The sequence below is a fragment of the Macrobrachium nipponense genome, chromosome 31 (genome assembly GCF_015104395.2).
Source record: "Macrobrachium nipponense isolate FS-2020 chromosome 31, ASM1510439v2, whole genome shotgun sequence".
Lineage (NCBI taxonomy): Eukaryota > Metazoa > Arthropoda > Malacostraca > Decapoda > Palaemonidae > Macrobrachium > Macrobrachium nipponense.
The window spans coordinates 27,468,677-27,591,176 of NC_061093.1; the positions used below are offsets into that span (position 1 = coordinate 27,468,677).

Here is a 122,500-nt window from a genome sequence, read left to right on the forward strand (position 1 = left end):
CTAATACTAAAGAGTTTGACTTAATAATTGAAAAATTGGATGATATATGTAGAAATCACAAGGACTGAACTATTCTCCTATCTGGTGACTTCAACTTTCCTTTCGTAGATGGAAAGAACGAATAGGAGATTGTGGTTGTACTTATACATATAAAAAAGAGAGTAATAGTATGCAGAAGATAAGAGGCAATTTGAAAAGCTATTAGATATGCTACTAGAATACAACATTCAACAAATAAATCACCTGCCAACAAGAAAGGAAATACTTTAGACCTAGTATTTGTGAACGAGATGAATTATGTTAAAGAAATAATAGTTTATAATGCGAATATTTCAGACCATAATGTCATAGAATTAACAGTTCATTACAAAGCAAGTGAAAATAGAGATAAGCAAGAAATGAAAAAGTGGGAAGGATATGGAAAATACAACTTCTACAGTAAAAAAAAATATAAAATGGTCAGAAATTAATGAAGAATTAAACAAAGATTGGGATAACATTTTCGTTAAGTGATGACATAAGGGTAAATACGGAGATGATATAAAAATATTGGAGAAAAATGCGGAAAAATATATACCGAAGAAGAAAAATAAACATCATTCATGCATACCAAGAGACAGAAGGATCTTGTTCCAGAAAATCAGAAAGTGGAAAAAAGGTCTTGCAAAAGAAAAAAATGCATGGAAAGTTATAGAACTAAAAAGTAAGATAGAAAATGCAGAACAAAAGATTATACAATCAAAAGAAAATGAAAACGGGACTTGGAAGAAAAAACCCTATTAAATATCAAGCAAAACCCCAAACTATTATACTCATATGCGAAGAAGATGAATAAAAGAAGAATAGAAATAGGCCCTCTGAGAATTGAAGGGAGATTAACGAATGAAAAAAAAAGGAAATTTGCAACATACTGGCAGAACGATATAAGAGAGGAATTCACCCCTAAATAGATAATGAAGATAATGATATAGAAGTAAGGGATGAAAATAGTGAATATTTAGCTGACATAGATATTAATTGAAGCTGATATTGTGCAGGCTATTAATGAAATTAAAAATGGAGCTGCTGCAGGGCCTGATGGAATTCCTGCTATTTTGTTAAAGAAAGTAGTTCATTCTATCGCAAAGCCACTTGCAATATTATTAAGACAAAGTGTAGATACAGGCAAGATTTATGATGAAGCACAAATTAGCATATATTACCCCTACTTTCAAAAGTGGATCAAGACTAGAGGCAAGTAATTATAGGCCTGTGAGTCTAACATCACATATTATGAAAGTGTATGAAAGGGTAATGAAGAAAAATATTATGAAACATTTAATAAAAAATAAAAATAATTTAATAAGACACATGGTTTCGTACCCGGAAAAAGTACACAAACCCAACTGTTAGTCCACCGTGAGAACATATTCAAAAATATGAAAAGCGGAAATGAAACGATGTGGTTTATTTAGACTTTGCAAAAGCTTTTGATAAAGTAGACCATAATATATTAGCGAAGAAAATTAGAAAACACAATATCGTGTATAAAGTAGAAGATGGTTAAAAGAAAAATTTACACAACAGAAAACCAAAACAGATAGTTATTGCAAACGACGAGAAATCGGATGAATCAAGGTAATATCCGGTGTGCCGCAAGGTACACGCGTGTTAGCTGCAATACTGTTTGTTATTATGATTGAAGACATAGACAATAATGTGAAGGATTCGGTAGTGAGTAGTTTCGCAAGATGACACAAGAATAAGTAGAGAAATTACTTGTGATGAAGATAGGAACGCTCTACAAAGAGACCTTAACAAAGTATAATCTGATTGGGCAGAGGTAAATATAGGATGGTATTTAACTCTGATAAATTTGAATCAATAAATTATGGAGACAGAGAAAGAAAGCTATATGCATATAAGGGACCTAATAATGAGACCATCACAATAAGGAAGCAGTTTAAAGACCTTGGTGTGATGATGAATAGGAACATGTTATGCAATGATCAAATAGCAACTCTGTTGGCAAAATGTAAAGCAAAAATGGGAATGTTGTTAAGGCACTTCAAAACAAGAAAAGCTGAACACATGATTATGCTTTATAAAACATATGTTCGTAGTCCACTTGAATATTGCAATATGATATGGTACCCACACTATCAAAAGGATATTGCACAAATAGAGAGTGTACAAAGGTCCTTTACAGCTAGAATAGAAGAAGTTAAGGACCTAGACTACTGGGAAAGACTACAATTCTTAAAATTATATAGTCTAGAAAGGAGAAGAGAACGCTACATGATAATTCAGGCATGGAAACAGATAGAAGGAATAGCAGAAAATATCATGGAACTAAAAATATCAGAAAGAGCAAGCAGAGGTAGATTAATAGTGCCCAAAACTATACCAGGAAAAATAAGGAAAGCACACAGGACATTAATCCACTACGCACCAGCATCGATAATGCAGCGTCTATTCAATGCGTTGCCAGCTCATCTGAGGAATATATCAGGAGTGAGCGTAGATGTGTTTAAGAATAAGCTCGACAAATATCTAAACTGCATCCCAGACCATCCAAGATTGGAAGATGCAAAATATACCGGAAGATGTACTAGCAACTCTCTGGTAGACATTGAGGTGCACACTGAGGGACCTGGGGCAACCCGAACAAGATGTAAGGTCTGTAAGGTAAGGTAAGGTCTCTCTTGCTCTCTCTTTGTAGAAGCAATAATAAACCAAAATGACTCAACCGAATTTTACCATCTCTCTCTCTCTCTCTCTCTCTCTCTCTCTCTTTGTATAAGCAATAATAAACCAAAATGACTCAACTGAATTTTACCATCTCTCTCTCTCTCTCTCCTCTTTGTATAAGCAATAATAAACCAAAATGACTCAACAGAATTTTACCATGCCCTTTGGTGCGTTGCTTGCCTGTCTGAGCAACAACGAGAAAACCGTCATCAGAAAAATAGAGAAGACTCTACAAAATTAATAGTGCTGAAGCAGCAACCATTTTTAACAAAACTTATTATTATTATTATTATATTATTATTATTATTATTATTATTATTATTATTATTATTATTATTATTATTTTTTTTTTTTTTTTTTTTTTTTTTTTTTTTTTTTTTTTTTTTTTTTTTTTTTTTTTTTTTGCACTATCACAGTCCTCCAATTCGACTGGGTGGTATTTATAGTGTGGGGTTCCGGGTTGCATCTGCCCCCTTAGGAGTCCATCACTTTTCTTACTATGTGTGCCGTTTCTAGGATCACACTCTTCTGCATGAGTCCTGGAGCTACTTCAGCCTCTAGTTTTTCTAGATTCCCTTTCCACAGGGATCTTGGGATCGTGCCTAGTGCTCCTATGATTATGGGTACGATTTCCACTGGCATATCCCATATCCTTCTTATTTTCTATTTTCAGATCTTGATACTTATCCATTTTTTTCCCTCTCTTATCTCTTCAACTCTGGTGTCCCATGGTATTGCGACATCAATGAGTGATACTTTCTCTTGACTTTGTCAATCAACGTCACGTCTGGTCTGTTTGCACGTATCACCCTATCCGTTCTGATACCATAGTCCCAGAGGATCTTTGCCTGATCGTTTTCTATCACTCCTTCAGGTTGGTGCTCATACCACTTATTACTGCAAGGTAGCTGATGTTTCTTGCACAGTCTCCAGTGGAGGGCTTTTGCCACTGAATCATGCCTCTTTTGTACTGGTTCTGTGCAAGTGCCGGGCATTCACTTGCTATGTGGTTTATGGTTTCATTTTTCGTATTGCACTTCCTACATATGGGAGAGATGTTATTTCCGTCTATCGTACTTTGAACATATCTGGTTCTTAGGGCCTGATCTTGTGCCGCTGTTATCATTCCTTCAGTTTCCTTCTTTAGCTCTCCCCTCTGTAGCCATTGCCAATTGTCATCGCTGGCTAGTTCTTTAGTCTGTCTCATGTATTGTCCGTGCATTGGTTTGTTGTGCCAGTCCTCTGTTCTTTCTGTCTTTCTCCTGTCTCTGTATATTTCTGGGTCTTCGTCTACTTTTATTAGTCCTTCTTCCCATGCACTCTTTAGCCACTCGTCTTCACTGGTTTTTAGATATTGCCCCAGTGCTCTGTTTTCGATGTTTAACGCAGTCCTCTATACTTAGTAGTCCTCTCCCTCCTTCCTTTCGTGTTATGTATAGTCTGTCCGTATTTGCTCTTGGGTGTAGTGCTTTGTGTATTGTCATATGTTTCCTGGTTTTCTGATCTATGCTGCGGAGTTCTGCCTTCGTCCTTCGACTATTCCTGGCGCTGTATCTGATTACTGGCACTGCCCATGTGTTTATGGCTTTTATTTTTCATATTTCCGGCGTTGAGTTTTGACTTGAGTATCGCCTTGAGTCTCTGCATATATTCTTTCCTGATCGTGTCCTTCATCTCTTGATGTTTTATATCTCCTCCTTCCATTATTCCCAGGTATTTGTATCCTGTCTCATCTATGTGTTTGATGTTGCTCCCATCTGGTAGCTTTATCCCTTCAGTTCTCGTTACTTTGCCTTTTTGTATGTTGACTAAGGCGCATTTTTCTATTCCAAACTCCATCCTGATGTCCCCAGATACAATCCTTACAGTCTGGATTAGGGTATCTATTTCCTTGATGCTCTTACCATACAGCTTGATGTCGTCCATGAACATCAGATGGTTGTTATTATTATTATTATTATTATTATTATTATTATTATTATTATTATTATTATTATTATTATTATTATTATTATTATTATTAATGAAAGCTTTAGTCATATCCATCCTTGGTTATTTCTTGAATGCCTTGCATCTTGATAGCAGATTTCTCTCATAAGGACCCATAATAAGCAGTTCAAACTTAATGGTTTATTTAAACAAATTTCGTGGCGTTAACCTCTGCTATTACTTTTGCAATCAAAGACTCGTAACCCTCGTGAAATACACAATGCTGTCGAGGGTAATGTTCTGTACTGTAATGGTGTTTGGACCCTTGTAGATGGTTTCACTCCCAGCCATCTTCCAGTCGCCAGGAGGCAGTACTACGCTTAGCTCTGAGGCTCCCTTGAATACGACAGGGACAGACAGCAAGTCATCGCCAACGAGAAATTCTGTCAAAATAACAATAAAATGACAATATGCTTTACGAGAAGAGGGTACCTGGATATAGCAGAACGAAAACTGAATTTAAATATGTGTGAATATTGTTTGAAGCTTCATCAAGGAAACGAACAAACACCCGAGATCAGAATATGTCAATTCGAATGAAGTATGGTGAAATGATGGAGCTATTGTAATAACGGAGATACTAACGCTGATCAGCAGTGAGACAAGACTCCAGATCTGGGCAGAGCCACCATGTAGGCCTCATAATGGGAGCTCCAGTCTCAATTGCTTCCTGGCCCAGTTTGGATATGAGGGGAATGATTTCCGTATGCAGAGATGTCACTTCCTGGCACCTTTTAACTACCTGCAAATAACAAAAAAGAAAGAAAAAAAGCAAGGGAGATCTGCATTGACGATTACATGTACTCATGGAATGGTGTGTTGCAGAATAGGGGTCAGGCCATTAATTCTACAACAATATTCAATTGTAAAGTCATATTTTGAAGCCATTTTTAAATTATATCACAAATTCCTTTAACAAAATAGTTTAACTGAACCGCTCTGATCATCGTTTGGGTTATTTTCATCATAATATGCGTTGAATGAAAGAGATCCAAAGGATAAGTCTAAAGGCCCCCATACACTGAACGACTGTTTGAACGATTGTCTGGACTGTATCGTTCGCAAAAACTGTGTATGGGCTTGTCTGAATGCAAAAGTGGGCGGAGCTTCGTGTCTGAACGATCTCAGCGGGAATCTGTCACGACCAGGTGGCACAGATCGCTCAATGTATGGGTTTGTCTGCCGATATATAACGCTATCGCGCGCGTCTCTTCTAGAGATGATGCCATGTCTTCTCGAGACAAAATCTTTGTTCAGACTGAAATCGGTGCGGAGATCGTTCATACTGTATGAATAGTGTGTGTGTGTGGGTCGATAACGACAATCGTTCAGACAGTCGTTCAGATAATTGTTCGGTGTATGGGGGCCTTAAGACTCCCATACCGGCTTCACAGTAACTTCAGCTAGCTATAGAGACAAATACTCACGGAAACACTTAAGAAATCTTTCCGTCCATACATACTTGCTCATTGAAGCCCCAAGGGAGAATGGAAAATTGAAGCGCTGGCATGAATGTATTCGCTTGAGCCCATCTGACAAAGAGCTCCTCTCCTGGCTTGAGAACATAAGCATTGCCTCCGATCATGTCCGGTAACACGTAGGGATACCCGAGGATACCTAGTGCCCAGGAGTGATAGGGGGGAAAGGTCATTGCTTGTCCTGGGCTTAAATGTAACAAATTCAGAAGTAGTAAGTGCTGTCATTTTAAGTATTTCAAAAGATACATCCAAGTGAAGCTATAGAAAAAAAGAAAAACTTTCAAATGATGCAAAAAAATAAATTAATTAAATTGGTTTCTCTGACTCTAACCTGAAAATGTCTAAGTTAGTTCTATTAAAATCAAAGGTTAGTTAGGGCATCTACTACAAGGGCAGTGTCTCTCTGCGAGCTTTCGTTAATGCTAAAGGACTTCTTGCAAGTTTCACTCTGCCACTTTGAAGAATTTTTTCAGGTTGCAATGGACCGGAGGCCTTGTCTAGAACGAGGAATTTTACTTTCTTTGCTGCAGTTGTTACTTATATTGAAGAGAAAGAGTTTCCTGAATGTTTGTGTAAATAAAGTAACGAAACAAAGTATCTGGGTAACTATCCTTAAATTGTGTATAATTTTACATTTGAAGTCATAATGACAATGTCAGAAACCATAAACTGATTTTGACTTGTGATAAGCAAGATATTCTTCGATTCTGGTGATTATTGTGAAAATGTATAATATACTCCAATGTGGTATAGAAGTCCTTGCATCCTGAATGCACAATGATGTGACGTTCTCTTTTTAACAAATAATTAACCTCCCACAAACAAATAAACATTTTCTTTCACATTCCCGAAGACCTGAAATATCAAAAGCCTGAGTAACGCGACATTGTGTTAATAATATTATCCATATTTACCACTCATCACAAAGTACAAATGTGTAACGCAGCTCATACCAAAGTGCAGTAAGGAAGGAATCATCGTTCTCAGTCCATTGTCAGTACCCCAGACGGAGTCCTTGTCCAGCATCCTGACGAAGATGGGATGCCTCTGGGTTCCTTGCCCTACTCGTGTCTCAATCATTCCTCCAAACTCAGATACGGCATCAACATAGCTGGAAACGGTCATTATAATCATCACACGATGAAGAATAAGAATATTTCTGTGTATCTCACAGGATAATAAAAAGTTAAAACCACGACTGGCCTGATGAAGGCCTTAGTTGAAACTGTTTTAAACTGTTAGGAACCTTTACACTATTTAATTAACATCTTCAGCAAAAGATAGATGTTACTTTATGTTATCATGTGTGTGAAAAGCTAATCACAGCATTTACCTTACGCATGACTTTAGAACTTCCAAATGGGAATTCGATTTGCACTGATGACAGATACTCAGTCTGTTACACACGTTCTTGAGAAACTTGATTAATTCTATGAGTCTTTATAGATATAAGATTCATCATAGCGTATTTTCGATGTATGTAGTCAAAAGACCATTTGTTAAGCAGCACCTTAGATGAGCAATTCGTTCTTAGCGAGGACCATTAACCGATTGCTCATGGAATATGATTTGGACTCTTAGCGAACCCAGTTGGCTCCATGGATGAATAACCACCACAAGTTAAAATCAGTTAATGGCTTCTTACACTGAAACTGAGTTGTTGACTTCAAATTTAAATTTAAATACCGTTTAAGGATAGTTGCCCAGATACTTAGCTTCATTACGTTATTTCCACAGACATGCAAGAAACTACCCTTCTCTTAAAAAGCCATCCTTCTCTCAAGGTGCGTCCACACGGTCGACCAATGTCCGACGGACAATCATTGTTACCATATCAGAGGCGAAGCAGGATGACGTCATAAGCGTTGAAACGATGGAAGTAGATCTGGCAACAAACAGTGGTACCAGATGAGGTTGTATTCAAGTGTTTTTACTCTGCTCACAAGGCAAAGACCGCCAGACAATTGTTAATTGGTAACAATGTTTGTCCGTCGGACATTGTTCGACCGTGTGGACGCACCTTTAAATACATAATTTATCTTTAACCCACTGGCTGTAATTATATGGGATGAACTAACGGACTGACTATTCATCTTTAGGAAGACGTGTTTGAAAGCACTCAAAAAGAGTTCGAATCCCGTAATAGTTTATACTATTTTTTTCTATAATCTATACTACTAAAGCTTCCAATGAAACCGTCAATCCTATGAAAAATAAGATGATGTTAAAATTTGCAGAAAAGGAAGTAAGAGAAACCAAAATTCCTCGTTCCAGAGCAAAGCCTGTAAATGCGTCAGGTGCTTACTACTGAGTGTACACACTAGGCCAGAGGCGTTCGTCGACGTTCAGAGTGAAGACTTTGGGCAACCAGGAGGATTCTCCAGCGTCAAATTTGAACGAGTCAATGCCCGTCGACGTCTGGATGTCAACAAGTCTCTGTGTCCACCAGCCCACGGCTGCTGGGTTCGTAAAGTCTATGATGCCTGCACTCAGTCCCTGCCACCAGTGAGTCTTTTGGGTGACCCCTTGCGCGTCCTTTGGAAGAGGTCGAGAGGATTTTTTATATTTATTTCGTATTGCTTCTTTCTTTCTGCGTGTTGCACGTATGTATGTAGTAGGTATTTACAAGTACTAGCGGATCAAAAAAATTTTCATTAGGGGGTAGCACCAATTCTCATATTATAAACTACGAATGGGCCTTAATATCCAATTCGCTCTGCCTCGGAAATAATATATTTTCATTTATGTTAACCGAAGGAGAATTTTTTTAGTTGATAATAAATTCGTCGTCTCGTGGGATCGATCGAATGACAAACCGCAACTCAAAAGGCTACAATGATGCGCCTTGGACCACACGGCTAACTTCCGATAACATATATGAATGTATATTATTTCCGAGGTAGAGCGAATTAGAAATAAAACGACTTTTATAGCCTAATGCTTGTATATGAATCACGGTTGGTGTGATAATTTATATATAATATATATATAATAGAGATATATTCCACAGATGCATATAATATTATATATTGAATTACTACAGATAAAGATATGCTAGTTTGAGATATAGATATACGACTATAAATAAAGAATCACACCACCGTTTGGATTCAATATAATATATATAATAGATTATAGACTATATATATAATGATAATATATACATATTATATATATATACTATTAATATATATATATATATATATATATATATTATATGATATATAATATATATATTTATATATATACTAAATTTGAGCAGAAATTATGAAATGGACAGCAATCGCCTGTTATACGAGGAAATACCGAATCTATTGTTATTATTATTATGATTGTTATTATTGTTATTTTTTCTAAAAACTTAATTATTTCTATAATAGATCTTTTACCTTTTTTACATTTTTATATCTCTCATTTATAGTCATTATTATCTAAATCTTCAATATTATTATTTTCTTAATATTTTTCATGGGGAGGGGGGTGGGGGCGTGGCAGGCACGTGCCCAGGTGACTCACCTGGATCTGCTAATGCTTATACAGTTGCAAAACTATTGCTGGTAGTAATGATAACACCGCAAACATAAGATGATAATAATTAGTGACACTAAAATTACTGGAAAGTCTTCACACGAATACAAACGGAAAGGATACTATATCCACAATTTTATATATAGTAAACTATTGTACATAGTAATATAGTTTACTATATAATGGTTGATTTTTACACATCATCATCATCATCATCATCATCATCATCATCATAATAATAATAATAATAAATAATAATAATAATAATAATAATAATAATAATGCCCTCAGATGACAAGTAAAAGTAAAGGAAGATATAATAGAATATCATATATAATGGAAATAATAAACAAAATAGAGTAGTAGGTTCTATGAACATATTGGAGCCATACACCACACGACATAGATCCCTTTTTATCAGTCGCTGACTTTCAAATGTCATAAAATGAGGTAAACACTTTCTTATTAAAATCTCAATTAATGTTTATTGATTATTACCTTGACGAAGTATCCCTTCTCATCGGCGTAGCTAAAGGATTCGCAGTTATCGTTAATGAACGGGTGAATCCAAAGCGTCACTCTGAAGCCTTCATTCTGCTCGGGAGACATTGAAATAAAGGAGTCTTGCAAATGATAATCGAAGCTGAGAGAGAGAGAGAGAGAGAGAGAGAGAGGGAGAGAGAGAGAGAGAGAGAGAGAAGATCCTCTAATCCAGTGGTTTTCAACCTGGGAGGTGGTCAGTAATTTCCAGGTGAGACGTGAGCCCTAGGTGAAAATTTACAATTCTCTATTTATATTCGTTATTCTTTTAACAAGAGTGAGGAACTAATAACCTTAGGTTCTTATGGTCTACTAGTCAAGTCTAGTTCGACTCGTTTTGCATACCATGTTTTGTAATTATGTAAGCCCCTTCCTGTCTCTCGCAACCCCTTCTCTTTCTTTCTTTTGTTTTTTATTATTTTCCTGTAAATCTGGGAGGGAATGTTACTCATAGATGCAAGGGGGCCGTGAAGGGAAGTACCAACTCTCAGAGGGGGGCCTAGTAATAAAAAGATTGAGAACCAGTGCTCTAATATCTTAGAGTGACCGTTTGTATGGAAGTGATTTGGGTAATGCCTTGTTGTTTCCTGCAGGACGAGAAATAACACCGTCTATCTGATTTAGCCAACTGGTGATTTCTGTTATTAAGAATTTGTGTGATACGAAAATACCACTCTCTCTCTCGCGCACCGCCAGAAAAAAAAAAATAATAGGAATTAAGGACCCATCGCCATAAACAGTTCAAGAAATGCTTAAAGGAGAACATGTTCATGATAAGCCTAGGTCTACGAGCTATGTGATTCAAGGAGAACTTTATCAAATCTGTTCTAAACGGCTCTCTTATTGGATATTCTAATAAGGACATCATTAAAGTGATGTAAACCAGCAAACAATACTGAAGAATTCAGATATTTGAAATAAATGTAGACCCAAAAGCACTGATGATCAAGATTTAACGTCCAGGTTCTTTATTTACTCACGTGAAGGTCATCGACGAGTCTTGCTGGGTCGGGAAATCTCTCCGGGTTCCATTCAGCGTTGCCGTAACACGTCTCCCAGTTGTCATCTATTTCAACCTGAAATAAATATAGTATATATATATATATATATATATATATATATATAATATATATATATATGTATGTCTATGTATGTATGTATGTTATTTTTTATGTATGTATGTATTGTATGTTGTGATGTATGTATTATTTAAGTATTTGTGTATGTATGTATGTTTATGTATGGTATGATAGTACATAAAGGTAATGCCACGGAGGAAAATGAAAAGACGAGAGAACTGCCGAGATCTTTCGGTCTTACCGTCCCGTTACTAAAGGCAAAACTGATCAGTTTTGCCTGAAGTAAGGGATGTGAAGACCGAAAGATCTCGGCAGTTCTCGTCTTTTCATCTTCCTCCGTGGCATTACCTTTATTTATACATAGCATCACGTTTTATATATTTCGTGATCAAGTTATTCATATATGTAGTATATATTATTGTGATCTGATAAGTCACTACATACATTACTACAGACCATTCACTAAATTCCAATCACTTCCTTTATATTTCAAAATAATTCAAAATATTGCAATGGGGAAAGGTTCTCCTCATCCGTTCATTAAATACATTTTGGCTTCTAACCGCTCCCCACAAGCGTCAGAAAGATAGAGCAACAGTCGGGATTCTCTCCCGAAATGAAGTAGTCACGAAGCACAAAACTGTTTTGTTGGGTGAAAATGATAATAGTATCTTATCTTCTCCGGCACTAATGTCTTAAATGCCAATATTTGTAACACCTTTAATCCATCTTTTTGAAAAATGAAAATTGATTTTTATAAAAAAAAAAAAGAAGTCACTAGACATATACAAACGAAAATTGATTTTTATTTAAAAAAAACCAGTCACATGAAATATACTTTACCAATGCAATTATTTCCTAACACCTAGAAGTTTTACTTTCGTGTCATCTGTTAATGACACGAACCTAGATTTATTACAAGGAAGACCTGTCGTTTTCAAGAGCATTCTGGGAATGTTCCTAATCAATGAAAGTCACTTTTAGTGCCGCTTAACCCACAAGGTACCCAAGAACTGCCCTGCGCTTAGTAGGCCCACCCACCTGGCTGTTGTTGAATCCATTATCCTTGATGGCCATCGCAAAGTCCCAGACCCTGGTATCGTTGACCTTCGTATGGTATTCAGCCCAGGTGGACCAAATGGGGTCTCGAAGCATCCTGAGATCAGGAATCCCAGTAGGATTGGAGAAAAATTTGGGGTAGGTTGCTAAGTGAACCTGTTAAAGAAGAGATACTTATTGCATAATTTGCATAGTTTATTTTCATGATACCTGTTAACAATGTAAACGTGCTGTACTTTCTCAGGATACCTAAATTTTCTTGTGAATAACGAAGTTACGTCAAGGATGAGTCCAAATAAACAAAAGGTCCTCGAATAGATAGATACTAAATACTATACCCACAAAAAATTATTCACAACAAAATCTACATAAATTTAAACTTCGAGAAAACAAAATGGTCAAAATGTTGAAATTTTGATGGAGCAAAACCAAAATAATTTCACACCAAGTATAAGCAACAACCAAGAACACCCTGAAACCTTAAATCTAATTAGTAATAAACATCTCTCACTTCTTTAACATTCTCCGCAGTGCACACGTAGTAGTTCAGCGTCAGATCAACACCATCAGGAGCCGAGAAAGGGTCTTCGAATCGGCTGCTCAGGCAGAGTTGGTCGGCCAGGTCGTCTCCGTCATTGTCGGGCACACTCAGGAAGAGCGGGATTCCTTCCTCAACCTGTGCCGAGGGAAGTAGCACTGTATACTATGTTAATCCTGGTAACAGTTGTGGCTAAAGACGCGGAAGTTGACGCCTATCTCGGCTCTTTCTTTCCTTGGCGCGACTTTGATAAAGTCTAGGGGAACCTCACTTCAAATTTCAATAGTGAAAGTGTGTTTGAGGAATATGTGTAAGAGACCTTGCGGCTATTAAGAATTCGTAGTCCATGTATGTATATATATATATATATATATATATGATATTATATAATATATATATATATATATATATATATATAAACTGCATACATATTTCAGTGTTCTCGCGTGCTAATAACAAAATTATTGGACTTTGTTAAGTGTTTGGAATACAAGAAAACTTAATTTTTTTTCTACGTTTTAAGGAGTTTTTTTTTAGCTGTTTACAACAAGAGGGACGTTAAAACTATAGCTATCATAAACAAAAGCTATCTGGGGTGAAAATTACTATTGACACGAATGAATGACAAACAATGAAACGCACCCTAATCGCCGCCCCTTGCGAAGAGATCCAATACGCCTCCGATACGCCTCCATACCACAGATCTTTCTTCTGCAGCATATCGGCCGTCACGAAGGGCGTTTCACGACGGGGAGCTTTCTCAATAGGCCAGGGCTGCGTTACTTGTTCACCTCCTCCGTACCTAAGATTGAAAAAGTACAAAAATTCTCAGCCTGTCTCTATGTAACAATGATTTACTTTTACATTTCAAAACTTCCAGTCTATTGAGCTTGACTCGTGTTTTTTTTTTTTAGATCATTCAAATATACTTCTAAGTACAGATCATGGACTAGGCAGGAACATCCTTAACAGAATAAAATTAAATGATTATTATCCTTTGTATTTAATTTGCTCACATTTAATATATTTATCTATTAGTTTGTGAATTTATTTTGTCTTCTATGATAACTGATCTCTTCATTGTTTATTTCCTGTGACCTTCTGTCTACTGTTACTTCTTTCAAATGAGAACCATATTCTTAAGAAGCCTGAGTTTCAAGTCAATAGCTCCAGTGAGAATGTTCCATAAGAACAGCGTTCATCTTCTGGATAATAGTAATAATAATAATAATATAATAATCGTTTCCCATGTACCACCACTACAAGGCATACTAATAAGCGTGTGGGAATGCAGTTTGAATTCTCTATCTACTAACCTATACATACGCAACCCAGATAGCGATCTTACCAATGACCTTCCAAAAGAACACAGTCCTTCAATTCAGTGAGATTTCTTGCCGTCCAAGAGACCTTTTGACAATGGTCCTCTTGTGTGATCACTACCTTAGCAACATCGAAGTCTAAGCAGAAGTTCCCTTCGGTGCAGTTCACTCCTTCGGCGCCTTCTGGTAGAGTGAGACCCCAGTCGATGTTTACCTGGCCTGGGGGAAGGTTGCAAAGATAGATGAAATGAATTGGTTTGTGTGTCGTTACTCCACGAACTCGGTGCATAGAATGTATGTGGGATGAAAGGTTTCTTGTTGAGAAAAATAAGACCGTATTTTGAGAACGTAATCTTTACTTTACATTCCTTTGAATTTATGGAAATCATAGGCATTTAAACGGGACATCAATTATCCATCTTCATATATATATATATATATATATATATATAGATATATATATATATATATATATATATATATAATATATATAAAGATATATGCCACGAAGAAAAATAAACGAAGGAGGATCTGCGAGACCTTTCGACGTTAAACGTCCTTTACTGAGCATGCTCAGTAAAGACGTTTAACGTCGAAAGGTCTCGCAGATCCTCCTTCATTTATTTTTCTTTCGTGGCATATATCTTTATTTATGGATTTGTCACGTTCCTTACTTTCGTGATTCAGTTATACATGCATACATACATATATATATATATATATATATATATATATATATATATATATTATATATATATATATATATATATATATATATATTCTTTATGACCTTTATCTTCTGAATGACTAACTATTGTTACCAAGTGCCAAGTTGGACATCAGTTTTTTTTTTTTTTTTTTTTTTTTTTTTTTTTTTTTTTTTTTATCAAGTTTTGAACTGATAACCAGCTGCTTGGCTCACACGATATCAGTTGAGATGCGAATGAAAATGCTGAAGAAATCCTCATTCTTCACACTAGAAATATTAACACTAATAGACTCCTGCGGAAAATGTTACGTTAATGTTAGCTGTTATATAACTAGTTTATTCTTCAGCCTATTAATCATCCTAAATCATAGCACCATATCGTAAAGACGGGCTGCCCTGAAGCAAGGAAGGGCCCGTGCAGTCATTAGGCCAGCTAAGCTGAAACCAACCAACTCTACTGCTATTGCCTCCCTTTGAGCAGTTGTAGCTATATATATATATATATATATATATATATATATATATATATATATATATATATATATATATATATACATATATATACATATATATATATATATATATATATATATATATATATATATATATATGTATATGTGTGTGTGTGTGTGTGTGTGTGTGTGTGTGTGTTGTGTATGTATGTATGTATGTGTGAGCGTTCGTTATTAAAATGATTCAGAAACTATATTTTAAGTAAATATAAAGCTGTCAGTTTGAATCTTCCATTTTGGGAATTATCTACCTAAGTAATAACAAATGAACTCTTAGAGCTTACCATGACTGTGCTTGATCCTAAGTTCGCGTCCTTCGACGATCTCGATGTTGCTGTGAAAACCTTTTGTAGGCAGAGATTGCAAATCTACACATCTCGCGAAAAACAGGACATTCAGTGATATTCCAAGGAATAAAAATCTTATCGGACCTAAGGGAAAGAAAAATGATATTAATAGTCTTTGGCTAGTTTGTGCTTGATGTTATCATGTGGTGACCCTTTAAGCCATATTTTTTAGTTTTTGTCGTGACATGCAAAAAAGGATACATTTTACGGACTTGATTTTCAGCGCGCTCGATCACTTTGCACACTATACTAGGGAGTTCTATACCTTGAAAAATTTATTATATAATTTTAAAAACCCTCCCTTTTTTAAAAATTAAACTAATGCTACGTTTGAAGATAAATTCTTTAAAAGAAATGGCGATCAGAATACGTAAAATATTCGAAAGCTGGAAGAATGTAATGGGAGAGTCATATGCTTTATCTATCTAGTTCAAATTTGGCTTGAAGTAAGGGAACCCCTAATCGTTCGGTGCTGCCACATATAACATCGCTTATAACATAAAAATGCGGATGTCTCAAATGGAGTACATACTGCTCAGGATTGGTGCTAGGAACTGCGGGGCCCCAATTAGCAAATTATAGAAATTAAGACGGTTTTTTTTGTCTTATATAAAAATGATTTTCCAAGTAAAAATTTCCTGTTAATATAGTATGCATAATTCTTTATGTCGTGTTTTCGGGAGCGGTCTATTCCTCTTAGAATACAGAAAAGGCTTCAAACGGTAACTCTGATTGTGGCCCCAATTTCATCAAATTAGTCAAATAGGCTTAAAACCGGTCCCGATTATTGCTTTTAAAACAAACATCTTACCTGACTGCATGATGGCTGCTCAGTGATAAGTGACGGGGAAACCGGTGTAGCTCTGCCAAAGTTGTCTGTTACGAACAACCGCTTCGTTCTCGAACTTATCAGTTTTTACTCATTCTTCCCACGGTTTTTTTTCTCCTCGAAACACTTAATATAGTATCATCTGCTGAATCTCATAAAAACAGCCTGAGAATAATTTGCAGATAAAAGAGTAGAGGACCAAATACTTAAATACCTGAATTAAAATAAAAAGTTTTTAAAATCATATATTTACTTATATAATTTATTCTATATTCAGATGAAATTCCACCAACGACGTGGTTCATTTTTGTCCTTTCTCTCTTTTTAAGGGGGTGGGTTGCCGGGTGGTCTTTGGCTCTGTGTTCTGTGCCTTAAGGCTTAAAGAAAAAAGAAATATTTCCAAAATGCTTGACAGACGTACAGGTTTATATAAGGATCAAAGATAATCTCACCCCCCAAGAAGATCAGTCACACTTGCTTATTCAGCCAATGACTTGGCAATACACAGAGAAGTCATATGTAATTTACCTTCAATAAATTTATTTTCAATCTACCTTTACTCTTACCCTTCAAGTATGACTAGCAGGATGGTTTATATTTGTTTAGCTTTGTTGTCCTCCTTAATATATCTTACAAAACGGGTACTAGAACCATTTGCCAGACAAAAGGCGAAATACCCGGATAACTCAATTAAATTTTCCTGTGTTTGGAAGAAAAGGATCACAGACTATTTATTTAATTCTATTGTGGTCGATTTAATTTATTTGTTAAGATAGTTGGATCTTGATATGGTCGAAGTAATCGATTCAAATAAATCTATTCGGAAAGATATAGGGCAAAAGTGGTATGCTATTATGATTAGGCTTGCGACTTAGATGAGGTAGAAGAACTGAAAGATATAGAAAGATAAAGTTCGTGTCAGAAATATCTTAGTAGTAGCAATTAACAAAATAAAAACTGCTTTTGAACCTGTAGCAACGTCTTCATAGACACAGGACATTATAATTCCAAGCAGAAATGAATTAGCAGTCCGAGCCATTACATAGGTACGGTACTACTGTTACTACTGTTCCTATCACGCCTTGACATGTGGGAGGCTGATTAAGAGTCTACTGTGTAAATTCGTGAATATAAATTAAAGTAATGGCATCTGACTTGAAGGATAAACAGCTTTTGAGCTCAAGACTAGGCAAGTGCAGTGTATGTGTGAGTAATTCAGCCAAGTACACCTGCCCAGCATGCAGTACGAAGACTTGTTCTTTGGGCTGCGTCAAAACCCACAAGAACGATGCGAACTGTGACGGGAAGCGAAGTAAAACTGCAATGATTCACAAAGAAGATATGGGCAACCTCACTTTACTCAGTGATTACAGGTCAGTCCTGCCAAAGTTCCTCAATAGAAGATTGACTTGGCGTAGCTTAGACCAGCGGTACCATAAATGTAGGTTAGGCCTAGCTACCTAGGGTAAACAACCGACTGGACTGGCCAACTCGCCGACTACAGCGTTCTTGGTCACCCTCCGAAAAAGTACTTTAAACAGTCTGACACCCGGAGATGGTCAGGAGTCATGAGTTGGGGGTGGTGATAGCAGGAGTTCAAGACCTAGGGTAAACAATCGCTTGGACTGGCGAACTCACCGACGGTCACGGCTGGACACCCTCCGTAAAAGTACTTAGGGGGAAAAACCAGCGACTACCAACCCTTACCACGGTGGACAGGTCTTATTCACTCGATATTTAGGGTGAAACATCACGACAGGCCAACCCTCATCACGGTAGACGGGTCTTATTCACTCGATATTTAATTGGTGAAACATGAATACAATTGCAACTCTAAGCATACCATTTTAAACGAACGAAGTTTCGGTCAACATATTGTGATATATGAAAGCCCCATACGAAACTAAAATAAGCATGTGAGCTCTTCGTAAAATATGTTTTCAAGGCAGTTTTGAAATCCAATATGGCGGCTACGTTTTGCATGGACGTTCTCATCAGTGACGGCCACCAATCCTTTTCCCCAGCCTTCCCAGCACTCATTTGAACAATGTTAGCGTATGTAGTGAACGTTTATTGATCTTACTCAAGATTGCAGTTGTAATCAGCACAATAAAACAACATTTTGTTGCCTATATTATGAAAGTATGAAACTTGTTATTCCCGGGGTTATGGTTGGAAACTGAATTCATCTTACCTTGTAATCGGCGTTTTTATCCTTTACTGCCATCACAACTGAAACTCCACAGTGCTTATTTGATTGTTTTATACACATTTTGGTCTCAGTTCACTCCACATTGCACTTTAAACCCGTTGCTGTTCCTGGTTTCTAAGCGCGCGCGCCATAAACACAATTTCGAACAGCAGACGACGACAGACGACGAAACTGCAAAGTTTTATTCCCAAAACTGTTTACTTTACTCGTTATTTAGTTTAAATTTACTTTGTTATTTAAAATTTTGATTTAATTCATGTATATTATTCCTTTTTTTTGCAACCAAATTACCCCGAAAAATTACAGATATTTCTAAAGTAGATAAAATCAAATGTTTCTTACGTTTTCGTACATCTGGCTGCCGAAAACCATAGAGGAACGAATACGGAAAAGTGCAGAGGAACGACTACGTTTTTTGCTTTTTGTTTTTGCTAGCACTTTTCATTGATTTCAGTCTTTATTAGTATTTTGAATTTCTTTAATAATCGTTTGCCAGAAATAAATGTAACCTTTAATGTTTGCATGCTAAGAATGCAAAATCATCGTTGCCACATTAGTGGAGGCTTCACACATACGCCGTTCCATTATTATCCTGTTAAGCGTCCGCCCCTGATGAGCTCGCTGCTAACGTTACCGTCACGCTTTTTTTGTAATCAGCGATCATAGCACTGATGAGTTTTTTAGTTTTTTTCAAAGTTATATTGATTTTTATTGTTATTCATACTGTAATTAACTGTAGGAAATTCTCTCTCTCTCTCTCTCTCTCTCTCTCTCTCTCTCCTCTCTCTCTCTCTCTCTCTCTCTCTCTCGGAGTCCAGTCACTCGGCAAAGAAAAGTCATCTTCACTCCCGCAATTGGAAGAAAAGTTTGTATCATCACTGGAGGATTCAGAACTAGAGCTCTCATCATCAAATAGGTTATCAATATCACACTCCTCATCTAGTATTTGATTGATCTCACCTGAAGAAATATGCCCTTTTCCTCTTTGGGACATTCATTGTGAAAGACGCGAAATCCAATTTGTCTCGAATAAACGCCCGAAGCGTATTGAAAGAAAACCAACAGGGACAGGCAGTTTTTCTAGCATAAGCGACACCAGGAAAGAGTTGCCAGGCTGGAAATAAGTTCCCAATGTGCTGAGAGTGTTACCAATCATGTTCCTACACTTTCTATACGAGTAAACGTATTATTACGGGGCTGACGGCTTGACAAGCACAGTTGAAGTCTTGAACGTAATATTCCGTGAAGGCGCTACCGAGTAGATCACGGTAAACGTATTATTACGTGGGTGACGCTTAACAGGTTTATAAACTGTTTCCATGAATTCTAGTTGTCATAGTAATGCAATAATGATAAAATTGCTTTAATATTTATGTATATATACTTCCAATACATAGCCTAATTTTCACCAATTTCAACGTTTTGTGTGTAGTCTTATACCCAGTTTGGAGGGTCCAACACATACCGAATGGCAACAGAGAGAGAGAGAGAGAAGAGAGAGAGAGAGAGAGAGAGAGAGAGAGAGAGAGAGAGAGAGAGAGAGAAAGGAAGGCAGAGGAACGAAGAAGAAAAGGGATGGCGGTGGAGGGGGGGGGGGTTGGGGAGAGGGTAGGTGGAGCTTTATACGCGTGTCGTATCCATTTCTGCATAATGGAGTTTTTGTCTCTTGGTACAAGGACAAGTGTCGTTATTCTTTACGATTAGTGATTCACGATACCCTTATAAATTACGGCATGGGTGTAATGCACTATAGCAAAATCTCGTTCTGTAAGAGTGTTCGTTACAGAAATAGGTATTGCCCAAAAAACGTGCTTGCACTGTCTCTGAAACCCATAGTAGACATGCTGCTTAGTTGTCAATCAAGTTTTTATAACCAAGTATTTTTTTACAAGCTAGCTATTGAATAAATTTGTATTTTTTCTCAGTCAAAACATATGCCCCTCATGCTAACTTTCCTCTTTTAAAAAACGACTTTCTGGTCATTGGCAAATTCGGCTCCCCATAATTTCTTTTTATGGTGCGAAAACAGACAGAGGCCCATGGACCGAAAACGATTGCGTCACACTAGGCGAGAAATCCAGCAGTAAAACATCTTCATATATCCAAAAAGTAAATAATAAAGATATATATGCGCATTACGATTATAACAATTACATGTATAGCTGATAACAATCTGCATGAATAACTGGTAAACTGTTCTGCAATGACAGTTGAGTATAGCAATTATTTACAATAGGTACGAAAGTCAAGATGGCGTGACGTCATAATACAGAACTTAAAGACGTTCTAATTCAGAAAAATAATTACTTAAATTTGAGTCAGAGTCGAGTTACTTTTTCAATAACGCAATATTTTGTTCATGAAACTTACCTGTCAGATATATATATAGCTGTATTTTCCGAATCCGACAGAAATTTAAACACTTACGACACAACGCAGTGGGAGTCAGGTGGTTAGTACCCATTCCCGCCGCTGGGAGGCGGGTATCAGGAATCATTCATTTTCTATTCATAATTTTTCTGTCGCCGGTGCTGAAAAACACCTGTTTTCAGTACCTCCGTCTTAGGATTTTGGAAACTTCATTGCCGCTAAGTATCCTAATTGTCTTTTGATTTATTCACTTGGATTTGTGGCTAGGCATAACGCTATCTTAAATTGATTTGAATTTGATTCATTTTTGCATAAAATATCTGAATCTAGTTAGGCTAGTTTCAGACGGGGTTGTCTGCAAGATAGGGTGTGGCTACCGTAAGCTTCGGTAGATTCGCACACTTGGTATGTACGAGGGGTATGGGTCTTGCTTCTTTGTTGAGATTTGTCATGTAAGGAGTGTGAGACTTTGTCTATTCCGTAAGAAGACGTATGATTCGTATGTACGCAATTAATCAGTAAACATGTCTATTCCGTAAGGAAGACGTATGATTCGTATGTACGCAATAATCAGTACAAAAGTCAGGGTAGTGAACCTGCTAACCTTCCTGTAGACTTTATTTTGCATAACCCTGTAGTATGGCCTACGGGCTATGTATATGTCTACGAGAGGTGCTCGTCTCTCCTTCATTGCTGTGAAGTGCTACTTCTGTAATTGTTACTAACTAACCCTGCAGTGTTGCCTTCAGGCCCTAAGCAGTGTCTGTAGAGAAATTGCCCTTTCTCTGATACTCCTTCGATTCGTAACTTAGAATCGAAAAGTGCTTGCTTTAGAGAGTAAAAGTGAGTGCAGAGTGCAGTGATACCCCTTGTGTAGTTTGGAGGGTGCGTCAGATCGGCCTCGTTTCGCCTCTAGGCCGGGACCTCTGCTTGACTCCCAGAACCAGTGAGAGAGCATGTCGAAAGCCGAAGGAGGGTTACGAGGAACCCCCACCGATCTGGCGTGCCTTCGGCAGTTTCTGATGAAAATCCCCAGACTGCCTAAGTGCGTGCAAAAACGTGCACGAAAATCCTGAAGGATTGCTTCTCGTCCTCCGAAGCGTCTCCCCGCGCAGGGGATTGGAGCTTTCTTTTCGGATGGTACCTCGCGCCCTCTAAATAGAAGCTTTATAAGAAGAGGACGCTTCACGTCCTCCTCTCTCTCTCTCTCTCGTTATGCGTTTCAGTGAGAAGTAAGAAGGCGAACGTCGCCTGAACTCGTGTCCGTCTTTCCACGAGAAATACGTAAAAGAAGTCATAGTAGCAGTAAGTTTTTTGAGAGCGGACGCCCAAGCCAGGGGGCGCGCGGGTGCACGCCAAGCGAGCGCCATGGACGCCGAGCGTGCGCGCCAGTGGACGCCGACGCGCGCTCCAATGGACGCCGACGGGCGCTCCAGTGGACGCCAAGCGCGCTCCAGTGGACGCCGAGCGTGCACCAGCGCACGCCAGGTGTGTCGCCTGGCTGAACGTTTCTGTTGAACTCTTCAAGCTCTTGTTTCAGATTTGGCTTAAAGAATTTTTACCTCTACCTTCGATGATACCTTCTACCTCACCTGCAAAGAATGTGAAGTAGGCAGTGCTTCGGAGTAAGCTTAAAGTGAACAGACAACTTCTTCGAAACCCAGCAAGACATCGGGTTTCGTGAATTCAAGAGGTCTCTGTCAATTAATATTGCTTTTCGCATAGGTGGATGGAGTTAAGGAAAGCTCAAGGGAAGTTCTCGTTTGCTCTACCGCAAGCTTTGCCATTCTGCCAATAAATTTAATGTTGCCACTACCGCAGTCAAGACTTTGCGATAAGGCAGTTACGGGTTATAAAGGCTCGATGTCCTGCACGTCAGGACTCTCGGCAACGTTCAGTAGGATTCTTGCAAAGGCACTCATCAAAAGTACGCTCTTCAGGAAAGCGCAAGACAGGACTGCCTTTGCCATACTGCCAATAAATTTTAAGCTTTAGCAGGCTTAGTTATTGTGATACGGGAGAGGAAGCTGGTTGGAGAGTTTCATACAATCAACTACCTGTCAGATATATACATAGCTAAGACTCCGTCGTCCCCGACAGAAATTCAAATTTCGCGCCACTCGCTACAGGTAGGTCAGGTGATCTACCGGCCTGCCCTGGGTGGCAGGACTAGGAATCATTCCCGTTTTCTACTCATATATTTTCTGTCGCCGGTGGTATCAACATCGTTGCTGCCACCTCTTGACTGGAATTCGCTTTTCTAAGCAATTGATCATCTTTGTGGACTTTTGGTGACGTACCTGGATCGTTGTTTTGGCATTCGCTACTGTGGACTGGATTTGGACTTGCTTTTTGATTTTTCTTCAGAATGTCTGATTCAAGTGTTTGTGTGAGAATGTGTGTGAATGTAGGCTGCAAGTGAGGATACCGAAAGCTTCGGTTGATTCCTCACACTGTATGTCGCAAAGGTAGGGGTTTTGATTGTTCTATTTCTAACACCTGTCATGAGTGTGAAAGGTTGAATGTTGAGGAATGGAAGACTCTAACTTCTTACTTGAAGAAGTTAGAAAGGGATAGAGTCAGAAGGGCTGCATCTAAGATGGCGGGTAGTTGTACAAGGCCTATTGAGCCTTTGGATAATTCTAACTCTTCTCTTAATTATGATTCTGTATCAGGACCCTCACTGGCCGTACATTCAGATTCAGCTTCGGAAATTGCTGAACTGAAGGCTACGCTTCACAGGATGAATCCGAAATGGCTGCCATAAAAGGTTAAGGATGGTGAAAGTGACTTTAGTGAAGTGAGTGTCCCCAGTTGTTGTGGAGGGGCGCGTCTGACCGTCTCTGCGACGCTCCCAGGCCTAGACCTCTTCCAAGCTCCCAAGCCCAGAGGAGAAGGGGGGGGAAAGGAAAGTCGAAAGCCGTACGGAGGTTGTGGAGAATTCCCACCCGGTCAGGCGTCCCTTCAGCAGGTGCTGTGTATAGACAGCCTGCTCAGGACGCTATCGAAAAAGCGTCCTCAGAGAGTGCTTCTCTTCGTCCGCTTATTCTCCCTACTCCTAAACGAGGGTGGAAGGATTCAGACTTGTCCAGGACCCCTGAAAAGGCACTGGAGAGATCCTGGTTTGGATTCAAGCCCAGAACGCTTTTCGGAAGAAGAACCTCCTTCTATCAAGAAGGCGAAGAGGGTTTCGCCGTCCCATGATGGGGGCAACACGCCTTCGAGGTCTACCTCTCCCGTTCAAGAAGACGCAGGAGAAGCGTCCAAAAGGATCATTTTGGCGGTACAGGAACAGCTTTCCGCCCTAGTAGGAGTCCTTTCGAAGGATCCTCCTCGTAAGAAAGACGTCAGACTGCCGGTCAAGAAGACTCGTCTTCCTTCTCCCACCAGGAGTGAGGCCTCCTGTGAGACGTGAGTCTTTTGAGATCTCAGATAGAGACTCGTGGGAAGATCTGGATCCGCCAGACAAGCGCGTAGCAACAGCCAAGCGCGAGGCGTCCTACAGACGAGAAGCGTCTAAAGAGAGAGTCAGACAAGCGAGAAACGCATTACAGACAAGAGGATTCTCCCAGATGGGATACGTCTGCCAGATCAGTAGCTTCAGCCGAGCGCGGAGTAACAAACAGGCGTGAGCATTCATCCAAGCGTGAGGCTCAAGAAGAACATCTGTCACGCAAGGAAGGGACTTCAGGAAGACGCGAGTCTTCAACAAGGCACGAGATGTCAGTCAGGCGCGAGACTTTTCAGAGGCGTGAGGCACCAGTCAGGCGCGAGGCGCCAGCCAAGCGCGAAGAGTCAGTCAGGCGCGAGGCGCCAGCCAAGCGCGAGGCGCCAGCCAAGCGCGAGGAGTCAGCCAGGCGCGAGACGCCAGCCAAGCGCGAGGCGCCAGCCAGGCGCGAGGCGCCAGCCAGGCGCGAGGCGCCAGCCAAGTACGAAGAGCCAGTCAAGCATAGGAGCTCTTTACACTCTCTTAGCCCCTCTCCTATTAGGAGTTTGTCCCCAGTAGAGAGAATTGTTGGACAAGAAGACCCGGAACGAGAAGTGGTCTCTCCTACTGATCCGATTATGGAAGAGGAATCAGAGGACGAGTCTCACAGTAAGGAAGGACTGTCGAACTATACAAAGTCTTGACAGCTCTCCTTCTCCAGGAAATACGGAGACGCATTGATCCCTGCCGCTCCTCCTTCGCCTCGTTCACTGTTTTCATGCTCGAAGACTCCGAAATCGTCGGCTTTCGTGAAGATGAGACCGACGATTTCTATGAAGAGAGCTCTGCAATCGCTGGATTAACTGGATGCTTACTAAGAAGAGCTAGTAAGGACAGTCTTTTGCATGCCTCCCTAGACTGACCGGCAAGAGAGGGATTTGGTACCAGACTGGGGAGAATATGGGTCTCACTCTCCCTGCTTCAGCTGAAGCTGACTTTTCCAGTCTGGTAGACGCATCCACCGGAGACATAGCCTTCACACGGCTAAGATTACTTGGGGCCTTTCAGAGTTGGATCATCTCCTCAAGGGACTTTTTCACATTCTAGAAGTCTTTAACTTCCTAGATTGGTCCCTTGGGGTGATGTCCAAGAAGGCTCATGCCCCTGAAGGGCTAGAAACCGGATGTACTCCTAGCAATTCTGTCATGTATTGACAAGGCGGTGCAAGACGGCTCAGACGTTTCTTCCTTGTTTGGAGCAGGTCTCTTGAAGAAGAGATCTGTGTTTAGCGCTTTCTTGACGAAAGCAGTATCACACTCACAAAGAGCAGCTTTGTTATTCGCCCTAGGTCTGATTTTCTGTTCCCGTCACAGTTGGTGAAGGATATTCACGATCGCTGACGAGAAAGCGACTCAAGATCTTCTCCTGCAATCGTCCAGGAAGAAGAGACCTAGTAATTGATGGGAAGGAAAAGAAAGTAGGGACTGTCTAACCTCCTTTTCGGCCCTTTCCGGGAGGCGGCCCTCCAACTAGAGAGTTAACCGCAATAAAAGGAAAACGAACCGGAGAAAGAGAGAAGAGAGGTTCGAGCCTCGATTACCGCCCCTTTAAAAGGGGAAAGTGAAGTGGCGCTCCTCCAAACACCAAACCCAGTAGCAGGTGACCAGGCTCCGGGGATTTGCGGAAGACCTGGACTCTGCCATCGACACAGATCCTTGGTCGATGTGCGGTTCTTTCAGAAAGGGATATCTCATTCCTTTCCTGGACAAATCCTCCCCCTGACGGTCAACTTCCGATGGGAATTGGGGGTCCGCCAATTTTACAAGGAACCCTGGTGTTGAAAAGAGACTCCTTCAACAAATGGTGGATCAGATGTTGGGGAACAAGGAGAGATATAGAACTTGTGCTGGATCAAAGCTAGCTCCCCCGGGGTTTTTACAATCGTCTTTTCTGGGTTGCGAAAGCCTCGGGGGGATGGGAGACCAGTTTCTGGACCGTCCAGCGCTCTGAAACCAAAGTTTTGTTCAAAAACAGAAGTTCTCCATGGAAAACCTCCTTGCTTCAGTCCCCTGGCGGACTCTTCGCCAAAGGGGATTGGATGGTGTCCTCTGGATCTCCAGGACGCATATTTTTCACGTCCCGATCCATCCTTCGTCGAAGGAAGTTAACCATCCGTTTCATGACGGGGGGAAGGATCTTTCCAATTCAGAGCCTGTGGTGCTTCGGCCTGTCGACGGCGGCCTCAGGTTTTCACGAACCTTTTTGAAAAAATGTTTTTTTATGGCGGGAGATGGCTTCATCTGAAAAGGACTCAGATATATCTCTTTATCTAGAACGACTGGACTTTATCAGAGTCAAAGTCAGAGGAACAGTGTTTGGAGGACATTGAATGTGACACTAAAACCTTATAAAGACTTTAGGATTACTCGTGAACCTCGAGAAGTACCAACTGATTCCCCAGCCAGAAACTTGGTCTATCTTGGGGATTCGGAGGGATTCTCGGGGTTTTCGAGTTGATTTCCTTCTCAGAGAAGGTAATTAGCGAGAGGAGGGTTTTTAGAAAAAGTCTCTCGTCTTATAAGGAAAGGACAACGGACTTCGGCGAGGGAATGGTTGAGGCCTGTTTAGGGACCCCTTTCCTTCGCTTTCGAAACAGTTTCTTTACACCTAGGAACGACTTCATCCTCCAGTCCTCTTCAGCTTCTTCCTCAGAAGTTTCGGTGGAACATGAAGACAGGACTGACTCGCGGACGTTTTTGCCCATTACCAAGATCTTGATAAAACGTCATCTAGAATGGTGGTTACTTCCCACTGAGGGAAAACAAAAGGTTACTTCCCTGGAAATACCAGAGCCCAAACCATTGCATTGTTTTTTCCTGACGCGTCGGAAAAAATGGTTGGGGAGCAACTTTGGGAAAGAGAGAAGTGTCAGGCACTTGGAAATGCTTCTTTCAAGTTGTCCTGGCACATAAACTGCAAAGAAACTGCTAGCTTGTAACAACCTAGCTCTAAAGAGCTTCGAACCGTTTAGTTTTGCAAACAAAATAGTTCAAGTACAAAAATGCCGGACAATTAACAAACCGCTCTGGCATACCATTCGGCAAGCCAGGAGGTACCTCCATCGTATGCCCTTTACCGAACTCACGAGAGAACTTCTGTTGTGGACAATCCCAGAGGGAACATCGCTCGCTTGACGAGGTTCGTTCAGGGAGTTAAAGGGAACGTACGAGCGGGACAGGCTGAGCAGGGAGGAAACCAAGGTCCTTCCATTACCGAGTGGACCCTCCACTCAGAAAGTTTGCCTCAAGCTCTGGTCTCTTTGGGGAAACTCCTCAATGTCGACCTCTTTGCCACCCGTTCCTCTCGAGGAGGACTGGAAGTCTTCTTTTGTTCAGTTGGTAAGAAGATCCCCAGAGCGCCTAGCAGTAGCACGCCCTTCCTACCTAGATTGGTCTGCAGTTAGACGTTTACGCTAGATTTTCCCCCATTTTAAAGATTTTTTTCCAAAAAGGGGGATTCTGGGCAAGTACTCAGGAAAGTTTTGTGACCCTTCAAAAGGGGACAAGAATGACCCTGAAGCCCCCTTTTGCCAGCTCAAGAATGGTTTCCAGAGGTACTTGGACATGTGAGGATAGTAGACTTCCCCAGATCCCTTCCACAAAGGAGGGATACTTCCTCAGACAACCAACCCCCCACTTCGAGAGGTTTTCATCAAAAAACCTCCCCGCTCCATCGCTCTTGACTGTCCTTTTCGACTACTCGAAAGACTTTGTCCAGAAAAGGCGAAGAAGGCTTTTTACTAAGATAAACAGCAAGGCTCGATCGCTAGAGCCCGGAGAGAACTTCCACTATCCTGAGGGTTTATCAAATCCAAGTGGGAAGTTTTTAGAAGGTGGTGTAAGTCAAAGAAGTTGTCCTCCTCAGTACCTCTGGTAGCAGAAATAGCTGATTTTCTGTTATTTTCTGAGGGAAGAGTCGCACCTCTCCGTAGCCACGATAAAGGGCTGATAGGAGTATGCTATTCCCCCCCCCCCCGGCCGTCTTTAGGAATAGAGGCCTAGATTTTGGGAAAACAATAAGGATTCTGCATGATCTGATTAGGTCCTTTGAGACCAAGAAAGTCTAGAATGACTTCTCCCCCTAACCTGCGGAATCTAGACGTAGTACTGAAGTTTGGTTCTTGACTTTCAGAGAGATTTGAACCCCTACATTTGGCCTCGTTTCGTGGATATAACAAGAAAATGGTTTTATTCCTTTTGGTCACTGGGCTGGACGGCAAAAACGGGTTAGCGAACTGCACGCCCTTAGTGACAAAGTCGGGTTTCAAATGTAGAATTCAGGCCCATTCTGTTCCTTCCAAGGAACTTATTCTTGGCCGAAGAATGAAAATCCTTCGAACCCCTGGCCTGAGAAACTTCGAAACTAAAAGGATTATCGGGTGGGTCTCGTCGGCAGGGAACCGGCAGATGGTCTCTTTGCCCGGTAAGGGGCTTACAAAGTTTTTTACTTAAAGAAGAAGGAACAGTTGGGACATTCTAGAACCAAGGGGGGGACACCTGTGGGTGGCTCAGTGAAGGATCCATAAACAAGACCTATGTCCTAAGAATGCCATTAGGCCTTTTTTTTGTCAGGATAACGTAATTTATAGGACGCTCAAATAAGGCTTTTGCACGGACGATTCCGTTTAAAACTTCTGAGAAGTAAGAAGCTCATCGAAGTTGCACAGCAGTGGCAGACGTTCTCTCTCTTTTTCAGACAAAATATGTTTCCGCTGAAGAATATCTTGGAAGCGCACAATTGGAGATGTCAATTCTGTGTTTTGCGGCTCAATAATTTGAAGGACGTGCGTTGTGACCTATGAAACAAAATTGTTTTTCATTAGGTCCTTGTTTTGTGTCTGCGCTGTTTGGGCAACAATCCTGGGTACTAGGAGCTTACAAACAACTCCGTTAAGATTTGTTTTTTTTTTATTACTTAAGTCTAATAGATATGGTTTCTAGACTTTACTGCTGACAACAAGTGCAGTTGCCGCACAAATGCGGCCAGTCACTTCAGTTTAGTAAGGAACTCTTGTGATATTCGTTATAATTAGATACAAATTTTTTTTTTTGAAAATTATTGTGTGCTTTGTGCATTGTGGTTGAGTTACGGTTGTTGCGAAGAAAGTTTGGGGATAACTCTGAGCAAATTTTCAATACTAACATGGTGGATTAGGATCAGGCGGGTCGGGATTGGTTTTTTGTATGCCTTAATTAAAGGGTTTTCAAGGTTGTGTTTGTCATGTAGTGGATTCAGCACCCTATTGGACGCAAAGTTCCTTTCAGGCTCTGCCGAGTAAGTGGAATAAGACCCTCCCCCTTCGGCAGACGCCCACAAGAATTCTTGGCCCAAGCTCACATCAATATCGCTAAAAGTTTCTTGAGGTGATGCAGGACTACGGAGGGGAAAACAACCCACGAATGTTCTCCACCCCCCTCACAGGTAGGGAAACCAAGGTTTTTATTTTTATTTTATACCTACCAAAACAGATGTTGTTTACCTGTCTAATTCTAGTAGTAGCTGTTTCTCCTTTACCCTCCACCGAAGGGTGCCAATCAGCTATGTATTATATGATCAAGGTAAGTTGATTTGTATGGGGGAAACAAAAAAAAAAAAAAAAAAAAAAAAAAAATGGATATTGTTATAATACAATAAACGTTTTAACATAACATTACTTATCCTGGCAGATATATACGATTAGGGCCCACCCAGACCTCCCCGCAAGGAGACAGGTGGAAAGTAGAAAATAAATAATGAGTATGAAAACCGGGTAATGCGGTTCCTAGGTCCATGCCACCCAGGGCAGGCCGGTAGATCACCTGACCTACCTGTAGCGAGTGGCAGCGGAAATTTGAATTTCCTGGGTCGGGGGACGACGGAGTCTTAAACTATGTATAATATATGCCAGGTAAGTTAGTATTGAAAACTTTTATTGTTTTATTAACCAACGAAATCATTTTCTGTTATTTCTGAGGGAAGAGTCCGCACCTCTCCGTAGCCACGATAAAGGGCTTATAGGAGTATGCTATCGGCCGTCTTTGAGGGAATAGAGGTCCTAGATTTGGGAAACAATAAGGATCTGCATGATCTCGATTAGGTCATTTGATTTGAACCAAGAAGTCTAGAATGGAACTTCTCCCCCTACCCCTAACTGCGGAAATCTAGACGTTAGTAACTGAAGTTCTTGACTTCAGAGAGGATTTGGAACCCCTACATTTTGGCCTAGTTTTTCGTGATAATAACAAAGGGGAAATGTTTATTCCTTATTTTGTCACTGGTCGACGGCACAAAAAAAGGGGTTAGCGAACTGCACGCCCTTAGTGACAAAGGTTCGGGTTCCAATGTTAGATTCAGCCATCTGTTCCTTCAGGGAATTATTCTTGGGCGAAAGAATGGAAAATCCTTAGAACCCCTGGCCCGAGAAACTTTCGAAAATAAAACGGATTATCGGGGTCTCGTCGTCAGGGAACCGGAGAGGTTCCTTCCTTTGCCCGGTAAGGGCTTTACAAAGAGTTTTTACTTAAAAGAAGAAGGAACAGTTGGGAGGTTTCTAGACCAAGGGGCCTGTGGTGCTCAGTGAAGGATCCAATCAAGAACTATGTCTAAGAATGCCATTAGCCTTTTTTGTCAGGGACAAACGTTAATTATGGACGCTCATAAAGGCTTGCACGGTACGATTCTTTCAAAACCTTCTTGAGGAAGTAAGAGCCTCATGAAGTGAGAGCAGTGGCGACGTCTCTTCTCTTTTCAGAGAAATATGGTCGCTGAATGAATATCTTGGAAGCGACATATTGGAGATGTAATTCTTGGTTTGCGGCTCACTAATTTGAAGGACGTGCGTCGTCCGTGACCTATGAAAAATGTTTTTCATTTAGGTGCCTTTTGTTTTTGTTCTGCGCGTGGCCACAATCCTGGGTACAGGAGCTTACAACAATCCTTAAGATTTTTTTTTTTACTTAAGTCTAATAGATATGTTTCTATGACTTTCTGCTGAAAACAAGTGCAGTTGCCGCCCACAATCGCGGACCAGTCAACTTTCCAGTTTAGTAAGGAACTCTGGTGATATCTTATATTAGAAAAATTTTTTTTTTGGAAAATTATTTGTGTGGCTTGTGCATTGTTGGTTGAGTTACGGTTGGTTTTTTGCGAAGAGTTTGGGGAACTAACTCTGAGCAATTTTTAATACTAACATGGTGGTTAGGAATCAGGTGGTACGGGGATTGGTTTGTATGCTTCCTTAATAAGGTGTGTTGTCATTGTAAGTGGATCAGCACCCCCATTGACAACGTCCTTTCAGGTCTCTGCCGAGTTAAGTGGTATAAGACCCCATTTCGGCAGAACCAACCCAAGAAATTCTTGGCCATAAGATCACCATATCTCGCTCAAAGTTTCTTGAGGTGGGATGCAGGACTAAGGGGGGGACGGGAAACACCCACGAAGTCTACCACCTATCAGGTATGGAACGCCAAGGTTTTTATTTTATACCTACAACAGAATGTTGTTTTTACCTGTCTATTCTAGTAAGTAGCTGTCCTCTTACCCTCCACCGAAGGGTGCCAATCAGCTAATTGTATATATTCTGACAGGTAAGTTAGAATTTGTATGAAAATGATATTGTTATAAATACAATTAAAGGTTTTTCCATACCATACTTACCTGGGCCAGATATATTACGATTAGGGCCCACCCACCCACCTCCCCCCGCAAAGGAGACAGGTGGAAGAGAACAAAATATATTGAGTAAAAAACGAAAAACGGGAATGGTTCCCCATAGTCTAGCCACCCATGGGCAGGCCGGTAGAATCACCTGACCTACCTGTAGCGAGTGGACGCGAAATTTGAATTTCTGTCGGGGACGGGGACGGACGGAGTCTTAGCTATGTATATAGCCTGCCAGGTAAGTTATGTTATGAAACTTTATTTTTGTATTATAACAATATCCATTTTTCTTCCTCTTCCAGGATAATTTTGCCAGCTTTTTAGCCCATCGTAGAAGGGCTTTTCAGATGATAAGATTTGTTAGTTCCTAGTTCCTAATTGGGAACTACGCTGCCGAAGTGAACATCGTCGTAACTACCTGACGTTAAGGCCCAGTTCTCTTAACCAGGGATTCTTGGCCCTTCCCCTTCCCGTTTGAGAACGGGAATCGGAAAATAAATGCTCTAGAACTTTTTCCCTGGATTACGTTTTGTCAAATTCAAGTGGGACTTGTTTCCCCCCATTGAGCAATATACTATCGTTTTGGTCAACGTAAAGGTGGGTATCCCCCTTCATTGACAAAATATCTCTTTGTCCCGTAAATGGGTTTCAGTTCTCATTTGACAAACATCTTCATTAACTTGAATATTGGCGTAATAAGCGAATAAGCTCTTCATTGACAAAAGATTCGGAAGAGCTATCATTCGTCGATGCCGCAGGGACGTCGTACAAGAAATAGACTTGTAGACTACGTCAATGAACAACGCTATGTCCCAATAACAATAAGAAGCTTGGAGCTGACTTGCTTCGATTCTCCTAAGGTTTTTTGTTCATGAAACTTGCCCTGTCAGAATATCGTATGTTAGCTGTATTTCCGAATTCAGCTAGATTATAATGTCCTGCCAGGTAAGTATGGAACCAAACTTTATTGTGATATAATTTCAGATTTTGCTTGCCGTTATTGTTTTTATTTCTGGTTGGTTCAAGTCATATACGCTTGCTGTAAGTTACCCTATCTTCCGGATGGCAGAAACCGAGAGGTCTTATGGTCCATTTTAAGGACATTTAATCGTTTACTCTCCCTGCAGCCTTCCAGGAGTTTCCGATTTATCTTTTACCGTTGTATTTTTTCGGTATGTGTTCTGCGACACAAACGCATCTATATATTTAGCGTTTTCTGTTTTCGCTTAAATTATACCAGCTTGAGAGTCTCTTTATGCTAAAAATAACGAATTTTTCTTTTTCTTCATAGAATAGGGTAGCTGGCAACCCAGGCATAAAGTTAAGAGACGACGATGACGGACGATCGTAAGCTGCTGCTGTCACTGTCCTCTGACTCCTCTCCTCCAGTCCAAACGAGCCAGTACCAACTACCAACTCGTTCGCTGTCATGCGCTGTAGGTTAAGTCTCTCTCTCCTGCGGGATTGACTGACTACTAACCGTATCTCTGTGCTGGCAGTTACGTCTCTCTCTCTCCTGCGGGATTGACTGACGAACTGTATCTCTGCCCTACAATCACGGACTTTAGCCTAAAATTGAGGGGATTCCTTACATGAATGAATAAACATTGCATTCGTTTGGCCTTAATATGTTCTACAGAGATATCTTACTCCTTTCTGGTGCTCGTTACCGCACGGTATAGGACTACGAGTCTACCACAACATTGCACTATTATATGCTCTCTTGCTTAGCAAAGCGCAGCCTTATTAGGGAAGTAAACATACTGTGTGAGGGAATGGATGAGCTTGCTGGGGACCATTTCCTTCCTAAAGAAGTTTGTTTCCCTGAATAGACTGCAATTCAGACCTCTACAGTTTTTTCCTACCGGGAACTGAAATTTTATTAAAGATCTAGGAATGATTCTGAACATCTCTCGGTGCGTTAAGTATCTCTTGAGGTGATAGAAGAAGTTGCCGGACATCTGGAGAGGGTTTCAGATGTCCTGGATCATAATCTGAAAGAAGTGGAAGCAATTCAGTCGTCCCTCCAGTCCTCGAAACGAGTTTTTGTGACCATGGTCCATACAACTCTGATCTTCCACAGCTCTCTCATATCTTAGGAAGTATCTTCTCTCGGTCCCGGTTCGGGTTTACGAGAAAGAGCCTATTATAACAACAGGCGTAGAATGGAACGATCCTCTAGAGGTTCGTTACAGGATTGCAAAAGTCCGTTCGAATCGTCTCGATCGAAGGCAGCAACTACTGACTTCCGAGTGGAATCTTTCTTTAGAAGTATGTTGAGAGTTGTGGAGACTTTTAGGGACGTCCTTTCATTCATCTCTTCGCTAGGTTGAGGACGAAGAGGCTTCTTCTTCTCTGCTCCCTTTTCTCGATCCGGGAGCGGTAACATTAAACGCCATCCTATGATATTGAACGGGGATGGATGTTTAGTCTCTTTTCCCTTTTTCAATCACTTAGGAAATGTAATAAGATGAGTTTATATCATCACAGGGAGCGACAATGACGCTAATCGCCCCATGTTGGCCTTCAAGACCCTAGATTCACAGAGGTCACGTCCTTCCAAGGACCTTTCCGAGAGAGTCGGTCTCCTTTAACACGAAAGGTACCTATCAACCTCTCCGCTCTGAGTCTGACTACGTTCAGACTATCGAGATGTTGACAGCATAAGATTGCAGTCTTCCCTTTCCGTTTGAAGAATGGGATAAGCTGGCAGTCACAACTATTAAAGAATACGCAAATATGTTGTTGACGGCCTTTGGCTCAGAGATTTGCTTCTGTCAAACAACAAAGCCCTTCACGATCTTTGAGTTCTGTGAAATCTCGAAACTCGCTCACCATCTACTTTTTGTCTCACCTGTTTTCTCGGAGTCAGACACTCGTGCGAGATCAGGAGACATATAGTAGCCCTGAGTTTCTTGTTGACGAAGTCGGTTGCTTTATACACCCCCGATGATCGTTTACATGAGACCAGGTTGGACTGTCAGGCATTCGTCCTTCGGGACTGAATCGCCTTTTTGCTCCTCGCTCCTTTCTCCTGGCACCAGAAGCTCGAGTCAGGAGTGGCTCAGGAGTTTGATTCGCTAACAACGTTGGGTTGCGTTGATACACCCCCCAAGGTTTGCTTAGCTTGAATCGCCCAGGCAGTCCAAACACTCATCCTTCAGCGAAGAAATAGTGCCCTTATGGTCTTCAGGGTACAGCCTTGCTGTCCTTGATTCGTCTGACTGGTCAACTGGTCGGTCACCTGACGTTAGTACAGACGGACTGACTGTGCATGTCCAGATCGAAGCTTTCAATATGGAACTTAGACATAGTCTGAAGTTCTTGATGTCAAAGCATTCGAACATCTCCTACCTGTTAACTTCTTGCATGTGATCAGGAAGGCATTTTTCTAACCACCCTAGATACGACAAAGAGGGTTAGTGAGATTTTAAGCCATCGTCACAAGTTTGGCTTTAGAGAACACAAGGCGGTGTGCTCTCTAAGCTTTTCGTTATGGCCTAGAATGGAAACCCGTTTGTCCTTGGGCCAGGAGCTTGGAAGCAAGGATGGCACAAGTTAGTGGGCAGGAGCCAGAGAGAGTCCTGTGCCCTGTCAGGTCTCTCAAGTTTTATCTACATAAAACTCAAGAAAGTCGAAGTCGTACGGACAATCTGCAGTGTTCCGAAAAGACCAGACTTGCCCATATCGAAGAACACCCTGGCTTTATTGTTAAGGTCTTTCAAAAAAGCTCCTTCTTTGTGTTTGCACAAAGATTTGAAATCTTTTGATTTGAATGCTCACGAGGTGAGGGCGCGGCCTCGGAAGCATTTCAACAGAGCATGGCACTCAGCAACATCCTGAGTACCATGTTTTAGCGAAGCAACTCTGTGTTCAATTCACACTCCCTGCGAGATGTGAAGATGGCATATGAGATCTGCTGCTCGCTAGGGCCATACGTGTCTGCAGACACAATCTTGGGGCAAGAAGTACCACTCATCCTATCCTGTAGAAAATGGTTAGGAAGAGCTCTTAATTTAGTAGTTGAGTCGCGACAACGGTGACTTCTTAACTCTTAAGCCTTAGTTAACACACCTTAACTTTGGCTAGGTGGGTCAGGTGGTGATTATATTTTTTATATATATATTTAGTTTTACTTCTTAGCCCTCATGGTATGGTCAATATGGTCCTAGTCACGTCGTGGTCTCGCCCCTGTTGACAGATCATCTGGAGTGCACCAGCTATATAGGTCTCTACCTCGCTGGCAACTCTAGTAGCACAAGCAGACTTACGCGGCAGTAACCACGAAGTCCAGCTATGCTAACAGGTATGGAATCAAAGATATCAATTATCTGCATATATATGTTTCCTAAAATCTTCTATTCTGTCTACTCCCACCACCAAAGGTGGGATTCAGCTATATATATATCTGACAGGTAAGTTTCATGACCAAAATGATATTGTAATGATACAATTAGTTTGTTCAATATTACCTGGCAGATATATATAATCAAGTACCCACCCACCTCCCCTCAGGAGACAGTGGAAATAAAAATTATAATTATGAATGAAAATGGGAATGATTCCTGATACCCGCCTCCCAGCGGCGGGAATGGTGGGTACTAACCACCTGACTCCCACTGCGTGTGTCGTAAGTGTTTAAATTTCTGTCGGATTCGGAAAAATACAGCTATATATATATCTGCCAGGTAAAGTATGAACAAACTTTATTGTATCATAACAATATCATTTTCAAATTAATCATCATAAATATGTAAAATATTGATGTTTTACTACTTATTTAAAAATTAGCTAAGAGCACGCTTCTCGTCATCTTCTACCAGAACAGCTGTTTACTCCTGGCTTGTTGTTGGTGAGAAATCGTGTTTCGATTGTTGTGATAAAAGTGCTCCAGCGTCTGTGGGTACAAGTGGTGTGCGGATTTATCACAGGAAATGGAAAGTTTGTTGACACAAGCGACTCCGTAAACATCGAGATGGCGTCATCTTCGAAACATTTTTAGTTGTAAGTAAAAATTTCTAAAGCGTTTTGGTGAGATTTCCACTGCCGTGGGCGCCATTTTCAGTACCCTCTGTTTAAATCTTAAAATTTGGCCTTAATTTCTAACTTTGGAGAAAATACTTACTTCGAAAGGAGAGTAGAGGTCTTTAGCTCCGTTTCTCACCAACAACAAGTCGCGACTGATGCCCATCTCGGGTGTCAGGACGCGTTATAATGTACTTTTTCAGAGGGTGGCTAGGTGTTGATTGTAGGTGGCCTGCTTGGCCTGCTGTGATGTTTCACCCTAAATGGTGAAACAAGAATAGAATTACAACTCCAAGCATACCATTCAAAAGATTGAAGTTTCGTCAATATAATGTGATATATGAAATGAAAGCCCCATACGAACTAAAATAAGCATGTGACGCTCTTCGTAAAATATGTTTTCAAGGCAGTTTTGAAATCCAATATGGCGGCTACCGTGGGATGTACAGGTTCTGATCAGTGACGGACAAAAATCATCTTTCCCAGCCTTCCCAGCAATCATTTGAACAATGTTAGCGTATGTATGTAACGTTTATTGATCTTACTCAAGATTGCAGTTGTAATCAGCACAATAAAACAACATTTTGTTGCCTATAGTATTACTGAAAGTATGAAACTTTTATTCGGTGGGGTCATGGTTTGAACTGAATTCATTCTTACCTTGTAATCGGTGGTTTTTATCCTTACTGCCCATCACAACTGAAACTCCACAGTGCTTATTTGATTGTTATTATACACATTTTGGTCTCAATTCACTCCACATTGCACTTTAAACAAGTTGCTGTTCCTGGTTCCTAAGCGCGCGCCACAAACACAGTTATGAACAGCAGACGACAAAACTGCAAAGTTTTATTCCCTAAATTGTTTACTTTACTCGTTATTTAGTTCAAATTTACTTTGTTATTTAAAAATTTAATTTAATTCATGTATATTATCCCTTTTTTGCAATCAAATTACCCCGAAAAATTACAGATATTTCTAAAGTAGATACAATCAAATGTTTCTAACGTTTTCGTACATCTGGCTTCCGAAAACCATAGAGGAACGACTACGGATAAGTGGATTATATAGGGTAAAAAACCGCATGGTACAGGGGTGGACCATGTACGATCAATGTGTACAACCCCAAGAAAAGTACATTATAACGCGTCCTGGACACCGGGAGTAGAGGTCTTTAGCTCCGTTTTTTCTCACCAACAACAAGTCGTCTGATGCCCATCTCCGATGTCAGGACGCGTATAATGTACTTTTGTTCCGACACGGCATACAAACCTTCGGTCCTTTTACAATAGGAAGGTACTAGCGGCAGCTGGATAGGTCGTAAAGCGTTTCGAACAAGGGTTCGGTAGTTAACTGCTTGTCCGACAGGCGCGCGCGCGCGACTGGGAGGTAAACAAACCACTTTTGCTTTCGGCCTCACAGCGAGTGGACGTGTGTGTTCGACGCTCTCTGCCCGCTTCTCGTCGTTTGCTTTCTTGAGTATATGGTTGTGTTTGTGTATGAAAGAATTCATTGTAAGTACAATCATTTCTCTCTTTTCATATTATTTTGAACTTTTATTGGTTAATGATGGAATCTCCTCGCCTCGCTACCCCACGGAGACTATGCCCGGGTACCGAAGGGCGTAAATGCGGGAAGTTCCGCTCTTTCCCGGAGATAGACAATCATATTTTGTGCGCTCGGTGTCGGGGGCGCGAATGCACCCGAGCCGAGCCATGTGATGTTTGCATAATTGGTCAGAGGCGCAGTGGACTTTGTATGAGGCAGGAAGAAGCGAAGGCCTGCAAAGGAGTCGTCGGAAAGCTCTCCCGCGACTCCTTTGGTGACGGACACTTCGTCTTTCTTTCCTGCCGCCCGCTCAACTTCCACGTCTCGCGCCTGTTCCCCTTCGGGGTGGGGGGGTTTTCTAGGTTCCTTCTCCTCTCCTGACTTGTCGAGTGTGGAGGAGGGCGCTAGATACCCTGACGTCGAGTTGTACTCTGGGTCCTCTATCCGTTCGTCTTCGCGCGAACGGGTAGAGGATCCCCCTAATCACCCGACTTTTGCCTCCTCAGGTGCGGTTGCCGCGAAGGATGACCTCTGGACAGGTGTGGGCATCGTTGGGGCTGCAGGGCGTGCCGAGTGTCCAGGGGCTGCTCTACCATCTCGCTGGCTCCGTGGCGGTCACCCATGCGACGGTTACGACCACCACCACGACCCTTACACACCCGGCTTACGCTTCACCTCCTCACCTGGTGTACACCCCGCACGCGGTCCTCTGTAACACCTACTAAACTCGGTGCAGGGGCCAGTCGCCGTACCTCGGGGGAGTGTGATGCCGCCACCTGGGTTTGCCGTGCTGCCGCGACCGGGATTCGTTCGTGCCCGAAGAGCTCGCCCCTGGACCTCCCACCGGTACCTAGGATGTCTGTGCCGCTGGTCCGCCCATCTGGACCGCTTACACAGCCTGCCGTACCTGCCGTACCTGCCCAGCTGCTGTCCACGGACGTGACGTTGACCACTGCTGCCGTTCCTGTACCTGCTCCTGCTGTCTCTACTGCCGTTCCTGTGATGCCTGCACCTGCTGACGTTGTTCCTGTTCCCGGCGCCGCTGCTCCCGATGCTGATCTGTTCGGACAGGTGCGTCCGGGCCCTGTTGCTTTGGCAACAGCAGCCCCGGCTCCGCTCTGGATGACAGATCTGACGTCGGTCCTGAGGAGGTTGACAAAGAAGAAGAAGAGGAGGAAGGTGTCGTCGTCGTCTTCATCGTCTTCTTCGTCGTCGTCGTCGTCTGCCGCCTCTTCCCCTTCTTCTTCTAAGGCTCCCCCGCCGAAGAAGAAGAAGGTCGCCCCCCCCCCCCCTAAGAAGTCTCCTTCGGGAACTTCTAAGGGCCCGTCTCGCTCTGGTGAGACGGGGGGTTCTTCCGCTGGTCACCCTGCTCCTTCGGGGGCAGGACCCGTCTCTTCTTCCGCAAGGAAGAAGACTACGGGGACCAGAGGAGTGCCGGCTAACACCGGCACTTCCTCACCTGCTGTCAGTGGTTCGGCCACGGCAGCAGGGTCCGTCTCGGCCTCTCGTTCGCGAGAGGTACCGAGTGTACGGTCGCCTAACAGCGGCCGTACAGCCAAGAAACCAGACCTCTGAGTCCGCTCAGCGTCAGGTTCACGGCACGGAGCGGAAGACTGGTGACAGCCGCTCACGCGACTCTCACCAGACCAGCTCTCGCTCTCGCGGCGAGCAGCTGGCTACCCGGGCGGACGTGACGGTCCATGACCGGCCACGGGCTGAGGCTGGGAAGAGGTCCCCCCGTTCGCCGGCTCCAGCCACGGCTGGTACCAGCGAACTGACGCACCGTGAGGATATGCACCGATCTCACCGTGACAGTGGAGCTCGCCGGTCGCCTGACCGTCACTCTCACAGAGAGCGATCGGGTACGGCGACCAGCACCAGCTCCTCTGACACACGAGACCGGGGCCGCTGTTCTCGGTCCAGCCGTTCTCCACAGCGAGACGGCTCGACTAGGTCTGCAGCTCGATCGCCACACCGCGGGTTGACGATCGCCTGCAGTCTTCCAAGCCCACTGGTTCTGCCAGCGAGCGAGGAGGGAGCGTCAGGTCTGCCTCTCCCATACCTTCCACCTCCTCGGGTTACACCGGGAGGGGCGAGTATTGAGGAGTGATCGTGAGGGGTGCGCCCCTCAGGATCCCACCACGTCGTCGTACGTACCAGGCACGGTTCTCGGACCAGCCAGGTCGTACGCACAGGTGGTTGGAGGAGACAGAGAGGGGTCTGTCGCTGTTCCTCCCCTTGAGGGAGGGGGTCTCAAGGGAGATGCTCCTGTTTGAGGGACTGGATGGTCCGACTCCGCAGGACGCAGTCATCCTGAGATCCAGAGGAACTTTGCCGAGGTTATTGCGCTGATTCGTCAGCACAACGACCTCGCGGAAGGATCGCCGCTCCCACCATCCGAGCCCACGTCCCGGCTCGAGTCGTTCTCGGGGCCCGAAGAGGGAACCCAGACCGACGGTGGGTTTGCCGCGTTCTGAGCTTGCGGACTCAGTGCTGGACCAGGTGAATCACTTGTCTCCGGACAAGATGGTTCGCTCAAGTCTGGCAGGTCGAGCAAGCTGCTTCCACCTCCTCTGCTGCGACAGCGGCGTTTTTTTTACGTGCCATCTGAAGACCCGATGCCGCCCAAACAGGTGAACCCGGAGTTAGCCAGGCTGACTCCGGGTGTGTCTCTGCAGCAGCTCCTGTCCGAGAACCTGGGTTTTCTCGCAGCAAGAGGCACTCGGCCTGGAATCTACCGCCATGGCAGCTTTCCAGGCCGTCTCCTGGCTAGATCTGTGGTCCCTCACAGTAATCTAAGGTCGCAGCCAACTCCGGGGGAATTTCTCCCGAAGATGACTCGGCCTTCAGGAGACTTTGCCAGTCTGGAGGAAGAGCCATCTCCTTCCTTGCCCACCAGACGGTGAACCTGTGGGCCAACCTGGTTCTCCGACGAAGGGACGCTGTCCTTACTCGGGTTTCCAGGCGGCCTGGGCGTGAAGCGGCGTTGGGACTTCGCAACGGACTCTTTACGGAGTTCCACGTCCCCTCTCTTCCCAGGAGAGATGGTGGACGCTGCGGTGGACAGACGGCGCAATGACGACAGTGACCGTATGGCTTCACCAGCAGTCTCGAAGGCTTCTGGGCAGCCTCGGACTGCGGCCAAGTCTAAGAGCTCGGCTAGCGCTTCCTCGGTGGCTAAGACGGTAGCTGCGTCGAAGCCCCGGGGAAAGACTCTGTCTTCTTCGACTTCTACCAAGGGAGTCCGTAACCAGCCCTCCTCCTCCCGTGGAGGCTCTGGGAAGAAGTCGAAGAAAGGGGGGAAACGCTAGGGACGGCGTTTCCCCCTCACCTGCTGCCGGAAGTGGGGGGTGCCTGGCCAGCCATTGGGCAACTTGGCAGCGCTACGCGGCGCCGAGACCTGGATTGTAGATGTCCTTCGGGAGGGATATCTATTACCCTTCGAATCTCGGCCACCCCTCACCTCCAACCCGGTCCAACAGCAGTCGACGTTCCAGGGTCATCGAAGGACGTAGCATTGAGACAGGAGATCAAGACCATGCTGAGCAAGAGAGCTGTAGAAATCGTCACGGATCAGTCACCGGGCTTTTACAGCCGACTATTCCTGGTGGAAAAGTCTACGGGAGGCTGGCGCCCGGTGATAGATATCTCTCCTCTGAACCGGTTTTGTTCGCCAGACCCGTTCACGATGGAGACGGCACGTTCAGTGCTCGACTCCATCAGGGAGAACGATTTCATGCTTTCAGTGGACTTGAAGGATGCGTATTTCCAAATACCCATTCATCAGTCCTCCAGAAAGTACCTCCGCTTCATCCTCGACGGGACCGGTGTACCAGTTCAGGGCACTTTGCTTCGGTCTCTCAACCGCCCCACAGGTGTTCACGCGAGTGTTCACTCTGGGTCTGCTTGGGCACCCATTCGCACGGGATACGTCTGATGAGGTATCTCGACGATTGGTTAGTCCTGGCGAGCTCCCGCTCGCAGTTGCTACAGGACAGGGATCGGCTGCTCGAGTTCTGTCGCGATCTGGGGATCGTTGTGAACTTCGAAAAGTCCGATCTCGAGCCCAAGCAGAGGATGAAGTACCTGGGTATGCTGATCGACAAGGTAGCAGGGCGAGTCTTCCCCGCAGACTCGCGGATCAGCAGATTCAGGGAGGCAGCCAACCAGTTCCTGTCTCGGCAGGACAGGTAGCTCAGCGATGGCAAGTCGTGATCGGACACTGTCGTCACTCGAGAAGTTAGTCCCTCACGGGCGTCTTCACCTGCGGTCTCTTCAGTGGAGACTAAAGGAGAGTTGGTCACAGGCGACGGATCCCCAAGCTTTCCAGTGTCACTGACACAGGAGGTGAGGCAGGACCTAGCCTGGTGGCTTGGGACGACAGGAACCTCTTAAGAGGAGTTGCCTCTGCGCACTCCCCCCCCGGACATGCAGCTGTTCTCAGACGCATCGACCGAGGGATGGGGCGCACACCTGGAGGAGTTGCTGACTTCAGGAGTGTGGGACGAGAACGACAAGCACCTTCACATCAATGTACTGGAACTCAAGGCAGCGTTCCTCGCTCTCCAAGAGTTCCAGGACCGCTTGATGGGACACTCAGTGGTGTTGATGTGCGACAACACCACGGTGGTGGGCCTACGTCAACAAACAGGGGGGCCTAGTGTCTCTCCCGTTGTACCAGTTGACTCGGCAGGTGCACGAGTGGGCCGAGGCACACTCAATAGAGCTGTCGGCACGCTACATTCAGGGAAGAGGAATGTAGTAGCAGACACGCTCAGCCGTCGGGATCAGGTGATAGGGACCGAATGGTCTCTACACCAGGACGTGGCGGAAAGGCTCTTCGGACCTGTGGGGGCGACCGAGTCGTGGATCTGTTCGCCACCCGGCACAACAGGAAGCTCCAGGTGTTCTTCTCGGCCGTGCCCGGACCCATGGGCAGCTGCAGAGGACGCTCTTCAACACCCGTGGGACAACCTCTTCGTCTATGCCTTTCCCCCGTTTCAGCCTGATTCGCAAGGTGATCAGTCGAGCACTGGTCACCCCGAATCTCAGGATGATCCTGGTGGCTCCCAAATGGCACAGGCCATTTGGTATCCGGACCTGCTGGCTCTTCTCGCAGGAGAACCGAGAGAGATTCCCCCTTGGCACAACCTTCTCGCCCAGCCACACGTCGAGCGGTTACCACCGAGCATCCAGTCCCTACGTCTTCACGCTGGCTGTTATCCACCATCTCTTGCGAACGAGAGCTTTTCTCGTAGCGCAGCAAACAGAGATGGCTGGCAAACGTCCGTCAGTCCTCTGCAGCTGGTGTACCAGGGGAAGTGGGCCGTCTTCTGTGGTTGGTGTCGTAGACGGGGTCTATCTCCTCTCAGAGCCAACTCTTCAGCAGGTAGCGGATTTCCTTTCCTCGTTTTTCTTCGCCGAGAGAAGCTCCTCTCAGTCCCACAGTCAAAGGATACAGAGCCGCCTTGGCGCTCGTCCTGAAACTGAGGGGATTGGACATCTCGAACTCGTTCGAGATCTCCTTGCTTATTGAGGAGCTTCGAAAGGTCTTGCCCACCCAGGGAACTCAGGCCCCCTGCGGTGGGGATGTGACTCTCGTCCTTAGGAGTCTGACTCCGAACGCCGTTCGAGCCACTCCGAGAGTCGTCAGACCAGGGATCTGACCCTCAAGACCCTCTTCTTGCTGGCCCTGGCATCGGCGAAGAGAGTAGGGGAACTTCATGGTCTTTCCTATGATGTACGACACTCCAGGGGATGGGGATCCGTGACGCTCGATTTCGTCCCGAACTTCGTTGCGAAGACTCAGAAACCGTCGATCCCTGACGACAGGTTCGGTCATTCACGATTCCCTCCCTATTGGACTTCACCGATAATGATGCGGATGAGATGCTGCTTTGTCCTGTGAGGGCGCTACAGCGCTATCTGAAGAAGAACTCGAACCGGGCACCTCAGGCCTGAGTGTCGACGCCTCTTCGTTAGCACCGGGGTCACCAAGAAAGAAGTATCCAAGAACACTCTTTCATTCTGGCTGCGTGAGGTCATCAGGAGGGCGTATGAGGCTGATGGTAGTGACGACATCCGTACGTCCCGTCCGAGAGCTCACGAAGTCAAACAGAAGTATTGGCCCCTCGTTGTTGGCGTTCGTAAGAACTTCTCCGTGGCGCAGGTCCTGAAGGCAGGGGTCTGGTCTAACCAGACTACCTTTACGTCCTTCTACCTTCGGGATATTGCCCACAGGTCCTTGGATACCTTTTCCTTAGGACCCGTGGTGGCTGCTCAACAAGTTGTGTAGCTAACCCAGGACCCTCGCAGGCTGAAACAGCATCGAGTCCTGGTGTGACTGTGTGGATGGATGTGTGAGTGAGTGAGTGACTGGCTCCCTCTCCATCTTTTTTCCTCCTCCTCTACCTGTGGGCAGAGGGCCACGGTCGTCACTACGCTGATGAGGACGAGATGCAGGTGAGCTATATGACAGAGCCCCATCTATCCCTTCACTAGGGATAGGAGCAGAATATCCACCACTTCCTTCTACAAGGGGGGGAAGTGGATGCCTACAAGAGTCAAAACCCATGACTTTATATTTGCTCCTGTACAGGAACAAGTTCTTACATTGCTGGTACGAAGAGATACGCTGCCTCTCTCTATACTCGGTCCAGAGGTCTGACCATTGATCCTGCGGTGACACACCCCGATCAATCGGACAGAGGCTGGATCCCTCCCTCGCTCTTACGACCAGGGAGGCTTCCAAGGTTGGGCGAACACCAGTCTGTTCACAAAAGATCAGATTCCTCCCACCAAGAAGTGAGTTCTTTCCTATTGTAAAAGGACCGAAGGTTTGTATGCCGTGTCTGGAACAAATGACATTTGTTTAAAATTGCATTTTTCCTAACTATACAAACCTGAGGTCCTTTTACACATAGCCCACCTCATGCACCCCTCACTCTGCAGTTTTTGCTTGGCCAAAAGCAAAAGTGATTTGTTTACCTCCCAGTCGCGCAGTTTCGCGCGCGCTTGTCGGACAAGCAGTTAACTACCGAACCCCTTGTTCGAAAGCTTACGTACCTATCCAGCTGCCGCTAGTACCTTCCTATTGTAAAAGGACCTCAGGTTTGTATAGTTAGGAAAATGCAATTTTAGACAAATTGTCATTTTTTGGGGTTGCGGGTTGTACACATTGATCGGTACATGGTTCACCCTGTACCATGCGGTTTTTTACCCTACATATTTTTTTTTTTTTGCTCTTGTTTTTGCTAGCACTTTTCATTGATTTCAGTCTATATTAGTATTTTGAATTTCTTTAATAACCGTATGCCAGAAATAAATGTAACCTTTAATGTTTGCATGCTAAGAATGGCAAAATCATCGTTGCCCACATTAGTGAAGGACTCTTCACACATACGCCGATTCATTATTATAAACCTGCTTTCCATGAATTCTAGTTGTCATAGTAATGCAATAATGATAAAGTTGATTTAATATGTTTATGTAATATACTTCCAATACATAGCCTAATTTCACAAAATTTCAGCGTTTTGTGTGTAGTCTTATACCCAGTTTGGAGGGTCAACACGTACCGAATGGCAACAGAAGAGAGAGAGAGAGAGAGAGAGAGAGAGACGAGAGGAGATGAGAGAGAGAGAGAGAGAGAGAGAGGGAGGAAGAAGGAAGGAAGAAGGAAAGGGGTGACGGCGGAGGGGGGGGAGAGGGTAGGTGGAGCTTTATACGCGTTTTCGTATCCATCTCTGCATAATGGAGTTTTTGTCTCTTGGTACAAGGACAAGTGTCGTTATTCTTTACGATTAGTGATTCACGATACCCTTATAAATTACGGCACTGGGTATAATGCACTATAGCAAAATCTCGTTCTGATACGAGTGTTCATTACAGAAATAGGTATTGCCCAAAAATGTGCTTGCACTGTCTCTGAAACCCATAGTAGGTATGCTGCTTAGTTGTCAATCAAGTTTTTTGTAATAAAGTATTTTTTACAAGCTAGCTATTGAACAAATTTGTATTTTTCTCAATCAAAACATATGCCCCTCAATGCTAACTTTCCTCTTTTAACGACTTTCTGGTCATTGCAAATTCAGCCCCATAATTTCTTATGGTGCGAAAACAGAGGCCCAGGGACTGAAAACGATTGCGTCACACTACGGCAATAATCCAGCAGTAAAACATCTTCATATATCCAAAAAGTAAATAATAAAGATATATATGCACATTACGATTATACCAATTACATGAAGAGCTGATGCTCTGCATGAATAACTGGTAAAATGTTCTGCAAGAAAGCTGAATAAAGCAATTATTTACAATAGTTACGAAAGTCAAGATGTCGTGACGTCATAATACAGGACTTAAAAGAACGTTCTAATTCCAAAAAATAATTACTTAAATTTGAGTCAGAATCGAGTTACTTTTTCAATAATGAATATTTTCAAATGAATCATCATAAATATGTAAAATATTGATGTTTTACTATTTATTTAAAAAATTATCGAAGTGCACTCTTCGTCATCTTCTTCTACAAAACAGTTGTTTACTCGGTGAGGGAAAGTTTTCCGATTGTTGTGATGAAAGCCGCCCCCCAGCGTTTGTGGGGGTACAAGTGGTGTGTGGGGATTTATCACAGGAAATGGTTAGTTTATGACACAGAGACTCGTAAACATCGAGATGGCGTCAATCTTCTAAATATTTCGAGTTGTAAGTAAAATGTTGAATGCGTTTTGGTGAGATTTGCACTACGTTTGACACCGTTTTCACTACCCTCTGTTTAGGTCTTAAAATTTGGCCTTAATTTCTAACTTTGGAGAAAATACTTACTTCGAAAGGAGAGTAGAGGTCTTTAGTTCCGTTTCTCACCAACAACAAGTCGCGGCTGATGCCCATCTCCGATGTCAGGACATGTTATAATGTACTTTTTTTGGGATTGTCCACGCTGATCGTACATGGTCCACTCTGTACCCTACGGTTTTTTACCCTATAACATGTCCTGACACCGGAGATGGTCATCAGTCGCGAGTAGTTGTTGGTGAGAGACGCTGCTAAAGACCTCTACTCTCATTTCGAAGTAAGTATTTTCTCCAAAGTTAAAATTAAGGCCAAATTTAAAGCTTTAAACTAAGGGTAATGAAAAGGGTGGCCAACACAGTGCAAACTTCACCAAAACGCTTTCAAAATGTTTACTTACGATTAAATAACTTAGAAGATTGATGCCATCTCGATTGTTGCGGAAAAAAGGTCCCTGGCCACGACGTTTTTAAGGAAATTACTGTTTTGGTAGAAGACAATGACGAAGCGTGCACCAGATAATTATTTAAATAAATAGTAAAACATCAATATTTTACATATTTATGATGATTAATTTGAAAATGTTCGTTATTGAAAAAGTAACTCGATTCCTGACTCAAATTATAGTAATTATTTTTCGGAATTAGAACGTTTTTTTAAGTGCTGTATTATGGTGTCACAACATCTTGACTTTTGTACCTATTGTAAATGAATTGCTATAGTACTCAACTTTCTTGCAGAACAGTTTACCAGTTATTCATGCAGATTGTTATCAGCTATTCATGTAATTGTTATAATCGTAATGCGCATATATATCTTTATTATTTACTTTTTGGATATATGAAGATGTTTTACTGCCAGATTACTGCCGTAGTGTGACGTAATCGCTTTCGCTCCCTGGGCCTCTGTCTGTTTTCGCACCATAAGAAATTAATTGGGCCGAATTTGCAATGACCAGAAAGTCATTAAAAGAATAAAGTTAGCATTGAGGAGCATATGTTTTGATTGAGAAAAATACAAATTGATACAATATCTGGCTTGTAAAAAATACTTGATTACAAAAAACTTGATTGACAACTAAGCAGCATGCCTATTATGGGTTTCAGAGACAGTGCAAGCACATTTTTTGGCAATATTTCTGTAACGAACACTCGTATCAGAACGAGATTTTTCTATAGTGTATTACACCCAGTGCCGTAATTTATAAGGGTATCGTAAATCACTAATCGTAAAGAATAATGACACTTGTCCTTGTACCAAGAGACAAAAACTCCATTATCCAGAAATGGATACGAAAACAGGAGTAAAAAGCTCCACCTACCCTCTCCCCCCCAACTCCACTGCCACCCCTGTCCTTCTTCATTCCATCACCTTCCCTCCTCTCTCTCTGTTGCCAGTTGGTACGTGTTCACCCTCCAAACTGGGTAAAAGACTTACACAAAACGTGGAAATTGGTGAAATTAGCCTATGTATTGGAAGTATATATACATAAATATTAAAGCAATTTTATCATTATTGCATTACTATGACAACTAGAATTCATGGAAACAGTTTATAATAATGCATTGGCATATGTGTGAAGCTCCACTAATGTGGCAACGATGATTTTGCCATTCTTAGCATGCAAACATTAAAGGTTACATTTATTTCTGGCATACAGTTATTAAAAAAATCAAAATACTAATATAGACTTAATGAAAAGTGCTAGCAAAAAGGAAAAAAAAATTATAATCTACTATTCGTAGTCTGCTCCGTGATGGTTTTCGGCAGCCAGATGTACGACAAGGTTAGAAACATTGGATTGTATTTACTTTAGAAATATCTGTAATTTTTCAGGGTAATTTGGTTGCAAAAAAAGGGATAATAGACATGAATTAAATAAACATTTTGAAGTAACAAAGTAAAGTTAAACTAAATAATGAGTAAAGTAAACAATTAAGGGAATAAAGCTTTGCACCTCATAAACAGAGTCGTCGTCTGCTGCTCGTAACTGTGTTTGTGGAGTGAGCGCTTAGGAACCAGGAACAGCAACGTGGGTTCAAGTGCAATTTGGAGTGGATTAAGACCAATAATGTGTATAATTACAATCAAATAAGCACTGTGGAGTTTCAGTTGTGATGGCAGTAAGGATAAAACCACCAATTACAAGGTAAAAATGAATTCAGTTCAAACCATGACCCTGGGAATACTTACAAGTTTCATACTTTCACTAATACATACGTATAGATAACAAAATGTTGTTTTATTGTGCTGATTACAACTGCAATCATGAGTAAGATCAATAAATGTTACATAATACGCTAATATTGTTCAAATGAGTGCCGGGAAGGCTGGGAAAGATGGTGGATTGTCTGTGGTTAGAACAGACAGTCACGAGATTGCCGCCATATTGGATTTCAAAACTCCCTTGAAAACATATTTTATGAAGAGTTCACATGCTTATTTTAGTTCGTATGGGGTTTGCTTTTCATATATTCACATTATGTGACGAAACTTCAATCTTTTGAATGGTATGCTTAAAGTTGTAATTGTATTCTTGTTTCACCAATTAAATATCGAGTGAATAAGGCCTGGCCACGCGATGACGATGGATCGTCTGCGGTTGTTTACCCTATAGGGGAAACAACCGAGTGGACTAGCTGAGCCAGTCTTGCCTGATTGTTGATCCACCCTCCGAAAAAGTACTTTAACATGTCCTGACACCGGAGAAGGCACTGTGGAGTTTCAATTGTGATGGCAGTATGGATAAAACCGCTGATTACAAGGTAAAAATGAATTTCTACATAAGGTTTGTATATAGTTATAAGCCAACATAGGAATAAGTAAGGGTAAATGACCGAATGGCGACGCAGCGGCCACCTCTCTCGGAATGTGGACACTTCCTAAAAAAGCGCTTGAATTATGCCATTTTTTCGTAATTTAGGAGAAAACACGGGCCACAACTCTTGACTGATGCTCATGGCAGTGAACTGAAGCATTTTTTGGGAAGGTGTTATATTTAACAGATACTATTGGAAAGAATACACAGGTATTTGACATTTAAAATTGCTTACTTGTTATTTAGTCACTAAGGACATTTCAGTGATCACATTATACAACTCACTTTGTGTAAAATAACGGCCAACAAACAATGATGGTAAGATTCTTTCAAGAATCTTTTTAAAAATAACCCGAGAAGAAATTTAAGTTGAAAATAGTTAGACTATCACCAAAAAATCAATAAATTTTATGAAGTTAACATTATTTAGCAAACTTAACATGATTTGTTTCATGTTATGTCTGCTAAATGAAGTTAATTTCATAAATTTTATTGGTTCCTTAGTGATAGTCTAACTATTTTTAACATACATTTCTTCTTTTAAAAAGATTCTTGAACAAATCTTACCATCATTGTTTCTTTTCAATTTTTTTATACAAAGTGAAATGTCCTTATTGACTAAGGAACAAGTAAATTATTTTAAAAGTCAAATACCTGTGTAGCCTTTCCAATAGTGTATATAAATATAACATTTCTGACAATCCTCCATAGTCTGGAATAGTGGTGGGAAACCACAGTTACAGGTTTAGGCTAGGTTTGATAGAGGTGAGGGACTGGCTAGACAGTTTATTATTTCTTTCCATCTTTGAACAAAAACTCTTATGGACAGAGTCAACAGATTATAAACTCATAGAGGCTTCAAGAACACACCACACACGATATTATAAAACATTTTATAACATTTTAATGATAACTAGGATAAAACTATTATAAAACTAGTATTAAGCCTAATGCTAGAAAATTTCATACTGTTTGCAGCATCAGCCTGCCTAGTGGTGCTAGCAAAAGCAGCTAAGTCAGGTAAAGAAGACTGCAGAGGACGTTTGTTGTTGTAGTACATTTTATGTAAGAAACTTTATGTCTATGACACAAGTCAGCGTTAAGAATTGGCAAAATAAAATTGACTGATGACGTAATTATTATATCCAAGAGTTTGAGATAGAGAGTCAGCACCAGAAGAACACACTGGAGAGTAATACTCAAACTGGAGAGAAGAAAAGAGTTACATTTTGATATTACAGCTTCATAATACAGCTTCATCTCAAAACATTCTAAAATGTTTTTGTAAAATTCAACTTTTGAGAAACAGGATGCAGTATTATATATATGCTTCTCAAGAGTCAGTTTTTTCAAAAGTCGCACACCTAAGATCATAATAGTCACTGGGATTTAGAACTGTCCGATTAATTGTAAATCAGGGCACAAAGGCAGAATTGTTCTGGATTGACTGACAAAAACATACCTTGAGTTTTAAGCTTCATGCCCAAAGCCTACTTGACTTATGTGCTAGATTTTTATTCAAGGATTCTCCAATCACAGACCTAAGGCACAGAAAAGGAACAGCTGCTACAAGAGTAACATCATCAGCTTAGTACGTAATTAGTTTGTTCCTCAGACTTTGCCTGATGCCATTAAGTATAAATAATGAGTAGCAATGGTCTCAGAACAATACCCTGAGGGACACCTGAAATAACATTACTAAGTTCTATACTGGCATCAACACAGACTCTGGGCGCTGCCCATTAAAAAATTCATTTAAAATAGTTAAGAAGGTAGGTTAATGCTTCATGATTCACATGGTCAAAGACTGCACTAAAATCTAGATCAGTTATGTGTGTCTCTGCACCCTTATCAAGAGCATTTTGCAAGATGGTAGATATTGACAAAAGTGCATCACAAGGACTAAGGTCTTAATGAAACCCTAACTATAATGCTGGCAGCAGGATTATTAGCTTCAATGAACATTACTTGTGGGAATGTACAAAAAGGATAATAAATAACAGTTTGTAAGCAAAATTAGGAAGTGGGATATGGGTTGTTAGAAATTCTTTTGAATAAAATCAAATTAAGTATTTCAGGAAAAGATTTAAGGTATATACTAGCAGGAAAATTCTTATTATTTTACTTTAAATTTTAGGGTTTTTTCATTAACTGTCCTTTACATGAACCATTAAATTTATTATTCTCTACTTTGTTCATAGATTCCTTGAGGAGATTGACCACAAATTGGATGACAATCATCGTCACCCGCTGAGACGTCATATCATGGTGAGGCATGGTGAAGACAGTCATTGCCTCATTTTTGCAGCGTCTGAAGAGTGAAGCATGGAATCGAGGAACCCTTTTAAAGTTTATGCCAAGCCATTTTGTTGCACATCAAGAAAATTCAACGCGTTATTACTTTAAAGAAGGCATAATAAGGTACTGTATTTCTATTGTTCTTAGTTCTGTTTCAGGGGTTGAGGATAAAAGACAGTAATTTATATTTTGATTTAAATTTTTTAGTTATTATTGGAAATAAATAAACCCCAAACCCCCAAGAATTTTGGTTGAGGACAGAAAATACGTTAGAATTTTTTTTCTAAAAACTATTACTTTTACATAGGCTATTCATGTGTCTGTGCACAAATCACAGAATTTGCTTGATTGACAAGAAAAAGTAGGAAATTTTTTCCACCAGAAACCATTACTTTTACAAAGGCTATTCAAGTGTCTGTGCAAATCACAGTTCCCTTATAACAAAAAGAATAGTTATTCCCAGTGGTTAGATAATGCTGGTGTTTCTGGTTTCCTTTAGTTCCCCAGTGCCCCAAGTGGGTCACATATTGTGTCTGTCACCTTGTTTACTGCTTACAGTTTTATCCAGGCTCCTTTTGTCCCTGTTTTTGTTTACAGTGTAGTTATTGCTACTATATATTTTTGTACATGAACTTCCCTGCCAGATATAGACTTAGCTATAGTCTCCGACGTTCCGACAGAATTTCAAATCTCGCGGCACACGCGACAGGTAGGTCAGGTGGTCTACCTTACCTGCCGCTGGGTGGCGGTGTATGAACCAATCTATCTCTCCAGCCAGATTTTTTCTGTCGCTGAAGCGATAACAACTGTTGTCGTTTCATTCCGATATATTCTTCATTTCTCGCTTGCCTGGAGATTGATTGGACATTTTGGTGACGTATTCGCTCTATTTTGGCTTGGCATACGCTGATTGTGGACCGTTATTGACTTTGCGCTGGATTTTCCTGTAGAATGTCTGATTTTGATTCTGTTTCCAAAACTCCGGTTTTGTTTAGAGTATGTTTGACTGATGGATGTAAGGTGAGGTTACCGAAAGCTGCGGTTGACCCTCACACTATCTGTGTTAAATGTAGGGGGAATGAATGTTCGTTATAGTAACCCGTGTCAAGAGTGTGAGGTTTTGAACGAAGATGAATATAAGGCTCTTTCTTCTTATATTAGGAAACTTGAAAGGGATAGGGTACGTAAAGCTTCTTCAAGGAGTTCGAGCAGGTCGAGAATGAGTGAGAATGAAAACTAACATTAAGGGGCCGGCCGGGAACCTCTATATATGGAGGTATAGGGCAAAAAATGCAAAGTCATGAAAAAATTCATGGAGCTTCATATGGCAATTGAGAATACGTATACGAAATATTTCGTCCAAAATCCTCTTACTTTCGTAGTTACAGGGTAATTAGTTAACGTAAAATCAATAAGCCTAAAACATTGATCCGTACAAGAAAATGCAATATTTCTTCTATTATCGTAAAGTTTTTGATAATTATTGTCAAAGAAATTGGGAGAAATGGCATCTGTAAGACATTCCCCGAGTCGAGAAGGAGACTTCAGGCCAAGTCCAGTGACAGTCCTGGATTTAGTGCGATCACAGACGTCGAGTAGGCTACACGTCCCATTTCACGTCTGACATCTCCTGCTTTCACGTATGTTTATGTATGTTTTGGCAAGAATTTCATCATGCCAATGAGGAAAAGACAAGGGAAACTCTCGCTAACATACAGACAAAGAAAAATCGCTCAAGTAGTTTATTACAGAATATCATAATATATGCGTAGTTAGTGAAGAGAGAGGGGAGGGTTGCTTAGTAACGCCCCCGTCTTGCTTGACAGCACACGTCACACTGTGCCTAAGGCTAAAACGATCTTTGAGGCAAAGAGATCTTCATTTATGATAAATAACAAAGTTTTGGTTTTTAATACCCCAAAATGGAATATGAAATTCTAATAATCATGATTTATTAAATTGTCTTTGTAAAAAAAAGTGTACGCCTCGAGTTTCACCTCTTGACATTCTCTTGCAATTACGTTTGTTTATCTTTGTTTCGGGCAAGAATTTCATCATGCCAAAGAGGAAAATACAAGGAAAACATCTCGCTAACACACAGAAGAAGAAAATTCGCTGTAATAAGCAGAGTAGTGAAGGGGAGAGAGAGAATTGCGTAGGAAGGAGGTTGCCCCATCTTGCCTCAAGCAGTGCCCCAGGCTGCGATATATGAGCAAAGAGATCATCATTTATGATTAAATTATGATAAATAAAATAGTTTGGTTTATTAATACACAAAAACAAATATACATTCATAATAATCATTATTTATTAATATTGTATTTCGAAATACGATAAGGAAAACTTGACGCCCGTATCTCAAAACTATACTTATTGACCTTCAAAATCTATCTTTAATGTATGACACTTACCTGGCAGGTATATATATAGCTATATTCTCTGTTCCACCTGGCAGAAATTTTCAAAAACTCGCGGCAAACGCTAGTAACCTAGTTAGTAGTTCAGGCAACTACCACCCCGTTACCGTGGCGCTAGCGCTAGGAACCGTTCCCAATTGGGCAGATTTTCTCTGCCAGCCGAACCGGCGGCAACATTGTTTGGTGGTTCCCTGCTAGGATTTTCATTCTCGTTGCTGACTTTTCATGGATCTTTGGTATTGTACTCGGAACGTTAGCTTGGCATTCGCTTTGGATTGTTCTTTAAAGATGTCTGATACTGGAAGTATGTTTAGAGTTTGTGTAAAAGAGGGGTGTAAGGTAAGGTTGCCGAAAGCTTCGGTCGACCCTCATACCGTTTGTAAGAAGTGTAGAGAGAATGTGTGTACTTGGGAGAATAGGTGCTTTGAATGCGAGAATTTATCAGAGAAGGAATGGAAGATATTTATGAAATATGTTGAGAGGCTTTAGAAAGATCGTGTAAGGAGATCTGTTTCTCGTAGTGAGAAGTCGAATTCTTCTAGTAAAAGGAGTGAATGTATTTCCTCTCCAGCTCCTTCTAACGTAGAATTGGTAGTTCCTTCCTCGCCCCAGGGTATCTCCTGCGCCCGCTGCTGTATCGGAGGAGGCGAACGATACACATTGTGAGGTGTTTTGCTGCCCTTGCGTCCATGGGCGACCAGATACAGCGACTTACGGATAAAGTTAGTGCTTTTGATGTCAGTGAAACGTGTAGTGGAGGGGGCGTCCGATCGTCTCTCTCGTGCTCCTAGACCTAGACCTCTGTCAAGCTCCCAGACCCAAGGAGAAGGCATGTCGACAGTCGAAGGGAGGCGAGAGAGGTTTTGTCGCGGTCAGGCGTCCCTTCGAACAGTCCTGTTGCAAGTTCCCAGGCTGTTTGCAGTTCGCCGCAGAAAAGGACGTAACTGGGAAGTGTGCGTCCTCTCGGATGGTTCGACTTCCGAGCGGGAACGTCGGTATGCAGTTGTGTCTCGCCCCCATCAAGAGGACTTTCAGGACATCAACCGCTCTCGAGAGACATGCTCAAGATCGTGAGGCTTGGAGTAGTCCTGAGGTGTTGTCCTCCTCGGAAGACGGGGACGCAGTTCCGATCAAGAGGAAGAGGATTTTTCGTGCTAAAGAGGACTTAGTACGTCCTTCTCGTCCTTGGATTCGATGAGAGACTCTCCTCCATCTTCTTGTGTATCTTCCCCACCCCTCGTCTTTCTCCGTCGGGTAGAGTACAAGATCGCTCTCCGTTACGTCGCAGTCCCCGCTCGTATCCTCCTCCTTCGTCCTCTGCCATTCAGGAAGATAGTACGAAGGGTTTTCTTAAGGGAAATGCAGTCCAAGCTGGCAGTTTCTTGTGAAGTCTTGGGATGCGCCTGTGCAGGCATCTTCGAGCGGAAGGACGATTTCCTTCCCGTTAAGTCTTCTAAGAGGGAAGACAAGGACGCGTTCGCCGAGGACGCAGGACGCACTGGCGCTACGAGGACAGGCGATCGCTTGGTTATTCAGGACGCAGAACGCAGGAACGAAGAAAATGGGATTTCGGAAAGAAGCAGGACGCAAACGTCAGGACTCGGGATCAATTGTGGACGTAAGACGCAGGCGACAGGAAGCAGATGTGTCTACGATGGACGCGGACGCAGGCGGCAGGACATCGAGAGGCGGCAGGACGCCGATTCGTTCGTTGAGTCCGCAGGGACGCCAGGCTGGGCCAGGGACGTTTATTCCGTCAGCGAAGCGTCAACACGACAGTGATTTGCAACACATTTCATCAGCAGAAGAGGAATTGGAATTAGTTGAGGAAAAGAATACGGAACCTTCTTCAGATTACAAGGTTCTGACTTCACGTCTTCTATTTTTGAAGGGGAATTCAAACCGACAGCTCCTTTATCTCCCTTATCGCAGTTTTCCAAGACTAGGACTCCAAAGAAGTCCTCTTTCCTTAAGATGACTCTCTCAATTTCGGCGAAGAAGGCCTCACGTGTGAATGACTGGATGAAGGATAAGAAAGAGAAGGGAAAATACTCTTTGCTTTTCCACCAGCTAAGTTAGCGTCGAAGTCAGGAGTATGGTACGCTACTGGAGAAAGCCTAGGCCTGGGAGTACCTGCCTCCTCCCAGGGGGACTTCTCCAGTATAGTAGACAGCTCACGCAGACAGGCGTTGCAGTCTGCTAAGGTCTGGTGGACTTCGTCCGAATTTGACCATCTTTTCAAAGGGATTTTTAGGACTTTCGAAGTCTTCAATTTCCTAGATTGGTCTTTGGGAGCACTGGCGAACTCCCTAGAAGAAGAGGATTCGCAGGATATAGAAACAGCTAAGAGCATTATGTCCTGCATGGACAAGGCTCTGAGAGACGGAACGAATGAACTAGCTTCTTTGTTCACAGCAGAGTACTAAAGAAGAGATCGCTGTTGTGTTCTTTCGCTTCAAAAGGAGTTTCTAACTCTCAGAAATCGGAGTTGCTGTTCTCTCCCCTTTCGAAACAGCTTTTTCCTTCAGAGGTGATTAGGGATATAGCTCTCTCTCTCTCAGAAGGCCACTCAAGATCTTCTCTCGTCTTCAGTTAAGAAGTTCTTACCATCCAAGTTGGTTAAGAAAAACTCCAAAGGAAACTAGGCCTTCGCAACAGCCCTTTCGAGGCAGAACATTCGCTCGACCCCAGCCTTTAGGGGTAAGAGAGTACCCACTAAAAGAGGAGCCAAGACCACTTCTAAAGAATGAGATATCAGTCCTCCAGACGACAGTGGGAGCCAGACTTCAAGGTTTTGGATTTTAAGTTTGGCAGAACATGAAGGCAGATTCCCTGGGCTGTCAACGTAGCTCGGGAAGGGTACAAGATCCTTTCTGAAGAAACCTCCTCTCGCAACATCTCCGAGAGCCCTCGGGGCAAATTACAACGATTTAGTGAAGAAAGCGGCTCTGTGGGAGCAAGTAGCTTCCATGCTAGAGAAAGGAGCCATAGAGCCTGTTCTGGATCACGAAATCTCCGGGAGGGTTTTACAACCGGTTGTTCCTGGGTTGCAAAGTCCTCGGGAGGTTGGAGCCAGTTCTGGATGTAAGTCACTGAATCTTTTCGTAGAAAAGACAAGTTCATTATGGAGTAAACCGAAACGATCAGTACTGGCAGCGGTACGTCCAGGGGACTGGATGTGACCCTTGGACTTACAAGACGCATACTTTCATATTCCGATTCATCCATGGAAGCAGGAAGTATTTAAGGTTTGTGATTCAGGACAGGGTCTTTCAGTTTCAAGGCCCTGTGCTTCGGCCTTTGCACAGCCCCCCAAGTGTTTCACGAGGATGATGTCCAATGTGGCGAGATGGTTGCATTTAAGAGGGATCAGAGTGTCTTTTTATCTGGACGACTGGTTGATAAGATCCCAATCAAGAAGTCAATGTCTGGAGGACTTGATCAAACATTGAACTTAGCAAAAGACCCTAGGTCCTGGTGGTAAACATGGGAAAGTCTCAATTGAAATCCCCAACAACAGATAGTTTATTTGGGTGGGGATTTCAGATATCGTCAGTGACTTTTCGGGCGTTTTCCGTCCCCCGAAAGGCAAGCCCAATGCATTCGGAAGGTGCAGGACTTTCTAAAGAAAGACCGATGCTCAGCAAAGAGAGTGGATGAGTCTACTGGGCACCACTCTCTTCGCTAGTAGAGGTTCATTTCTTTAGGAAGACTGCACATGAGAACCTCTACAGTTTTTCCTGAAGGATTCATGGCCAAGAAAATTGCAACCGGATTCCTTCCAGTTTCTAATTCCTGCCGAAGTGAAGGAGGAATTAAAGTGGTGGCTAACTCCAGGCAGGTTAGCAAGAGGGATGTCGCTTCAGCAGAAGAGCCCAGACCTCGTCTTGTATTCCGACACGTCGGACGCGGGTTGGGGAGCGACATTAGGCCCTCAAGAGGTGTCGGGACTTTGGAGCAAGGAAGAAACAAGTTGGCACATAAACAGGAAGGAACGATGGCAATTTTCTTGGCCTTGAAGCACTTCAGAGAGTTGATTCGAGACAAGACAGTGCAGATCAACTCGGACAACACCACGGCTCTGGCATACATATCCGCAAACAAGGAGGGACTCATTCTTTTCCCCTTTACAAGTTGGCAAGGAAGTTCTGCTTTGGCGGAAGAGGAAAGTGTCGTGCTACTCACCAGGTTTATACAAGGAGAGAAAAATGTGAGTGCGGACCTGTTGAGCAGAAGAGAACAACTTCTCTCGACGGAGTGGCGTTGCACATGGAAGTTTGCCAGAGCCTGTGGAAGTTGTGGGGCCGTCCGGTAGTAGATCTGTTTGCGACAGCCAGAACAAAAAGGTTACCAACCTATTGCTCTCCGGTTCCAGACCAGGAAGCAGTGGCGTCGACGCATTCCTGATGGATTGGTCAAACTTAGATCTGTACGCTTTTCCTCCGTTCAAGGTACTGGGGAAAGTGATGAAGAAGTTCAGGGAGAGCCAAGGAACGAGGATGACCTTAATAGCCCCGTTTGGCCGGCCCAAAGTTGGTTCACAGAGGTACTGGAATGGACAATAGATACGCCAAGGACTCTTCCTCTAAGAGTAGATTTACTCAGACAACCCCCACTTCGACAGGTTTCACAAGAATACCCTCGCTCTGGTCTGACTGCGTTCAGACTATCGAAAGTCTTGTCAGAGCGAGGGGATATTCTAGAGAGGTGCCAGTGCAGTGGCTAGAGCCAGAAGAACCTCCACAATCACAGTATATCAGTCGAGTGGGAGAATTTCCGGAAGTGGTGTAAGAACAGGAAAGTGTCTTCATCCAGTACCTCTGTGACCAAATCGCAGATTTCCTTCTATACTGAGGAAGGAATTGGGTTTGTCAGTTTCGACAATCAAAGGTTATAAAAGTATGCTAACCTCAGTGTTTAGACACAGAGATCTAGACATCTCGAATAACTTAGACCTTAGAGATTGCTATTAGGTCATTTGGTACAAAGAAGCAACCACAATGCAGGCCACCTGCTTGGAACCTCGATGTGGTCTTGAAGTATTTAACTTCTAGCAAATTCGAGCCTTTAGAGAAATCCTCTCTGAGAGATGTTGCTAAGAAAACTATCTTTTTAGTAGCTTTGGCAACCGCTAAAAGAGCTAGTGAGCTTCAGGCCATATCGAAGAAGGTGGGATGGAGACATGGCAACGCAGTGTGTTTCATTCCAGAAGGTTTCTTGGCCAAGAGAGAATCCAGCTAATCCTTGGCCAAGATCTTTGAAGTTTTGGGTCTGTCTGAGTTAGTGGGTCACGAGCAAGAAAGAGTTCTCTGCCCAGTGAGAGCATTGCGTTTTTTATATGGAAGAACAAGAGATATCAGAGGAATTCTGATGCTCTGTGGTGTTCAGTAAAGACCCCAGTAGACCCATGACGAAGAACGCTCTAGCCTTCTTCATGAGAGAGTTGATTAGAGAAGCTCATATGTTGTGTCAAGAGCAGAGCTTTGGGATTTTGAAAGTGAAGGCTCATGAAGTCAGGGCAGTTGCGACTTCATTAGCTTTTAAAAAAGAATTTAGCCCTCAAGGAAATTATTGAATCAAACCATATTGGAGAACTAATTCAATATTTGCGTCTCATTATCTTAGGGATATTCAGACAACCTTTGATAATTGTCAGACGCTAGGTCCATACGTGTCCTCTGGTACAGTATTGGGCAAAGTGGAGTTTACCCTACCCCATCCCCTTTCTTTTAAGGCTAGTTGATTTTATTAGGTGATGGTGTTTGTGTTTTTTTGGTCGTCTGAGAAAAGTGTTCGGTACTTTTATCAGTCTTGTTAGTATTATTTTGTGATGGTGTGTGTGTAGTTCAGGTCGGGTAAATGATCTTTTACTAGCTTGAATGCCGTGGCATAAGAGGGCTGTACGGTTCTGTCAACACATTGGTCACGTCCAGTTGTCAGTTCCAGTCTTAGCTTCTTCAACATACAGGACACTTCCTTGTTGAGAGCTCCTAAGGTTTAAGCAGGCTTAGAGGCAGGATCCCTATGAAGTCAGCTACCTTAGCAGGTAAGGAAACCTAGAGTTTTTTAATAATATTTTAATAATATTTTTATACTCTAATAATGTTGCTGTCTTTGACCCACCTCCAAATGTGTCAGTCAGCTATATATATACCTGCCAGGTAAGTGTCATACATTAAAAATGAAGTTTTTATGTTAAAACCAAGTTTAAATGTATACTACCTGCAGGTATATATAATTAATTCCCACCCGCCTCCCCTCAGGAGACCAGGTTGCGAGAGAAAATCTGGCCCAACTTGGGAACGGTTTCCTAGCGCTAGCGCCACGGTTAACGGGGTGGGGGTAGTTGCCTGAACTACTAATAGGTTACTAGCGTTTGCCGCGAGTTTTGAAAATTTCTGCCAGGTGGAACGAGAATATAGCTATATATATACCTTGCCAGGTAAGTATACATTAAACTTTGTTTTAACATAAAACTTCATTTCTCACTTAGTTTTAAAGCTATAACATTGGAATTTGGTATATAACTCAGAAAGACATTATAGAACAATCAAATAGAGCCCTTTTTCCAATTTTTGTTTCATATTTTTTTTATAAATTTTTTTTCTCCTGATTTATAGGGTTTATTTTTTGACTATATTGAAAAATTCATATTAGCAAAAATGACTTTTAGAAAAAAAACTCTCCATTCGATGGAGGTCTACATCAGGTCTATATATGGTAGTAATCCCAGGTCTTAATATTAAATATCAAGGGAGGAGATAGAATTTGAAAAATGGTTATTTTCGGGATAAATCACCCTGGCGTCACAAAACCGAAGGTCAGAGGCGAAAATCATATGCGGTTTTTGGAGATGTCCCAGTCACCTTATTAAGTGGTATTGAATATCAAAGTCCTGTCCTTAAAAAAGGGCATTAGCCGGCCGGCCCCCTTAATGTAGTTTTAGAATCTTCCTCCCAGGTCTCAGCGCCTGCTCCCCACACTGAAGCCGTAGAGGAGGCGGCGGCCTCAAAAGCTTCCTTGTGTTCTAAGGAAGACAAGAATCTTCGTACTGATCAAGGTAAGAGTGTCAGTGATGATAAGTGCAGTGTACCCATTGATGTGGAGGGTGCGTCTGACCGGCTCCTTAGTGCCTCCAGGCCTAGACCTCTTCCAGACTCCCAGTTCCAGTGGAGGAGGAAAGTCGAAAGCCGCAGGAGGGCTAGGGAGAGCCCCCACCGGTCAGGTGTCCCCTCGGCAGATCCTGAAGTTCGCTCCCAGGCTGCCTTGGATCGTAAGAAGAAGGATATTCTTCGTCAGTGTTTTTTCGTCGTCCTCTTCTCCTTCGCCGAAGCGTGGTTGGAGCTCTAAGGATGGCGTCACGCCCGTTGAAGAGGGCTGCGGAGGCTCCCTTCAGTACGTTAGCGTCCAGCCCAGAAGACTTTTCTGATGTAGCTTCCTTGCAAGCAAAAGAAGCCTAGGAGATCCTGTGATCGCCCTCCTTCTCCGCTCCTCGCGCTGAGCTTGCTTCGGAAGAAGATCCTGGGGACTCTCCTTCTCGAGTGCTAGCGGGGCCTACAAGCTCAGATCACAGCCTTGGCGGACTCCTTGGCACGAGATCGCGTAGAAGGAAGGATTTGTCTCTCCCTATCAAGAAAGATCTGAGGCGCTTTTCGTCGGAAGAGCGCTCTCCTTGTAATCGGCGATCTCCTTCTTTTGAGGATATTCTACACATCGTAGGATTTCACGAGAGGAACACCACTCCCGCTCGGAGGTGTCGAGACGCCATTCGTCGGATAGGCGCTCATTGGACTATGAAGATATTTCCCCAGATCGGATTCCTGCCTCGGGTAGACGCTCGCCCTTCTGTTTCTCCTTCTTCTAGAGTTCGTGCAAGAAGAGAGAGTCGCTCAGGTTATAGAAGACTTATTTCGTCGTCTCCGTCTCGTCTTTTCTACTCCTCGCCTTCTCAGAGAACCTAGGGAATGCCCTTCTGCAAGTAGGCGCGCTTCTCCTTCCGACTACTGTCGAGGGCGTCGGATAACGGGACTTGTAGGCGCTCATCGCATGGAGTTCGCTCCTCCCCTGTAAGACATCAAGAGTCTAGTAGGAGCCCTGCGCCTGGTAAGCGTCCTTCTTTTAGTAGCTGTTCTCCTGGAGAAAGACGCCTTGATCCTCGTTTGCTTCGTTCTCCTAGTAGGCGCTCTTCGTTCTCGAGACTCCCTACTCCTGATCGGTCTCCTCTTGCTAGAAGTCAAGAACGCCTCAAGCACCCTGCTTCTGTTAGGCGCTCGGAGCCTTACAGACGTTCTCCCCTTGGTTAGGACCAAGATCTCGATCGAACGCCCTGTTCGTTTAAGCGCTCGGAGCATAGCCAGCTCTTCAACGCTTCGTATGGCATCAAGAGCCTCTCAAGCGCCCTGCTCCTGATAGGCGCCCTATTTTTAGCAACGTTTCGCCGCTTGGTAGGCGCCAGGATTCCCCTAAGCGCCCTGTGACAGATAGGCGCTCGGCGCCTAGTAGCGCTCTCCTCACGATCGGCGCCAGGATTTTTAGTAGGCGCTCTCCCTCTCGTAGTCTCCCTAGGGATAGACGTGGTCTTTCTAGGGAAGGGAGTCCTTCCTCTTTTGCTGTTAAGAGTTTGTCTTCGTTTAGGAAGGAATGCGAGATGAGACAAGATTTTCGGATAAGCGTCCTTCTATTACGACTCCTCGTTCTCCTGTACGCCGCTCTACTTTGGAATCTTCTCCCTCATTCAAGAGCGTTTGTCTCCTTCATCGCACTGTACCCCAGCTAGGAAATCATCTAAGGATTCTCATCAAGGATCCTCATCCTCGTTCTCCTCATCTCGTTCTCCTCTTCAAGAAGACCAGGAAGCCTCTGAGGAAGAAACTAATACATCGCAGCAGTTTCTTCGTATAAGAAGCTCACATAGCTTCTCCTTCAGGAGTTCGGAGAGTCTTTGAGCCCTATGCTCCTCCTTCTCCACACTCGTTGTTCTCCACAGCGAAAGCAACGAAAGGATCTTAGTGTGTGAGAATGACAACCGGACTCTTTCTATGAAGAAAGAGCTCAAGAAGGTTTCGGTTCATGGATGCGTACTAAAGAAGAAGCGGGGGGGAAAACTATGTTTGCCCTTCCCTCCGTCGAAGCTTTCAGGACGGACAGGATTTTTGGTATGAGACAGGAGAACCCTTGGGACTGGGCCTTCCGTCTTCAGCTGACGCAGATTTTTCGGCACTAGTAGACGCCACTAGAAGATCAGCTTTGAATTCGGCCAAAACTACGTGGGCAATGAATGAAATAGATCACATTCTAAAAGGCATTTTTAGAGTCTTGAAGTTTTCAACTTTCTCGATTGGTCCCTTGGAGTCCTAGCCAAGAAAAACTCAAGGACCGGACACGTTTTCTCCGGAGGATTTGAATTGTGGTCTTATCCTGTATGGATAAATCGGTGAGGGATGGGGCCAGCGAAATAGCTTCACTGTTTGGAGCAGGGGTCTTGAAGAAAAGATAAGTATTTTGCTCATTTTTAACAAAGTCTGTCTCACATGTCAGAGATTGTCTTTGCTTTTTGCCCTCTCTCTACGCAGCTGTTTCCTAAACACCTGGTTCAAGACATTTCGAAGGCTCTCTCTGCCAAAGCTACGCAGGACCTTCTAGCGCAGTCTGCAAGAAAAAACGCCGCGCCCTACCTTCCAGACTAAGACGAAAGAAAGCAAAGCCGACCTCTCAGGAAACCCTTTCAAGGGCTTCTACCTCTAGATCCTCTTCGTTCAGAGGTCGGAAACCAAATAGAAGAGGGAGGACTTTTACGAAGTCAATCAAACCTCCCAAGTAAGACTCAAGTCCTTCAGACAACTGTAGGCGCCAGGCTTTTACAGTTTCCAGAAGTCTGGGCCCAGAAAGACGCAGATGCCTGGACCCTGTCAATTTGAGGAAGGGCTACCTCATCCCGTTCTTCGAGGCCTCCCTTGACGAATACCCCAAGGGAGTTGACGGCCAGATACAGGGACCCCATCATGAATCAAGCCTCCGACTTAGCGGTAGATCAGATGCTGGAAAAGGAGGCGAGCGAACTAGTGGCAGATCATCCTTTCAGCCAGGCTTTTACAACCGCCTGTTCCTAGTCCGAAATCCTCAGGGGATGGAGACCGGTGTTGGACGTAAAGCGCCCTGAACTTCTTCGTCGAAAAGAAGAAGTTCACGATGGAGACCACTGCCTCGGTGTTAGCAGGCACTCCGTCCAGGGGACTGGATGGTGTCCTTGGACTTACAGGACGCTTACTTCCACGTACCAATCCATCCTTCCTCGAGGAAGTTTCTAAGATTCATGATGGGGGAAGAATCTTCCAATTCATGGGCCCTGTGTTTTGGCCTCTCCACGGCCCCCCAAGTCTTTACGGCCATCATGAGGAATGTAGCACAATGGCTTCACCTAGAAGGGGTGAGGATTTCGCTCTACCTCGACGATTGGCTTATAAGGGCCAATTCCAGAGATCGTTGTCTGAAGGACTTGAAGAAAACCCTGGATTTGACTTATTCCTTAGGACTTCTGGTCAATCTGCAGAAGTCAAGTCTGATTCCCGCTCAAGAGTGCGTTTATCTGGGGATCCAGATGAACTCTGAGTTTTCGGGCTTTTCCGTCACAGGAGAGGATAGCCCGGGGACTCGAAAAAAGTAACAACCTTCTTAGGGAAAGAAGTATGCACAGTGAGGAGTGGGATGAGTCTGCTGGGGACGCTCTCCTCACTGGAGCAATTTGTTTCCCTAGGAAGGTTGCACCTGAGACCGCTCCAATTTCTTTCTTCATCGGAATTGGAGTCGTCCTTCTCAGGATTTGAAGTTCTCCCTGTCAATTTCTCATCAAATCAAGAAGGAGTTAGCATGGTGGGCGGATCCCAACAAGTTCTCGCAGGGACTGTCTCTTCAATCCCAGAACCCCAGCCTGGTGTTGTTCTCCGATGCGTCGGAAACAGGTTGGGGGGCGACTCTGGGAACCAAGGAGGTGTCAGGAACCGGGGTGGGGGACCAGTACTTCCTGGCACATCAACAGGAAAGAACTAATAGCCGTGTGGCTTGCTCTGAAGGAGTTCGAGTCAGATGTGACAGGAGCAGTTGTGCAAATAAACTCGGACAACACCACGGCTCTGGCATACATCAAGAAAACAGGGGGGGATGCATTCCTTCTCTCTGTACGAAACAGCAAGAGATCTTCTTCTGTGGACAGAAGAAAGGGGGATAAAACTTCTCACAGATTCGTACAGGGAGAAAGGAATGTAAGGGTAGATTCCATCTCAGAAAGGAAAGATCAGGTCCCTTCCACAGAGTGGATTCTGCACCAAGATGTGCCAGAGCCTTTGGAAGTTGTGGGGCAGGCCTCTCTTAGACCTGTTTGCAACTTCAAAGAACAAAAGACTGGATCTTTATTGCTCGCCCATCTCGGATCCAGGAGCAATAGGGATAGACGCTCTCCTACTCGATTGGAAAGGACTCGACGTATACGCGTTTCCCCCTTCAAGATTCTGGGGTTGACTTTAAAAAGTTCGCAGAGTCAGATTCCGCGAGGATGACTTTGATAGCTCCCTTTTGGCCAGCACAAGATTGGTTCACAGAGGTGCTGGAATGGCTAGTGGATTTTCCAAGATTGCTTCCTCTAAGGAGCGATCTACTCAGACAGCCCCACTTCGACAGGTACCACAAAAACCTCCCCGCTCTCAGTCTGACTGGCTTCAGACTGTCCAGAAACTGGTCAGAGCGAAAGGCTTTTCGTCAGCAGCTGCTAAGGCAATCACTAGAGCGAGGAGGTCTTCCACCTTACGAGTGTACCAGTCGAAGTGGGATGACTTCAGAAGATGGTGCAAGAGGAATAACGTTTCCTCTTCCAGTACCTCTGTGAATCAAATTGCAGACTTCTTTTTATTCTTAAGACAAGTATGTGGCTTGTTAGTCGTTCGACGATTAAAGGCTATCGTAGTATGTTGGCGAATGTTCAGGCACAGGGGCCTCAACTTATCGGAAGATAAGGACCTACAGGACCTTATTAGGTCTTTTGATACAACGAAAATGCAGTATCCTAAGACACCTAGCCTGGAATTTGGATGTAGTCCTTCAATTCCTTGGGTCCTCAGGTTTGAACCCCCTAATTCAGCTCATTCAGAGACCTTACCAGGAAGACACTGTTTTTGATGGCTCTAGCTTCCGCCAGAAGAGTGAGTGAGCTTCAGGCGATTGATGGTAATGTGGGTTTTAAGGAGGACACTCTCATTTGCTCTTTCCTTCCTGGTTTCTTGCAAAGAATGAAAATCCATCAAGTCCATGGCCCAAGAACTTCGAGATTCGTGGGTTATCTTCTTTGGTAGGAGAAGAACCCGAGAGAACTCTTTGCCCAGTGAGAATGGTAAAATACTACCTTAGAAGAAAAGAGCAACTGAAAGCCAACCGAGAGGTCCTTGGTGTTCAGTAAAAGACCCTACTCGTCCATTGTCGAAGAACGCATTGTCCTTCTTCTTGAGAAGCCTCATCAAAGAAGCACATGGATCCTGCAGAGAAGAACATCTTAGGCTTCTTAAAGTGAAAGTACACGAAGTAAGAGCCATAGCAACTTCTCTTGCTTTCAACAAGAATATGTCCGTGCGAAATCTGATGGAGACAACATTCTGGAGATGTCAGTCAGTGTTCGAACGAACCACTACTTACGTGATGTGAGAATCACTTACGAAAAATGCTTCGCCTTGGTCCCGTACATATCTGCGGATTCAGTGCTGGGGCAGGGAGCTGGAAACTCCATCCTGTTTAGTAGTATAAATTTTTCCCCTTGTATTTGTTGTTGTGGTTGCCTTAAAGAGGATGCATGAAGGCATCTCTTTAGGTCGTAATACTAATCTTTAGTAGTTTGGTTAGGTGGTCTGATGAGTGTGGCTCCTTGCAGTAGTAGTGGTTAGGACCTGTTAAGATAGGGACGAACTCCCACTTTAACAGGATCCGACTTGGATTCTACCACACAAAGGGATCATATATCCCAGTTGGTAGATCCGAGAGTCTTTCAGCATCAGGTCACGTCCTAGCTGTAGCTCTCCAGGCAACGCAGACTCAGAGACAGTATCAATGAAGTCTTCTGCCTGAACAGGTAAGAACCAAGGTTATTTATATCCTACAACATCAGTTGTTTCTTATCTCTCCTTATTACTTTAGCTGTCTCTTACCCTCCACCAAGGGTGCCAATCAGCTAAGTATATATCTGGCAGGGAAGTTCATGTACAAAAATGATATTTGTTAAAACTACAATAAAGTTTTGTACATACTTACCTGGCAGATACGTATATACGTCTAATGGCCCACCCAGCCTCCCCTCAGGAGACAGGTGGTGAAAGAAAAAAAAAAAATCTGGCTGGAGAGATAGATTGGTTCATACACCCGCACCCAGCGGCGGGTAAGGTAGACCACCTGACCTACCTGTCGCGTGTGCCGCGAGATTTGAAATTCTGTCGGAACGTCGGAGACTATAGCTAAGTATATACTGCCAGGTAAGTATGTACAAAACGTTTATTGTAGTTTAACAATATCATTTTTCATTGTTTTATACCATATTATTGTTGGTTATTTTTTTCCACAGTCATTGTATTACTAATGAGGGCTTTGGAGACAAGTAAAGGCCTTATCTGTTAGACTTGCAGGCCTTTGTCATTTGTTCTTCACATAAATTTGTTGAAAGTCCTTGGGATACAAGCTTTGTTCCTCACATCTGCAGTTTGCATTTGTTGGATAACTTGACAGTTGTTGCCTATTTGAAATATCAAGATGTTTAGTTAGTGGCAATATTATCCAGGAATTTAAAATTCATGATGAACTCCCACAGCAGAATGAAGCAAATCCTCTATGCTGAAAGTTTTTATGTCTAAAAATGTGCAGATTGCTGTGGAATCTTTGAAAGATTCCTCTGTAGACATATTGTCAGTGCACTTCAGCAGGAATGACTGTGCCAAGGCTAATGAAACAGCTTGGAAGATAGGCACTGTGATGCACCGCTGGAACAGTCTAGATGTCTGTGCCTTCCCACATTTCATTGTCACCAGTTCTTTAGGGACAGGAACTGGAAATCATCGAATGATCTCTCTGGCCTCAACAGAAGTTAATCTTCTCGCCCTCTTGATAGATATCCCAAGTATCCCTCTCAGGTGAGAGAATCTCTTGTACTCCATTATGTTTGATTTCATCTTCTTGACTTGTTAAGTTTGTTCATGAAACTTACCTGTCAGATATATATATAGCTGTATTTCTGACGTCCGACAGAATTTCAAAATTCGCGGCACACGTAGTGGGCGGGGCGGTCAGGTGGTAGTACCATTCCCGCCGCTGGGAGGCGGATATCAGGAACCATTCCCATTTTCTATTCATATTTTTTCTGTCGCCGGTGCTGCAAAACATCTGTTACAGTACCTCCGTCTAGGATTTTTTGATTATCTCGCTTCAATATTATCTGGATTGACTTTTGGTATCGACTTCTGGATTGTTGGATTGGCACGCGTAATAGTGGATTGGTTTTTGATTTTGGATTGGCTTTTCTGGGATACATGATGTCTGGATCAAGTTCGGGAAGTTTCAGAGTGTGTGTGAGGAGTGAATGTAAGGTGAGGCTTCTTAAACCTTCAGTTGATCCTCACACAATTTGTATGGATTGCAGGGGCATGTTTGTTTGCGTGGTTGATGATCGGTGCAATGAATGTAAGGATTTGGATGATGATAAATGGAGGATGTATGAGACCTATCGACGTAAATTGGAGCGCGATAGAGTCAGGAGGTCTTCCTCCAAGGGCAGCTCTACTAAAGTAAGGATAGTAACATTTCTCCTCCTCTAACACCAGTAGATTTTGCCCAACCTAATCCTGTTTTGTTGCCTTCGGGCCCCAGTGCTGTGTCTGGAGAAGGTAACACCCTTTCTCTGATTCTAGAGTCTATTCGTGCTCTCGAATCTAAAGTATTGGCCCTAGAAACTGGCCCTGTGAAAGTTTGTGTTAGTGCCCCTAGTGTTGTGGAGGGGGCGTCAGATCGGCCCCATAATGCCTCTAGGCTAGACCTCTATCGGACTCCCAGGACTCAGGGAGTGGGTATGTCGAAAGCCGCAAGAGGGTTACGGGGGCTCCCACCGATCTGGCGTCCCTTCGGCAGGCTTTGTTGCTAAATCCCAGGCTGCCAAGGAGCGCGCACGAGCGCGTGTCCTGAAAAGATTGCTTTTTCGTCCTCCGAACGCGTCCTCCCCGCGCAAGGGGTGGAGCGCTCGGAGAGACTCGCGTCCGTTGAAAAGGACCTTTCGCTTTGAGGACGCTTCACGTCCTATGTCTCCTCTTTCGTCAGAGGACGCTTATGACGCCTTTCCTCCGCAGAAGAGAGGAAGGCTTTCTACCGATGAGGACGTTCGTTTCCACGCACAGGCGTGCACCTGAGAGGCAGATAGCTGTACCTGCTAGAAGGAAGGAGGCGTCCCTCGCCCCTCGCCTTCTCGCAGTCTCAGTCCTCGCCCCTTCTTTTGCTCCTTCGTCACCTACGAAGGATATCCTTGTGTCCCTTCAGGACCAGATTACGTCGCTGATGGCTCAGAGGACTTGCCCAGCAGCAGTCGAGCCTAAGCGTAGGAAGGACGTTCGGCTGCCCGTCAAGAGGACGAAGCGGCCTCATTCTCTCTCGGCTCGCTCGTCTCTCTCTCCGCCTCCGGATCGTCAACGTTCTCGTTCTCCCTAGCAGATCTTTTACTCTCTCAGGAGAGGACGCTCGTCAAGACGCTCGGCGTCGAAGCAGGACGCTTTGCGCTCTCGGAGGTAGCAGGTGAGGGGACGCTCGGCAGGACGTCGGGCGTTCTAGACAAGACGCTTTGAGCTCTCTTCAAGACACTTTTAAGGACGCTCGGCAGGCGGCTACGGCGCGGCAGTAACGCATCAGGCTTTTGCGCAGCAGGACGCTTCTAGTTATAGACAGGACGCCTTTGAGGACGCTCCGCAGGACGCTCGCCGTGTGAAGCAGGACGCTTTTCGAGCGAAGCAGGACGCTTTTGAGAATGCAAAGCAGGACGCTCGCTTGGCTAAGCAGGACGCTTTTGGCGCCCGCTCGTCAGGGAAGCTCGCGCTTCCTTTTCGTAGAGACGTTTCTGTTAAGACAGTTCACGTGGCTTCTAAGGACGCTCCTCTTTCGCAAGATGTCCGTACCTCTAAAGATCAAACGTAAGGACCGCTTCCGTACCTGTAGCGGATACTTCCAACCAACGGAAGTCTTTGTTCAGGATTGAGGGACTGCGGGACGTACTCCCTCTCCTGATGGGCGTTCTCCAGTTCCTCTTAGGGAGGAAGGGGAACTTAGTAGTCCAGGGAGTTCCGTCGAAGAAGAACAGCCGGTAGCTTCAGCTGTCTCGGACTACAAGGTTCTTGTTAGGCTGTTACGTTCAGCCTTCGGGGAGAAGTTGCAGCCGACAGCCCCTAGTTCTCCTCCCTCTCAACTTTAAGTCTTCCAAGACCGTAAAGAAAGACCCCTGAATTCGTCGAGATGAAGACATCGCTGTCGACCAAGAGGGCGTTTAAGAAACTTCAAGACTTTATGTCCAGAAGGAAGGATCAGGGCAAGACCACTTTCGCCCATCCACCCTCTAGACTCGCCGGGAAAGGAGGAGTTTGGTATGAGACCAAGGAGGATGTGGGAGTAAAGGTCCCTTCGTCCGCTTTGGGTGACTTCTCCAGTTTAGTAGGGACGCTCAGAGGAGGTCTCTCTTAGCGTCTCTGCTAAGGTGTCCTGGACTCCGGTGGAGACTGACCACCACTTGAAGGGACTGCTTCGTACCCTTAATGTGTTTAATTTCCTAGATTGGTGTCTGGGAGTTTGGACCTTCAGTCTAGGAGTCCTGATTCTCTCAGTCTGGGGGAGCGTCCAGCGTGTTGTCATGTATGGACAAGGCCGTCAGGGATGGTTCGGAGGAGCTAGTTTTCGAATTTTGGAACTGCCTTCCTGAAGAAAAGAGCACTGCTGTGCAATTTTACTGCTAAGTCGGTATCTCCCGCTCAGAAAGCGGAATTGCTCTTTGCGCCTCTTCGGACCATCTCTTCCCCCAGGCTATGGTAAAGGATCTTGCACAGAGTTTGCAAGAAAAGGCGACCCAGGACCTCTTGGTTCAGTCTTCAAGACGTCCAGCGGTTCCTTCCACTTCGACATTCAGCAAACCCCCGAAGAAAGTCAAACCCTTTCGCGGGGCACCCCCCTCGAGAGCAGCTCCTCGAGGGAGAGGGTTTTCGAGAGGAAGAGCTTCATTCAAACCCAAAAACAGCAAATGAAGATCTCGTCCTTCAGACACCAGTCGGGGCCAGACTGGAATTCTTTGCGGAGGCTTGGAGGCAGAGAGGGGCGTATCCTTGGACCCTCAAGATAGTAGAAGGGGGGTACAAGATCCCCTTTCTACATCCTCCTCCTTTGACATCAACTCCCAGAGACCTCTCCCCATCCGCCTATCAGGGAGAGAAGAAAAGTGTTCTTTTCGATCTATTAGACCAGATGGTCGAAAAAAAAGAGCGGTGGAACAAGTCTTGGACCTAGAGTCACCGGGCTTCTACAACAGGATTTTCCTAGTGCCGAAGCAGTCGTCAGGTTGGCCGCCCGGTCCTGGATGTGAGCAGGCTCAATCTTTTGTAGAAAAGATAAAGTTCAAAATGGAGACGCCTCAGTCGGTGCTGGGAGCATTGGAGACCTGGCGACTGGATGGTGTCTCCCTTGCTGGATCCTGCAGGACAGTCGTACTTCCACGTCCCAGTCCACCCTCTTTCAAGGAAGTACCTGAGATTCGTCTTGGACAACAGGGTTTGGCAGTTCAGAGCCCTTTGTTTCGGTCTCAGCACGGCCCCGATGGTTTTGTACAAGTAACTTACCCAGCAGATATATACTTAGCTATAGACTCGGTCGTCCCGACAGAATTTCAAAACTCGCGGCACACGCGACAGGTAGGTCAGGTGATCCACCATTCCCGCCGCTGGGTGGCGGGGTCTGGAACTATTCCCGTTTTCTAAGCCATAATTTCTCTGTCGGTTGAACGGACAACACCTATTGTTCGTTCCTCCATCTTGGATTTCAACTCGTTTGCCGAGAATTTGGATTGGTTTTTTGGTGACGTATTCTGTTTTTTCTCTGGCTTGGCATACGCTTATTGTGGACTGTTTTTCGACTTTGGTTTTGACTACTCTTTCACGATGTCTGACGCTAAGGCTTCACCTATGTTTAGAGTTTGCAGTAGGGAAGACTGTAAGGTTAGGCTGCCTAAATCGGCATTAGATCCGCATAGTATTTGCGCTAAATGCAGGGAGAATGAATGTTCTTTTGATTGAACACCTGTGTGGAATGCGAGAACCTTACGGAGCTTGAATGGAAGGAATTATCATCATATGTTAGGAAGCTTGAGAGAGATAGAGTGAGGAAGGCTTCAGCTAGGTCATCTAGTAGATCTTGCTCCTTAGAACAAGAAATTAACTCTCCATCTAACAATTTTCCCTTAGCCTCAGCTGCTTCTCCCTGTTCTGAATCCAAAGATTCTTCATCAGAGAGGGAAAATGTAAAAGCTTCAATTAAGAAACTTCAAGCTCAGCTACGAGCTCTAAACCAAGGTAAGAGTGGGATAAGTGACTTGTGTGCAGTGTCCCCAGTGGCAGTGGAGGGGGCGTATGACCGGTTCCTCATTGCTCCCTAGGCCTAACCACCTCTTCCAAACTCCCAGGACCAGGGGGAGGAGGAATGTCGAAAGGCCGCAGGGAGGATGCAGAACATCCCCAACGGTCAGGCGTCCCTTCGGCAGATCCTGTTGTTAAGTCCCAGGCTGCCTCGGATTGCCGCAGAAAAGGCGTCCTAAAGGAGTGTTTTTCGGCCTCAGACTCTTCCTCTCCTAAACGAGATGGATGGAGTTCGGCCTCCCGTTCGCGCCCTTTGAAGAGAGCCTGGAAGGCGCCTAAAGGAGACGCTGCTGACTCCAGCCCAGAGTCGTTTTTTCCCGAGGATTGGCCCTTCGGGACCCTAAGAGGACTAGACAAGAGGAGCCTGCTCTTCAGGATCCGACCAAGAAGTTTTTGGTTAATCTGCAAGAGCAGTTAGCGTCGCTCGTAGGCTCTTTTGCTAAGGACTCTACAAGGAGGAAGGATGTCTCGCTCCCTGTTAAGAGTTCCGCTAAGCGTCCTTCTTCGTACAGGAGAGAACTCTCACGTTCTCCAGGGCGTTTATCGCCTTCGTCAAGGGACTCGTCGGATAGGAGTTGTTCTCCTGAGAGAAGAGCCCTTTCGCCCTATAGGCTGGCTTCCCCGAAGCGCCCTCTTAGAACACAGCGCATCGAGCAGAAGTCTCGATCGGTTTAGATACAAGGAACCGGAAAACCGATTTAGGTATCAGGATCCCTTGGGTCTTCAGGACCAGGAGCCAGACAGACGCAAAGAGGCAGCAAGACGCAAGGACGCAATTAAAGGAGCGTCAAGAGCCTCTTAGAACGCTGGATTCAGGACGTCAGGATTCTGCTAGAAGGCAGGAATCAGGACGCTTTGAGCCAGGACGCCATGAGTCAGGGCGCCAGGAGTCAGGGCGCCAGGAGTCAGGGCGCCAGGAGTCAGGGCGCCAGGAGTCAGGGCGTCAGGAGTCAGGGCGCCAGGAGTTAGGACGCCAGAAAACAGGACGCCAGGAGTACGTTAGGCGTCAAGTGTTAGGGCGCCAAGAGCCTGTTAAGCGTCAGGAATCAGGACGCAGGGGATCTTTTCAAGCGCCCTGAATCAGGACGCCAGGAGCCTAGCAAGCGCCACGAACCCGACGAACCTAGACAACAAGAGTCTAGTAGGCACAAGAGTGTTGCCGACAGACAGGAGCCTCACTCTTCGTATAGGAGTGCTAATGTTCGCGCTCCCCTTCTCGGGAAAGGAGTTCTTCCCGGGAAGAGCCAGATCACTCCAAAACGATCTCCTTCTGTAGATCAGTTGGACCAGGTATCGGAAGACGAAGAGCCTGTAGATGTAGCAGTTTCGGACTACAAGAGACTTTCTCTTTTGCTGCTAAAGGAGTTCGGAGACTCCCTTCATCCTGCGGACCCTCCTTCACCAGGATCGTTGATGTCCAGCACTAAAGCTCTCAAAATCGTCTTCCTTCGTTAAGATGCGCCCCGCTCTTTGTATGAAAAAGGCATTGAAAACTTTTTCAGAGTGGTTGACTTCCAGAAGGGAAGCGGGCAAGACAGTTTTTTCCTGCCCTCCTTCCAAGTTAACAGGCAAACCAGGAAGGTGGTACGAGACCAAAGAGCCGATGGGGTTAGGCCTGCCTTCTTCCGCGGATGCGGATTTTGCTTCCTTAGGTGGACTCTGCTAGGAGGAAGTCGTGCTGTCTGCTAAGGCGACTTGGGGCATGTGTGAGCTGGACCACCTTCTAAAGGGCCTCTTTAAAAACCTAGAAGTCTTCAACTTTATGGACTGGGCGTTAGGAGCTTTAGCGAAGAGAGCTCAGGACACGGACTTTGTTTCTATGGAGGAACTTTCGAGCGTCCTGGCTTGTCTGGACAGAGCGGTCATGGACGGTTCTGTAGAAGTTGCCTCTCTTTTTGGAACGGGAGTTTTGAAGAAGAGATCTGTCTTTAGCTCTTTCTTAGCAAGAGCAGTATCACCCTTGCAAAGGACATCTCTTCTTTTTGCTCCTTTATCCCGCACCTTTTTCCACAAGAGACGGTTAGAGAAGTTTCGAAATCTCTTACGGAGAAGGCAACTCAAGATCTCCTCACGCACTCAGCCAAGAAGTTTAGGCCGGCAGTGCCGATAGAGAAGAAAGAGAGACCCTCTTTTGTTCAGCCCTTTCGAGGGGCCTCCTCTTCTAGAGCCCCCACCCCTCTTAGAGGTCGAAGACCAGAGAGAAAGAGTAGACCATCTAGAAGGTCCTTCGGGAAGTCTAGATGAACAGCAAGTCCTCCAGACGAAGGTAGGCGCCAGGCTACTCCACTTTGCCAAAGTCTGGGCGCAGAAGGGAGCGGACTCCTGGTCCCTCTCTATCCTGAAAAAAGGATACTTGATCCCCTTCAGGGAAAATCCTCCCTTGACGACAACTCCAAGGGAGTTAACCGCCAGATACTCGGATCCGGTACGAAAGCTTGCTATGTTGCAAGCAGTGGAACAGATGATTTCCAAGGAAGCGGTAGAACTGGTTCAAGATCTCCAGTCCCCAGGATTCTACAATCGGCTATTCCTGGTACCGAAAGCATCGGGGGGATGGAGACCAGTTCTAGACGTCAGTGCCCTGAATTTCTTTGTCTTGAAGAAGAAATTTTCAATGGAGACGTCTTCCTCTGTTCTATCTGCTCTTCGTCCAGGGGACTGGATGGTGTCCCTGGACCTTCAGGATGCGTATTTCCATGTGCCAATTCATCCGGCAGCAAGGAAATATCTGAGGTTCATGTTCCAAGGGAAAGTGTTCCAGTTCCGAGCGATGTGCTTCGGACTTTTGACTGCCCCTCAAGTCTTTACGGACATCATGAAGAATGTAGCTTATTGGCTACATCTGGAAGGGATCAGGATATCGGTTATATCTGGACGATTGGCTAATAAGAGCCCAATCGGAGAAAAAAATGTCTGGAGGACCTTTTAGTGACTCTAAAGTTGACAAAGTCCTTAGGACTTTTAGTAAATCACGAGAAATCCATGCTGACTCCCCAGCAAAGTATTGTCTATCTGGGGATTCAGATGGATTCTCGGGATTTTCTAGCGTATCCTTCGCAGGAAAGGAGAGAACGCTGCCTAGAAAGGTGTCAGTCTTCTTAAGGAAAGAACATTGTTCCGCGAGGGAATGGATGAGCTTGCTGGGGACCCTCTCCTCGATGGAACAGTTCGTTTCCTTAGGAAGACTTCACCTACGACCCCTTCAATTTTATCTGAAGGAGAAGTGGGATTGGAAGTCCAACAATCTGGGAGAGACTTTCCAATCTCGAAACGGATCAAGGAGAATCCGTTGGTGGTTAGATCCACAGAAACTAAGCCAAGGAATCTCCCTTCGCTTACAGAAACCCGCGCCTAGCGTTGTTTGCAGACGCCTCAGATTCAGGGTGGGGAGCGACCCTAGGTTCGCAAGAAGTGTCAGGCATTTGGGAAGGAGAACAAGTGTCCTGGCACATCAACAAGAAAGAGCTAACAGCCATTCATCTAGCTTTGAGTTCATTTCGAGGAAGGAAAACAGGTCTCAGGTCTGGGGATTCAGATTCACTCGGACAACACAACAGCCCTCGCTTATATAAAGAAGCAAGGGGGGACGCATTCCTTTTCCCTGTACGAATCAGCAAAGGATCTGCTGATTTGGGCACAGGAAAGGAAGATCTCTCTCCTCACAAGGTTTGTACAGGGAGAGAAAAATGTCCGGGCAGATCTGTTAAGCAGAAAAGATCAAGTCCTACCCACGGAATGGACTCTCAATCCTCAGATTTGCCAACAAAACTGTGGCATCTGTGGGGAAGGCCCAATATAGACCTGTTCGCGACCAACAAGAACCACAGATTAGAAACCTATTGCTCCCCGACTCGGATCCTCAAAAGCAGTAGCAGTAGACAGCTTTCTGCTAGATTGGACGGGCTTGGACGCGTACGCCTTCCCTCCTTTCAAGATAGTAGGAGAAGTGTTGAGGAAGTTCGCTTGCTCGGAAGGAACAAGAATGACCCTCATCGCTCCCTTTTGGCCGGCTCTCGATTGGTGCTGGAGTGGTTAGTGGATTTTCCAAGATCGCTTCCACTAAGGAACGATCTTCTCAAACAACCCCACTTCGACAGGTTTCACAAAAACCTCCCCGCTCTAAGTTTGACCGCCTTCAGACTGTCGAAGGACTTGTCAGAGCAAGGGGCTTTTCACGAGAAGTGGCGAAGGCTATTGCAAGAGCCAGAAGAGTCTCCACTTCTAAAGTATATCAGTCGAAGTGGGAGGTGTTTAGAAGATGGTGTAGGGAAAAGAAAATATCCTCCTCCAGTACCTCTGTAACTGAAATCGCAGATTTCTCCTATATTTGAGAAAAGACTGTAACCTTGCAGTTTCAACAGTGAAGGGTTACAGAAGTATGCTGGCCTCCAGTTTTCGACATAGAGGAATAGATCTGACAAACAATAAAGATCTTCATGACCTTATAAAGTCTTTTGAGACCACGAAAGAACATGTAATTAAGAAGCCTAGCTGGAACTTGGATGTGGTCCTCAAGTTCCTAATGTCGGAAAAATTTGTACCGTCTCACGCAGCTTCGTTTAGGGACTTAACAAGAAAGTCTTTATTCCTTTTTGCGTTAGCAACAGCCAAGAGAGTGAGCGAGTTGCAAGCTTTGGAAGGTAAAGTGGGGTTTAAGAAAGATTCAGCGATTTGCTCCTTTCAACCATTTTTTCTAGCGAAAAATGAAAATCCCTCAAAGCCTTGGCCAAGAAGCTTTGAGATAAAAGGAATATCTTCATTAACAGGGAGAGAACTAGAAAGGACTTTGTGTCCAGTCAGGGCACTCAAGTTCTACCTGGAGAAGAAGAAGTGGCTGAAAGGTACAGAAGAAAGTCTTTGGTGCTCTGTAAGAGATCCGAAAAGAGCGATTTCTAAGAACGCCCTTACATTCTTCATAAAAGATGTAATAAGGGAAGCTCACCTTAAATGCGAAGAAGAGCATTTCAAGGTTCTCAGAGTGAGAGCTCATGAAGTGAGAGCCATAGCTACGTCGATGGCATTTCACAAAACATGGTCGCTTCAGGCTCTTATAGATTCGACATTTTGGAGATGTAATTCGGTGTTCGCCTCGAATTACCTAAGAGATGTTAAAATTTCGTACGAAAAGTGCTTTGCTCTGGGAGCGTATGTTTCGGCGAATTCAGTGCTGGGAGAAGGGGCTGAGGCTAATCCTTCCTATTTAGTTTAAGGCTTAAAATTACTGTTTATTGGTGGTTGTTTTTATTGGTTAATTGTCAGAGGGAATAGGGACCCTCTTACAATTCATAGATTGTAATAAGACTAACAGGGTCAGGTGATCGGGATTGGCTTCAGTGCTCTTTGTGATTTGTTTAATAACCTTAACTCTGTCATGTAAGAGGGCGAGTCTCCATTGATATGACAAGGAAGGTCAAGGCTCTACCATGTAAGTGGGTCAGCCCCCATTGGTACGATCCAGTATAGGCTCTGTCGCGTAAGCGGGCTAGCCCCCATTGACACGATCCAAAGAGTTATTCAACCATAGGTTCATTCCTCGTTGAAACTCTTGAGGCAAGCAGACTCATCGACAGTAGTCATGAAGTCTTCAGCCCAATAAGGTAGGAACTATGGATTATGTTATCCAAGAACATAGGTTGTTTTTTCCCTGTTTTTTAATGTATTTAGTTAAGTATTATGTGTTTTTAGCTGTCTCTTGCCGCCACCAAGGGTGCCAATCAGCTAAGTATATATCTGCTGGGTAAGTTACTTGTACAAAAATGATATTGTTAAGATACAATAAAGTTTTGTACATACTTACCTGGCAGATATATACGATTAATGGCCCACCCAGCCTCCCCTCAGGAGACAGGTGTAAGAGAAATTATGGCTTAGAAAACGGGAATAGTTCCAGACCCCGCCACCAGCGGCGGGAATGGTGGATCACCTGACCTACCTGTCGCGTGTGCCGCGAGTTTTGAAATTCGTCGGGACGACCGAGTCTATAGCTAAGTATATATCTGCCAGGTAAGTATGTACAAAACTTTATTGTATCTTAACAATATCATTTTCACAATGATTATGAGGAATGTAGCGAAGTCGGGCTTCCATTCGTCAGGAATCAGGATATCCCTCTACCTCGACGATTGGCTGATCAGAGCGTCGTCGAGGCAGAAGTGTTTGAAGGACCTTCAGTTTACGTTAGCCCTAGCGAAGTCTCTGGGTCTTTTGGTCAACACCGAAAAGTCGCATCTGACCCCGACACAGTCCATCGTGTATCTGGGGATTCAGATGGATTCAGTGGCTTTTCGGGCGTTTCCATCCCAGGAACGTCAGCGACTGGGGTTAGAGAAAGTCGCAGCCTTCCTAGAGAGAGAAGCTTGTTCGGTGAGGGAGTGGATGAGTCTGCTGGGCACCATTTCCTCGCTAGAAAGGTTTGTCTCGCTGGGAAGACTGTACCTCAGGCCTCTTCAATTTTTCCTTGCGGAAGAATGGACGTCGAAAGAGGACCTGAATGCGATCCTAAGGATCTCCAACGAAGTAAAAGTACACTTAAGATGGTTGGCTCGACCTCAGAAGTTACGAGAGGGCCTCTCCTTAAATCTTCTGAGCCCCGACCTAGTGTTGTTCTCAGACGCTTCCATTTCCGGTTGGTGGGGAGCACACTAGGGGGGAGGAAGTGTCAGGCTCCTGGAGAGGGGAACAGGTAGCCTGGCACATCATGTAAAGGAACTGGCAGCGATATTCCTGTCGCTGCAGTTCTTCGAAGAAAAAACTGTCAAGCAAGGTTGTTCAAGTCAACTCGGACAGTACCACAGCCCTTGCGTATCTGAAGAATCAGGGAGGGACTCGCTCCAGATCCCTTTTTCTCCTGGCGAAGGAAGTTCTGCTTTGGGCAGACGCAAGGCGCATCAAGATCCTGACAAGATTCGTGGCAGGGGTTCAGAATGTCAGGGCGGACCTTCTCAGCCGCCGAAATCAGATTCTACCAACAGAATGGACCTTGCACCAGGAAGTCTGTCAACAGTTATGGAGATTGTGGGGACGTCCTCTAGTAGACCTGTTCGCTACATCAAGGACGAAGAGGCTTCCTCTGTATTGCTCCCCGGTTCTGGACCCAGGGGCAATTGCAGTGGACGCGTTGCTCTGGAACTGGACAGACCTGGATCTTTACGCCTTTCCCCCATTCAAGATCATGGGGACGTAATGAGGAAGTTCGCAGCGTCAGAAGGGACAAGGTTGACTCTGATTGCCCCAATGTGGCCAGCAAGAGAGTGGTTCACAGAGGTCATGACGTTCCTTGTGGACTTCCCAAGAACGTTGCCCTTGAGGAGAGATCTACTCAGACAGCCTCACTTCAAAAGGTTGTTTCACCAAAACCTCTCCGCTCTGGCCCTGACTGCGTTCAGACTATCGAAAAGTTGGCCAGAGCGAGAGGCTTTTCAAAGGCAGCTGCGAGAGCAATCGCTAATGCTCGAAGAGCCTCTTCAAGAGCTGTCTACCAGTCTAAGTGGTCCTCCTTCAGGGCATGGTGCAAGAGGAAGGAATTTCCTCTTCCACGACCTCTGTGAATCAGATAGCAGATTTCTTACTCTATCTAAGAAATGTGCAAAAATTGGCAGTTCTTACAATCTAGGGTTATAGGAGTATGTTGTCTGCCGTTTTTCGCCACAGAGGAATGGACCTCTCCGACAATAAGGATCTGCACGATCTCTTTAATGGTCGTTCGAAACCACCAAAATTCCACAAGCAAGACCGCCCTCATGGAATTTAGATGTGGTGTTGAAACATCTGATGCTAAGTCCCTTTGAGCCTCTCCATGAAGCTTCTCTAAGGGACTTAACGAGAAAAAACGCTTTTCCTAGCTTCTCTGGCGACGGCGAAGAGAGTTAGTGAAATCCAAGCGTTCAGTACGCCTAGGGGTTTCAAGGGAGACAGGCCCCTGTCTGCTCGTGAACCCTTCTTTCTTGGCTAAGAACGAGAACCCGTCTAATCCTTGGCCAAAGAGCTTTGAAATCAAAGGAATATCGAGTCTCGTGGGTCAAGAACCAGAGAGAGCCCTGTGCCCTGTCAGGGCTCTCAAGTTCTATGTGAATAGGACTAGAGAGATAAGAGGTCCCTCAGGTAATCTCTGGTGCTCGGTGAAGAGACCAGATTTGCCGTTGTCGAAGAATGCTGTTGCTTTCTTCTTGAGGGACGTCATTAAAGAGGCTCATTCATCTTGCCAGAAGACTGATATGAGCCTCTTTAAAGTGAAACGCTCACCGAGGTCAGAGCCGTAGCTACTTCTCTTGCCTTCCAAAGGAACATGTCTATCAGAGATATTCTTGATAGCACCTTCTGGAGGAGCAATTCCGTATTCGCCTCACATTACCTCCGGGATGTGAGAACGATTTACGAGAACTGTAGTTCTTTGGGACCTTACATTTCGGCAGACACAGTTTTGGGGGCTGAAGGTAGCTCTCTCCCTATCCCTTAGCTTAGTTAGGTTAGTTTATTGTGTTTTTGGTTGATGGTGAGATCTTCTGTGAAAATCTCCCATTCCATAGTGTTAATATCAGGGGTTTTTTTGGTTAGTTGGTCAGGTGGTGGTCGGTTGCTGTGTTACTGCCATATGTTTGGCTAGATGGTCTTGTCGCATTGTGGTCACGTCCCCGTTGACAGAGCATCCAGAGAGCACCAGCACTACAGGTCAAAACCTGGCTGGCAACTCTGATAAAGCATAAGCAGGCTTTAGGTGACAGTAATCACATAGTCTACTTTGCTATCAGGTAAGGAACCAATAAGTTAATCTTTTATTTTAATTTAAATTTCCTAAAAAATCCTAGTCTGTCTCTACCCACCATCCGAAGGTGTGATTCAGCTATATATATATCTTGACAGGTAAGTTTCATGAACAAATGTTATTGTTATAATACAATTAAGTTTGTTCATACTTACCTGGCAGATATATATAATTAGAGTGCCCACCCTCCTCCCCTCAGGAGACAAGGGTCATGAATAAATATGAATAGAAAATGGGAATGGTTCCTGATATCCGCCTCCCAGCGGCGGGAATGGGTACTACCACCTGACCGCCCCACTACGTGTGCCGCGAATTTTGAAATTCTGTCGGACGTCAGAAATACAGCTATATATATATCTGCCAGGTAAGTATGAACAAACTTAATTGTATTATAACAATAACATTTTTCATCTAGGAAGGTATTAAGTGATGCCTCATTGTAGAAGGGTTTTTGTTGGAGATGTCTCAGAACATTGCTAACCCAGGACAACATCTATTACAGGGGTCTGCCAAATGGAAGGAGCCAGGGTTATATCCAAGCTATTTTCGTTATACCAAACTTGCTGCTTTTTCTCTACAAACAGAAGAAAATGTGTGTTGCAACTATCAAGGGATATTGTTCAGCTTTACCCAGTGTTTTTTGAACTCAAAAAAGTAGGACTTGAGCATTTCCCCTGAGTTTAGAAGAATATAGTAACATTTTGAGAGGAGACAGGGGCATCCTTTATCAGTTAAGCTTTCTTCTTGGGATCTGCCCCTTGTGTCAAGAAGTTTGATTATTTTACTCACTATACCTTGTCAGTCCTCAGAGTTTTATAGGTATCATTCATGTTTCCCCAGGAAGCTTGCTTTGGTTCCATCATACATACGTATTCCTTTGTGCCTGTCTTTGCACTTCGGCTGAGTTTCTTCCTACCTAAGTTGCCACTCTGACTATTTAAAAGTGATGGGTTTGTGTAGAAACACTTATTTTATGTATGTAACTTACCAAGTAATTACATACATAGCTAAGAATTTCTAAGTACTGACAGCTAAAATGTGAAAATCACGGTAACAATTCTTTTGTTTTGGTGTGGGCAGGTATCCCCGCCCACTAATGGGGTAGAAGGTAAACAACATAGCAAATGAGCTCAATTTATTTCTGCTGGCTTCTGACAAAGGTTGTTAGTAGCAGCTCTTTAAATCTGGATCGTTTGTTTGCCGGTTGTTATAGGACTGTCGGTGAAGTACCATATGATTCTTTTCTTAGCCTTTGGCTTTTGTTTATTTAGTCAGGCATTAGTTAAGAGATTTTTGGGACTTTTTGTATGTTTTAAAAATTTTTTTTCACTGATGATGTCTGACTCAGGAAGTAACAAATATATATTAATGCAGCAAGGGTTGCAGGACATAGTTGACATCTGCCAAGTACGATGCACATACGGTATGAACAAGATGTAGGGGTCAAAGTTGCTCTCTAGGATTAAGATGTTCTGAGTATACTCTGGGATTTCTCGCTAAAAAATGAGAACCCTATTAAACCTTGGCCTCAGTCTTCCACAATTAAGTCTGATTAGTAGGTCAGGATGAGGAGGAGAGGTCTCTGCCTGTGAGGGCACTCAAGTTTTATCTTCACAGACCAAAGATCTTAGAGGAGCTTCCAATAACTTATGATGTTCGGTTGAGGACCCCTATGGCCTCTTTCCAAGAATGTTCTCTCGTTTTTCTTGAGAGGTCTCATTTGTAAGGCCCATTCACAAGTTCAAGAAGAGGTTTTCCCTGTGCTTAAGGTGAAGGTACAGAAGATTAGGGCAGTGGCTATGTCTCTGGCCTTCAGGTATAACTTTTCTTTATCGTCTGTTATCCAACCGATGTATTGGAAATATAAATAGGTTTTTGCTAACCACTATTTACATGAAATTGAGACTTTTTTTAATTACCGCAGTACCTTCCAGAATCGTTGTTAGGGTTGTGGTTGTTCATTACTATTGGTGTAGGTTGATTTAGTATTCTGGCTTAAGTGTTATTGATGGTACTGTGCCCAGGGTATTGGCAATTGGCAATGTCTGGGCTTTACTAGCGCTCGGAGATGTCCGCACTGTAAGTCTCCCACTCTGTAGTAGGTAACCCTTGGTCTGACTCCACACCTCTACAAGTTGAGATGAGCTGTGTCGGAGGCAGTAATTTTCTGCTATAGCTCTCTTAACAGGTAAGGAAACAAAAAGCATTATGTTAATGCTAGTAATTTTTTTGTTCACATTCATTACCATTAATAAATTGCAACAGTATTTTCACCCGTGAATGCAACCCCTAGCAATGTGAGAATCAGCTATGTAATTACTTGGTAAGTTACTTACATAAAAATAATATTTTTATTTTGAAATGATATTTTACATATACTTACCAAGTAATTACTGAACGGGAGCCCACCCACCTCCCCTCTCATGGATGATAGGGCATAAATTAAATTGATCGTGCTTGCTATGTTTACCTTCTACCCCGGGAGTGGGCAGGGATACCTGCCTACACCAAAACAAAAGCATTTGTTTAAAAAATATCCACAATTATATATAAAAATATATTTGTATGTAAAAATAAAAAACAAAGACTTTCGAACACTTGAACGGTGTTCCTCATCAGTGTGACGTTAAAATGTCACACTGATGAGGAACACCGTTCAAGTGTTCGAAAGTCTTTGTTTTTTATTTTTACATACAAATATATTTTTATATATAATTGTTGATATTTTTTAAACAATTTGTTTTCACGGAATTGTGAATTTCTTAACAAACAAAAGCATTGTTATGGAGGAGTTATAGAGTTCCATTTGACAATGTCTGAAGAGAGAGAGAGAGAGAGAGAGAGAGAGAGATGAGAGAGAGAGAGAGAGAGAGAGAGAGGATGTAATTGCTGTATGGATAGTTAATGACTGAATTGGTTGTTGGTGGGTTCTGGGCTGTCTGCTGGTGCTGTTGATTGTTAGAGTTCTGTGTTTTGAGTGTTTTTGAGTCAGTCTTTGGTGAGAGCTGGTGACAGTAGTGTTGACAGCAGTTATTGGAGGAATTGAGTCAGTTGAGTTTTGTGTGTTCTTGATTTGTTTTGTTGATTTGTTGTGAGTTTGATATTGGTTGCTTAGGAGTTGTTGTGCTGTGAGGTTTTGTTGGGTTGTATGTGAGTTCCTGTTGGATTATATATGGGTTGATGAGGGTTGTTGTTGGTGTTGTTAGTGGGTGTGTGTTGCTTTTTTGTGTTGTTTTTTTGTGTTGGTAATTGTTTCTGCACTGGTCTTTTGTTGTGTTGTTGAGTTTTTGTTGTTATGTGTGAAGTTGTGGTTGTGTTCCTTGGTTGTTTGCTGTGTTGTTAGGTTGTGGTTGTGTTTCTTGTTTGTTGTTGAGTTGTGGGGTTGTGGTCTTTGGGTGTTGTGCTGTTGGGTTGTTGGGTGTGTTCCAGTTTTGAGGTTGTGTTCCTTGGTTGGTTGCTGTGTTGTTGAGTTGTGGTTGTGTTCCTTGATTGTTGTTGTGTTGTTGTTGTCCTTGGTTGTTGTGTTGTTGGGTTGTAGTCCTTGGTGTTGTTGGGTTGTGGTGTCGTGGTTCTTGGTTGTTGTTGTTGGTGTTGTTGTTGTTGGTGTCCCAGTGACCTTAACCAGCGGACAGCACAGGATAGCCCGGAGTAACTGGATTGATTGGTAAGTGCATGTGTTTTGAGAGTTTTCTTGTTTTTATGTTTTGTGTAGTTGTAGGTCAATTGTCCTGCTTGTATTCTGTAGTGTTAAGAGGAAAGTGTGAAAGAGGGTGGGTTTGGCAGCTGGAGTGATTAGGTTAATGTGGGGAGGGTTTTGCCACTTTTTTTTTTTTTCTAGCTTGTGATCCTGCCACATTGCCACCGTGATTTCAAATTTTAGCTGCCGGTACTTAGAAATTCTTTGCTTTGCGATTAGTACTTGGTAAGTATACATAAAATCTCATTTTATCATAAAATATAATTTCTACTATAAAATTATCTTACTCAAGGTGCCTTTTTTGTAACCCCTGTGTACTATCTACATTGGTTCATGCTACATAGCAAGTGATCCAGTTTGCCAACTGAGAACCTGAGGGAACCAGGTACACTGGAGTTAATTATCTAAATTGATTGGTTCTTTTCTTCTTTTAGTGGAGTGTCTGGGATTTGTGCAGATGCATAAATAGGCTATGTAAAGGTAATGAGGGTCTATTGAAAAAGTTTATTTTGTTTTTTTGTAACTACTATATATTCCACTAAACTAACTCATTATTGCTGTACATCACAAATGTGTCATTGCTGTCTAATTGTCTTATAATTGTTGTAAAGCCCAGAGGGATGTTGGTATACGTAAATATATACTGTATTTTGTTAACATCTTTCAAAACTGAAACTGACTTGTGCACTTGAAAAGCTGCCTGTTGTTAACTAATAAGTGATGGTTATCTGTATAAAAAATAATTTGTACATGAACTTCCCTGCCAGATATATACTTAGCTTAGGTCTCTGACGTCACGACAGAAAATTCAAAAAACTCGCGGCACACGCTACAGGTAGGTCAGGTGATCTACCTTACCCGCCGCTGGGAGGCGGGTGTAAGAACCAGTCCCCCTTTCTTGTCAGATTATTTTCTGTCGCCGGCTGGACAACACCTGTTGTTCAGTCCTTACGATAGTTAAAATTCGTTCTCGTTGCCGACGATTTGGATTTTGGTGAAGTACACTTTGTTTGTTGGCTTGACATACGCTTTTTGGACTGTTTTTTGGATTTTTCTTTTGGATTTCTCTTACATATCTATAATCATGGATGATTCTGAAATTAAGAAAACCTAGTTTATTTAGGGTTTGTTCAGAGAAGGAATGTAAAGTTAGGCTTCCTAAAGCTGCATTAGATCCTCACTCGGTATGTGAGTCGTGTAGAGGGAATGAATGCTCTTTTATTAACCCTTGCAAAGAGTGTGAGAATTTGGATGAGGATGGTTTGGAAGGCTCTCTTCTTATGTGAGAAAGTTAGAGAAGGATAGGGTGCGCAAGGCTTCTTCAAAGAGTTCTAGTAGATCGAGGGTGAGTGAAGTTGACGCTGAGAATCCTGTAGTAGAAGTAGTTCCTTCTCCAGTTTCAGCCCCTGCGCCCAGCTTTGAACCCGAAGATTCGTTTTCGGAAGTTGCTTCTGGGAGAGCCTCGATCAGGAGTAAGGAAGAGCCTCGCTCGCTCTCGACAAGGTAAGTAGTGATGATAGTGCAAGTGATCAGTGCAGTGCCCCTAGTGCAGTGGAGGGTGCGTCTGACCGGCTCACTAACGCTTCCAGGCCTAGACCTCTTCCAGACTCCCAGACCCAGTGGAGGAGGAAAGTCGAAAGCCGCAGGAAGGTTAGGGAGAACCCCCACCGGTCAGGCGTCCCCTCGGCAGTTCCTGTTGCTCGTTCCCAGGCTGCTTGGATCGAACCAAGAAGGAGTTGTTGCGCCAGTGCTTCTCGTCATCTTCGTCGCCTTCTCCTCAGCGTAGATGGAGCGCATCGGAGTCGTCTCGCCCTCTCAAGAGGCCCTGGAAGGATCCTTGCGCCCTCCTTCCAGCCCCGAATCCTTCGCGGAAGAGCCAGAAGTGGAACGCAAGAGAACCAAGATTTCGTCCGGTTACGCTTCTCCTGTTCGCTCTCGGACTTCATCCCCTGTAGAGGAGTTTAAGAGATCTCCTGCGCGTATCCTGGCGGGTCTGCAGGCGCAGATTGCGTCTTTAGCGGAGTCTATTGCCGGGACTTCTCATCGTCGGAAGGACGCCTCACTTCCGGTGAAGAAGTCTAAGAAACGTTCCTTCGGCTAAATCTCCTTTGGCTAGAAGAGCTTTTGAGCCTGTTAGTAGGAGGTCAGAAGTGCAGGCTGGAGCTCGGGATCTTTCTCCGAGTAGGCTCTCCTCTCTTCCCAGCAAGAGTTGTGAGCATGTAAGGCGTAAGGAGCCAGACAGGCTCTCTCCTCAGGATTTCCGCTCCTCTTCAGTTAGGCGTCAAGAGCTTGACAGACGTCAAGAGCCTCGTTTTCGTCAGGAGCGAAGGAAGAGTTCTTCGCCTGGTGGCCACTCTCCTTTTGACGGACGCTCGGAGCCTAGTAGGCATCAAGAGCCCTAGTAGGCGCCAAGAGCCTAGTAGGCGCCAAGAGCCTGGTAGGCGGCAACGGAAGTTTTCTCCTCCGTTAGATCACTCCCGATTGGATAGGCGCTCAGAGCCTTGTAAGCGCCGCGCTTCTGACAGGGATTCATCTGGGGATGTTTTCTCTCCCCGTGGCAGGCGTCAAGAGCCTGGCAGGCGTATTGAGGATGGCAGGCGCCAAGAGTCTAGCAGGCGCAGAGAGCCTGATAGGCGCTCTCCCTTATCCAGACGCTCTTCTGTGGAGTTAGAATCTGTTTCCGACAGACGGCCTCCACTTGTAGGCGCTCTCCTAGTAGGCGCTCCCCAAGTAGGCGCTCTCCTAGCAGGCGCTCACCAAGTAGGACTCTTCTCCCAGGGAGCTCTCAAAGTAGGCGCTCTCCTAGTAGGCGCTCTCCAACTAGGCGCTCTCCTAGTAGGCTCTCTCCTGGGAGGCGCTCTCAAAGTAGGCGCTCTCCTGGTAGGCGCTCCCCGTGTAAGCGCTCTCCCCGGGTGGTTTTTTCTTCCAGTAGGCGCTCGCCTAGTAGGCGCTCTCCCGGACAGGCGCTCCCCAAGGATTAGCTCTCCTCCGGGCAGTAGAGCTTCTAGACGTCATTCTTCGGAAGAATTTGTTGCTGATTCGGAGGAAGATTTGCCCAAGATGCTTCGGTTTCTTCGTATAAGAGACTTACAGACCTCCTCTTGCAAGATTTTGGGGAGTCTCTTTCGGCCGTTGCTCCTCCGTCTCCTCCGTCCTTATTTTCAACGACCAATACGGCTAAGAAGTCTTCAGTCGTTAAGATGAAGCCTACAGTGTCTATGAAGAAGGCTATGAAGAACTTTGACGACTGGTTGCTTTCAAAAGAAGAGAAGGGCAAGACAGTTTTTTTCTTTCCCCCGTCCAAGCTGACGGGTAAGATGGGGTTCTGGTACGAGTCAGGAGAGCCCTTGGGTCTAACTCTTCCCTCTTCGGCAGACTCGGACTTCTCTTCGTTGGTCGATTCCGCACGTCGCTCGGCGCTGAATTCTGCAAAGACGACGTGGGGTATGAGCGAGTTGGATCACCTTCTGAAGGGAATGTTCCGAGTCTTAGAAGTTTTTAACTTTCTTGACTGGACCCTGGGAGTGTTGGCTAAGAGGACTCAAGAGCAAGACACTCTTTCGCCTGAAGACCTCCACGCAGTTCTGTCTGCATGGACAAGGCAGTGAGAGACGGTTCCGGGGAAATTGCTTCACTTTTGTTTTTGGTGCAGGAGTGGTAAAGAAGAGGGCCGTTTTCTGCTCTTTTCTTACCAAGGCGGTTTCTCACGCACAGAGAGCTTCCTTGCTGTATTCACAGCTTTCCCCGCAACTCTTCCCCAAGAAGACTATTAACGATATCTCCAGCTCGTTATCAGCAAAAGCGACGCAGGATATGCTAGCTCGCTCGGCTAGAATTCCGAAACCTTCGTTTCAGCAGAAGACGAAGAAAGAGGCTCAAAGTAGGCAAGAACCCTTTCGAGGAGGACCTTCGTCTCGCTCTTCTTCCTCCAGAGGTTCGAGACCACCTAGAAGAGGAAGGACCTTCTCCCGGTCTATTAGGGCCAAGAAATAGTTCGGGTGTCCTCCAGACAACTGTGGGTGCCAGACTTCTGAACTTTGCAGATGTCTGGGCACGAAAGGGGGCGGACAACTGGTCCCTCGCCGATCATCAAGAGGGGATACCTCATTCCCTTTATTTCGAGACCACCCTTGACCACCACTCCAAGGGCAACTGGTGGCCAAATACAAGACCCACTAATGAATCAGCCCTCGCTCTAGCGGTAGAGCTCATGTTAGAGAAAGAGGCAATAGAGATGGTTCAGGACCCTCTTTCAGCGGGGTTCTACAACCGTCTGTTCCTAGTTCCCAAGAACTCAGGAGGATGGAGACCGGTTTCTGGACGTAAGCGCCCTGAATGTCTTTGTGAAGAAGAGGAAGTTTGCTATGGAGACGACGTCATCAGTCTTAGCAGCTCTTCGTCCCGGGGACTGGATGGTGTCGCTGGACCTTCAGGACGCTTACTTCCATGTGCCGATCCATCCTTCTTCTCGCAAATATCTCAGATTCATGTGGGGGAGGGGAGGGAACGTTTTTCAGTTCAGGGCCCTATGCTTCGGCCTTTCCACGGCCCCCCAAGTATTCACAGGACTGATGAAGAACGTTGCCCAGTGGCTTCATCTCGAGGGAGTGAGGATTTCCCTCTACTTGGACGATTGGCTTATCAGGGCAAATCCAAGGAGAAATGTCTGGAGGACTTACGAGTGACGTTGGATCTAGCAGCTTCTCTGGGTTTGCTAGTGAATTTCGAGAAGTCACAGCTAATCCCCAGTCAAGAGCGTATCTATCTGGGGATTCTGATGGCTTCTCAGGTTTTTCGGGCGTATCCGTCCCAGAGAGGATAACCCGAGGTTTGGGGAAGGTAGCAATCTTTCTAGAGAAAGATGTATGCACAGCGAGGGAGTGGATGAGTCTGTTGGGGACACTCTCCTCGCTGGAGCAATTCGTTTCTCTAGGAAGGTTGCACCTCAGACCCCTACAGTTCTTCCTGACGAGGAACTGGGATCGGAAATCTCAAGGCCTGGACTTTGCGTTCAAGATTTCGCAAGAGATAAAGGAGGATCTACGTTGGTGGTAGACCCTCTATTGTTCAAGGAAGGCCTTTCCTTGCAGGTTCGGAACCCCAACCTAGTGTTGTATGCAGACGCTTCGGACAAGGTTGGGGAGCTACTCTCGGGTCGAGAGAAGTGTCAGGCACCTGGATGGGGGATCAGGTGTCCTGGCACATCAACAAGAAGGAGCTAACAGCGATTTGGTTAGCTCTCAAGACCTCGAAAACCCCTTGTAAAAGGGAAATATGTTCAGATCAACTCCGACAACACTACAGCCCTGGCTTACGTTCGGAAACAGGGGGGGACTCACTCTTTCTCCCTGTACGAGACAGCGAGATCGCTCCTCTTGTGGTCAGAGGAAAGGAACATAAGGCTTCTCACCAGGTTCGTACAGGGAGAAAGAAATGTCAGAGCGGATCTGCTAAGCAGAAGAATCAAGTCCTTCCCTCAGAGTGCACTCTGCACGCGGACGTATGCCAGGAGCTGTGGAGGACGTGGGGCAGGCCCCATCTCGATCTATTTGCGACCTCCAGGAATGCGCGGATAGATCTATACTGCTCCCCTATTGCAGACCCAAGAGCAGTGGCAATAGATGCATTCCTGATGGATTGGAGGAATCTGGATCTTTACGCGTTCCCGCCTTTCAAGATTATAGGGGAAACGTTAAGGAAATTCGCAGCGTCAGAGGGAACAAGGATGACGTTGATAGCTCCGTTCTGGCCCGCCCACGACTGGTTCACAGAGGTACTGGAATGGCTGGTGGATGTCCCAAGATCCCCTACCTGTAAGAGTCGATCTGCTCAAACAGCCCCACTTCGACAGGTTTCACAAAAAACCTCCCCGCTCTCAGTCTGACTGGATTCAGACTATCAAGAGTCTCGTCAGAGCTAAGGGCTTTCGGCAAAGTCTGCAAGGGCTATTGCCAATGCACGTAGACCTTCCACATCTAGAGTCTACCAGTCGAAGTGGGATGTTTTTAAACGCTGGTGCAGGACTCATAAAGTTTCCTCCTCCAGTACCTCTGTGACTCAGATTGCAGATTTCCTTATCTTCCTGAGGGAAAAATGCGGGTTGGTTGTCTCCACCATCAAGGGATACAGGAGCATGCTTTCCTCAGTTTTTCGTCATAGAGGATTAAACATATCTGAGGACAAGGACCTCCATGATTTAATCAGATCGTTTGAAACGGTTAAAAGAACCTCCTCCTTAGTGCCTAGCTGGAAATCTTGATGTCGTGCTGCTCTTCCTGAGGTCCTCAAGGTTCGAACCTCCCATGCTGCTTCGTTCAGAGACCTTTCGATGAAGACTCTTTTTCTCTGTGCGTTAGCGTCAGCGAAGAGGGTCAGCGAGCTGCAGGCTCTAGAAGGTGAGGTAGGTTTCCAAGGAGGCTCCCGAGGTTTGCTCTTTTCTTCCGGCTTTCCTAGCCAAGATGAAAACCCTTCTCGCCGTGGCCCAGGAGCTTCGAAATCAAAAGCTTATCCTCCTTAGTTGGGACAGAAGAGGAGAGATCTCTTTGCCCGGTGAGAAGCCTGAAATATTATCTTCAGAGGAAGAAAAGACTTGCTGCTAATGAGAGCAATCTCTGGTGCTCTGTAGACCCCACCAGTAGGCCCTTATCTAAAAATGCACTCTCATTCTTTGTCAGGAATATTATTAGAGAAGCACACACTTCTTGCAATCAGCAACAGTTTAACCTTCTGAAAGTCAAGGCGCACGAAGTACGGGCCATCGCGACGTCTTTGGCTTTCAAGAAGAATTTGTCATTACAAAACCTTATGAAGGCCACTTTTTGGAGGTGTGAATCAGTCTTCTCTAATCACTACCTAAGGGACGTATCGATTACGTATGATAAGTGTTTTGGGCTAGGCCCTTACGTATCGGCGGATTCAGTGCTGGGGCAGGGAGCTGAAACACATCCTTTTTAATCCTTTTTCCCTGTTAGTTTTAAGTTTGAGTTTTTGTTTTTTGGTTGTACGAAGGAGGTTTGCAGGGGAGGCAGCTCCTTCTTTCGTATACTAATGTTAGTATTTGGTTAGTGATCGGTTGTGCTTGAGGCTCCTTGCAATTGGTAGTGATAGGCTCTGGCATGTAAGCGGGTTGATCCCCATTGACCAGATCCTGCTTGGATTCTGCCAAGTAAGTGGACTCAGTTCCCATTGGTAGACCCAAAGAGTTCTTCAGCCATAGGTCACGCCCTCGCTGAGACTCTTTAGGCAACGCGGACTAATAGACAGTAACTATCAAAGTCTTCTGCCTAAATCAGGTAAGAACCAGAGGTTTATATTATGTATTCCTTTAACATGTGTTGTCCCCACTTTCTAAGTAAGTATGTGTCTCTTTCCCTCCACCAAGGGTGTCAATCAGCTAAGTATATATCTGGCAGGGAAGTTCATGTACAAAAATGATATTGTTAGTATACAATAAAGTTTTGTACATACTTACCTGGCAGATATATACGATTGATGGCCCGCCCAGCCTCCCCTCAGGAGACAGGTGGAAGAAAATAACCTGACAAGAAAGGGGGACTGTTCTTACACAACCCGCCTCCCAGCGGCGGGTAAGGTAGATCACCTGACCTACCTGTAGCGTGTGCCGCGAGTTTTGCAATTTTCTGTCGTGACGCGTCAGAGACCTAAGCTAAGTATATATCTGCCAGGTAAGTATGTACAAAACTTTATTGTATACTAACAATATCATTTTATTTGAATCTGAGGAAATATCAAGAATTTACTGATCACATTATCAGATCTGAAAAATAGTCATCTGACCACTTCAGAATGTGCCAAATCTATCTTGAATAGAGATTGAAATTTATTGGAAATCATAGGACCCCTGGTTTTTGCTTAATTCTATGCCCGAAACAATCAAAAGACGTGAGAGATACTAAAGAATTTTCAGTTTGATTAATTATGAATTGGCACATTGTACTATTAGAGTTATAGAGTAAGAAATTGCTGAAAAGTTCTGGTGATGTTAATGAGAGTAGTCTATCAGTCTTCCATGGTAACTCAGTCTACAGATTACTTATCGTATCTTTGTGATAAAACTCTGGAAGTGTTGCAAAATATTTTAAATAATAAATGCAATGAAAATAGGGGTATATTTGTCTTTTAATGTTGTCAAATATAAATGTGGTGTTATGTAAGGTTAATAATTTTCAAAAACAGTTGTAATATGAGGAATTATTAAAGTGATTTGTATTTTTCTTAACATAAAACGTGAGTTTCTTTACATATGGGATTAACTTTTCAGCTAGCTGGAAATCTGCCCGTTAAACCTCTGGTTGTTGTGGCAAAGCTACGATGGTAGGGGCAGAAGTGATGCCCACCAAGTTTGTGTGCACTCAATTCTATGAAGAAGGGTGGTAAGAGGTGGGCCCTTTATGTAAAGACCTTAGGTTTGCATGGTATGAAAAATACAAATTATTTTAAAAATTTGTCATTTCGGTCTTTACATATGGGAGACCTTACTTTTGGAGGGTGGATCTGAGTAAATCTAAACTGATTGATAATTTGGCTTGCTGAGTAGTCTCTTCTGGTCATGAAAGAGCAAAGGAAGGAGACTGTACCTGTGATCTATTGAACAAGAGAAATGTTCAGTTGTCACACTTCTGGACATTTTAAATTAAAGGAAATGTAAGTATCCTTGATTTGATAAGGTTTAGATCAAACCCACATATTGAAGACTATAAAGCTAAGAATAACTAACTGGTTTGCTCATAGTCAGTTCCTCTTTCCCCTTGCCAGAGAGAATGTAGGTTTTGCATTTGCTAGTCCAACTAGAGCTAGATTATAGAAATGATACTCAGTCCAGCATGTGACTGTACTTTTACTGTTCCTCTGCACGTTGGAAGAGAAAGGAGGACAGGAAAGGGAGGCCAGTTCCACACACACCTCCTTGCAACTGTACACCATAGGCGAGATGCTATTACCATAACCACCTTGTAAAAGTTTAACAGCCAGATTTTCCAGTTCGCTGAAAGTTAAGCCCATATGTAAAGACCGGTTTGTATTCATGTAGGAACAATGGGGATTTGGAAGAAATCAAGGGTTATGTATTCAAAATATAATGTAGAGATACCATACTTTTGACCTCCAAGATATATGGAATATTGGATTTTGGTAGGCTGAGCTAGGTGTGCATTGAAGAAAGCAATACTATAGGAAATAATCACTCTCCAACATGTACTTTGGGAGAGCTAAAAAACAACATGGTTTTATGCATTCAACTTACCTGTCAGATATATACTTAGCTATAGACTCCGTCGTCCCCGATAGAAATTCGAATTTCGCGGCACACTCTACAGGTAGGTCAGGTGATCTACCGCCCCGCCGCTGGTGGCGGGAATAGGAATCATTCCCGTTTTCTAAGACAGATTTTCTCTATCGGCCGTGACACACATTGTTGTTGTTACTCCTGATTTGATTTTCGTATTTTTTCATCGCTATTGATCTTCTAAGCCGGTTATTTTGGTGACGTATTGGATCTTTGGTTTGGCATACTCTTTCGTGGACTGTTTTTTTTTTTAGGACTTAGTTTTGGATATTTCTCATGATGTCGGATTCTAGCTTTACGGTTAGAAGACAGTGTGTAAATGAGGGATGCATGGTGAGGCTACCGAAAGCTTCGGTAGACCCTCACACAGTTTGTAAGGGGTGTAGAAGGAATGAATGTTCAATTTCTAAACACCTGTGATGAATGTGTAAATATGAATGAGGAAGAATGGAAGAATTTAAATTCATATTTAAGGAAATTAGATATGGATAGGGCTAGGAAGGCTTCCTCCAGAAGCGTAAGTAGGTCTCGCTCTAACGAGCCTATTAAATTAACACCTAACCCTAAACCTCTATCTTCTTCCTCTAGTACTAAGACTGCAAATCCGGCAACGGAAATTGCAGATCTTAAAGCTGCGCTACAAAGGATGGAACGTCAAATGCTGACGTTGAAAGGTAAGCACAGTGATAGTGAATTAAGTGTCTGTCTCGCTCCCAGGCCTAGACCTCTTCCAAGCTCACAGGCCCAGAGGAGAAGGAATGTCGAAAGCCTTACGGAGGTTACGGAGAATCCCACCGATCAGGCGTCCCCTCGGCAGATTCTGTGACGACCCGAACTGCCAAGGATCGCTATCGAAAAAGCATCCTAAAGAAGTGTTTTCTTCGTCAGATTCTTCACCGAATGTAAGGAGATGGAGTTCTGATGAACTGTCACGCCCCTTAAAGAGAAGTTGAAGGCTCCTACTTTGGATTCAAGCCCTGAGCTTTTCTCCGATCTATCACCTTGTGAGAAGAAGAAAAGGAGATTGGTTCCTAAAACGGAAATCGGAGTTTTCCTTCCGCTTCGAGACATTCCTCACCTGAATCAGGGAAGGAAAAAGAGAGTGCGGCTGCAAAAATTATCCTAAATGTGCAGGAGCAACTTTCAGCCTTAGTAGGAGTTTTTACTAAGGAAACTCCCAGGAGAAAGGACTCTTTCCTTCCTATAAAGAAGACGAAGGGAAAGAAAGAAGAAACGGAAGTTTCGGCTTATACTCGGAGGAGTATGAAGAAAATGCGCCAAAAAAGCCAACCTGGCGCAATGCGCCAGATGCGCCAGATGAGTTTGAGACTCCATACGAGTCAGAAGAGCCAGAAGCGCCATATGCGCCAGAAGAGCCAGCCTGGCGAATGCGCCAGAAGCGCCAGAGGCGGCCAGATGCGCCAGATGCGCCCGAAGCGCCACCCTGGCCGAAATGCGCCAGATTCGCCAGAAGCGCCGGAAGCGCCACCCTGCCCCGAAATGCGCCCAGAAGCGCCAGCTTGGCGCAAGGAATCACGAGCGTCACCCGGCGCAATGAGCGTCCAACGCAATGAGCAATGACAAATAAGAGACGAACTTCTTCCAAAAGACAATTAAGCCAGGAAGATTTGTTTGGCTTTCGGAAGGATAAACCTTTACCTGACAAGGACTCTAGTTGTCGCACAACGCGGCCGTATTCCTTGTCAGGACATAGGTCGTTCCGGAGAAAGCGATAGAGAGGACATCCTTCGTCTGACAGAGGAGAAAGGTGTCGCACAAGCGGGCCATCGCTCTTGCCAGGAGAAGGATAAGGTCGTTTTGCAGGATCAACCTATCTCTCGTAGGGACGCAAGTTATCGCACAAGCGGTCGTCGTTCTTGCGAGAGTGGGGTGGATGTTGCAAGAGGCCAGTCTCCTACTGGAAATAAACAATCCTCTTCGGAATTGGATTTGGAAGAGATTTCGGACTCGGAAAATCACTCGGCTCCGGGTTTGTCAGATTACAAGACGCTGGCAGCCCTCTTACTTCAAGAGTTTGGGGACTCTTTAAGCCCTACTGCTCCTCCTTCTCCAAGGTCCTTGTTTACAAGCACGAAGGTCCCGAAACAATCATCTTTTATTAAAATGAAGCCAACCATTTCCATGAACAAGGCTCTCCGATTCGTAGGAAATTGGTTTGAATCCAAGGAGAAGGCGGGGAAGACAGTCTTTACCTGCCCTCCTTCCAGACTATCAGGGAAGAAGGGAATTTGGTACGAGACGGGCAAACCACGGGGTCTAGCTCTCCCGTACACGCGAAGCAGATTTTTTCGAATCTGGTAGATTCGTCTAGGACAAGCCTTGTCATCAGCAAAAGATCACATGGGGGACTTCTGAGATGGACCATCTCCTCAAGGGATTGTTTAATGTCTTAGAAGTTTTAACTTCTTAGACTGGTCCCTTGGGTGTTGGCCACACAAGAGGAGGAATCTCTTAGTCCAGAAGTCCTTCATAGTGTTCTTTCCTGTATGGACAAGGCGGTTCAGGATGGATCAGGAGAGGTGGCCTCTCTGTTTGGTACTGGTATTCTGAAGAAGAGAGTCTTATTTAGCTCTTTCTGACGAAAGCAGTTACTCCTACTCAGAGGTCATCTCTTCTGTATGCTCCTCTGTCGGACCAATTGTTTTCCTTCAAATCTTGTAAAAGATATTTCTCATTCTTTGACAGAAAAGGCCACACAAGATCTCTTGGCCCAATCTGCAAAGAAATCGAGGACTTCGGGTCCTATTAAGAAGAGAGACTCGGGCTCCTCAACAGCCCTTTCGAGGAAGTACCTCGGCCAGACCCTCTTTTAAGAAGAGAGGAGTGCAGAAGAGAGGTAGGCCTTCCTTCAGACCTATCAAGAGAGCTCAATGAGACAACAGTCCTTCAAGCACCGGTAGGAGCCAGACTTCGGAAATTTTCCGAAGAATGGGCTCGGAGACAGGCAGAAATTTGGTCCCTTTCCGTGGTAACAAAGGGATATATGATCCCATTTCGAGACAGACCTCCCTTGACTACGAACCCGAGGGAACTGTCAGCCCAATACAGGGACCCGGCCAAGAAAGAAGCATTATTGCAACTTGGTAGAACAGATGTTGCAAAAAGGAGGCCATCGAAGTGGTTGCGGGATCCGGATTCCCGAGGATTCTACAACCGTCTTTTCTGTTCCGAAATCCTCGAGAGGGTGGAGACCGGTCCTGGATGTGAGCGCATTGAACCGATTTGTGGAGAACACAAAGTTCTCTATGGAAACATCAAAATCGGTTCTTGCGGCTCTTCGTCCAGGAGATTGGATGGTCTCCTTAGATCTACAAGATGCATACTTTCATGTCCCCCTGCATCCATCATCGAAGAAATATCTCCGATTCATGATGCAGGGGAAAGTATACCAATTCAGAGCCCTATGCTTCGGCCTTTCAACGGCCCCTCAAGTGTTCACGAGGCTAATGATGAACGTTGCGAGATGGCTACATCTAGAGGGGATAAATATATCCCTTTATCTGGACGATTGGCTAATAAGAGCAAAATCGGAAATTCAGTGCTTGAAGGACTTGGAGAAGACGTTGAACTTGACAAAATCTCTGGGACTGCTCGTGAACCTCGAGAAATCACAATTGATCCCCAGACAGAACATAGTCTATCTGGGGATACAGATGGAGTTATCGGGGTTTTCGGGCGTTTTCCATCTCAAGACAGAATTAACTCTGAGGCCTTAGAAAAGAATCTCGAACGTTCTTTATGGAAAGGAAAAACCGGACCTTCGCGAGGGAACTGGCTCAGTCTGCTGGGCACCCTTTCCTCGTTAGAGCAGTTCATTTCCCTGGGAAGATTAAATCTCAGACCTCTGCAATTTTATCTAAAGAGGATGTGGAGTCAAAAGACAGGAGACTTGTCAGACATTTTTCCCATCCAACAGGGGATAAAATCAGACCTAAAGTGGTGGTTAACCCCATTAACAAGGAACGAAGGGGTGTCCCTCTTGATTCGGAACCCTCACCGAGTGTTGTTTTCCGATGCCTCGGAAACAGGTTGGGGAGCAACACTGGGTCCAAAGGAAGTAGCAGGTGTTTGGACCAGACAACAAAACTACTCTGCACATCAATGCGAAGGAACTCCTGGCAATTCATCTAGCCCTGGAATACTTCGAAGCGGAAGTCAGAGAGGCGGTAGTTCAAGTCATTCCGACAACACCACAGCTCTGGCTTACATCCGGAATCAAGGGGGCACTCACTCTTTCTCTCTGAACGAAATAGCGAGAGCTCTATTAACCTGGACAGAGGAACGGGGCATTATTCTGCGTACAAGGTTGTCCAAGGAGTAAAAAACCTAAGGGCAGACAGATTGAGCAGAAAGAACCAGGTTCTCCCGACAGAGTGGATGCTCCACTCAGAAGTCTGCAGACAAATATGGTCACTCTGGGGGAGACCCCAGATCGACCTGTTTGCCACGTTCCTCTCCAGGAAAATAGACAACTTCTGCTCGCTAGAAGAAGATCCCAGAGCCACAGCGATCGATGCCTTCCTCATGGATTTGGTCAGGCATAGATGCATACACTTTTCCCCATTCAAATTGCTGGGGGAAGTAGTAAGAAAATTTTTGTCATCGGAAGGAATGAGAATGACTCTAATTTGCTCCCTTTTGTTTGGCCCTTCCCGAATCTGGTTCACAGAGGTACTGGAATGGACGCTTGGACTTCCCCAGATCTCTTACCAGACAGGACAGATCTGCTCAGACAACCCCACTTCGAGAGGTTCCACAAAAACATCCAAAGTCTCTCCCTGACTGCCTTTCGACTATCGAAAGACTGGTCAGAGCGAGAGGCTTTTCAAAGAAAGTGGCAACTTCAATTGCTAGAGCCCGCAGAGCCTCTACCCTGCGGGTCTACCAATCGAAGTGGGAAGTTTTCCGTAGATGGTGTAGGTCGAAGAAGCTGTCCTCTTCCAATACCTCTGTAACCGAAATCGCGGATTTTTCTCCTCTTCTTAGAGAAGAATCCAAATTGGCCGTATCAACTATTAAGGGATATAGGAGCATGCTCTCAGCTGTTTTTAGAAACAGAGGGCTGAATCTCGAGAATAATAAGGATCTTCATGATCTCATCAGGTCTTTCGAGACTAAGAAATTGAGATCATCAATTCCCCCGAGTTGAACCTGGAACGTTGTCCTAAAGTTCTTGATGTCGGACAAGGTTCGAACCTATAGATAAAATCTCATTCAGAGATCTTACTAGCAAATGCATATTCCTGTTGGCTCTAGCAACTGCTAAGAGGATCAGTGAATTGCATGCTTTGGACTCTCGGGTGGGATTTAGAAAAGACTCTGCTGTCATTTCTTTCCAGGATCTTTTCCTAGCGAAGAATGAGAACCTTCTAAACCTTGGGCCTAGAAGTTTCGAAGTCAAGGGACTCTCTTCTCTGGTAGGAAGAGAGTTGGATCGGTCCCTTTGCCCAGTCAGGACCTTAAAATTTTATTTAGAAAAGAAGACACAGCTTCAGGGATGTCGACAAGGTCTTTGGTGTTCGGTAAGAAACCCCAAGAGACCGATGTCAAAGAACGCACTGGCATTCTTTGTCAGAAATGTAATTACCGAAGCTCATAGGAATTGCCAAGAGAACTCTTTAAAGCTGCTGAGAGTGAAAGCTCACGAAGTCCGGGCTGTGGCAACTTCCCTTTCTTTTACGAAGAATATGTCCATGAGAAACATTTTAGCAGCAACTTATTGGAGGTGCAATTCAGTATTTGCATCCCACTATTTAAAGGATGTTAGAATAACATACGATAAATGTTTCTCTCTTGGACCTTATGTATCAGCGGATACTATGCTGGGAAATGGAGCAGACGCTGATCCTTTAAATTTGTTTTTTATATTTTAATAATTAGTTTTAATATTGTTGTTGAGTTGTGGGTTTGCTTGAAAGGATGTCGGGGGATGACTCCTTCAATCGTAGTACTAACCCCAATGAGGATCAGGTGATCGGGATTAGTGTCGTGCTCTATGATCATGCCAATAGGCAAGGTGTTTTGTCATGTAAGTGGATAGGACCCCATTGACAAAGATCCTAAGGTTCTGAAGCGACCATCAAGAACTCTTAGCATGAGGTCACTACCTCGCTGAGGCTCTTGAAGCGATTCGGGCTCCTAGGCAGTAGCCATGAAGTCTTTCGCTAACACAGGTAGGAATCAAGGTTTTTAATTTTATTACCTACAACATATGTTGTTTCCTGTCTATTTCAGTAGATTAGCTGTCTCTTACCCTCCGCCAAAGGTGCCAATCAGCTAAGTATATATCTGACAGGTAAGTTGAATGCATAAAAATGTTATGTCATGATACAATAAAGTTTTATGCATACTTACCTGGCAGATATATACGGTGTATGGCCCACCCGACCTCCCCTCAGGAGACAGGTGGAAGAGAAAATCTGTCTTAGAAAACGGGAATGATTCCTATTCCCGCCACCAGCGGCGGGGCGGTAGATCACCTGACCTACCTGTAGAGTGTGCCGCGAAATTCGAATTTCTATCGGGAACGACGGAGTCTATAGCTAAGTATATATCTGCCAGGTAAGTATGCATAAAACTTTATTGTATCATGACAATAACATATTTAACATGTAGGGTCCACTGACTAGATTTACAATGAAGATGATAATTAGCCATTTACTGATGCTCCCTGTAGGATGCCATTATTGGACCTCATGTGGTGCACTGTAGGCATTACCTAATGTTCTTTGCAGCATCCCTTCAACCCCTAGTACTGTACCTCGGTTCATTTTCTTTTTCTTTAATCATACTTTCCACACTTTCATAACAATTGTTTCATATTGTAACAGCAAGGTTTTTCCTGCTATTACATCTTAAACAAATTTTTACTCTCAAATTCCCTGTTAGTACTGGCCTTTGATCTAAATTTTATATCCCATTCCTGTGTACAAACGATAGTCTTTTTTGATGTACTGATATCAAATGGTATCAATGAAAATTGATGCCAGATAACCATAAGTACTAGTAAATCATAATAGAACCCCTAAATTGCAATTATCAATTTTCTCCTTTTACAGATGGCATGTGAAATGGATTTTTCATCAGGCAGATGTAACATTTGTTGACAGAAATGTAGATGAAAACACCACTATTGTCAAACTTCTTTCTAAGTACTTAGAGCCAAATGACAGTTTGAGTCTAGAAGAATCTGAAAAATTAGCTTTTTATCATTCAGCTTCTTACGGGAAAGTCGCTGTCCTGATGCAAACTAATGAGAAAGGATCTGTGCCTGCCTTGAAGAAGTTTTTGTGAAAAAAAGTCTTCGTTTGAACATGGCAAATAAAACTGTCATTGAGTATCCTGTAGTTTTATGTTGTTCTTCGAGATCATATTTCACTCTTACCTTGAATATGAAGCTGATGATCATGACGATTTGTTTTGTGAAAAAGAGCAAAAGAAGAGGTAGATGAAAGCTTAGGATATTTCTGAATATGAATCTTTCTCATTTCGTTAACTCATATTTTAGAAAGAAGTGGCATTCATCATCATCATTTATCATCATAATCATCGTTAGTAATGGTTTTTATGTCATCCATTTCCCATGTAGGTATATGTAGAGTAAGTTTTCTCACTCCATCTTTCTTGTGTATTCAAACTGAATTCCAATGTATTCTGTCTTCATTTCTTAAATACTGTTTTTCTCATCAGAGCCAATCAATCATATATTTTGCCCACATTTATGGCCTTAAAACCCCTAGACTCAGTTATTTGTCTATATACCTCATACTGTACTACAGTATATGTATTGAAGAGTGGAGTGCTGGTAACAGCTTGATCTAAGTTTTCCCCAGCACTTTCCTACAGGATTGATCATGCTATTTTTCAATTTAACAATTTTTTAATTTCATTATTTATTAAATAATTCCTCATTCTTTTTATCCATTTTACTTTGTTTAACCATAGATAAGGGATCAACTGGTAATCTCTGCACCTAAGTACTGCCATTGCTGTTGTGGTCTTCTGATTAGCTGTCATTGCAGTGAAAGCTAGCAAAGTACTAATCACAGTATTTTTTTCTGAGAATTATGCGTCTTATTATTGTTAGTAATATTCCAGTTATTGTTTCATTATTGTCAGCTATAGAGTCACCTTTTAGCAGTGAAGAAGTGTCAGTATTTAGGTGATGTGCCAGACTGGTCCAATGTCAGTTGCAAGCTATCCACTATAACTACTTTTTGGTGCTTTCCACTTTGCAGCTTCCTTTTCTCCCTACCCACTCCTAACATGCTTTGTCAGTATTTAGTTGGCTCACTGCCTGGCATGTCTAGTCCTTACCTTCCTTGCCCATTATACATTCTGACTGCCCAGCCCACTTCGACCCCCCAATTGACCTTACTTGTGACTGCACCTCCAGTAATAACTGATTTTATTTTAGTGACTGTAGCTGTGACTGATGATGCAGTATCCAGGGTTCAAAGGAATCCCTTCATTGGGCTAAGGTGTCAGATTCGTGCTTTCTTAATGGTCCAACTACAGTATTAATACAGTGCAGAGAATCCACAACCAGCTGCTTTGTGAGAACCATAAGTATTGGAATGCCTGTCTACATTTGCCTTCATCAGAGACACTCATAGTTTATGGCTTCAGTCAGACTGCACAAAGCAGAAGGACTGCATCCATTGTTAAGGTTTTGATAGTGATGACAACAGTGACAACAAGGAGCAGTTAACTGTGATCAATAGCAGTTCTGTCTGCCCTATGAACCCTAATGAGCATTACAGCTCCAAAGTCCAGATTTAACAGTGACTGTAATGATAGCTGCTCTTGGATGGACCTGTCTCAAACTTACATTATCAGTCATGACCATTTAACCTTTTGAGTGCTCTTTTGCCCTCACTCCCTGAGGCATATCAATGGTAGCCTATTGGTAGTCAGTCCCACAGACATTCACCAATTCTAGTTATATAAAAGGCACTTTCATGGCTTGCCAGTCATTACCAGATATCACACCTCACACATACCATCTTTTGAGTGTTGGAAGAACTCTTGTAGACCTTCTCATTGCATTGTATGCACTAATTAACCTTTCATGATCTGTTGACGTGTAGTGCGTCAATAAATTTTTTTCTGGAAGTGCACAGATGACAGGCCAGGTGCGTCATGTGTAAGTTATTTTCTGGAAAAATTCACGAAAAAAATGAATCAATCATAGAAGACGTAGTTGATGCCATTGGGTCAAGATGATAAATCTCGAAGAAAACACAAACCCGACGCCGCTAGCTTACTTAGCTATGATACAAAACGTCAACATCAGGAGGTTGGAAAACCTTAAAATTGCACTCTTAAAAAATTAGCATTTCTTAATCAATTACAGCTCTTTAGCAAACACATTTATTGCAAAATTATTGCTTCCATGTGAAAGATCAAACATTTCAACACAATTTACGTATAAAACAAACTCCCAAGCCTAATGATTATAATTTTCATGATTATTTCCAAAAAAATCTATGAATTTTTTTTTTCAATATCACATTCAGCACCGTTTTTATTACTTCTAAGCCTCATAAAGGTGTTCTGATTGCTTTAGGGAATAATTCAATCATTTGCCGATATAATACAGTAACCAGAAACATATATCAGTTATAGTTGGACATACTGAATTTTACCAAAAAACTTTTCCATGTGCATGTTCTTTTTGGCCCGGGGGAAAATCGTCCGGTACCTTACAAACAACCCTTATATTTTCGGCCCTGTGCGCAAGAGGGTCAAAGAAAAAACTCAGACTCTTTCAAAGATAAGTTTGTTGTAGTTTAAAGGCTTCATCACTCGTTTGTGAGTAAAAGCTTATAGACAACAAAAATTTATGTATGAGGAATATATTAAAGTTTCATTGGTGTATCCCCTAGGCTATGACCTTTTCAGTCAGACATTCATTGATCAAGAGGTAAGGGAAATGTTCTGAATTACTTATATTTTTATTTTAACCATTAATGCATGTAGGGTATATAAATTGCAAAGGTTGATGTAAGCTAATACCTTAACCGTATTTTGCAGTGTTCTGTATCTCGGAAATTGTCTGTTAGATTAGAAGAGATCACTCTGTGGCTCATGGGTATGGCAAAAAAAACTTTAATTTTAAGTAATAAAAACAATTTAAAAAAAAAAAAAACCATCAATAATACTTCTCTTAGCTGCCATGAGTCTTGGGATGTCATTTTTCAACCAGAGATATGTGTGTTACATATGTTTGGTTCCAGGTGGTACCTACAACATTAAATTACCATCCTTCTGTCAGTTAGACAAAAGGCTGTGAGTACATATAGCATTCAAGAACCGCAAATGAGGGAAAATATATAGGTGATTGGTTGGTATGAATATAATCTGGTTTTCAGTCACAAAGTTCAGTGCTTAGCAACTTGAATCTTTGACAATGTATGTCTTCCCATGACATCCTCAGAACCAGACATGTTACCAGTATATCTTCTCTTACTGTGGCACTTCTGATATTGCCTTTGATAACATCTCCCAAAATCACCCATTTTTTTCTTCTGATTTTCCTATTATGGTGAGTATACAAAGAATATTTGCATTACCTTTACTAATATACTTTTAAACTTCCTTGTTACATTTTTTCTCACCTTGATCTTATCTTTTGCCATTTCATCTTTGACCACTATGCCCAGTCCATTTTATCGGTTCTTGCTTCCATTCCACAAGAATTTAAATTTATTTGTACCATATATCCTTTATTTCTTATGATTGTTCTCACATTTATCCTACAAATTTAAATACAGCAATGTATATTTTTGTAAATAAATGCTTGAATGTTGTAATGGTTTTTATTTAACCTCTTGTACTCCTATTTGACCATAAACATTTTAAATGCATAATGAATAGGCTACTTGAAGCCCTTATCCAGGCAAAACTGTGTGGAGACAAATGAATGAGTGAAGCAAATAAGGAACTGCTAGATGAATACTTGGGTTGAACAGTCCTCCTACAGGAGAACTCTAGGCCATAAAAGTATTTTATACATCTTAATATTTTTTTACTGCAGTGTATAGGAATGTTGTTTTCAGTTTAAGCTAGATATTCTTTTGTTTTTATTTACCCTTTCCCCTGTGGGATAATTACTGTCAGTTCGTACCTCATGTAGTGCACGTGACCTTACTAAAAGGTGTTTGCAGCGTCCTTCCTGCTCCTAGCTGCACCCACTGTTTATCCTTTTACTTTAGCTCCATTTCGGCATCCTTTTTTTAATTTTCTGACCAGCTTCTCTAAATCTCACTTCTTAGTGGAGTTTCTCCCAGTTCCACCTCAAGACCCTTGTACTCTCTCTCCTTTATCTTTTGCATCTTTTATCTTGCTATCCAACCCCTCCAACACCCACTTCTCATTGTCTGAGAGGTGAATGGCTGGAACGTGCCAGCACTAGCTTAACAGCCTTAATTTAAAAAAAAAAAAAAAACAAAAAAAAAAAAAAAAAAAAAAAAAAAATAACTAAATTGGTATTGAAGCAATATTGACTAATCAAAGTCAATATTGCTAGAAGCAAACCAACTTGTAGAGACTGGTGCTTGTATATGCACCTACCCCATATTTTGGAAACAACTAAACTTGAATTACTATTTTTTATGTGAAATGGCAAACCTAAAAAAGTTTAGCTAGGTTGCTGTGTGCCATAAATTGTCATTGTAAATCTTTTGCAATAGGTCCCGCTTTTGTTATCTCACTTCTGTACATTTGTTTTTTTGCCTGAGTTTTAGGTTGAAATACATTTTAAGAGCATAAATTTTTCCTGAAATATATTAATTTATTATATCATATATGAGCAGGTAATTACTGCCTTAGGCATTCAGATAGTAGTAATAAAGAGTGGTAAAATATCCATTCCTGGAGCGCATTATATGGAAAGGGAGTTTTGACAGTTTATTATTGTAGACCTTGAAAAGGACTTTTCTGGGCTCGACCTGTGTCGGCTGGGGAAATGCTCCTGTAGCACGCATTTCTAGGTATAAATAGATGCTAAATATACCAGAGAAAAAGCTAAATGGAATGGCTGAAGTTACTACCTTCAGCTCGCTCACCATAGGGTGTCGGTATAAAAACACATGGCGAGTGGAAGCCATACCACAGGTTTTCTGCAATTAGAAGATTCCCTTCAAAACCCCTCTAGGTAGGTGCCATTTCAAGGACTACAAAACATCTACCTTCTGCTTGCTACTACTACAACTCCCGCCTGAAGGCTACATTCCTGTATTAGCACGCTATAGTGGACCGCAAACGTTTTTCTCGCTGCCCTTTTCCTGTGTTTTTTGATGAAGCATGTCTGCCCTAGAGCCCCAAGCTTCTTCATCCAAGTTGAGTATCCCATTGTTCGTTTTTGTATCGTGTGGGCACGATGTATTCCTTTTTAGCCCTTATTTGGCCCCTTAGTTCTCGCGAACCGGGGTGACGCTCTTTTTACATCCGCCATCTTGGGTGCATCATTCGCCATGTGCGTCTTTTTCTCATTATTTATGATGAATTTTACCTCACTGTTTGCGTTGTCACTGTTTAGATTACTGTTTTCTTATACCCATCATTAATTCTGGCTCCTGTCGTTTTCTGGAGCATTGGTTTTACAATTTTATCCTTATGTTGTAGGCCCTAACTCGCTCCTGACGTACTCTGAGGTCTCTTATTATATATTTATCTTAGGTTATTCTAGCCTTTTGTGGCCTCCTTTTTGTCTTCAGTCCTCAGGAGCGTGTTGGTTCCCCTTCGTACGTATACTATTTATTTTCTTATGTTTATTCGCGAGTAGTGTGTTTTGGCTTCTAGGCTAGCCTATAGTACCCAGTTTTTTGTGGAGAGGGCGATTCCTCTCTTTCTCTCTCGTCGCGGTATTCATGCATGCATTTTTTTAGTGTGTTTTTCGATGTTAGTCAGTAATGCACTCGATTATATGCATGGTTATGATAAAATATTCATATTCTTTGTGAGGTTGGAAGCCCTTGCGATACCCTTCCCTGCCCTCCACCCTTTCGCCCACTCTTACCACCTCCTGCCTAGGCTATTATGCTTGCTGGGAGAGCGGTCCAGGCAGAGAGTCCCTCTCATGTCATGTTTGTAGGGCCTAGACCTTTCGTACCTGACCAGATCAAATTTTTCGATTTTTTGTTTTTGGAGGGTTTCCGTTAGGTTCTACCCATCCACTTCATGAAGTCCTTTGGAGGCCAGGCTAGCCTACCTGACTGGATCCATACCGATCTCGGAGGGTTAGGCTGGGTCCTTAATGGGTGCGTCACCCCCCCTTTTTTCCTCTTTCCACAGTTCTTCCAGTAATTCCTCATCATTTATTTTGTGTTTGTCTTGTTGTGTGTACTGGGCCTTTGCCCCCTTTAGGGTGTCAGTTGGTCTACAGTCTTCTGCCCCCTTTAGTGGTAGGCTTGTTACAGCTCCCGAAAGGTGGTGGCTCACTGATCGGTTGCTGAGACCAGGCGATCACGACTTGTCCACTCTCCTCCTGACACACACAACACCCCCTGCCCTGGTCTTGCTCCGGCGCTGCCTAGCTAGCTCGCAGTTCAAGTAATCTACCAATGAACGACCGCTAGAGCATATAGCTTATCCAGGGGGATTAGTTGGAGGAGATTGGTTGCTTAGTATTTTGTGTAATCTCTTTAATATGTCTCCTGGCCCGTAGGTCCTCTGGACCAGGTGGGTCGGCCAATCCACACCAGCCAGCAGGCTATACGCCGGATTGTACGTACCACTGCTCCGCCGCTCAGTTGTCTATTCTCCCTGTTGTCTCCCCCTCCCCACTCTTGTGGGGGCAGAACTGGGCTTAGAGCTGCTTTTCTAGTTACCTTAGAATTGCTTCTCTTCCCCGGTGTGATCAGACTCAGGCCTAGGTTTTACCTTTTTCCCTGTTCTGCTCGTATCAGCCCATCTCCGCCGGCATTTACTGTTATGATAACGGGATTATGGACTCCGGAGTAGGTGAAGCCTTTAAGAGATTATGTCAGAACATGTTTTAGTAGCCTCTGTAGGTATGTCTCCAGATCCGTATTGATTCCGACGTAGTGTGGTCTACCATCACACACGTCAGGAAGTAAATACCGGAGTGCATTGTACTGTTGTTTCCGTTGCTCAGTTTCCGTCTTTTTTGCTATCGCTGTTCCCATTTCAGTGGGGACGGAATGGGGCCCAGATAATGCGCCTACATTTGATTACGTTGCATTACTCTGCTGGTGAGATGCATCAGACTCAGGCTTAGGTCTTACCTTATTCCCCTGTTTCTGCTCATATCAGGCCTTTCTCGCTGGTTATAGCTTTACCGATCCCGAGCAGGCGGAGACATCCAGAGCTTTTTTTGATATCCAGTAAGTTGAAATTTATACCCGATATTGCCTTCAACGGATTAAATATCTAGTTAAAGTGCAGCCCATCTCGCCGGAATTAACTCAGGCACCTTTATTTGATGATACTCATTTGACTTTTCAACATACAGATGGTCCGTTGCCAGGTGTCGGGTTGTCTGGCCGCCCTGCACAGTTTGTTATGAAACTGGTGAGGATCGTGACAGATGAGTCGGTAAGTAACATTTCTCGCCTCGTTGTTTGTGTGAAATTTCTGCTATACTTTGACTCTGGGAAATGTCTTTAACGCGGGGGATCCTAATTTGGTTATTTTTACAGGTTAATTTGGCGCTCAAGTCCTCATCGATGGCGTCTCTTAGACCGGGTGGGTGGGAGGATCGGGAGGAATGCTAAATCCCCGGCCAGCCCTATGTGCTGTCGGAGGAGTCTGTGTTCCCTCCTATACCCGAACGCTCCGGTTTCGGCGGCTGTACATCGGCTCCCATTATTGAGGGCATCCGTCAAGAGACCCAACACCGCCCCACCCCCCCCACCCCCTACAACAAGCACGAAGCAAGGGTAGCAGAGCCAGAGGTGCCTTCTGGCAGGGAGCTGGCCCTAGAGGCAGAGGCTACAGGAGGCAGAGGAGGTAAGACCTCAACCAACCAGTGAGACACTGCAGGTGGGCGGGAGATTGTATCTCTTTCGGGACCATTGGACCTTCAGTCCATGGGGCCCACAGCACTGTATCGAAACGGTCTGGGGTGGAAATGGGAGAAAGGGCCTCCTCCACCAGTCAGTTTTCACCAGACTCCAATGACGGACCTACTAGACTATGCCAAAGATCTCCTTCAAAAGAAGGCAATAAAGAAAGAAAGTCAATCACCTGAAGTTTCAAGGACGTCTGTTCAGTGTACCAAAGAAGGACTCGGACAAACAAAGAGTGATTCTGGACCTGTTCCGTCTCAACTCATACATTCAATGCGACAAGCAAATGCTGACCTTCTCGCAGGTGTGGACCTTACTTCCCGTGGGGTCATCACCACCTCTATAGATCTTACAGACGCTTACTATCATGTACCGATAACAAGAAACTTCTTCATACCTAGGTTTCAAACTAGGAAAACAAGCTTACTCATTCAGTCATGCCATTCGGGCTCAACATAGCGCCCAGAATTTTCACCAAACTAGGAGAGACAGTAATCCAAGAACTAGAGCTCAGGGGGTAATGTTAGTAGCTTACCTAGACGACTGGCTCATTTGGGCAACCAACGACGAGTAGTGTCGCAAAGCAACAGCCAAGTAATAGGATTCCTAGAGTATCTGGGTTTCCAGATAAACAGGAAAAGTCCCGTCTCATTCCGGCGTCCCGCTTTCAATGGTTGGGAAAGCCAATGGGACCTAACTTCGCACAAACTATCTCTCCCATTCCAAAAGAAGTGGCAGAGATGCCAAGGCTACGAGACAGTTCCTCAAGAACAAAAAAAGGCTTCTCGTTGTACCCAAGAGAGAATTCTTGTTCTCTTCAGACGTCTATTGAAAGCCAGGCTGAAGGATATCAATCGAGTCTGGCGGAAAAGAGCCAACAACAAATTCAGAGACAAGATCTCTCTGATTCCGCCGATATTAAAGAAAAGACTCCGTCCATGGACGGAAGTCCGGAGTCTCTCCAAGTCAGTGCCACTGCAATTTCCCCCACCGTTCTGATAGTCCACACGGACGCCTCTCTGAGCGGTTGGGGGGGCTACTCCCAGTACAAGAAGGTTCAAGGAACGTGGTCGAATACATTCCGCCAGTTCCACATCAATGTCCTAGAAGCAATGGCCATTTTCTGACCTTAAAACGTCTAGCTCCAGTCAAGAGCAGTCATGTAAGATTAGTCTCGGACAGTGCAGTGATAGTTCATTGCATAAACAGAGGAGGCTCCAAGTCGAGCAAAGAAAATCATGTAATGATTGCAATTTTTTTGTTGGCAACAAAAAATCATTGGCACCTGTCAGCTACTCACCTGGCAGGAGTACATAATGTCATTGCAGACTCACTATCCAGAACAACTCCGCTGGAGTCAGAGTGGTCCTTGGACACGAAGTCATTCCGTTGGATTTGCAATCAAATCCCGGGCCTTCAGGTAGACCTGTTCGCCACGGAGTCCAATCACAAAACTCCCGTGTTATGTGGCTCCCAATCTGGCATCTAGCTCAATGCCACAGATGCGATGTCCATAGACTGGAACAATTGGCTGAAGATTTACCTATTTCCGCCAGTAAACCTCCTGATGAAAGTCGTGCACAACAGATCTTTCACAGACAGGTAGCACTGGTTGCACCCAACTGCTGATGAGCAATTGGTTTCCTCTTCTACTAGAGTTTGAACCTCCGTCCCAGACGGATTTCCAGTCCAGTACTGACTTTAAATAGTACAAACTCGGACTGTGTCAGCTTCCTCAAGAATTCTAAATGCCCTAACTTAATGGACTTCATGAAGTTTTTGCGGCTCAGAAGGATGCTAGTGTCGATCCACTAAACATCCTGTTCGTAGAAATCAGTAAAAGAGAATCAACACTCAGACAGTATGATTCTGCAGTAAAGAAATTGGCCATCTTTCTAAAAGAATCAGATGCCCAAAGATGACCTACAAATTTGGCAATTTCGTTTCATTTTAGCAACCCCTGGTTTGAAAAAGGTCTAGCTGCTAGGTAGCCAGTTAGCTTAACAACTAAATCTGCCTTAAGGAAGATTTTTTCAGCTTGGCTTTAATATTGATTTGACAGATTCGTACTTCTCATCTATCCTCGTATGTGCCCGTCTGAGACCAGTGGACCGCCCCCCAACACGGTCTCCTGGTTTTTAAACGATGTACTCAAGTTGGCTTCAGACACTGATAATGAATCATGCTCATATATAATCCTTCTCAGGAAAACATTATTCTTAATGAGTCTGGCTTCAGGCGCCAGAATATCTGAACTGTCGGCTCTTTCTAGAGACCCAAATCACATTGATTTCCTCCCACCGTCGGGTGAAGTTCTACTCTCCTCAGATCAGAAATTCTTAGCCAAGAATGAAGACCCACAAAACAGGTGGGCTCCATAGAGGATTATACCTCTCACACAGGACTCATCATTGTGTCCTATTGTCACATTAAAATCTTATCTGGGCAGAACTTCTGAAAGGTCTTCAGGTCATCTTTTTATTTTTTTAGAGAGGGAAGGCGGAACCATTTCCTAAAAAGGAATCAGACAACAAATCCCTTTTCTTATTAAACAAGCCAATCCGGATTCAGTCCCTCACGTCCATGATATCCGGGCAGTGGCTACCTCAATTAACTATTTTCACAATATGAACTTTGGGGATCTTAAAAATATACTGGTTGGAAATCCCCGGCAGTATTTAAACGCCACTATCTAAAGAATTTAGAGGCCCTTAAATTTTCAACAGTGGCTGCAGGGAGTATCGTCCACTTCCGGACATGTACATAGTTTATAGTTGTTATTTTTGTATTCCTTACCTGTTGTTTTTTTCCCAGGATAGTTTGGATCTGGCCATATGTTCCTACTTGTTTTGTACCATTGTAACTTGTTGCTTTACTTTGGTTATTAAAACTTTAATTTTAGGAGAAGATTTTATTTTTTATTTTTCCTTGTATCATTTAAATTTTGTATTTTCCAAGCTTGTAGGCCCATTATCTGATACTATTTCACCGCCGACACAGTTCGAGCCCAGAAAAGGGATTTTGTCAAAGGAAAAATCTATTTGTGGGGGAAGACCTGTGTCACCCGGTGAACCCATCCCTTTCTTTTCCTAATCCCCACCCTTTAGCCGGCCCAAGCTTGGGTGCGTAATTCAGGATGAAGCCTTCAGGCGGGAGTTTGTAGTAGTAGCGTGCGGAAGGTAGATGTATTGTAGTCCTTGTAACAGCACCTACCTAGAGAGGGGTTTGAAGGGAATCTTCTAAAATTGGCAGAAAACCTGTGGTAGTGGCTTCCACTTGCCCCTGTGTTTATACCGACACCCTATGGGTGAGCAAGCTGAAGGTAGTAACTTCAGCATTCCATTTAGCTTTTTTATCTGGTATATTTAGCATCTATTTATACCTAGAAATGTGTACTACAGGAGCATTTCACCGGGCGACACAGGTCTTCCCCCAGAAATAGATTTTTATTTTGTCAAAAATCCCTTTATTAATATTATACACTTAGCTCTTTAACACCTGTCGGGTCTTTTTTTTTCCCACAGAAGTAACAAGGACACCTGTGCATGAGAAATGTTCACTCTGCACACTTCCAGTAGAGAAAATTCATAAGGTGTAAGAGTGAGTATGATGTCTTTTGAAAACATGGAATTCTTTTATAAGGTAGCTGTGTGCACTCAACAGACACCCGTAGGCCACCCAGCACCCACAACTTGGCTATCCTTTGCATACTTAATAGATTAAAGAATCTTCAAGGCTATTTGTGGCTCTTAACTATCATGTTTACCTAGTTGTCTCACACCAGTTGGTCACTAAATAACTATTTTTCTCAAAATTTGGCATGTACCATTGCCTTTCATTGGCGGTTCTTTAAATTTTTTATTTTGGGGGAACACTTGCTCCCGTTGTCCCTCCTTATGCATCTGTTAATTTCACCTTAACTCTGATGAATTCAACTTCCCGTTGTTTTGATTTGTCAGTAATTAGATATATTCATACTCTATTGACTTTATTATAAATGTAGTTGATACTCACACATGCCTACATATATATATATATATATATATATATATATATATATATATTTATATATATATATATTATATACTTATATATATATACACGTATACGTATATGATGTATGTATGTAATATTTTTAGTGGTCTTGTTGGCTTGATGCTTTACACTGTGTGCATACTTTTAATAATAATAATGGTAAATTTGATACAGGAAAACCTTTCACCTTACTTTGTTAAAAGAAATGTCATTTTCTTACCAATTGTTAACGCTTTCTCCGAGAAGGGCGAATTAATTTACTATCCCATTGTGTCAATTTAATTGGAAATGACCTCCACTTGAACTAAATGAACTGCATAAAATACAGAAAAGGAAAGACCTGTAAATTGCCTGGTTTTTGTAAAGTAGCAAAGAAAAGAGACCTCGGCAGTTACCCAGTGATCCTGATTAGAGAGAATCAATATGACCGTGCCTAATTTTTGCCACAACCAATTCACCGCTACCTTTAGCACATTTACTGTCTTATATTTTCCTTTTCATGATTATATTTTTTCAGGCTCATAGATTCACAAGAGCATCTGAATCCTCAACAAAGGCAGGAAGAAATTAAGTATAGACCTGTGGCGTGATTGTAAGTTCAGTGGAGGAGACATGCAGGAGAATAAGCGTTACACACTTGGACATTTCCTTTATTGTGCCTGACCCAGTTATGTGTTTGACAATTGTGCCTGACCTAGTTATGTGTTTGACAATGGTGCTTACTTGCCCGTGGCAGCCACAACGTTTAGATGCATGCAGAAGGAAATCTTGTGAGGTTATGTTCTTCTAGACTGAGTGTGAAGGAACTTGATAATTGAAACCATTTGACATTAATCAATATAATATCAATATTGCATTTAACCACCCATCAAATTTTCTTTGTGTAATCATTTGCCTCGTTTTTTATTTTGTTTATTTCTTAAAACTGACATACATAGTAAACAGATGATATGTTAAGTTGAAGATCACTTTTTGAAACAATTAAAGTGAGAAAATCAAGACGGAAAAAGTCTAGGACAGACAAAAGACAGCAGATTTAATTGATCACAATCAAGGCAGAATGGATGGCCTTTTTGGTGAGTAGTAATTTTCTTTTATTGACTACTGTAAATACTACCAGTTTAGTTCTCCAGGCAATATCAGTCTTTACAATATTTATACGTATTGTATCCAAAAACATCACATATTAATAAGAAACCCCTTGTTCTAGTTTTCTTTCTCGTGCAGGTCTTCAAGATATGGTTTTGCAAAGACAAGCTTCAAACATCCTCAGTACAATCTTGAAAGCCCTTTAGCCCTTTAGCAGTAGCAGAGATAGTAAATGAGTTTGTCAAACCAACTTTCCCCCCATTCTAAACCACAATATCATTTTTGTTCAGAGCTTCAGTTACAATTGAAATAGTTCACATTTTGTCATATCTTTGAGTGGTACTACTCCATAGGAAATATAAGCACCCCACTTATCAAGATCATATTATGTAAACCACCTTGATTTATATATAAAGTATATATATACATGCATATATATATATATATATATATATATATATATATATATATACATGTATATATATATATATATATATATATATATATATATATATATATAAATATATATATAAATATATATATGTATATGTACAACTGAATCACGAAGGTTTGGAACGTGATAAATCCATAAATAAAGGTATAAGCCACAAGGGTTTATTTTCCCTCGTGGGCTTTTATGGACCTTTATATATATATCTATATATATAAAATATATAATATATATATATATATTTTATATATATATATATAGCTATTATATATATATATATATATATATGATATATAATAAATATATATTTATATTTATATATACATGTATTAATATAGATATATATATATATATATATACTATATATATTATATTATTTAATATTATAATTTTATATTATTTATATATATATAAATATATATTATATATATATATATATATATATATATATATAAAGCAGGCAGTCCCAGGCTTACAACGAGGTCAAAAAACCCTAAGGAAACCTTACTTTTAATGCTTTGGGTGCACAGTAGTGCCTCAGGTTACGAAATTAATCCGTTCCAACGTGGCCATTAGTAACCTGATTTTTTTGTATCTAGAACTACGTTTTGCATGTAAATTGCCTAATTCGTTCCAAGCCCTACAAAAACACCACAGTAAGTTTTTATAATAAGCTAAATTGACCAATAAACAATGAAATACAACAATTTGACCATTCAATACCTAACCTAACCATGGAATTACCTGTAAATAAAGTGGTATTAGTGCACGAGGTACAAGATATACTGTACATACATGTACGTATGTATGTAGTAAAATGTGGAACCTTACCTTTCGAGTGAGGCGATGTCCGAAAATGGTGACAGAGGAGGAGGACAAATGCCAGAAAACATGAACACTTAACTTTACGAAACACATTAACAAATGGCAGAAAACATTAACACTTAACCTTACGAAAAAACTTAAAATTAAATTTCTATTTTTTGCCGTTTTCTGGTGTTTTCATTATTTTTTTTTACTTTTTTACTTTGTTTTTTTTTTTTTTTTAACAAATTTCAATTTCTTCACCACTTCCAATTATCTTTTTTTTTCTTATCACCTGACCTTCCTGTTTGCTTACTACTAAAGGCCTCTTTAAAAATAAACTATCCCAAGAAGATTGCTTCTGCCTGCTTTTCAAAATGGTTTCCTGAAATGACTTAGGCAAACGTCATCGAACTGCGCAGAATACGACTGTGTAAGCCTTTTTGAGGTGTCTCTTTTCTACAAATGTTTGCACTTTATGAAAAGCAGTTAGAAACATCCTTAATTTCTGCTGTTATCATAGGGTCCTCCTCCTCCTCGCCGCTGCTAGAGAACTCTTCTTGAACGTTATGTTGCATCGCCTCCAACTCCTGGAGAAGGTCATTGATGTTGTCGTCTCGTCGACGACCAGCCCCAGTTTCAGGTTCTTCAACTGTTTCTGAATCTGCATCAGCTTTACCACGTTGAATCCCTCGAAGTCTCGGGCAGATACAGCATCAGGCCAGAGTTTCCTCCACGAAGAATTCAAGGTTCACCTCGAACCTCCTGCCAAGCTTGATCGATAGGTCGGATGCATATCACGATATATGAAATGTTCCTTACAAAATTCCCGCAGGGTGATGTTTGTGGTATCAGTGATGTCGAAACATCTCTTGAAAAGATGTTTTGTATACAGCGTCTTGAAGTTCGATATCACTTGCTGGTCCATGGGCTGGAGGAGAGGGGTGGTGTTAGGCGGAAGATAAAGAACCTTGATGAAAGAATACTCCTTTAGGATATCTTCCTCGAAGCCAGGAGGGTGAGCAGGGACATGTCCAACAACAGCAGACATTTCAGAGGGAGGCACTTCTCTTTCAAGAATTTCTTCATTGTCGGCCAAAACACAGATTACCCACACGGTGAACAAAAGTCTCGTTACCAGCTTTCGCATTAGCCCTCCACATCACCGGAAGCTTCTCCTTTAGCACTTTGTGGGCCTTGAAGGCTCGGGGAGTCTCAGAATGATACACAAGTAGGGACTTCACCTTACAATCCCCACTGGCGTTGGAACAAAGGGCAAGCGTAAGCCTGTCTTTCATAGGCTTATGCCCAGGTAGCTTCTTCTCCTCCTCATGATGTACGTCCGACGAGGCATTTTTTTTCCAAAAAAGGCCAGTCTCGTCACAGTTGAAAGACTTGCTGAGAACTGTAGCCTTCTTTGATTGTCATCTTGTCGAACATCTTAACAAAGGCTTGGGCCGCTTTCATGTCCGAGCTGGCAGCCTCCCCATGCCGCAACTACTGAATGGATGCCAGTCCATTTACAAAATTTATCAAACCAACCCCGAGAACCCTTGAAGTCTGGGATTGCCTTCAATGTCCCTTTTCCTTCGTCGTCTTCGGCCTGAGCACTCAGATCACCGAAAATGGCGCTGGCCTTGTGGGAGATTGCTGTCTCGGTTATCGTATCACCAGCGATTTCTTTGTCCTTAATCCATACGAGAAGCAGCCTCTCCATCTCATCATGCACATGGCTCCTCTTGTTGGAAAAAATAGTGACTCCTTGGAAAGTGTAGCTGCCTTGATGGCTTCCTTCTGCTTAAAGGATGGTGCCTATCATCGACGGATTTCGGCTGTGTTCCTTAGCGATCACACTTAACTGCATGCCAGCTTCATACTTTGTAATTATCTCCATCTTCGTCTCCATAGAAAGCATCCTCTTCTTTCCGTGAACTTCAGCAACATTCTTGGACCCATATGGCTATTAAGTTAATTAAGTTCACACACAACACAATAAAGTATACGTAACAAGTAGTGAAATCACTACACGAATTTAGATTACAAATGAATTCCAGGTGTGTACGATAATGCTGCTGTAACGAAATGGTCAAGTAACGCCTTTACGTAGGTGCATGATGGGACAGATGCTGACCAATAGGAGAGCAGGATCTTACGGCAGTGACTAGCATCAGGACCAATGGGAGAGCAGGAGGATAGGTGCGCGAGTTTTAAAATTGTTCTCGTGACCCGGGGCAAATCTCGGACTTTACAGTACATACACCCTTTCGCAACCTGAATTATTTTTCGTTCACAGAAGCAAAAAAATCTTTGTCTTTTGCCTTTGTAACCTGGATTTTTCGTACGTAGGGACTTTCGTATATAGAGGTATGACTGTATTAAAAATCTATGTAAACTGCATTTTCTTGCATTTTTCATCTGAAAAACCTTCAAATATTGATTATTTTACATTTTTGGAGTCATATTTCTTCCGCCAGACTAGTGTCGTAACCCTGGAACATGCACTGTAACCCTGAAATATTTCTGATGAATATAATTGAAAAGCGTCGTAGTCTCGGAACGTCGTAAGCCAGGCACTGCCTATATAATATATATATATATATATATATATATATATATATATATATATAGTATATATATATATATATATATATATATATATATATATAATATATATATATATATATATATATATTATATTCCAAACTGCACTTTTTTCATATAAGACTAGGAGGTCTATTTAATCTCCAACCACAATTTAAAACTGTATTTACATTTTGCTGTGCTGTGTATTTGTTAAAATATATTTATTACCCCTTCTTTCTTTTTTTTGAAAAGGAAAATTTTTGAAGACTTACAATAGTAAATGAATAATTGAAACTTTTTCAGATAAGGAGAAACAAGCTATAAATGAATTAGATCAAACAAGAGTTATGTATGAAAAAAGTGTAGTTTGGAATTACGCACACACACACACACACACACATATATATATATATATATATATATATATATATATATATATATATATATATATATATATATATATATATATATATATATATTATCAACATAAAGAGGGGGATTTGCTATGATATATTTTAAAGAATGTGTGATGTGATATGCTATGACATTTCTTAGAATGTGGAGTCATCATTTAAGACAGTGTCCGAGTGACAGCTTAGAAATGCTAACGTATCTTTCTTTGAGGTGGTGTGATCAAGACTGCTGTCTTAGCAAATCAGTGCCTCGTCCTGTCGCTATGAGAACTTGATGTAGAGTTGACTTTGAAACTGGTCTCAAGCAGTTTATGGGCGTGAACATGAGTGTGGATTCGTACATAGTGTGCACTTTTCCCCTACATAACGAAATGTAGGCTTATCATGAAGGGAGACTATTACAGAGAGAAGGCAGAGCCGGGATGGCTCTGCCAAAGTGTTTTTATAGAGTGACAGTGCAACTGTGCTGAAATGGGTAAGCCTTTTCTTTATTTTGGCCAAGGTGTGGCTGGATTGTATTTGAATATTTATTTCAGAGATATTCTGTTTATATGATCTTTGATTATGATCTTGTGCTTACTGGAGTGTTCTCCTGTCTTCTAACAGGCGTTTCTGGAAAAGGGGAAATGTTCTGGAAGAGGGGAAATGTTTCTGGAGAAGAGTGGGGATTGTTCATTGGAGAAATGGTGTACTGACTTAATTACTATGTTGACTGTGCCTAGTGTTATGGCTAAACTAATGTTGGTGTTAGATTAATTACCGAGGGTTATCTGGGTTATTTGGACTTTGAGTTAACATTTCATTTAATCATTCTGTAAAGAATCTGAGTTATTCAGTTAATACATTGCTTTTAAATAAATGCATATTTTTGTAAATTCACGACTCTGATTTGGTGACCTTAGATAATGGAGGGGAAGTATATCGAGAGAGAGAGAGAGAGAGAGAGAGAGAGAGAGAGAGAGAGAGAAAGAGCTGTTGGGTATCAGGAGAGAGAAAGAGAGAGAATGTGTTACCAATTACCAGTTGCCTGCCACTCTTGGTCCATCACTACCTTTTAAAAATATGATAACGAGTTTGACCACCTCGTTATATATATATATATATATATATATATATATATCTATATATATATATATATATATATAATATTGTGTACACATGCACACATATGTACTACAAGACCTCATTGAAACAATAGTATCTAACAGAGATATTTATTCTAAAACAGTTACAAGTTTTCCAGGACTAACAGTCATTGTCTTTGGGAACTGTAAGTTCTGGAGCGCTTGTAACTTTTTTTTTTAATAAATATATCGTTAGATAACACCTAGTTTTAATGAGGTCTTGTTAATAATTGTATTAATGCTTAGAACAATTGCGTGAGTGATAAAGTACATATATATATACAGTGGACCCCCGTATTCGCGTTCTCTGATTTGCGGACTCACACATTCGCGAATTTCTCTCAGGAACGTTTCCCCGCATTATTCGCGGAAAATTCGCTACATTCGCGGTATTTTTTCTATGAGAAATATCCACAAATTCTGGTTTTTTTTTATCAATTTCATCATAAATGGACTTTTTGTGATAAAAACTATTAAAAAAACCAAGTATGAAAAGTTTTGAGTGGATTTTTCTTGAATTTTAAACAACAAAATAGGCTGTTTATAGCGTTTTTATAGGGGTTCCAAACATTCGCGCGGTTCTAACTATTCACAGGGGCGTCTGGTACGCATCCCACCCCGCAAATATGGGGTGACCACTGTATACATACATACATATATATATATATATATATATATATATATAGTATATGTACTATATTTCTATTTTAGTTTTCTAGTTGAAGCAATGTCTGCTGAATCTTTTGTCATGTTTATTTTTCTCAGTTCTTTATCAAAACAGCTGCATATCCAAACACACTTAACCATTCGAGAATCTGTGAATTGTCTACTGTGATTTTATAACGAACCATTACTTACTGATGTGTTTCTTTCCCTTGTTTTGCATTCAGGATGGCTGTTCTTGGATCTATCAGCCTCGACATGGGCAAACTTTGTTTTAGTCGCCACTGTGATTGGGATAGCAATTATGTAAGTTTGTTAAATGTTTTCCATATAAGATATACATCTGTTGATGAATAACCACTGGTTCCATTCAACGTAAAAACACCAAATATAAGATATACATAAACTTTTGTGGTTGCTCCGTAGGGGGTTAGTGCCGTAGTGCACCTCATGCAGTGGACTGTAGCCATTACTTGAGGTTCTTGCAGCGTGCCTTTGGCCCTATCTGCAACTGTCTTTTTCATTTATTTCACTGTACCTCCTTTAATATTCTCTTTCTTCCAACTTACTTTCCACTTCTCCTAAC

At 43.3% G+C, this 122,500-nt stretch overlaps 1 protein-coding gene and 1 pseudogene across 1 annotated transcript; one reads left to right on the top strand and one right to left on the bottom strand.

Annotated features, from left to right (window-relative positions):
• Positions 1 to 4,845: 4,845 nt before the first annotated feature.
• Positions 4,846 to 16,751, bottom strand: LOC135206717 (myogenesis-regulating glycosidase-like). The gene is made up of 13 exons (XM_064238169.1): positions 16,643 to 16,751; positions 15,769 to 15,915; positions 14,290 to 14,482; positions 13,584 to 13,743; positions 12,915 to 13,079; positions 12,386 to 12,559; positions 11,246 to 11,341; positions 10,224 to 10,319; positions 8,503 to 8,732; positions 7,151 to 7,308; positions 6,182 to 6,336; positions 5,305 to 5,461; positions 4,846 to 5,102 (listed from the first exon to the last, which is right to left on the bottom strand). The coding sequence occupies exons 1-13, from the start codon at positions 16,650 to 16,652 to the stop codon at positions 4,909 to 4,911; spliced, it is 1,935 nt and encodes a 644-aa protein (XP_064094239.1). The 5' UTR covers positions 16,653 to 16,751; the 3' UTR covers positions 4,846 to 4,908.
• A 937-nt stretch (positions 16,752 to 17,688) lies between these two features.
• On the top strand, positions 17,689 to 103,167 carry LOC135206796 (box C/D snoRNA protein 1-like; annotated as a pseudogene).
• Positions 103,168 to 122,500: the final 19,333 nt, after the last annotated feature.

Bases quoted from the DNA above. Each gene is read 5' to 3' on its own strand.
- LOC135206717 (XM_064238169.1), bottom strand. The intron at 12,560-12,914 runs GTGAGAGATGTT...CTTCTTTAACAG, and splicing joins CTGCGGAGAATGTTAAAGAA to GTTCACTTAGCAACCTACCC. The intron at 8,733-10,223 runs GTAATAATCAAT...CCTCTTCCAAAG, and splicing joins AGAAGGGATACTTCGTCAAG to GACGCGCAAGGGGTCACCCA.